Source organism: Lissotriton vulgaris, chromosome 2_1 (genome assembly GCF_964263255.1).
Source record: "Lissotriton vulgaris chromosome 2_1, aLisVul1.2, whole genome shotgun sequence".
Lineage (NCBI taxonomy): Eukaryota > Metazoa > Chordata > Amphibia > Caudata > Salamandridae > Lissotriton > Lissotriton vulgaris.
The window spans coordinates 609074838-609219016 of NC_141687.1; positions in this window are offsets into that span (position 1 = coordinate 609074838).

Here is a 144179-nt window from a genome sequence, read left to right on the forward strand (position 1 = left end):
TAATCCATGTCACCTTTCGGTGAAGTGCAAGCTACCAACATATTATCATCAGTGGGGCCCATAACACTGCAAATCACTCATAAAATACTTATACTCTACTTCATGGATCGGTGAAATTCAAAGGAAAAGCTGCTGTATCATAGTGGAGTATCTAAAACTATAATTGAATATTTATACTATTTACACCTGCAGTTTAGTTGCGTTTACCATGGTTTCAATAAGTACAACGTTTTATTTAGACACACCACCATTGAGATCAATGGATCTGCTAGTAAAAAATTAGGCGTAGAAAAACTCAAGGCCAGCTTAATTCTCCATTTATCAAATTTTTATTAAGAGCAAATTCGGCATGTCTAAGATTATTCACTTCATTTATTTCGTTATTTCCAAATACCATATTTAAGAATAAAGATTACATTCAGGACAGCTAGATTCATTTATTTAAGAAAACTAAGAGACAGACATTTTCATTTTGTTTTATATATCCAGTATTAGCAAAAGACAGATAGTTCCCATATAACCATTTATTCTCCTAACATCCCTAACTAGACTCTCAGCTAAAGTACATCTCCCTAAGAAAAGAAATAGGAAAAATTATTCAGAGTCTTACAATTCATGAAAATCAGCATTCCAGCAGCATCTCTAATAGAAATCGAAGAGAGGGTTTTTTCTTCATTAAAATCAGCACTTTTTATACCTTTTTCACTAGCTCTATCTATCTAAAAGTGTAACTTTCAGCCTAAATTTGAGTTCTGATTGGACAATTTTGGGGTGGATGAGCATCATTTCGTCATCCCAATATTATATTTTCCTTCTGTCCACAATTTTCTAATGGGTCCTTTGTTTGGCTCTAGTCCGGCCTAGTCCTGTTCTCTACTTGCAACTTTAGCATATATTCCCGCGTTCTGAACCATTGTGCTCATTTTGGCAGCCATCTATACTTCCAGGCCATATTGTCCTTGAACCGTAGTCACTCCAGGCACAAGCAGCTCGCATTCAGGCTCGGCCTTTGCTCACACATGCGTGCTTCTCTTTGTGACCACAATAATCGAGTGACTCCATTTTCTTTTAGGCCTCACGAGTCAAACAAAATGTAACTATCATAGACACAAACCCAAATAATCAATAATTTTAAGTAATTTAACCCTTCTGTTTACTGCCCCCCTTTCTAAGTTTTTCCCTATTAATAATTACCTAGCAAATAGCCACATTTAAGCGTGATATACTTACTTATCCTCGCGTTTTGCCACAACAATACGTAAACAAAATCTCATTTATGCTGCATTCCGTTACCTTAAAGCTGCTCATTAGTTTACCACATGACAAAATCACATAATTAGTTAATTATGATTGCAACACAAGCAAAGTTAGTTCCCACGTGTATTTGTGTAGGAGCACTTTTTATCTAAATTGATTAATCACGCATATCATTCCATTAGTACAAATTATGGTTATGGAAGTGTGACTTTGCAAGGGGTACGCAAAATTTTGCTTCTCCACCTTGCTCCATCAACTCCCCCCTTTGGTGATTTATCACCAATTACCTCCCCAATTTTTTAATTTTTTTTATTCAGAACATGTTTCAAATTCTTCAAATTAGTATGTCTATAGTTTAGTATCATTTTCTCTTGTCTCCTTAAAAATCTTTTCTTGAAATTCTTCCATTTCTATATCACCTTTTTCTCTTTCTCTTTCTCGTCTCTCTTGGATCATCTTCTTTAATGAATTTCTAGCATTCCTTCTTTTTCTATATATGCAACATAACCTTATCATTAAAATGACTAATACTACCACTGTTACTGGAATTAGTATTTTACCTATAAGTGAACTACCTATTTCTTGAAGCCAATGCTTAACTGCTGCAAGACTTCTACCAAGTCGTTCAAGAATACCATCAACCTCCAGTGGTTCAATTTCTCTATTCAGTTCCGTAATATTTGTAATGCACTTCTCAATGTTTTGACTTTTATCTGGTATATATGTACAGCAATGCTGTACCTTCAAAATTCCACAAACTCCTCCTTCTTTTGCCAATATAATGTCAAGTGCAAGACGATTTTGCATTACCATAGTTCTCATAGCAATCATTTCAGTGTTTACCATTAGAAATCCACCTGCTGTGTCTGTCTCCGAATCTTTGAATTCGATTTGCATTGAAAGATATTCCCACTGCTGGTATCAGTGCTCCAAAAACATCCCTTATTATTTCTATGGCACTCTCTCTTTTTCTACGACTTAAAGGTTTACCTATCTCATGAATTCCATTAGTACCTCTATCTACATTAACTTTTTTTAGGAAAGACCAAACCCACATAGCATGTCCCATACCAGTGGTCAGGCAGTCTATAATAAGCTTTGTTTCCGCAAATAAAATAAACACCTGGAAAAACAGGATCATTTCCTCCTTAAAATCCCCAACCCCCTGGGATTCGATAAGTATCTTTACATTGACTTGCTCCCACAAAATAATTATCATACATGGTGTTGTCTTTATAGGCAATTCTCCTTTCTTCAACCATATCTAAGAATGCCTTCTCTTCTACTCTTATTTTACATGTTAAATTGTTTTTAAACGCATAATCATGACTTAACTCATCTACTTCTAAAAAATATTCTCCCATACCTGTGGCAGGCTTTTTCTTATTCAGTTCATTATCTATTTTTAACTTCGAGAACACTTCATCCGAATTAAAATAATAGTACTCTAACTTGCCTGTTTGATAGAACAAGCTTTCAATCACACTACATGTAACTCAATATGTAAGCGGAAGATGATGATAGGTCACTCCCTCAGAAAAAGATGCAGGTAATTTTACACACACGTAACAATCGCTAGCATCCATTGTTCTAACATACTCAAATAACAACCTTGAAAATGTACTCTTAGTAAAGTCACTTATAGAACTATCTTGATGCAACTCTGGCCTATATACATGCTGCTTATTTTGTTTTGATTCCACATCCTGTTCACTTGAACTCACATTGTGTTTCAACTTCACTAGGTTATCTCGGAAAGGAATGATATTAGCTAAAATTATCCATATCAATATTAATAATCCAGTACATATTAAACACATCCTACACCATTTTCTAAAAATAGAACATTTTGTTTTATGATTCTCAGTAGGCACTTAAAAAAAAAATGTTTTACACAGCTAGTTTTGCTAACAGATTTTCTTCGACCTTATGTCACCTATAAACCCATTCTCTTCTAACACGTTTTCTTCGACCTAATGTCACTTACAAGTTTTAGATTTCTAACAAAATTTTCTTCGACCCTGTGTCACTTACAAGTTTTTCTTTCCACTTACAATGCCCCTTTTCTTTTTCCTTCTTCTGAATCTCAGTTTTCCCTTCTACCTTGTCCTTTTGACCAAATTACCACTTTTCTTTGTGGCTCAGTTCTTTACTCACTTTTCCCATCTGTCTTTGGGCAACTCAAATTTTCTTGACTACTGTTTACTTCTTCAATTGGAGGCAATGCAATGTACGTCCACTCAGGTTGTTTGTACTTCTGATTTGGTCTTCTTACTCTTTTTGGCCTTTGTACAACTTTTATTTTCTTTCCCAGTGTCTCTCTCTGACTGGTTATTTCGTTGACCTGTTCTTCTTGTTGTCTTCCTTTGTTAACCAGTTTAAATCTCGGTCGATCATTTCCTTTAGGCCAATTATCTCTTTTACAAAATCTTTTTGTCTTAGGCTCCGTGGTGTTATGTTCCACTTTCCAAGCCCTTTTCCTCTGACTTTTTCTCAATGGAGTTTCATCTCCACTGCCATCTGTTTCACTTTCAATGTCTTTGACAGTTTCATTTATAATGATTTTTACTGCGTCTTTTTCTTTTCCAGAGTCAGTTCTTTCACTCTGTTAGGAACATCTCCATAGCTGGTGCTTAGAATCTCATCCTCTTTGTGAGCTGTTTCTGCTTTTCCAGTGTCAAAAGTTTCGTTCCTGCTTTCAGAGCTTCCAGACTGTCCTTCAGAATTTTCTTCTTCACTAGTTTTATCTGCACTTTGCTCAGTGTCCTTACTGGTGTCAGTCTTTACCAGTTCTTGATCTTCAGATTGATCTTCAGAATTCGGTACTTCAAGACTTTCTCCTTCTCCTTCAGATGGCAGAGCTAGTATCTGATACTTCCATATATCGACGTTCCTTTCGATCTTCAATATCTGGACTTCTCTATGGTTCACCTTCAGAATCCGAATCAGTTGTGCTTTCACCTTCTTCGTTTAAGTTTTCAGGTTCAGGCACACGGATAGTGTGACTTGCGTGTACCCATCTCTTTACTCCCGCACATTTGACGGTAGTAGTGCTAACCAGAACAACTTGTCTTGGTCTCTGCGAACGAGGCACCAGACAGTTTCTTCTGCGATGTACCTTTATTCGCACCCAGTCTCCAGGGACTAGATCATGTGCTGGACTTTTCTCTATGGTGTTTGATTCAGTTCCCACCTGATGGAACACAGAAATTACCACGTCAGACAGGTTTTTGCAGTAATCCAGTATGAGGTCATCATTAATTGTCAACAATTTATAAACTGGTACATATGCTTGTCTCATCACCCTTCCCATTAAGATCTCATGTGGACTCAATCCAGTTTTCCTGTTTGGAATGCTTCTTAGGGTCATAAAAACAAGCGGTAAGGCATCAGGCCACTTTAGTCCTGTCGCTAAACACATTTTGTTACGAAAATCTAACCATAGTCTCCTTGGGTCATCATCAGAAAGACTTGGAGTTACCTATGCTTGTTTGTAGCATCTACCAACACATGTATTGATTCCCTGCACGAGCGTAATATTGTTTGGCCCAATGCTTGTTATTTCCCTCTAGAGACATGAATATTCATTAAGGGCTCACGTTGGACAGGTGCGCCTAACCGGCGCTGCCGCGCACGTGAACTACAGCCTATAAAAGGCTTACCGACTCTCAGGAAGACGCTTCGCTTCTCAGCGTACACGTCACTTCGAGAGCTTCCAGGTTCCTGTTTCCAGCTCCCCAACCCCGCCCTTGGTCCTGGCGCGGAGACTGCACTTACCTGATCTTGGTGGAGAGCAGCTTTCTCCGGACTTCTCTTCAGTTACCAGCTGCCGGCAGAGCCGAAGGTTACAGACTACAGCTTCCGGCATCGGAGTTCCTTGGCAATCGGACTTCCTGTTTCCTCACCCAGCTTCGGACCTTTACCTTCCGGTTCATGGGAGGAGATAGTAAGACTTTTCTGTTGTAAAGGGTGTTGAAACAAGCCTTGGCAATTTCAAGATCGAACATTGTTGAACTTGGTATTCAGTATTGTTGAAAGTAAACAAACCTTGACAAATCCAAAAACGGACCTTGTAGAATGTTCAGTAGGACTTTTGGCCTAGTTAGAGTTGTGAATGTAACTAGCTGCCATCATTCATTGTAGTGAATTTAACTGCAATAATTTATGATTCATGATTCAGATGTAGAATCTTTTGGGGCTTGTTGTTTGTTCTTTCTTGTCTATTTACAGAACCCACTTCAAGGTTGTACAACATAAGGTACAAGGTAAGAGGAGGTTACTGCATGCTAGTGTGATTATAATTTTACTAACAAGTTACCAATGGTTCAGATTATTTTAGTATGACATTTTCCTGTGAACAATCTCTGATATTATTTCGCATTCCTTAAAAGGTGACAAAAGAATTCAAGGAAGCAAATCTGATTTTAGACCTTGTGCAAGAAGTACAGGAATGGGCTTAACGAATAGTTGGTATGTAAATGAATAATTGTTCAACAACTTGAATATTGTGTTGGAAGGCATGCTGTCAATTAATGTGGGTCTTTCGAACGCAGTTCAACATCAGACAAGATTCACCTGATTAGATCAACAAAAGCCCAGAGTACTTCGAAGAGAGAGACAGTCATCTCAAGAAGAGATCCTGTGTTTGTTTCTCTCTCTCTCACTTTCCGTCCCCCATTCCACTACCCTTCCCATCCCCTTTTCCCTGTCCCTTTAGGGGTCAGCACCTGTGACCAGTGTCTCTATTCCTTGTCACATTTGTTGGTTCCTGGAGGTATTGGGATTAGTCATCTCCAAGACGGAAAGAATCTGGACTCTTGAGGTGGCACGCCTGACAGAAAGCGAAGCCACAAAATAGTATTTAATTCCTCTTGGATCTGACTAATCCCATGGAGGACATGGATGTCACCCAGTTAGTTGAGTTAGTGCGTAAAATGAATGACGAAATACAGGACTTGCGCTTAGAAAACCAAGCCCTCAGGCAAGAACTAGATCACTCTAGGGATGAGTTAGAGAACACAAGAGAAGGTTTCACCTCTTGGAGGGACAAAGGAGAGTTTAAGAAACCAATTCTAACACCACCTAAATTTGGAGCTCAGTTTCAGAATCAGACTCAGTCCTCAGGTTTAGGTCAAGGTCAGTCGGCCCAAATTACAGTACTTTCTCCACAGCCTGTTCCTTTGGCCAATCCTGAACGTTTTTCAGGAGATTGTGCTCATTTCGCTACGTTTATGAGCCAATGTCAGTTACACTTCCTATGTAAGCCGCACACATTCACTACTGACACATCAAAGGTAGCCTTCATAATTTCTTATTTGGGAGGAGTAGCGGCTAATTGGGCAATGCCCCTGGTAGACAAGAATGATCCACTGTTACATAATTTAACTCATTTTAAGGCTGCAATGTCGGGTTTATTTGCAAAACACGTATTCCTCCAAGCCTCTGATAATGAACTACTAAATCTGCGCCAGGGTTCCCGGGATCTACTTACTTATGTCACCACGTTTAATCGTTTATTAGCCGAAACTCACTGGCCTGATGAAAAAAGAATATCCCTGTTCTACCGAGGGTTGAGAGAGGAACTAAAAGATTCATTGGCACACATAGTAAATTTACCAGACGATTTTATAGAATTCCAGGACCTAGTAATCAAGTTAGATCATAGGTTAGGTGAAAGAAGAACAGAAAGACCGAAGGCAGATTTCAGGAACTTACATTTTAAAACTGAGAAAAAGGTTATAGAGGATAGGAACGCCCAGGTAGAGCCCATGCAGATTGGGGGAATTAAGGGACCCCTTTCCCAAGATGAAAAGGATAGAAGGAGGAAAGCCAATTTGTGTCTTTATTGTGGTAAGGCAGGTCACTTCGCCAAAGAATGTCCAGTCCGGCCTGCTAAAAAGAGGTTAATGGCCACAATGCAAGACCAGGAGTCGGAAAACTTATGATCTCGAGAGAAGCAGAGGTCGATCTCTCGGGAGGAGACACGCTAGAGATCTCGCGTTATGTGACTAGTGTAGAAAACCATGTACCCCGCCATTTCACCATCAGAATGGTTTTAATCCTAACTAATCAACAAAGACACAGTATTCCAGTGCTCATAGACTCAGGGGCTACTGGAAATTTCTTTGATCTAGGATTTGCTAAGAAACTAAATCTGGAAAGAATTCTCAGGAAGGAACCGGAACCAGTGCGAGCAGTAGATGGTTCAGCACTTTCATCTGGTTTAATTAGATTTCACACCCCTCCATTGCTTCTTTTATCTGACAATGGACATACTGAATTGACAGTGTTTGATCTTATCGATACTCCGGGTTTTGGGGTAATCTTAGGTATTCCATGGCTAGAACTTCATAACCCAAAGATAGATTGGGTTAAACGTACAGTAACTTTAGATTCCATATATTGTAAAGATCATTGTTATCAGGAATACCGAGATCCTAACCTGCCTCTTGTCTGTGCTACTACACAACCTGAGTCTGTTGTATTGCCAATCGAATTTCAAGACTTCTCAGATGTTTTTGACCCCGTGAAAGCCACGAAACTACCACCTCACAGGGTCTATGACTGTAGAATAGATCTAATTCCGGGAGCTGTATTACCCTGCAGTCGGATCTATGCGCTTACAGAACCTGAAAATCAGTATCTTAGAACTTATCTAGACGAGTTACTGGAACTGGGTTTTATCCGGCACTCCACCTCCCCAGTCTCATCTCCGTTATTTTTTGTAGCAAAAAAGACAGGTGATTTGAGGGCCTGCATAGACTATCGAGCAGTAAATAAGGCCACAATTAAAAACCGATATCCATTGCCATTGATCCCTGTGCTTTTGAATCAAGTAAAGGGCTCCACCATTTACACCAAGCTAGATCTTCGTGGGGCTTACCATTTGATCAGAGTAAAGGAAGGAGACGAATGGAAGACTGCCTTCCGCACTAAATTTGGGTTGTTTGAGTATACTGTGATGCCCTTCGGTCTCTGCAATGTTCCAGCAGCCTTTCAATATTTCATTAATGAGGTTTTGCATGAGCTGCTGGATGTCTGCGTCATTGTATATATTGATGACATCCTGATTTTTTCTAAGACCCCAGAAGATCATGTGCTTCACGTGAGATCAGTCCTGCAAAAATTACGAGACAATTCATTATTTGTCAAGCTTGAAAAATGTGTTTTCAATTCATCAAAAGTTGAGTTTCTAGGCTACTGGTTGTCACCAGAAGGCGTAGTCATGGACCCCAAGAAGGTAAAGGCAATTCTTGATTGGCCAACTCCAACCTCTGTAAAAGAGGTTCAAAGAATTCTAGGGTTTGCAAACTTTTACAGAAGATTCATCTCAAGATTCTCTGAAATTGTGGTACCAATTACAAGTCTTTTGCAGAAAGGGAAGAAATTTCAATGGAATGCAGATGCTGAAGAAGCTTTTGGCATAATAAAAAGGGCCTTTATTTCAGCTCCCATTTTAACGCACCCAGATCCTGACAGACCTTTTTTCGTTGAAGCTGATGCTTCGCAAACAGCAATTGGAGGAGTTCTTTTACAAAAGGATGTTAGCTCTGGAAGTTTCCACCCCATTGCTTTTTACTCTCGGAAACTATTGCCTGCAGAGCAGAACTACACGATTGCTGAGCGCGAATTACTAGCTATCAAGGCGGTCTTCCACGAATGGAGACACCATCTCTTAGGAGCTAAGCACACCATAACCATATTTTCAGACCATAAGAACTTACAATATTACTCCACGGCTAAAGCCTTTACACCACGACAAATGAGATGGCTACAATTCTTTAGCGAGTTTGATTTTATTATTACCTATAGACCAGGAACCAAGCAATTGCTGTCAGATACCCTCTCACGTTTGGTTTGTGATAAAACTAAGGAAACTAAAGAACAACAGAGTATAATACCAGTTGAAAAGATTTGTGCAGAAATCACTCAGTTAGATTTTTTATCTATACTCAGAGATCAGACCAAGAACCTTAGTAAGGAAGACTGGCTTTCACAGGGACAAAACTCAATATCGGATGATATTTTTTATTCAAAAGGCAAGATATTTGTTCCAAATGAGGAGTTAAGAGAACTGGTCATGAAATGGAATCACGATCTAGCTTTAGTAGCTCATCCTGGAATCAAGAAAACTGTAGAGTTGTGTGAAAGGTATTTCTGGTGGAAAGGTATGAAAACTGACGTACAGCGATATGTTCAGACCTGCCTGGTCTGTGCTCGACAAAAATCTTCACATTCACTTCCAGTAGGGTTGTTACAACCTATGGAAGTTCCTCCAACACCTTGGCATACTATCAGTCTGGATTTCGTAACAGACTTGCCCAGATCATCAGGAATGACCACTATTCTAGTGGTTGTAGACTTGCTATCCAAAATGGGACATTTCATCCCATTACCCAAACTCCCTTCGGCCATAGAATTCAGTAATGTGTTTTTGGCCAATGTAGTTAAGTTGCATGGATTGCCGCAAAAAAATCATCTCGGACAGAGGTCCCCAGTTTTTATCAAAATTTTGGAAACAATTGAGCACGCAATTAGGAATAGATTTAGGGCAATCGTCGGCTTCCATCCCCAGACTGATGGCCAAACAGAAAAAGTCAATCAATATTTGGAACAAAGTCTGCGTTGTTTAACCACCACACTGTCCACTGAATGGGTAGATGCCTTACCCTTAGCCGAGTTCACTTACAACAACACAGTACATTCTGCCCTTGGCTGTTCTCCATTCTATTTCCTCACAGGTCAACACCCCAGAACGATGCCAATTATATTCCCTGAGAAAGGAACTGTAATGCCAGCAGTCTCGGATAGAATAGACAGTTTACAGAAATTCCAAGAAAGTGTAAAAAAGAATTTAATCAAGCAAAAAGGAAGAATGAAACTGTACGCAGATCGGCATAGAAAACCAGCGCCAGTTTATGCAACAGGAGACCAGGTTTGGTTGTCAACCAAAAACATACAAATTGAGGGACCTAAGAAGTTGAAACCAAGGTACATAGGTCAGTTTCCCATTGAAAAGATTGTAAACCCAGTTTCTGTAAGATTGCTCCTTCCCCCCGATTACAAGATCCATCCGGTATTTCACGTGTCCTTGATTAAACCAGTAAATCCTGACACCCGTCACGACTCCCCTCCCCCACCAGTTGTAGTAGGAGATCATATGGAATATGAGGTCCGGAAAATACTGGATTCAAAAAGGCTGAGGGGGCGTTTGTATTACTTGATCGATTGGAAAGGTTATGATGTTTCCGAGCGATCTTGGGAACCGGAGAGTAATGTCCACGCCCCCCGTTTGATTCGCTCTTTTCATGCATTGAATCCTAGCAAACCCAAACCATTAAGAAGACCTTTGGGGGGTGGAACTGTTACGAAAATCTAACCATAGTCTCCTTGGGTCATCATCAGAAAGACTTGGAGTTACCTATGCTTGTTTGTAGCATCTACCAACACATGTATTGATTCCCTGCACGAGCGTAATATTGTTTGGCCCAATGCTTGTTATTTCCCTCTAGAGACATGAATATTCATTAAGGGCTCACGTTGGACAGGTGCGCCTAACCGGCGCTGCCGCGCACGTGAACTACAGCCTATAAAAGGCTTACCGACTCTCAGGAAGACGCTTCGCTTCTCAGCGTATGCGTCACTTCGAGAGCTTCCAGGTTCCTGTTTCCAGCTCCCCAACCCCGCCCTTGGTCCTGGCGCGGAGACTGCACTTACCTGATCTTGGTGGAGAGCAGCTTTCTCCGGACTTCTCTTCAGTTACCAGCTGCCGGCAGAGCCGAAGGTTACAGACTACAGCTTCCGGCATCGGAGTTCCTTGGCAATCGGACTTCCTGTTTCCTCACCCAGCTTCGGACCTTTACCTTCCGGTTCATGGGAGGAGATAGTAAGACTTTTCTGTTGTAAAGGGTGTTGAAACAAGCCTTGGCAATTTCAAAATCGAACATTGTTGAACTTGGTATTCAGTATTGTTGAAAGTAAACAAACCTTGACAAATCCAAAAACGGACCTTGTAGAATGTTCAGTAGGACTTTTGGCCTAGTTAGAGTTGTGAGTGTAACTAGCTGCCATCATTCATTGTAGTGAATTTAACTGCAATAATTTATGATTCATGATTCAGATGTAGAATCTTTTGGAGCTTGTTGTTTGTTCTTTCTTGTCTATTTACAGAACCCCCTTCAAGGTTGTACAACATAAGGTACAAGGTAAGAGGAGGTTACTGCATGCTAGTGTGATTATAATTTTACTAACAAGTTACCAATGGTTCAGATTATTTTAGTATGACATTTTCCTGTGAACAATCTCTGATATTATTTCGCATTCCTTAAAAGGTGACAAAAGAATTCAAGGAAGCAAATCTGATTTTAGACCTTGTGCAAGAAGTACAGGAATGGGCTTAACGAATAGTTGGTATGTAAATGAATAATTGTTCAACAACTTGAATATTGTGTTGGAAGGCATGCTGTCAATTAATGTGGGTCTTTCGAACGCAGTTCAACATCAGACAAGATTCACCTGATTAGATCAACAAAAGCCCAGAGTACTTCGAAGAGAGAGACAGTCATCTCAAGAAGAGATCCTGTGTTTGTTTCTCTCTCTCTCACTTTCCGTCCCCCATTCCACTACCCTTCCCGTCCCCTTTTCCCTGTCCCTTTAGGGGTCAGCACCTGTGACCAGTGTCTCTATTCCTTGTCATATTTGTTGGTTCCTGGAGGTATTGGGATTAGTCATCTCCAAGACGGAAAGAATCTGGACTCTTGAGGTGGCACGCCTGACACATTTTTGCAATCCTGTTTTTAATTGTTCCATTAACTTGCTCTACCACTCCTGAAGCCTCAGTTCGGTAAGCACAATGCAGTCTCTGATGAATGTCCAGTGCTTCACATACCATTTGCATGAGTTCATTTTGAAAATGTAGGCCACGATCAGTTTCAATTGTCAGTGGGAAACAGAATCTCGGTATTATTTCCCTTAGCAGTAATTTTGCAATGGTTAGCCCATCATTCCTTCTTGTGGGAAAAGCTTCTACCCATCGGGAGAACAAACAGATTATCACCAAAACATATCTGAGTCTGTTACATGGCGGAAGTTCAATGAAATCCAACTGCATTCTTGTAAATGGACCTCCCTCCCGTCCTATGGTTCCCAAACTCATACTAGTTCTTCTGTTTGGATTAAACTGCTGACAAACTAGGCATCTCTGACACAGGCTCTCTGCTATCATCCTGAACTTGGGATTGTACCATATCTATCTAAAGAGACGAAGCATAGCATCCCTTCCAATATGAGCTTGACCATGGTACATTCGGGCCATGTTTGAGATCATGCTATCAGGCATTACTGGTCTTTCATCTTTGTAAACCCAGATTTCATCTTCCTCTCTTTGTCTGCATCCTGCTTTTAACCAGACATTGTTATCCTCCTCATCAGCTTCTTCCTGCATTTGCCTTACTTCCTGCCAAGTTTCAACTACAGTTGTTAGCATTAAAGGACTTGAAACATGCTCTCTCTCCCTTTCCCTATTGATTGATGCCAGATTTTTGGCACAATATTTAGCAATTGAGTCTACATACCTGTTACCTCGGGTGATATAATCATTTCCCTTTTTTTGTGCTGCACATTTCACCACAGCCAATTTGTCTGGTAGTTGGATGGCGTCAAGCAACATTTGCACAAATTCTGCATTTCGTATGGGAGATCCTGCAGAAATCAAATAACCTCTTTGGGCCTACAGTTGGCAGTAGTCATGGACAACCCCGAAGCCATACTGACTGTCAGTCATTATGGTCACTTTGATTTCTTTTCCCAACTCACATGCCCAAATCAAGGCAATCAACTCTGCTATTTGAGTAGAATGAATTCCTTTCAAACAAGAAGCTTCCAGTACATTTGCCACAGTACAGACTGCGCATGCTGCACTCAGAGCACCCTCATCTGTTCTCAGACACGAACCATCTACAAACATCACATAGTCGGATTCAGGCAATGGCTCATCTCTGATTTATGCTCTTTGTTTGGTACAGTATTCAAGAACGTCTAAGCATTTGTGATCAACCTCATTTCTCACTTCTGTTTCCATTGTGTCAGGCAATAATGTGGAAGGATTTACATTTACACATCTAAAAATTGTCACATTTTCTGCTCTCAGAATTATTTTCTCATACTTGGTCATCCTATTGTTGGTCAAGTACTGTGTTTTTGTTCTAGTGAGGAGAATCTCCACGGAGTGAGGTACATACAATCTTACAGGAAATCCCATCACTAGTCCTTCACTCTGTTCCAGACTAATGCTTGTAGCTGCTACTGCTTTCAGACAACCTGGCAATGCTTTTGCAACAGAGTCGACGACAGCTGAGAAATACACAATAGGCTTCCTCACTTTTCCATGCCTTTGAATTAATACTGACAATGCACAGCCTTCTCATTCACTGCAATATAGTTAAAATTCTTTTTCATAGTCAGGCATCCCTAAAGCGGGTGCTTCACATAAACTTGTTTTCAGTTGTTCAAATGCTTCCATTTCAGTTTTAGTCAGAACTATGGGGTCTCTGATATCTGCTCTTGTTAATCTCTGCAGTGGCTTTGCAATCAATGAAAATCCACTAATCCATTGTCTACAATAACCCACCATTCCCAGGAACATTCTCACTTGTCTTTTAGTTTTTGGTGGCTGCATTCCCTGTATCATTTGTATTCTTTCTGTAGTGACTTGTCTAATTCCTTTGGCAATTTTATGACCTAGATACTGCACTTTCTTTTGACAAAATTGTAATTTTGACGGAGACACCTTATGTCCCTCTTCGGCCAAATGATTCAGCAATGCAATGGTATCTGTTACACATGCATCTTTTGTCTTCGATGCCACAAGGAGATCATCGATATATTGAACCAATGCAGATTCTCCAGGCATGTTCAAACTTTATAATGACTTCTTTAGAAATTGATTAAAGATAGATGGATTTTCAGTATACCCCTGAGGAATTCGGCACCATGCCAAGATTCGATCTCCGAATCTGAACGCAGAAGTTGGCTGGCTTTCTGGATGCATTACACAAATCGATCACAGTGTACCATTCCGCATCATGAGGAATTTCATATAAAATCACTGCTGGATTTGGTACAATTGGACAACATGGGACGACAATTTTATTAACCTTTCTCAAATCCTGTACTATTCTAAAGGTTCCGTTAGGCTTTTTCCATCCCATTATCGGTGAATTACAAGGACTACTCTCTATCTCTCTCAGTATGCCTTCTGGTTAACAGTATATGGCACAGTTCATGTTGCACAAAATATCTCGTCCTAACAAATTTACGGGGCTACTATCACACACCACAAATCGATGCATGTCTTTGAAATTTCCAATTTCTACTTCAACTGGTTGTGTCAAGGAAGTTTTAATCTGTCTATCGGCAACACCTACAACTTGGATGGAGTCTCCTGAGAGAGGAAGATTTTGGACATCCACTGATCTAACAGTATAACGGGTAGCACTAGTGTCCACTAGGAAAGGTATTTCTACATCATTCACCTTTCCACTTACAAATGGACCAGACTGATCTACCTCAAGAGTGGCTCCAAGCACACACTCTTCTCCCTCTCTCAGGCACCGTCAGAAACTTCCATCCGACTCACTCCCACCTTCTTCCAACCAATACCGACGACTCACATTCACTCTAGGTGATCTATTTACCTGCTCGATTCAGCTGAATCCTGTCTCTGCACTGTATCTCTGTTGATTTACACTGTGTGGAAGTGGCGGTTGTGGCACCTGACTTTGCTGATTAACCGTTTGCTGCTGTTGCGGTTGCTGTTGAATTACCTCATTCTGCACCTGTGGATTCAATTATGCATTTTCTGGATTAACTCTTGGTGGATACTTACACCCTTTCTTCCAATGCCCTATCCTGTGCAATTATGACAAGGAAACTTTTTCTTGAGCTCTTCTATATTTCCTACTAATTTCGTTTTCGGAAAATTTCCTTGCGATTTTCCTTGATTTGCATCACTATTTTTATTTTCCATTTGTGCCACTTGGTGTTCTGCTACCTTTACTTGTTTCCACATAGCTTTTTCCTTCAGCTTCTTTTGTTTAGAATCAATCTCTTCACTACAATATTTTGCTTTTCTCAAAACTTCATCTACAGTACCTGATTGCCAACTTATCATATTATGACGTATCATGTCTCCAATTTCTGGTTTCACTCAATACACAAATCGGTAAATAAAATGACTCATGTCTTTTTCATTCAACTCTTCATACCCACTATATTGTTTAAATACTAATAACAACCTCTCATAAAATGAATGCACAGATTCCTTCGGCTCCTGTGTAGTTCTATCTATTTTTACCCAATCTGTCTCTTTTGGTGGAATTTTATTTTTCAGAAATACAATTACTTGTTCATATTTTCTCATCACTTCAGGCGACGGAGCACCTGGTACTTTGCCTCGAGGATATTCCTCTTTCGGCCAATTTACAGTGATTTTACACTCAGTCCACACATCTGCTGGCACAACTATGTCGAATAATCCATCCAAATCAACCAATAATACTTTTGAAACTTTCACAAACCGATCTACTTGTCGAAACCATTCTACTGGCTTTTCTCTCAATCGGGGAAAATCATTTGTAAATGATAATATATTCTGTCTACACCATAGAACATGTACATATCCTCCTCCTAGTATTTCTCTCATAGGGAATGTCTCTTTTTCTCTGACTGGAAACGCTAATGTTGATTTGTCATTAGTCTACTCCAGTGGCGGCTGGTGACATTTGAAAGTGGCGGGGCGGAGCAGGCGAGCCTGAACCACCTACGGGGTTCCGGGGATTCACTCCCAGGGATGGATCCAAAAAAACACACAAAGCATAGACCGATAAAAACTGCAATTGCTTTCTAGTGAACAGCACAAACACCCCCAGGAACACTAAAAACACCACTAGGACTAGGAACAGCAAAAAGACACACCACGAACAGCACAAACACTCCTAGGAACAGCACAAACACCCCCAGGAACAGCACACACCCCCAGGAACAGCACAAACACCCCCCTATGACTTGAAACAGCACAAACACATCCATGCAGTGACACGTCAGCTGGTCATGCAATGTGGCGTGACCCGGCTGTGCGTGGAATTCCTAGCTCCAAAAGATAACAGGTCCAAACAATGACCATGATTCGGGATGGGTAACATTGCGTCATGTGTAACCTTTGTGGAAGTTGCAGGTAGCACCTAAATCACTCTCAGGGGGGCCATATAAGTGACGATAGCGCTCAACTGCAAAATAGCGCTTTATCAGGACCTGTGCTCATCGGCACAACACTAAATCAGGCCGACCATTACATTAGTGCAGCACTGTTTGCATCACAGACGACATCATGGGTACACACGTTTTGCAGATACGACACTGCACTGTTTCACTACAATATTGCTGCTGTCTGTGTAAACCAACTGTGTGCATAACTCTAAAAAGGCTACAATTTGTAGGCTGCGCAGCGCTTGAAAATAATGTAGCGCTAACTGGCAATATTCTCCAAACTTGTGCTTTGCAAATGGTGACCGATAATTATTCTTAACTCCCCGACTAACTCCTCATTTGCACAATCAGCGCCAGCCATGTGTGCTCTCCTCCTGTGCAGACATGTGTTACTCAGTTATGCGTTTAAATGGAATTTCAGAGTTTTATTGTTCATCCCGGTTAAACAGTTCAGCTGGCAGAGGAGCGTGATGTGTTGGATTTTGATAGCTTTGACCTACGCTGAGCATTATATCCATGACATCATGTATGCACCTAATGATCCTATCACATGCTGCACCCTAGCATTACTCCGTGAAATCTGTTACCACAGTTACCTATGGGGTGGCTGTATGGGGCATGGTGAATGCTGGTGACATTTAGCAAATTCATGATACATTTATCAAGATGTTTTTAGCCTTACCCTGATCCTGTTCCCATATAATTTGTCATATGCTGAAGAGACGTGAAGGGTGAACAGCCTTTAATGGCGAACTCTAATTCGCCGGCATTACGGGGTGGGGGTGGGGGGGGTTGGGGGGATTGGAAATGGGGTCCTGAGGGGATGAGGCGGGAGGGGTTTGGAAACAAACGAAACGACAACCAATATATTTTAAATAAAATACTAGTATAAACTTACCAGAGACTCCGTCCCGATTCCCGCCGTCCTCGTTTTCAAGTCCTGTCCTGTGCTGCAGCACGTCATCAGGAAGGCGGCGGCGGCAGGCAGCCTCCCTCTCCACTGCCGCAGATTGATTGGTGCGGCCGGCTGCCCCCAGGTGACGTCATTTTCTGTCGTATGCTGCTGCTGCTGCATACAGAGAACAGGGAGAGTTGAGGCCAGGGGGGGGGTGGCTTGGGGGAGTGGCTTTCCCACTGTAGTTAATACTGTCTGTTTGGGCGCCGGCCTCAGGCTGTCCAAACAGTCAGTATTAACAATATTGAGCAAGCCACTCCCCCAAGCCACTCCCCCTGCCCTCGAGTAACACAGTCACTCCCACTGTAAACAAGGAAACTGTTCTGCTTTCTCGCCGTGCGAGAAGGCACAAACAAATGCTAGTTATCATATTATATAACTTATATAATATGATAACTAGCATTTGTTCTGCCTTCTCGCACGGCGAGAAAGCAGGGGGGCGGCGCCCAAACGCCCCCATGTAAGAACCGCCACTGGTCTACTCTCTCTTCTTTGCCCATTTCACTCTCCATTTATTCACATCTCTTCATCTCCATAACAAAGCAATGAATTCTTTTATTTGGGTTAACCTTCCTGCAGTGTTCATGTTATACTTTCTGAAAAGTCTTCTCTATAGGATTTCTGTAATGATTTATTCTTTGCAAATTCTATCTCAAATTCATTTGCCAAACCTTCCAACTGATCATGACCTGACTTCGCTTTCCATGTTATACTTTTACACATGAACATAATTTCATAGTCTTGGTACGTTTTTAATCTATCTGTTCCAATTGTTCCAATAATTAATTCTTCCATATCCACTTTTAATTTGCTACATCCAATACTTTAGATTCATGTTCTTTTAATTTCAAAGTTCTTATCCAATCACTTAATTCCTGCTCTGATGGTCCTACAGGTGTCTGCGTTAAATCTATTTTCTCAATGCTCTCTTCGGGAGTAGCAAAGTCAGATTCTGCTCCTGTCGCATATTTATAAGGAAAACTCTGATTAAAAGTTAATTCAGGTGGATTTACATTATTGGTTCATCTAATTTATGAAAATCAGGATAAATGTTTCCTTTTAATTTCTGTACACTCTGTTTTAAAGGAATTGTCAAACTTGGCTCTTTTATTCTTTGATTCTCAAATACTGGAATTACAGGTCCTATCGTTACTGGAACTGTTACTGCTTCCATGTTTTTCGTAAGTTCTTGTATCTGTTCTGTCAATGCATTTGTAGACCTTATGTATTCAGCAGTACTGACTTGTTCCTCAACCTGTCTTACTACCATATTTACGTTTTCTCGTTCATTACTTTGCTTGGGGGTACCAGTAAGTCTTGGTTCTGCTATTAAGGTCCTTGGATTATATCTCACTTCCATTTTTTCGGTACATCTTTAAAATTAGAAAATATTTTTTGGGTTTCATTGATTCTTTCATCTGTTTTTGGAGCAATAGGTGTAGTCCATAAAGAGTCTGGCTGATAAGGTGGTGGTCTTCTATTTAATATTTCCTCTAGTACAGTATCCTCTGATTCACTTTCACCATAGCTTGGATTTCCTGTATCTACATTCTTTCTCTTCTCTGTGCATTTCCGTCCTTCATAGACATCCACTAATCTGACTGGATGCATGCCATCACACCTATTAGCATTTCTCCATCTACGCATTCTACTCTCATGTGTCTCTCCCCATAGATTTTGAAATCTACCTCTGGGTTTGATTTGTCCTTGTAACCTTTTGCTTTCCAATTCATGCATCTCATCTTCCCATTCAGCTAGAGCTTCAAACTGAGTCGGTCTAGGTCTTGGGTCAAGATTCATCATCTTTTCTCTCAAATTTCTCAAAACTGCCACATCAAGAGATCCTCCTTCTGGAAAAGCTAATATACCATCATTTCTAGTATATCTTACCCAATTCTCTAACCAAACACATGTATGGTAACCATATTTTGACAACAAATAGGAAGCAGGCCTTTTTGGTGGAGGAAGTTATTTTTCCTCTCTTGTGATAATTTACTTATCCTTTACAAAGACACTTTTCAATTTCTTAAACCATGAAGGTTTCTTTCTTTCTTCTTCGTAATAATAATACATTTTTTCCATAAATTTCCTGTCTTTCAAAAGATTGGGCACTTCCCTGTTGCTGTTCCGTAACACCAACCTATTACAGGGCGGTTTACACTAACGCACCAATTAGAACAAGATACGTCTTCCTAGTGTTTAACCAAAAGTATCGCTGCTGTTCGTGATGAACCTATCAGCTCCTACTCTGTCTTGGTCATGAGGACCAATCCCAGCGCAGCTCTTTTGACGTCACCAACACTCCGGCTTCTGCAGCGCTGACCGACCTCTCCTTTACAAGGTTTATCGAGAAGCCATATTTACAAGATATTTGACTAAACCAGTTAGTAACTTACACAAAACAACTCCATTCGTCTGTTTCGCTAAACAAAGTGATAGATATTCTCGATTATACAAGAATTCTGTATGTTCGGTAGACAGCGCTCACCTCTTCTCTACCACAGAATTTTGCACTCGCCGATAAAGCAGTGCTCACCCCTAACTTTACCCTTCTCACAAGCTCGGGTTAAGCTCTACTACTCACCCAGCGATAAGTTTTAAATCTGGATACGTAATGATCCCTGTACTTGAAAGCCAAGATTTTATAGACTGTCCTCGCTATACATTTTATCATTTCACACGTAGTGTCCCTAAACAGTGATATACGACGATACCACCACAGTATACGACGATACTTCTTCTTTGAAACAGAGTATGCGATGTGTGACTTCATTAGCCACACTTCCTCTGCCTGCAGACAGAGGAACCAGCTTCACGCAATACTCTGAAGCCTTTTCAGGACTACATATAACGCAATACGAACTCAACAGATGTTAGTCATAATCCTGTACATTAAAACTCTTATATGACACTTTATACATAACCCTAGCTAATTCTATAGCAACCAATGCTCTGCCACCAAGCTAATTACTGATGCAGCGCTTCTCCCGAAATAATTTCCCAATCCATATCTCCTTTCCCTGAAGTACAAGCTACCAACATATTCTCGTGAGTGGGGCCCATAACACTGCAAATCACTCATAAAATACTTATACTCTACTTCATGGATCAGTGAAATTCAAAGGAAAAGCTGCTGTATCATAGTGGAGTATCTAAAACTATAAATGAATATTTATACTATTTACACCTGCAGTTTCGATGCGTTTACCATTGTTTCAATAACTACAACGCTTTATTTAGACCCACCACCATTGAGATCAATGGATCTGCTAGTAAAAAGTAGGCGTAGGAAAACTCAAGTCCAGCTTAATTCTCCAATCTAATTTTTATTAAGAGCAAATTCAGCATGTCTAAGATTATTCACTTTATTTATTTCGTTATTTCCATTAAATTCAGAACAGCTAGATTCAAGTATTTAAGAAAACTCAGAGATAGACATTTTCATTTTGTTTTATATATCCAGTATTAGCAAAAGACAGATAGTTCCCATATAACCATTTTTTCTCCTAACATCCCTAACTAGACTCTCAGCTAAAGTACATCTCCCTAAGAAAAGAAATAGGAATAATTATTCAGAGTCTTACAATTCAGGAAAATCAGCATTCCAGCAGCATCTCTGGTAGAAATTGTAGAGAGAGTTTTTTCTTCATTAAAATCAGCACTTTTTATACCTTTTTCACTCGCTCTATCTATCTATCTGAAAGTGTAACTTTCAGCCTAAATTTGAGTTCTGGTTGGACAGTTTTGGGGTGTATGAGCATGATTTCGTCATCGCAATATTACATTTTCCTTCCGTCCGCAATTTTCTAATGGGTCCTTTGTTTGGCCCAAGTCCGGCCGAATCTTGCTGGGAATTCAGCAGTTCCTGGTCCTCCCCTGGGCTGGCACAAAGGGTCGGTGGGCCAGGAAACCCAACAGGCCAACAGGGGTGGAGAGCAACCCCTGGGTAGGCGGCGTTGAGTACTTGGGCTGACCCACTGGAAGTACAGTCTAACATTGTACAGTGCAGCTTACAATGGCGAGTAGAAAAGGAAACAAAACACCTGCGCAAGCCAAACTAGCTAAATTTGCCTGGTCAAAGACAGGGGAAGATGGAAACGCGGACGAACAAGGATCTCAAGACTGCCAGGACCAGCCAGCACAGCAAAAGGACCAGACACTCCAAGACACTATGGCAGCAATTACGGGAGTGCAAACCTCCCTAGAGACCCACATCAACACTGTAAATGTAGAGGTATCCATGATAAGAGCCGACCTACAGGGTGAAAGACATAGAGGAAGCTACAACTGTCCTGAACACGGTACCGCCCTGCTAAAAGTAAGTCAGCAACAAGAAAAGCAGATTAAAATGGAGGGACTACTTAACGAATATGAAGGCAGGGCACAAAGAAATAATATACGCATTCTGGGGAGTTCCAGAATGGGCAGAAGGCCCGGCACTATACTTATTTGTGGAAGAGTTTGTTTTAAAACAGCTACAGCTAAAGATAATCTCAAGCTACTTTTCCATAGAGCACACCCTATTTAACATTTATGTTACCCCGCTTGCGAACCTACTAAAAAACTCAGGGTTCATACCAATCTCCTGTGCCGATGACACACAACTGGTTCTTTCTTTTGATAAAAATAACACCAGCATTCAGTCTACATTTTCAGAGGGAATGAAAAGCATACAGGACTGGATGGGTAACAACTTCCTTCAGTTTAACACTGAGAAGACAGAAATCATGTTGTTTAAAGAAGCAGTAATAAAGTGGTCCCCTAATTGTTGGCCAGAGGAACAGGGTCCGGTCCATCCCCAAAACAAGTGGTAAAGAACCTAGGGGTTCAAATTGACCAGAAGTTAAACTTGGAAGAACATGCTACTTCTACCACCCAAGCCTGTTTCCACACACTAAGTCTACTTTGCAAAGTCTTCCCCCTACTCCTGCTGTCTACACAAAAAACTCTGATACAAGCACTGGTCATTAGTCGCTTAGACTACTGCAATGCGCTGTTAATTTCAGCCAAGGAATCTTCCTTAAACAGACAGCAAGTGCTCCAGAACATGGCAGCGTGATTAGTGACCAACAACCCCGCTCCCCCCGAGAACAGCTTCACTTCCCCTTCTCCGCAAACTGCACTGTATCAGATTTAAAATTTGCTGTATGGTTTACAAAGCCCTTAACAACTTGGGACCAAGGTATATTGCGGACAAACTTGTCTGATATACCCCCTCAAGGACCCTTCGCTCAGGATCCAAGGACCTTCTTCTTGTTCCTCGCATTAAACAGTCTAGGTTGGGGGGGGGAAATCCTTCTCTTATCTAGCCCCACTATATTGGAATCAATTGCCTATCCACCTTCGACACTGCACCAACTACACATCCTTCAGAAAGCTGTTATAAAACGCACTATTCTGATCCCCCTGTTTTGATAGCCAAGGGCCATTGCAGCGCGGAGATACCCCAGTTGGGGTGATGCAGGCGCTTTACAAATGACATAAATAAAATAAGTAGAGAGCACCAATCGGGTCCCCGGGGGTAGGCTCTGGCTGGGGGCCCCCCCTCGAGGCCAATTATAGCCTGAGTCTTCAACTTCAAAGATCGCGACATTATTCTCCAAACGGCACGAGCAAACCCACTGCTTAAGTTGGAGGACAGTCAGATAACCTTTTTTCCAGACTTCACCACCAAAGTACAGGCTCAAAGACGTAGCTTCATGGCAGTGAAACAAGCACTACGAGACATAGAAATAAAACACGCCATGCTCTTCTCAGAGAAACTCAGTATTGAATCAGATGGCAAAACATGGCTCTTCTCCTCCCCAAAGGAGGCATGGGAGTGGCTGGAGGGCTGGCGCCAGGTGGAGAAACCAAACAAAGACCGAACCGGGGGACCCACATCTGGGAGATCTGACAATAATGCTTCGCAGTGGAACAAAACCAACCGTAGAGAGACGGAATCCACTTCACACAGCTGAGACAACAATGGAGGGAACACAGTAATAGATACAAATACCACCTCCAAAGATCATGAGGTAGGAAAGTGACACGAGTAACCTATGAAGGGATATTCTCCACCACAATGGAGTGGACAACTGAGACTTCGTTTTTAGGAGAAATAGGGAAATGACTACCTATACGACACTGTGTGGCAAGGCCACGGGACAGGAAAGGGAGGTCTCCCCAGTATCCAGTATACCGTGGAATCATCCTTAAACTATGGTGGGGGGTATAGCTGAGAACCAAGTTCCTCTCATATAGTAGGGGGCGACAGGCACTCTGCCTCGTTGGGGTGTGGGTAGTTTGAAATCCAAATCCACTGGCAGGGGGGCAGGGAGGGGGGGGGGGGGAGTTTGGGTGGGAAGCAGGTTTGTAAGGGGAGTTTCATTCATTAGTTCTCAAATTCACAAATGTCGATTATCAGATTCGATTAGTCTTGTTTAGAATCCAAAGGTAGGAATTGTAACTAAGAAGGTCATAAAGCAGTACATACACAGATGCAGTTTCAGATCCAAGCAACGGGGAAGGGGGAGGTAGCAGCTTCACTTCTCATTATCCCTACAGGTCCCCGTATATGTTGTCACCATAGCCTCCAATGGAGGACACAAAAGAAACATTGTTATCAATTTTACCATGGAATGTTAATGGGCTGGGGGATAAAATAAAGAGAGGAGTGGTGCTCCAGTATCCTAAGAGACAGGCCCCAGATTTGGTGTTGATGCAAGAAACACATTTGGTGGGAAATAAATACATGGCACTAAACCACTGGTTCACAGTTTTGGAAGCCAGTTGGGAGAGCAGGCCGATCAATGTGGTCTCAGTGTACCTTCCCCCGGCGCTGGGTAGCGTGGCACTTAGCGACTTAGGGAAGGTCCTACTTGATCTCCTAGTCAGTACCCTAATTATGAGGGGGATTTTATTATGACCATGGATAACAGAAGAGATAGGCACCCACAGTGACCCCTAGAGCGCCCCAACACCCAGATGGAAGAATTCACAAGGGCCCTGGCATTGAAAGACGTGTGGCGGGCTTTACAGCCAAACATAACATTACATTCACTATTCTAATACACATAAGAGTATGTCCCGAATAGAGTATTTCCTCACACATACAGAAGATGTTGTACGGTTTCAACACCCACGGGGTCTACCCAGAGGCATTGCGGATCACTCCCCAATGTGGATTGAATTAACGTATCATAGCAAATGACAGCAGAATACCATAGTCCTTAATCCTTGGTTAATCAAGGTTCACATATAAGGGAGACCTTGGCTACACAAACCGATCATTATTTTACCGAAAATGTTGGATCCGTGGATTCAGTGCAGGTAGTGTGGGAGACACATAAGGTAGTATTGAAAGGGCAAGCTTTAGCGTTAAAAGTGGGGTAAGTCAAAAAGCAAAATGAACATCTGACACAATTAGAAGGGGAACTCCAGCAACTGGAAGCGCAGCAGTCTTCCTCCCCAGTGAGGCCACCACACACCAACAATCTATTAAGCAGCTGGAATATAAAATGTTGGCAAGGGAGAATACTCGGGCTCGATTGTTACACACGCAGCATAAAAAATAGAGCTAGGAGACAGAGCAGGGAAAATGCTAGCGTGGTTGGAGAAGAGGGACTAGGGGGAGGGATAGGTGCCCGGACTGTCCCTAGAAGGGGAGGGCGCAGATTTCAGATCCACAAGAGATAGCAGAGGCCTTTGGAAATCATCTGGAGGTGGTGTATACCTCCTCAAACACATATACAGCTGAAGACTCGCAGCAATTGTTAGCAGAAGTACACCTCATGACTTTGTCAGAGGATGATAGAAATGTCCTGGAAACACACATTACAGATGAGGAGATCTGCAAAGCAATATTTAGTATCCATTCTGGGAAAGCAATGGGCCCTAATGGAGTCCCTATTGAATTCCTTAAATCCATGGCCCCACGGGTTCCACCCCACCTCCAAAATATGTACAAGAAAAGCCTTGAGAAAGGAATCCTCCCTGATGACGAACATTTGGCTTCAATAGTAGTTATCCGGAAACCAGGAAAACCTGCTGATAACTGTGGTTCTTACCGACCAATCTCTTTAATTAAAGTTGAGGCTGAAGTGTTTGCAAAGTTCCTGACCTTTCGTTTAGTGGCAATGCTCCCATCCTTGGTTCATGCTGATCAGTCAGGCTTTATGCCTGGACGGAACACAGCCCTAAATATCCAATGTATTCACAATGTCCTGGGGCGTCAAGCATATTTAGACGAAGATGCAGTGGTAATTTCCCTTGATGCCTCTATAGAATTTGACTCCATCGAATGGCCATATTTGTTCAAAGTGCTGATACGCCTGGGGTTTGGGCCTAGATTCCTAGGGTGGATCATGCTGCTCTATACAGAGTTGCGGGGTCAAGTAAAGGTTAATAACCGCACGTCCCGTATTTTAACACTGGGTAGAGGCACTAGGCAAGGCTGTCCCCTATCCCCCAGGATTTCACCTTAATGCTGGAGCCTCTGGCGTCGTGGGTGAGAGGAGATGCTGTGTTCAGGGGGCTGAAATGGGAGACAGACACGGAAGATAGAATATCGCTATATGCGGATGACATCTTGATATACTTAGCGTCCCCCTACACTTCAATAAATAGGCTCCTGAACATCTTCACAAAATACGGCAAATATGCCGGTTATACCATTAACTAGGCTAAATCAGTGCTGTTTGTTCTTCGGTGCCCAATTAGCAGGCTTCCACCTGGCTGTGAAATTGCGATAGCTTGCGACGGATTTAGTTTTCTAGGACTCTCTATTACTCCTGACGCTCAGTTTTTCTACGAGAAATATCTAGCTGTCCCCTTAGACCGGCTCCTCAGTGATGTCAAACACTAGAGAACACTACCGCTCTCATTGTTAGGCCGAGCCGCCCTGTGTAAGATTCTTGCTCTCCCTAGGTTTTTGCATATCCTCCAGAACTGCCCCTATCGGATACCCAACTCATACTTCAACAATATAGAAAGCTAGGTCTGCTCATTACTATGGAGTGGGGGAGCGCCCCGTATAGCACCGTCCAAGCAGTCCAAAGGATAGTACGAAGGAGGGATCACACGTTCGGACATACGACTCTAATACTGGGCCTAGCAATTAGTGGTAATAAATCATTGGTTATACCGTTCCCCATCAGACCCGCCATACACGCTTGACAAATATCAGGTGCCAAGGGAGGGATACATGGGAGCCATATACACAAAACCCCGGAAAGGGAGATATGTGGGACCAATGGCCCAGACAGTGGAAAAATGGCATCAGCCACAAAACGGCTGGGCTGGGCTGGATTGCTGACCCAGGCCATGCCCCAGTGGACCTCTCAAAAAATGGGGCTCCTTTGTTACCACTCAGGATTTGATAAATGGAATCTCCACCGAGGGCCAGTTAGTACAAAAGGGTAAACTCCTCACATTCAGTGACCTATGGAAACAATATGAGCTTAATATTATTATTATTATTATTATTATTATTATTATTATTATTATTATTATTATTATTATTATTATTATTAGGGTTTTATAGAGTGCATAGTAACCCGTAAGCATCCCAGCGTTAAAACCAAGACAGTCGAGAGGGTGTGTAGATAGGGAGACAAGGAAGAAGGGGGATCAAGGGAAGAGGTGCATTTTCAGAAGTTTCCTGAATCGAAGGTGATCTGATCTGACTCCATCCTAAGTTGCCGAGGGAGGGTGTTCCATAAACTGGCTGCATTCACAGAGAATCGCTGTCCGCCTGTACGGGCCTTTTTCACTCTGTGAACTATAATGAGGTGTTCGTGGTCCGAACGGAGGGATCTTGTGGCCTTGTAGGGCTTGATAAAGTTTTTGAGGATGGGGGGCCTTTGCCATGTAAGATTTTATGGGCCAGACAGAGAGCCTTGAACGTAACTCTTTCTCTTACTGGCAACCAGTGAAGGAGCTTCAAGGCTAGTTTAGCCAATGATCTGGCCGGGGTGTTAGTGAGAAGTCGGGCCGCGGCGTTCTGAATTCTTTAATTTGTTGGCTTCGGGGGCTCCCAGATAGATGGCATTGCTATAATCCAGCCTAGATAGAATAAGGCCTTGGATAAGCAATTTTTGGGATGTGGGAGGGAGCAGGGGGAGGATTTTCCTGACTGATCTTAAAAGTCCAAAACAAATCCCAGCAGTTTTTTTGGCTTGGGTTTTGAAGGACAGGTCTTTCTCTAGCCAGAGTCCCACGCTCTTGATCTTGGTTTTGGGGGCCAGGGGTTCACCCAGACAGGAGGGCCAGATGTTAGGGGGAAGGGGGAGCCCTTTTTGGCCAAGAAGCAAAATTTCTGTCTTGGACCCGTTGAGTTTCAACGCTGAGTTATTCATCCACCCATGGATTTTGGAAAGGCAGCTGTGGAGATTAGATGGTTCTTGGGTGGGATGGGAAAGGGACACCACCAGCTGGGTGTCATCCGCGTAGCTGATGATTTTCACTCCAAACGGGGTGACCACCTCCTCCAGTGGGGACATGTAGACATTGAATAATGTCGGGTTTAACGAAGAGCCCTGCGGCACTCCGCACTGGAGGGGAACTGCGGGGAGTGGGTGTCGTTATCCCAGACCTGGAAGGAACAGTGATTTATGAATGACGCGAGCCAAGCCAGGGCAGTGCCCTCTACCCCGATGTCTCTGAGGCGCTGGATTAAAACCCGGTGGTTGACAGTGTCGAAGGCCGCACTGAGGTCTAGGAGGATCACTGCCACTGATCCTCCTTCGTCCAGAATGCATCTGGTCTCCTCCACTGCCGCAAGGAGGGCGGTGTCTGTGCCTTGACCTGGGCGAAATCCGGTCTGCGAGCTCCTGAGTAAGTTGTTAGACTCCAGAACCTGGGAGAGCTTTTTATTCCCTATTTTTTCAGTGATTTTACTAATTCCGGGGAGGAGGGAGATTGGCCTGTAGTTAGCCAGGTCCAGCGGGTCTAATAGACGTTTTTTTAGAAGGGCCTTGACAACAGCCGCTTTCCAGCTGGGGGACCTTTCCCCGAAGTAGTGAAGAATTGATGAGGTCAGTTAGAGGCGGGACAATAGTGGGAGCCACTTTTTTGAGGATGCGTATAGGCACAGGGTCGCTGGGGGAACCACTTTTGATTGTGGCGAGCATTGCTGATACCTCTTCAATGGTTACCGGGCTGAGGGTGTCTAGGTGGATGGCGGGGGAATCCGGGTGAGGGCTAGAAGTTAGGTCAGGTTTGAGACAGTCCTCAACATTGATGCTGGGGTCGACTGGGGGTAGGGTGGCCAGAATTTTCTGAATTTTCTCGTCGAAGTATTTTGCCAATTTGTGGCATTTATCCCCTGAAGTGCTGGAATCTGGGGGTCTCTCTAAGATATCTGGGACTTTGAGTAGTTCTTTTAAGATGATAAAAGTTTCTCTGGCGGAACAGGATGAGTTTTTTATTCTTTCCTCGTAGAATTGGCTTTTGGTGATACGTAGCTAGAGTTTATAAGATTTTATGGAGGCGCGAAAGGTGTCTTTTTTAGCTGTGGATTTGTCCTTCCTCCAGGCGTGCTCCGTCCTTTAACATTCCTTCTGTAGTACGTTAAGCTCAGGGGTATACCAGGGGGCCGGATTCACTCTTTTGGCTCATTTCCAGGTACTTGTTTTGGGAAGGAGGCTGTCCAGCGATTGAGTGAGCCAGGAATTAAACTCCATATCAGCCGTTGCTGGGTCTAGGGCTGGGGGAGGGAGGGTTTCCCTGAGTCTAGAGGCCCATTCCTCAGGGGAGAGTTTGTGCCAGCGTCTGTCGGTGACCCGGGTTTTGGGCAGTTGGGGTAACGGGACATCACGATGCCAGTCGATGGAAATCAGGAAGTGGTCCGTCCAAGGCAGAGGGAGAGGAGAACGGGTTTTAAAATCGTGGATGTTAGTAAAAATGGGGTCCAGAAGGTGCCCTTTGTCGTGGGTAGCCTCTGAGTTCACTAGTCGTAGGTCAAAAGAGGTGAGATCAAGGAGAAGTTCGGATGCCGTTGTGTCCTTGGGGTCAAAGAGGTGGAGATTAAGGTCACCTAGAATTAAAAAGTTTGGGGATGTTGTTGCCATAAGGGTGACAGTGTCAACGAAAGCGCTAGGGAATTTGGCTGGGACTCCTGGTGGGCGATATATCAGAAGACAAGAGAGGGAAGTTGCAGGTGATATCTGTATAGCGAAATGGCAGCTTTCGCAGTCCTCGATATTGCCATTGTCTGTTCTGCAGGCGAAATGCTCTCTGTATATTATTGCCAGGCCACCTCTTCTGCCGAGGGTCTGTTCAGAGAGTGGATTTGGTAGCCAGGAGGTAAGGAATTAACAATATCGGAGTCAGTGTTGGGGCTAAGCCACGTTTCCGTGAGAAACAGAGTGTCAATGGCGAGGTCTTGGATAAGGAGGTTTATCTCGTAGGAGTGTTTAGGGAGGGACCTACAGTTAAGAAGGCCGAGGTGAAGGCTGTGGCGTTCTGCGTCATTACGGGCCAGGTTGCAGCGGTCGCAGTTAATAAAGGGTTTTTCTCCTGTGTAGGTATAGTTACAATTAATGTTTTTTAAAGGGTTGAGTGCGAGTAGCCTACCTTGGGTATAAGTCAATCGACTATTAGAGGAATTGGGCATAGTGACTGGGCCCGGCTGGGCCCGGACGGGCCCAGATGGGCTTGCCTTAGGCGCGCCCGCTGCGCCCGTCCGCTGCGCGTCCGGTGAAAACACATGTTTTATAGGGAGTGATCAAGGCGTGGCCTCATGTGTGAAGGCGTGACCTGGCAAAGGTTTCCCTCGCCCGCAGCAGCGTTGACCTCGGCTGCACGGGGGGCTGAGAAGGAGTAGTTGCCCTGGAGTGCAGGGAGCAAGGTAGGATCAAGTTTAAAAACAATACACAATTTATATCGTAATTTTAAAAGCGACAATCAAAAGCTCCCGGCTGTGCCTCAGGAGTGTCTTAGTTCTGTGCGCGGGCTCGTAGTCAGCTCGCTTTAAGAAGGCGGGGGCGTGGCCTAGGACGAGGGGGTGTGGCCAATGATCAAGCCAGGAATGGCACCTGGCAAAGGTTTCCCTCGCCCGCAGCAGGGTTGACCTCGGCTGCGCGGGGGGCTGAGAAGGAGTAGTTGCCCTGGAGTGCAGGGAGCAAGGTAGGAAAAAGTTTAAAAACAAGTTTAAAATCTCTCAGGGAGAGATTTTTTGATACATGCAGATCCGTCACGCACTCACTAAAGCGCTTCCTGACATGAGTAAACTGCCAAAGTCCTCCCCTTTGGAAGACCGGCTATTATCTGAGCCAATCCCCGACAAATCCATTTCCCTAACATATCGCAAGCTATGTAACAACCTGCCACATCCTTTTCAGATGCTCTGAGAGCAGTGGCAAGCCGACATCGGACTAATTGATTACGAGGACTGGCAAACGGCATTGATGTCCCCCCAGGGAGTAGCAATAGCAGCTTCCGGTGGATACAACTAAAAATCTTACACAGACCATACCTCACGGGGCACCACTTTAGCGAAGATGGGAATTAGGCAGGATACACTATGTCTGCCCAGGTGTCAACAAGTGGCAACCTTCTAAAATTTAGTTTATGAATGCCCGCACATATGGAAACGGGGTACGCTACAAATGCAAAAGGCAATAGGAAAGCAGATAGTGTTGACACCAGCGTTACGACTTCTTAACATTTGGGAGGCCACTGACCTCACTGAAGTGGAGCAGCAATTAACCACTCTGGGCTATACATTAGTAAAGAGAGCAATCTCCCTGAAATGGGGGGCAGTAGAAAGACCTACTACTAAAACTTTGGCAGCCGAATTTGACAAATGTATGGTCGCAGAAAAAGAAGTCCTTAAAGCTAGAGGATGTCCCAAGAAATGGGATGGGAAGTGAGGTGGTTGGAATGCACATAAGAGGGAGCCTGTGCACATTCCCAACTGTTGAAATGGAAATGTCCAGACAAAACATACACTTATCTGAACTCAATGTGCGATTTATTGTATACTGCTTTAATGTATGAACCAGGTTTAAGTCGATTGGAATGTATGCCTACCAATGGTTGTATTCGCTTCTTGAATGCTGAAAACAATTTTAAAAATCTTTTTTTTTTAAACGTTTTTCCTGTATGAAGCTGCCTCCTTAAAATCTATTACCATACATACTACACAGAATGCGGGGGTAGAATAAACCAGTCATGTAGAACAGCAAAGCGCAACATGCAAGGAGGAAAATGAAATTAAACATTCCTAAAAAGCGAGAGTAAAAATATTAGGATGCATATACAGCAGGATGAAGAAAAATCTAAATATTACAACATAAGTATGTTAGAATAACATCAAAATTTCCTAATAAACAGACAAAAAAGTTTTTAAAAGTTGTTAAATCCTATGACAAACCATTTAATTTGGCAGGGACAAAACAAATGAGAGGGCCTTGTGGGCGGAATGAATATTTAATTTAATATATGAAGGTCTTAGGAAGATACGCCTGGTATTTTGCAACTCCGGACACACAAATACCACATGATTAGAATCTTGGATTTGTAAACAACAAATTTCGTAGATTCTCTCCTCTTTTGTTTTTTTGTCCCAAATACCGGCAATTTCTCTTAAGGACAACAGATAGAGTCACAACAAGAGCATCAGCCTTCTAATCCCATATGGTAAGTCCCAAGTTAGATAGGGCTGTGGTTTGTTCCCCAATGCGCTCCCACAAACCACCTCATTGCACGACTTGGTCTGGCTTAAACCAATATCTCTGGCTAAGCTAATTGAGGTCACCGCCTTCTTTAGAAACAGCTTCAATACAGACTTTGGCATGGGGGAAATTATTGGAGACTAAAACATACTTCAAAAAAACAACCAGTAGAACGGGAGGTAGGCAATTTTAAAGATTTATGGGAAAATACTGCCTAAAAGTACAAAGTAGCAACTGTGGTTCTCTGGTCACACCGGACCAGGGCAAAGTCACAAGTTCAGTCTGACTGCAATGGAATCCAGGCCAGGTACGCACTGTACAGTTAGGCCCACTGTACAGAGTACCTTAAATCCTGGTTGGGGGGCATTGTGAGATTCCGCATCGAGGATTTTCATGCAGTAGTAGTTCTGGGGTGCTGCAATACAGAGCCTCGTGTCAAGGATGTGTTGCACAGGAACAGTTCCAAAGAGCTGTGGGACTGCGATGCAAAGTCCTGGGTTGAAGAGGTATTGCACACCAGTGGTTCTGAGGAATTGCAAAGCCCTGCATCAGGCAAGCGTCACGCAGCGATGATTCCGATGCAGTGTTGCAAGGAAGTATGTCAAGTTGCAGTGGTTCTGCACACAGGAGCTGGCAGAGCACCTTTGGGGCCCACTTCCAAGGTTCTAGGACTGGGGTCTACTGAAAGGGCAAGACTCAGAGCACAGAGTCTAGGTGAGTCTTCTGAGCCTGAGACACTGACCAGGAGGCCAGCCAACTAGTCCTTGGAGTCACTCTGGTGTTCCTGGGTTCACAATGCGGGTCCAGAACATTTCACTCAGGCAGCAGGGAAGCAGAGTAGTAGGGCATCAGGGTAGCAGTCCTTCTTCTAGCCGAGCAGCACAGCAGTCCCTCTGAGTCTATCACAGGCCTAGAAGTGTACTGAAGAGTTGGGTCTGAGGGTCTAATATTTATACTCAGTGACAACTTTGAAGTAGGAAAAGGTTCTGGAGGTTTTCGCCCCTAGAGGTGCTTGGAATGCCCTGCCTCCATACCCTCACCCCAGCTTGTCTGAGGCACAAAAGACTAGTTTCAAACCCTTTGTGTGTGTACTTAGCAGAGACTTTGTGATGTGCAAGTGTGGTAGGTGACAGCACTTCCCCCTAAAAAGTTATAGATGGCCTATCCTTCCAACACTTCTTCCCCCTTTGTTTAATTTTCGGGAAGCAGTACACAAACACCAACTGACAGCCAGGATACAAACTGCAGGTTCTAAATGTTTGGGAGGGTGAGAAAGCCAACTTTCTAAAAGCAGTATTTTCAGAATTGTGACTTAAAATCCGACTTTACCATCAAAGAGTGTTTTAATTGCAATTCTTCAAACTCCAATCTGCTCCCAATTACAAGTTATCGCTTATTAGATGTAATAAGGTAACCTGATGTTATTCTTTGGAAAAGGTAGGCCTTGCAGTAGTGAAATTTGAATGTAAGAGTTTTTCACTACCAAGACATGTAAAACTTGAAAGGTATATGTTGAACTTTTCAAATACCCTGCACGCTGCCCAATGGGCTATTTAGGGCTTACCTTAGGGGTGACTTATATGCATTAAAAAGAAAGGGTTGGGCCTGGCAAAAGGTTTATTTTGTCAGGTGGAAATGTCAGTTTCAACTGCACACACTGACTGCAATGGCAGGCATGGGACATGATTAAAGGCTACTTAAGTTGGTGGCACAATAAGGACCACTAGTAGCATTTAATTTACAAGCCCTGGGTACATGTAGTATCACTGTACTAGGTACTTACAAGTACACTAAATGTGCCAATTGGGTGTAAGCAATATTGCCGTGTTTTAGAGAGTGAGCACACACACTTTCGCACTGCTTAGCAGTAGTAAATTGCAGAGATTCCTTTTCCCACCGAAAAAGAGATCAGCCAAAATGGAGGAGTAAGGCAAAATGTTTGGGAGATGATCATCCTGAGGCTGACAGATCTAACAACTAGCTATCTAAGGCCACTTGCGCACCTTGTGACCTTTATATATGGCCTCCATGGTGAACAGCAGCACAAGCTACACTTTAGTTGATGACCACTAATATTCAGAAAAAGCATGTTAAATAAACAGGCAGGCCTTTATTAACCTGCAAATAAATGTTTGCCTGTGTATTTAATATTATTTTAGAGCTCCTTACTGAACCCCCACCTACACCCTGCTGGCATAAGTGCGGACACACCACAGACCGTACTTTGTGGCCCCTGGGCAATGTTTTTGAGTTACCATGATCTAAGTCAATAGGCAGTAGTTACGATATATGTTTTTTGGTAATGTGCAGACAAAATACATGTAAGGAAATACTCTTTTAGTATGGTCACCTCCGTTTTGGTTTTGAGGCAGGGCGCATTATATTTAATTGGCAGAGCATGTAATTTACATGTGCTAATAGTAGAAACTCAAAACTCTCTTTATTACTGTGGAAAGACTTAGTCGCCTTGTTGGCATGCACAGGGTTATACGCTGACCGCTCAGTTGTGCTAACTCCTGAATGATGTGACAAAAGTTGATATTCCAAAGTGAGTCTGACTTGGTTCTCGAGTCTAAATTAATTTTACAATTTAGTATTCAACTTTTACAAAGTTGCCACTTTTTGCCTGCAATCTCCTGTGTCCTTAACGGTTGCAGATAGAGCTTTGTGCTAACGACTCCCAGGAAAGGAAACAATAGGTGCCTGAACTGGAAAGAGGTGTTACCTGCCTCCTGCAGGAAGTCACAGAGGTGTTGGCCCAAAAGGCGAGCTTCTAAGCTGAAGCTGTCTTGGAAGGGTAAATGGGGAACATGTGGGAAAAGGGCAGCCCCATTATTTAGGCAGACTAGCTGCAATGGCGGCCATCAAGGATCTGGGGTGATGGGGTGGAGGGGGCAAGGGGGTAAGGAGGTATTATTGATAAAAAAGAAAAATTCACTTACCTTCTCTTCGCTCTGTCCCATGTTTTCTCTCAGCCAAACAGGAGCAGCCAGGCTCCCCAGAACCAATCACAACACTGAAATGGTGCATTGTGAATGGCTCCCCTAAACCAATCACAACGCTGCAATGCAGCTCTGTAATTGGTCAGAGAGCTGTGGTTCGGTGCTCAGACGGGGACTGAGGGCCTGGGCATGTTCTTCATGTAGGCTGTAATGATGCCTGCATGAAGAACATGCTAAATTGTGTATGACTGACCTGCCCGAGAGGGCAGGCCAAAGCATCATGCGCACTTTAGTGTGCCCACCACTCCCCTGGTCTGTCAGCAGAGCAGCCCCAACCCACCTTCATTCTGTAGCAGCAGAGAAGAATAAAAAGATAATGACATTGCGTTATTATCATTTTATTTTTCCTTTCTTTTACCTTAGCGTTAGTGGAGGAGCTGCCACTGACTAGCTGGCACCTGGGAAGGAGAGGAGAAAACTGCTTTCAAACCTTTTATCCAGGGGCATATAGCCTTCTTGGTAGCCGCTCCTCTGGGTTGGGCTAGGGAGCTCTGAATGCCGAGAGAGTGGTTCTGCCATCTTGGGATTCGGCAGAATGGTGCATCCTGCTATAGATACCACACATCCCAAAAAGTGGTCATCAAGAGGGAGGGAACCTAGTAGCCTATTCACTACCAACTGCATCCTGCCCAGAGGGCGTATGCTGCACATAAGAGGTAGTAGCAGTAGTAGAAAAGCTTTATTTGATTTTAGAGCAAGCATAAAATCGTAAAAGCAACAATCATACCAGACAATTTCATACGGTATTATAGATTAGGGCCTTTCGTTACTACTATCGATAGATAAAAAAAATTGTTTCGGTGTTATTTTCTATGGTGCCTTTTGTTCTTTCTATTGTTTCTTTTCTAGGCCCGTGTTAGGCAGACTGGGGGATGGGTGGTGGCGCGGTGTTGGATGGGTATGTAGCGTCCTCCTTTAGGGTGTGCAAGCTGTGTGACCGTCCTCTGGCTGGGACTTACGTGTCGCGAGTAGCGCTGATCTAATCGACTGTTTGCTGTTGAGTCCCACCTACATGGCCCTAGTCTTCTCTTTTTGTTGGCATTAGTGCGGACTAGTACGACCTGACTTTAATTGTCGCTATGAAAACCTTAAAATTAACCTTCATCGATCCGGAGACATGGTAATGTGCTAATTACAGTGTGACCTATTGAATGCTTGCCTAGAACGGATGATATTACTGTGTTGCCGTAAAGTTGCATTGATGCGCAGATGTTTTCGTGGCCGGCCGGAAGGTTGTAGGCCCGTATTTGTTCTGACTTGAAGCACAATAAAGGTTTTCAAAAAAAAAAAAAAAAAAAAAAAAATTGTTTCCTCAGGATGCTTTTTAAAAAAACAGACATGATTGCTATACAAACTTCATTTTCCAGTTCTTGTAGGAATAAGTACGCTGGTCGGCATTGCCGCCATGAACCCTGCTTCAAGTATTGCTTAATCCCCCTTTTACGTTTGTCTTCATAATATTTACAGAATAAAACCACGTGGAAGGTGGACTGCACTGATACATTATCACACGGACAGAACTCCAAATTCCTTGACCAATCATTTTTGGCTGGAAATGTTACTAGGCGATGGAATGTTTCGAACCTAAGCCTGGTCAGAATAAGTCTGTCAAAACCCTTTGTGCAATAGTGTAAGTAGGGTTGAATAGTATTACTAGTCAAGGTCATTTGATGACAGATGTTTTGATAATTTCGTCTGTTGATCTATGCAGTTCAAAACGGTTCATACATAGGGTTTTCAATTCCTTCCTAGATGTCATGCATATTAGTTCCGGATTATTGTACCATTCTGGTCTATGGAGATCCGTTAATGTTTTCCTCACATAGGCTAACCAGGGGATATTACTGGCATTTTCTAGTATCATTACATCCTTTATGATTTCACGGTTAAGACCCCGCGCATCTACAGACCACACTCTATGCCAAAGGAGTATAGGTTGTAATTATATAAGGTCTGTAATAAATTCCATTCCTAATTCTGCATGGCAATTAAAAACTGAAGAACCCTGTGGCAACGCTAAAATATATCTAAAAAACAGTTTTCTACTATTTGGATTGACACTACATTTTGGAAACCCCAAATACCAGCCCTGTATAATGCTATACTCCTACATTTAGCGGCATATATTTTTAAAAGAATCTCCGGTGGCCTTACGCCTAGTTTTTGAGCAAAGTTCACCAGGGCTGCGATTGAGCATTTAAACAATAGGGTCCTACTCCTAACTGCAGGGTCCAGGAGCCCGCCCCATCCAGGAGTACCGCCAAATAGGAAAATGTTTTGGTGTGCTCTATAGGAGCCTCACCCACCCGGATAGATTTACATTTGGCCCGTCCTTTCCCACACATCATCACAAAGGATTTCTTGGCGTTTAATTTTAAGCTCTTATCGTCCATAAACTCAATATATTTAGAAAGAGCCATCTGGGCCTTTTTTTGTTCTGGCCATTAGCACTGCGTCATCCGCATAGAGGAGGGTGGCAGCCTGCTTGTTGCCATATCTTGGTGTGTCCACTACCCCCGCCTCCAGCTCCTCCTCCAAAGCGTTTGTATATATGGAGAAGAGGAATGGGGCCAGGACGCAGCCCTGTCTAACACCCCTCTCTATGCGGAAGGGTCTAGTGCATTCTCCCTTGGGACCATATCGCACCTTTGCAGTTGCTCCTGTATATAGTTGTCGAAGGAATTGGACAATCTCGGGATCCACCCGCAGATGATCCAATACCCTCCAAAGCTTGTTGTGATCAACACACTCAAAAGCGGCTGTGAGATTGACGAATATGGCGTATAGGCACCCCCTCTTTGCCTGCGTATATTTTCCTTGTAGTAACACAAAATTTAAAACCTGCTCCACTGTGCCCATCCCCTCTCTAAAACCATACTGGACCCGTCTCAGGATGTTATTATCGTCAGCCCAGGATTGTAATTTATTTAAAACCACCCTCCCTGCTATCTTCAATAAGGAGTCCAGGAGAGATATGGGCCTATAGTTTGCAGGGTTCTCGCGGTCACCTTCTTTGTAAATCAGAATTATTACCGATTCGGACCAAGTTTTTATGAATCCTTTACAACAGCAGGCCATTAAGACACGTGTTAAGAGTGGGGCCCAAAGGTCAATTTGGAGTTTAAAAATATCGTTTGGAATCCTGTCCGGATCCGGGGCTTTATTTCCTTTGCTACGGTTTATTGCCAATATTGCTTCCTCGGGAGTAAACTCTATGGGTATCGGGAATTGGTCCTGCTCAACACCATCCGGCAAGCTACTCTTAAGTGGCCTAGGACAGTTCCCATCCTCGTTGTTATATACCTTCGAGAAGAAATCGACCCAGGAGTATCCTCTTTAGTAAAGAAAGGGGCGTTCACCGCCTGCCAAAACAGACCAGAATCTCTTAGTTGGGCAGCTTCATACAGGTTTTGCCATGCCTGTTCCTTTATTTCTTTTTTCCGTTGTTTCAGGGCAGAATTATATGCCCTCGTTCGTGCTCTAATTAGATCATAGTTCCTTATTTGTGTGCTAAGTGCAGACTTAAGTAGAGAGTATGTTTTGGTGCACTGAGAATTAAACAACCCGTTACTCTTGGGTTGCCTATTTTTGCACGATTTCATGAGAGAGTTTTGAATAACGCTGGTCACCTGTGAGAAAGCATCCAGGACCACAGCGTGAAAGGAGTCTTCATCTAGGCAAACTAGGATCGGTGTTAACGCCTTTGAAATAATATCTGTGATTAATTTTTGGGGATCTTTTTTACCCCACCTCACGGCAAAGCCGTTCACTCTTTCTAGCGCAATGTCTTGAGACCATACCAGACGCTCTATGATGGAGGAATCAGCACTATCAGGTAGTTCTAGATGTAGGGTAAGGGGCAGATGATCACTTAAACCAATTGGGCAGATTGTGAATTTTTCAACCCTGTTTGAATGCCGGTTTGAAAGTATAACAAAGTCAATCACAGAATTAGAACCTCGGCCTATATAAGTGGGCCTGAAATTTACACTTGGGGAACACATCATATTTGCAAAACCAAGATCGAACATGGCCATAATGTCGTTGATTTTTTCCCCTCTTTCTGTATGGACAAAGTGTTTCAGACAACCACTTTCTTCAAATTCATTTTCCCCAAAGCCACACACATTCACATTACAGATATTTATATTAAAGTCACCTGCCCACAGCAAAATTACATCTCTTCCTTTAGCGGAGGTTTCAACCTTTAAATCTTCTACATAAATTTTTATCACTTCCGTGAAGTTAGCACTATCGATATTATTGTAGAATTTTACCACCAATAACTTTGTGGGTGGGTAGAGACTAATGGAGAACATTTGATAATAAGCTGTGCTCTTTAAAATTTTGACATTTTGCACCCTAAGCATATTAGATATGTAAACACAGATTCCTCCTTTGTGTCTTCCATGTGAGGACATTACCGCTGGAGTGTGATATGTTTTAAAACCATCCAAATGCTTTTCATTAATGAGCCATGTTTCTTGGATACATATTATTTCATAATTCTGGATAAATTCTTTCCAGACTTAGTTTGAGACTTTACTCTCCAGCCCACAGACGTTCCATGAGACTAACTTAACAAGCTCAGGGATATGTGGAGAACTATGGACTATATCGTGTAACTCTTCATTTATAACTATTTGTGCTTTTGTCTCGTTGTTGACCTCCCCCTGCTCTATAGCCGTGCTAATCAATGTTTCTTCTAGTTTGCATCTAGCTTCATCCTTACTAATGGTCACTAAGTTAGCCTGTTGGACCTGATTTCTATCCGGTCTGATTCTTTGGATAAATATACTGTTTCAGTATTCCTTGGGGTTACATCAAAGAGCATGTCAGTTTCCTTCTGTGGCACTAAAGAAGCCTTATTTATAAACTGAGCTGAGGGTATATCCGCTGCATATTGCAATACTGGTAAGTCCTTATTTAAGAGATGTCCTGGGGGTTTTATTACCTTTCTCCCTTGGCTCCCCAGTTTATTAATACTATCGTAAAGTCAATCCACCTCATTCAGTTGTTTCAGCATTTCAAATCTATTGTTAACCGCTATGTTTTAGGTCAGATTGTCTTTATCAGTGTAGTTCCTCAACGTGGAGTACATAAGAGGTAACCCCAGGCACTTATAGCTCAGATCTCTACTCGACTGGAAGAAGGACTGCCTTGCTGCACTAAGTTCCCAGCGATGAGAGGCTGCACTGAAGTGGACTACACCTGGTGGCTAACAAAGAAGAGGAACTGTGCCAGCTGTGTCCTGCAAAAGGAGAAATCGTCTCCAGGGACCAGCCAAAGCAAGAGACTCCAAGGGTCAGTTGTCTGACCTCCTGTGTGCAGCACAGGGATTCATCAACTGAAAGAGCCTACTAAGAGTGAGTGGTAGCGCATATCCAGGGATCACCAGTCCCTGCCGTTGTGCAGCACCAGAGACCAGGACCCGACACTCAGAAGTTGCACCTGTGTCTGCTGGACCCAGGAGAGTCATTGGGGTGCAATTTGGTTTCCCAGAAGGCAAGCTACACTTAGGAGAAGGATCTACCTGTGACTGCGACACCGGACTACTGGTAGTCCAATGGTTATTGAACTACGGCCAAGCCGGAGAGAACCTCGTGGGACACCAAAGCCTGTGCCCAGGGCACCCTCAACACTTTTATGGCCCGAAGAGTCCCTGCAGAGAGACCTCATCGACCGCGTCGCATCACAGTGTCCTTGAGTAATTCTGCTAGCACCCTATTTCCTCAGTCAGGACCAATTTCATAGGAATACATTGAATGAGGATAAAGTGACTCAAACTGCTGGATGACTGCTGCTGCTAAGGAGGTAACTGTTTCTGAGGGCCCTGCTGTTCACCCTGACTCACTACTTGCCAGAGTTGGTCGCCCCGAATAACTCTAATCGACCGCATTATAACGTTCCCAAACTTTGCTGCAAAAAAAGTGTGAAATCCATTGAATCATACAATGCTTGTTTGCGGTTGAGTGATATGTTTTGATTTACTATACCTTGTAAACTCTATCTCCCCGGAACTCTCCAGTGTATCTTTTTCATTATGGTGTCTAAAAATACAATACAAGTAAATTGGGGTCAGATTTCTTTGGTGTCTTGTTGATTTCTTCTTAAATTGTTCTTGTGCAGTCTAAATGCTTTACACTTCTTCCATGAGTAAACCTTGCTGCTCAGAGCCACAGGGTTGAGAAGAATATTTGACAAAATTAAACCTAATTGTCTTAAAGGGGTTGGCACACCCACATCATATAATACACCCCATTTCTTTGCAGTACACCAGCTCCGCCTTAGCCACTAAAGCATCTTTTCATGCATTTACTGAAGTTACAGGGGTTTTCCTGGTGCTCAGTCTGGTTGTGATTTGCTCATTTTAAGCATAGCTTGCAGCTACTCAGCAAAGCCAACTAATGATGAGTTCCATCACCCTCATTATGAGTGGATTAATTTCCTGTGCGATAATTATCGCACGCCATTATCACACACTGTAAAAGGTGTTCTATACTGTTAGAAATTGGGTTATTGGTTTACTAGGGTGTGAGCCCTGGTCAAGCAGCAACCACAATCCCTGTCAGGGTAAGACACAAGCAAACCCCAAATTAACCTGTTATCAACCCGCTGGCAGCTTGGCACAGAGCAGTCAGGCCAAGGCTGCACGGGTATAACCAATGTCAAAACTGACACTTTATTAGGTAATGAAACAGACAAGTAAAACAACATTGCTGTTCAGTGCAACTAATAGCAGGCTGTTCTCATGCAGCACACTATACCACACTCACACAGCTCAGTAAAGCAGAGCAAAGTATATGGGAAAATCTGCATGAATCACACTTGTACACACAAGCACTCGGCATAGTAACAAGGTGCAAACAATATCCGGCAGGTCAGTTGATAATATGAATTCCGACACTGTGGCACAATTCCTCCCACACCTCTCAGTTACCCCCCACTACTCTGCCCACAAGTTAGAGTCAAACCCCAACCCCTTATTATACCAGTTTAAGGCTGAAGTCACACTTAGTCAGGGGGCCAGGGGAGAAGGCTGGAGTAACTGTCAGGGTAACCCGGCAACAGTCGACAAATGGGGATTTGGCCACCACTCGGGAAGTTCACCCACTATATGCAAAGCAGAAACGGGCTAGAGGCTGTCCCCGTTTAATCAAGAGGTCCCTCAATTCGCCTTCCGGCGCCAGACCATTTCTATGAAGCACAGGGGGTCAAGCAGTCTCTCGGCTTGCTTCCAATCGCTCTCGGAAGTGTTCTTCAGCCCAGTCGCTTACTCTCACCACCTTGGCTACGATCCGGAAGATACTACCTGGCAACATGAAGTTTTCGGGCCGGGTGCGGAGAGGGTAGTTGATGTGCCGCACTGAGAGCAAGATGGAATACTCAGTGAATGGGGGGTGCAGCTGACCCTGCACCCCACGGGTAGTGATACACAACGTCTGGTCCACGTTTATCTGAGTCACGAAACAATATGGTCACAATGAACCACAAGTCAGATTCTCCGTACCTCCCGGAAAAGGAGGCACAATATCTGGTGCCCGATGATACGAGTCGCACCAGTCAATCCAGTCATAATGTACTAAAAGATGGGTTTGCTGTACCTCACTGGAATGAGGCACAACGTCTGGTGTGTGAGGGCATGATTCAGACCAGACAATCTGGTTCCAATCAACCCACAGTCTGGTGCGCCATACCTTCCCGGAATGAGGCATAATGTTTGATGTATAATGATAAGAGTCTCACCAGACAATCTGGTCCCACACACACAGTCGCAAGTTCAGTAGTATCACATGAGGTTAGAATGAGGTCCTACTATGGATGCACCCTCCCTCCAATAGTCATAACCTGTGAATCGGACACGTAATAAGCATTCAGTCGGCATGCCATACGAGAGAGATGAGGCACGGACGATGAAGCGGGCCACGCTGAGTCCTGCAATCATTGAATCCGCTTACCATTGAAACGCTTGTGCATGCTGTGGCCCTACGATGCTGGGGCTACACTCCTTAGATGCGGGCATGGTTTGGGGTCCTCCGCACAAGGTAATCCTTTCTCCAGGCACAATACTTAGTTCCACATTCACACCATGTTGCCCTCAGGATCCAGCTGACAAAGTAGGCACTTTAGAGGGCACTGCTCTCCCGGTGAAACTCGTAGACAGTTTAGGTCCCTCACGGGAGGTCTTTGATGTCCCTGGTACCTACACAAAGAACAGGAGGCAAGCCAACAAGCCCTTGGAGAGCACACTTCAGGGTGCCACACAGCAGCAGGTAATCAGGCCAGGCTAGCCACTATTTAGGCAGGGTGTATGGTCCCTTCCAATGGCAATCTCCTCCTTGTGCAATACAGATTCCTCTGGCAGTGTGCACCACACTGTCCAGGATGTCTGTCCCCAAGTCCCCACAAGTATATCTCTGCCCTACTGCAGTATGGCATCAGTATTTATACTGTAGTGTGCCTTCGAAGTAGGTGGTGGTCCAGAGGGTTCACTTTCGACCACACATTTCCCCCCTGAATTTTAGTCCTGTCTGCCATGTGGCCTTAGAAGGCTGATCTCAATCTTTTCCGGGCCATGATTCACCTTCTCAGAGGCCAAGTGTCAAATCCTCTCCCCCAAATAATTCGGCCAAGTCCTAAAATGGCAGAGGTCTTTCATTCCAGTAGCATGCCGAATGTTTATGGCTGTCTCTGGGGAATTGACAGATCTGCTTCCCCCGTCTCTAGTGTGGACTGGAGTCAAACTAAAAGGCACACAAAAGAGTTCAGCTCAGAGAACTTCCCACTGTCTAGGAGTGTTTTATACCATCAAGGGAACCCAATTAATAGTCAGGGACCTTGGATATCAGTTATTTCAAAATAACAGCGGTCCCTTATACTTAAATTATTAATACTGTTGTTTGCATAGAAGTACAATGATATCAATGTTTTGACTGTCCAATTGGGCATAATCATTTCACAGTTCATTAGAACAACATATAAGTGGGACATTTAACAAAAGGGATGGAAGACCGACTCAGTCATTAATTACTAAGGGCCTATATAATTACTCACTAGTTAGACCAACAAATACATATTCTGGCACCATAGCACAATTCATTAAACAATAAGATTGTGTCAAGGTGCAACGAGTCAATGACGTTTCGATCCACTTGTCAAAATACTGGGATCATCTTCGGGACAACAAGGATAATGCCTGAGGTAATTTCTACAGGAGGGAAAGGATAGAGGAGGAAGGGTAGGGGAATGGGAAAATATGAAAAAATTATACTCTGTCAGTATTAGCGGGTATGCAAGGTCACAAAGAATCAGCACAAGTGCAACCTGAGTCAGGTGGACTCACTTATTAATTAACATATAGTGTGACCGATAGTAAGGAGTATTTTGTGACAGTGAGAGAAGGCTGCTAGTGTGGCTAGGACAAGCTAGATCAAGTGTTGCTCATAGTAGATAGTGACTAACCCTGGAATCTCAATACAGAACGTTGATCCAGGAGGTTAATCCAGAAAGTTGAGGGGTACAGTGACCCAGGGGAAACTGTTCACAAATGATTCCTAAGTGCAATGGTATAGGAGTATCCACGGCACTGCACATACGCCCAAGTAAATAAATAAGCGTGCGGCCGTATCAAGCCCGGCAGACCAGCAATGAGCATACCATTTTACAACTATCTTTCGGGAGAAGAGACAGCGTGAGCATACGGAACAATACGTTACAGACGGAATAATGTGTCAGATTATGTAGTACGAACCATAAGGTGTGATGGTCGGATACTTGGTAGGTAACCAAGATGAGGTATGGTAGAGTGAGTTGCCTAAATCAAGAACAGTCACTATGGAGGGGTGAAAATGCATGTCAATCCAGTGGATTGCCTGCCAGTTAAAGGCTCGGACAAAAGACCTAAGAGCTTTTTCCGTGCTATTAGCCTTGATGCTGCAGGTCAGGAGGAAGCCGTCTGCATGATTCCATGAACTAACGTGCCCATAAGGATGTAAGGACTCACGGCACTGTAGTACTATATAGGGCCGGGTGGGCGTGATTGCGCATATCAATTAAGGACACGTGGACGCGACATAATGACGTGATCAGATACCCGTCTGTTGGTGGTGCCACCATATTAAAGTGGTAAACGATAGATTCCTTGTGAAGGATAGATAATGAGGAATTGGCAAGGCAAGAAGGATAAGGTACTCTTAGCAGCCATTCACAGTTGTCACAGTGATCCGCATTAATATCGGTACAGTTGGGAATCGTTAGCAATAGTAAAGAATTACTGATACAGACATGTACAACAGTAGGAAAACCCAGGTAGGTCATCATCAAAGTACATACAGTAGGAATGTAATAATGGTTACCATATGCCTGTCAGTTGTTAAGGTGATCATAACACAGTTTTTAAAATATATATATTTTTATTGGCATTTTCTGTATTTACGTACATCACAGCATTAACAATGGCATTGGTATACATGAGAAATCTCACTTACACTTTGCATCTTGGCATGAGGTTAGGTAATATCATGGCCTATAATCTCTCGCGTAGCCTCGGGGTCGATGATGGTTCTAAGGGACAAGTGGTGGGTAGTGTCAGCACCCATGCAAGGCAGTCTTTGTTGTACGCTGGGATGTGAGGCGTGCAAGGTGATCATAACACAGTTGTCATAGTAATAATTACTAATATGGTTAAAAATAGGTATCATTAGCAACAGTAAAAAATTACTGATTCAGACATATACAATAGTGCATACTGTAGGATTGTAATACCGGTCACCCTATTACTGTGTGTTGGAAACATTTACACGTGGTATCTGTGAATTGGTCCTACATTTATGAACCCTGTTATGGTGCATATGGACAATGTCTATATAAGGGTGGTCCAGTTTTCTGACCGATTCAGACCTGTGTATAGACTTCTGGTCCGAAGAACCCACTTGGATTCCTCCTTGTTGAGAATTTGATTAATACAATGCAAACAAGGAAAACAGATGCAATAACATGCGGGAGCAAACGATAAGTAACAAGCAAAACAAGTAATTAAAAAATACAAAATCTTGTTTATTATTAAGTATATATACTCAGATTAAAAACATAAAATTTCTTACATATAAAAATAATAGGACTTTCGACCTATTATGAAGTATCAACACAATACAGCATTCCAAATAACATCATAAATTCTTAATTCCTAAGACAATGGTGGACAATATCAATCCTCTTCTCGACGCGCGTTTCGGCGTTATCACAGGAACGCCTTCTTCAGGAGCCACATGTACAATCTGAAAGACATGTACAGCAATTCAGATTCTCTTTTTAGATAACTTATATTTACATTTTAATCGGCACCTCTATACACAAAAACATGCGAACAGCTTTACATATCGCCAACTCCCTACTCATGTAGCCAAATATAAGGCTACATAAGGTACATACTTTAAGATATTATATTTGAGCAGTAGTGTAGCATATATTAATAAGACAAGGTCTTATGTCAATTAGCGCACTTCTAGGAAATCCGTGGCCAAAGTATGCTAGAATAGGCATGTTATCAATAAACAATGGCTGGAAGTACATATATATAGGTGTATTCTAAACACTCAACTAGGATCAAATAAGTTTGCCCGAACTTAGTTCTTTGCATTTAATGTGATGATAGTGTTATCGATACACAAGGGATGCATTATCTACATTTAGCCAGAACTCACTGAATATATCTGGGCTTGTATCTTGTATCTTGGCATTTAATATAGTTGAAAGGATATAATAAATATTACATAAATATATGCTCGTCAATCGGCATATATACTCTATGAAATGAAACGGTGGCAGCCAGCAAGTGTTTCTTTATTTGGGACTACACAGTATTGGTAGAAGGACTTAATAATTTCGCTTGAGAACTTGGTAAATAGGGTTCCTAGATTATTTAGCACAGGTACCACGTTTCTTACCTAAGACGGCAGATGTCTATATTTGCCGAGGCCGGGGCAGCAACAGTTGTTCTAACTTTATTTTCTTAGTAAAATCTGTTTAATACTGCAAAGGTAAAGATACGAATAACTAGCATTTGTTTTCATAATATTACTGTTTTTGTGCCGTACCCAGTTCAGAAAACGGATCTTATTAATAAAAAGCCTCTACTTTTAAGACTATTTTTGTATTCGAACTAATGATGAAAGTTTATAATATTCATGTTTGACTTACATTGATTATATTATATAATTTGTGGTGCTCAGATAGCCCAAGACAGTAGTAGATTATGGTAGGTTTATCTGTTTTCTCAGTGTCAATCGATTACTCCTGGAAAATGCGACAAAAAAATGCAAAAAGGTTTTGCTTTAGGCAACCGAGGTGCACAAAGTGGAATTCAATTAAATCAAAAAAAGGCAGCGTCGAAATCTTACCACGAAACCAGAGAATACTGCCCGTTACAAAAAACTCGGAGCGCAGCTGATATGCCTGCCCCCTTCGTATTATGTTGCAGTGCTAGGGGATAAACAGAAAGATAAAACCAAGATCTTATTTTATGTAGCTGCGCTGAATTACATCTGAAATGCGTTAGGGTTGGTTAAACAAAAGCGGCAATGCTGAAGGCTTACCAAAAATGATAGCCGGTTAACACGTGCAACAGGAACTTTTGGAACGCAATTGCCAAATTTGATATTTTAACGTCGTATTTGAATGCTGGAAAAATGAAAATACAACACAGTCGGATATACTGATAGGGACCCAACAATCTTTTTCTTTTTAAGAATTAAAAAATAATTCAAAGGATTTACAGCGGGGGACGGAGTCCGAAGCTTACCGGTAGTTAAAATAAATACCGCTGGTACATCAACCCGCGGGCGTCACGATCGATAGGTCCAGTGGCGTCCCGCAGCCGTTGGAAAAAGGAAATCGGCATGGTAACCTGACTTCCTTCCTTTTAAAGCAAACATGACTTGATTACACGTCTCAGCTGATTGGATACACATAAAGCCCGCGAAACGAGCGCTTGAATCAAAATGATATAGACAACGGACTTCACTATTGTTAATCAACAACTAGGTGAAAGTAGATATCGAGAATGGACTCTATTACTGCAAATATCTTTGGTATCTTTGCTAGAACGGTGTAGCAATGATATTAAATTGAACCCGCTTGCAACAATATAACTTGTGAAAATGGAGTCCATTTTCGATATCGACTTGAATCTGGTTGTTTACAAACAATAGTGAAGTCCGTTCTTTGTATCTTTTGGACTCATGCTAGTAAATCGAATCCGATTGCAACATTATAACTTGCAGTAATAGAGTCCATTCTCGATATCTACTTTCACCTAGTTGTTGATTAACAATAGTGAAGTCCGTTGTCTATATCATTTTGATTCAAGCGCTCGTTTCGCGGGCTTTATGTGTATCCAATCAGCTGAGACGTGTAATCAAGTCATGTTTGCTTTAAAAGGAAGGAAGTCAGGTTACCATGCCGATTTCCTTTTTCCAACGGCTGCGGGACGCCACTGGACCTATCGATCGTGACGCCCGCGGGTTGATGTACCAGCGGTATTTATTTTAACTACCGGTAAGCTTCGGACTCCGTCCCCCGCTGTAAATCCTTTGAATTATTTTTTAATTCCTAAAAAGAAAAAGATTGTTGGGTCCCTATCAGTATATCCGACTGTGTTGTATTTTCATTTTTCCAGCATTCAAATACGACGTTAAAATATCAAATTTGGCAATTGCGTTCCAAAAGTTCCTGTTGCACGTGTTAACCGGCTATCATTTTTGGTAAGCCTTCAGCATTGCCGCTTTTGTTTAACCAACCCTAACGCATTTCAGATGTAATTCAGCGCAGCTACATAAAATAAGATCTTGGTTTTATCTTTCTGTTTATCCCCTAGCACTGCAACATAATACGAAGGGGGCAGGCATATCAGCTGCGCTCCTAGTTCTTTGTAACGGGCAGTATTCTCTGGTTTCGTGGTAAGATTTCGACGCTGCCTTTTTTTGATTTAATTGAATTCCACTTTGTGCACCTCGGTTGCCTAAAGCAAAACCTTTTTGCATTTTTTTGTCGCATTTTCCAGGAGTAATCGATTGACACTGAGAAAACAGATAAACCTACCATAATCTACTACTGTCTTGGGCTATCTGAGCACCACAAATTATATAATATAATCAATGTAAGTCAAACATGAATATTATAAACTTTCATCATTAGTTCGAATACAAAAATAGTCTTAAAAGTAGAGGCTTTTTATTAATAAGATCCGTTTTCTGAACTGGGTACGGCACAAAAACAGTAATATTATGAAAACAAATGCTAGTTATTCGTATCTTTACCTTTGCAGTATTAAACAGATTTTACTAAGAAAATAAAGTTAGAACAACTGCTGCTGCCCCGGCCTCGGCAAATATAGACATCTGCCGTCTTAGGTAAGAAACGTGGTACCTGTGCTAAATAATCTAGGAACCCTATTTACCAAGCTCTCAAGCGAAATTATTAAGTCCTTCTACCAATACTGTGTAGTCCCAAATAAAGAAACACTTGCTGGCTGCCACCGTTTCATTTCATAGAGTATATATGCCGATTGACGAGCATATATTTATGTAATATTTATTATATCCTTTCAACTATATTAAATGCCAAGATACAAGATACAAGCCCAGATATATTCAGTGAGTTCTGGCTAAATGTAGATAATGCATCCCTTGTGTATCGATAACACTATCATCACATTAAATGCAAAGAACTAAGTTCGGGCAAACTTATTTGATCCTAGTTGAGTGTTTAGAATACACCTATATATATGTACTTCCAGCCATTGTTTATTGATAACATGCCTATTCTAGCATACTTTGGCCACGGATTTCCTAGAAGTGCGCTAATTGACATAAGACCTTGTCTTATTAATATATGCTACACTACTGCTCAAATATAATATCTTAAAGTATGTACCTTATGTAGCCTTATATTTGGCTACATGAGTAGGGAGTTGGCGATATGTAAAGCTGTTCACATGTTTTTGTGTATAGAGGTGCCGATTAAAATGTAAATATAAGTTATCTAAAAAGAGAATCTGAATTGCTGTACATGTCTTTCAGATTGTACATGTGGCTCCTGAAGAAGGCGTTCCTGTGATAACGCCGAAACGCGCGTCGAGAAGAGGATTGATATTGTCCACCATTGTCTTAGGAATTAAGAATTTATGATGTTATTTGGAATGCTGTATTGTGTTGATACTTCATAATAGGTCGAAAGTCCTATTATTTTTATATGTCAGAAATTTTATGTTTTTAATCTGAGTATATATACTTAATAATAAACAAGATTTTGTATTTTTTAATTACTTGTTTTGCTTGTTACTTATCGTTTGCTCCCGCATGTTATTGCATCTGTTTTCCTTGTTTGCATTGTCTTAATTTCCCTGTCAAACATATTCCGTTACTTAAACAGGGGGTCCTTTTTATTTACGAGAATTTGATTAATGTCAGCACCTCTAGGGGGTGGTTTGGTCACATTGATGACCTGCCAACTCATATCGTCCTCGAAGTGTCTTTTCTCCTACAAGTGATCAACCAGTGGGGCATTTGGAATATTGGCAGATTTGGATCTGGATCTTTTGTGTTGTTTGTATGATGTAAATTAAGATTCAGGGACACAAAATGGAATAAATAACATTTGAGGTGTTACAATTGGAGAATTGTCCCAGAGTAAATTTGATGTCACCGAACACAAATTCTTTGCTTTCAATAGTAAATTCACATGACATTTAGAATGTCCAACAAGGGGAGGTATACCCCAGAAGTCATGCAGTGTCTGTGTTGTCTGTGTTGATCTTTTGGGTAGGAGGCTAGCTCTAACGCTCCTATTTTTATGGAAAGCAAAGAGAGGGCATTCAAGGTTGAAGCCTCCAGCATTTAGAATGGACCAATGTTTCAAGATGCATTTTCTCACTTGGTTAGATATGGGTGAGAAAGTTGTCATGCATGCTAATATGTTAGTAGTGTCCTTTTTTGCTCTTGGTGTGAGAAGAGTATCTTGTGGGCAGTACCAAGCTCCCTTGACCGATTTCCGGACCGGTTTCCATGGGTAGCCTCTAGTCAGTAGTTTATCAGATAGGGTGTTAGCTTCACGAAAGTACTCCTTTTTAAATGAACATTTCCTCCTGATGATGAGAAATTGCGATAATGGTAATGAGTCCCTCAAGGCATGGGGTGATGGCTCGAATAGGTCAGTGTTTCTCTCTGAGGGTTTCCGATAGAGAGAGGTAAATAGTGCACCCACAATGTGTCTGATCACTAGATCCAGGAAGGCAATTTCAGACTTACTATGTGTGAGAGCAAATCTTAAATGATTAAAATTTGTGTTGAGCCATTCAAGAAATTATTGTACAGTCTTTTTACATCCTTTACAAATTAGAAAAATATCGTCTATATAGCGCTTCCATGTAGTTATGTTGTCTAAGTATGAGTTGGTGATGGTCAATATATTGGTAATCTCCAGATTGTCCATGTATAGTATTGCTAAATTTGGAGCAAAAACAGCTCGCATTGATGTACCTTTCACCTGTTGCTATAATTGGCCATCAAACAAAAAGAAATTGAGAGTTAGACACAAAGTAAGGAGTTGCAAAATGAATAGTGTGGGAACAGCATCGGGTGTTGCCTGCAGTTGAGTATGCTTTCAATAACTGCCAGGACTTCCATTTGGGGAATATTAGTATAAAGTGAATCCATGTCCAAACTACATAAAATGTCAGTGTTAGGATTAAAAGCGAGATGTTCAACCTGGTTGATCATATCCATTGTATCTCTCATGAAACAGCTTGTCATAGGGACAAGTTAACATATTGCTCTAGGGGTTCCAAATTGGAATCACGTCCAGAGACAATGGGTTGTCCAGGGGGAGTCTCAGCGTTCTTGTGTATTTTTGGGAGCATATAAATGACTGGTGTTCTGGGGATTTCATATTGAGAAATTGAAATTCGTTCTGTGGCAGAAAACCCTCGGGTTGGCCTGTCACGGTAATGGTGAGGATAATATTTTGGATTTCCTGTGTTGGCTCTGTTGTTATTGAGATAGTGGTCAGTATTAGACAGTTGCCTCAGGATCTCCGGGTTATACGGGTCAACGTCTTGGATCACAATGGCACCCCTTTTGTCTGTCAGTTTAATGATCATGGTGTGATCCCATTATAAACTGGTGAGGGCCTGCTTTTCTAGAATAGGGAGATTGTAAGGAATGAAAGCTGGAGTGTGCTCTAGTTTGCCTATTTCTTGGAGAATTATTTTCTCAAAAGTCTGTATTTCTGTAGAAAGACAGCTGTATGGGGAGAAAAAGTAGAGGTAGGCCGAAATGTGGTATAGGCATTAGGTGTGGTGGGGTACTTGGATTGTTTTGAAAGAAGTATTGTAACCGAATAGTGGGGAAAACGCAATTAACTCTATTTGAAGTTACAAAAAAATGGGGCGAATTGTCTGAACAAAGGAAAGCCCTTTTTTGTTCAATAGTGATATTTCATCTTCAGATGGAAGATGCGTAGACAGATTGAAAATGGGCATAGTCTGTGAGATATTCATAGTAGTTGTTCTGGTGTGTGGTACTGACATTGGTAATACTTCTGTTTGGTTTGTCAGTCTCTTGGTGTGCTGTACCGCTGTACCAGCGTTTTTGTCACCCACTGCCCCATCTGATTGGTTGAATCTGCTCTCTCCCTAAAAAAACTGGTGGGATGTGCTAGTCAATGAGCTTGGACCTTCACCCAAGTCGGAGTTATCAGAAGAGTCTCCTGAGGTGTCTGAAAAGCCGAAAATTTTGTTCTGCTTGTTGTATCTGCCCCAGGGGCGCCCAAAGTTTGAGTTTGTGTAGGCCCTCTTACTGTAGAAGTCGTCTGTCAGATATGGGTATGTTTTCTCAGTTGTGTATGATCGGATGTCTTTCTTAACTTTAACAGTTTTTTGTTTTGTTCAGTTCTGTAGAATTCCTCCACAGTTATCTGGATTTGATCAAGAAGTTTCCTGCAGTCTGCTATGGAGCTAGTGTCTTTAATTTGTTTTTCTAAGTCATTGATTTCTTCAATTTCTGAACATGTTCCACAGCTGTGTCTATTCCAAACACCATCCAATGCCTGGAACAGGTTGTGCCAATATAGCTATAGCTGGTTAAGTATTTTTTACTATCAGTAGAGACGCCAGGGATATTCCTAACCTGGAGACCTGTCGGGATAATGTCTGCTTTAAGATAGTCCATCAGCATACGGATCAATAGTTGTAATCTAATGTGTTTCTTTTTGCACTTCTCTAATTGTTTAATTAGTGATGCACTCACAGATTGGTGTGACTCTGTTGTGTCCAAACTACAGAGTAATGCTACAGGCCTTAGTAATTAATGCCTCAGTTTGTCTCCCTTCCCATTTGTTAAATGTCTCACTTATATGTTGTTCTAATTAACTTTTTATATTAAATGGTTATGTCCAATGCCAAAACATAGATATCATTGTACTTCTATGTAAATTAGAGTATTAATAATCAAAGTATAAGGGACATCTGTTCTTTCGAAAAAACACTGTCTAGAAGTGGATTTTCTAAGCTAGTAATGACAAATCCGCTCTTACCACAAGGCAGGCTTTGTCAATGTGAATCCAATGTTAGTAAACAACATGAGGTTGCCCCACTGTAAGCCACCACTACAGATTAAAGCAATCTCAGCCATTTCCCCATGTTGACCTATGGGGAGAGCAAATCTCATAGGTAGTGAAAACACACATAGGGGTTCTTCAGTATTTAGGCAGGGAACACACATGTGTACCTGCCCTGCCTTCCAACTATCACTAGCTCCCCCCCCCCCAAGGTTCACCCTTGGGGTGCTCTAATGTTAGTGAAAGACACACCCTCAGCATTGTCCAATGATTTAGAAAGGCCTGAGCATAAGTGCAAATGTCCACACACAGGCCGACAATGGTAGGCTTGAGACATGTTTAAAAACATCAGGTAAGCATCACTTCCTAACATGTGTAGGAAGGGTGCGCATACTTTCACACACTGCATTACAGTGGAAAAGTGCCCAGAGTCCTAAGGCCACAAAACCCATGAGGAACACTACCTCAAGTGTACATGGTCTTACATGGGGTCCTGGGTTCAAGATGAAGTTACAGGTTCAAATCTTCTTCTCCAAGCAATGGGTCAGCAGGTCAGCACAGCAGGGCAGCAGTTCCTTTAGACTAGAAGTCCCGCAGAGTGGCAGTCCTTGTAGAAACTTAGCAGTCATTCTTCCTTGCAGAGTTTCCACAGGTCCAGAAGTGTACTGTTGAGTTGATGTCTGATGTCCTTCTTTTATATACAGTTGTGCCTTTGAAGTAGGGAGAAACTTCTAGAGGCATGCCTTTGAAGTACACAGATGCTATGCCTTCCCTGTCATGGCTCCAGACTAACTATAGGGGGTTTGCAGCCCTTTACATGGTCCTAGTAGGATACAGCATATTCAAGTGTAAGTGGGGCTGTGCCCAGCTTTTCCCTCCCTCCCTGCCATTGATGGCCCATCCAGTCACACATAACCTTCCGTTGTGTGTAGCTGTCTAGGAGGAATACACAAAGCAGATCTACCAACTACACCTTTGTCATGTGACCAGAGACAGGTTGTAGCCACCAAATGGCTATGGTAAGAAAATGCCAATTTTCTAAAAGTTGCAAAAAACACAGTTGATGGACAGAATGCAGAACAATGTCTTACATTCACCCCAGTACAAAGATCAGGGCCTAAATCCATCGTTTTTTTGCACTCCACACCACCCTAGGTCAGACACTGGCTATATGCAAATCAGCCTTGACCCTGTGCCTCGTGGGAACAGTCCAGCCCGAACTACCAAGCCATGTCTTTCCCAGACCGGAATCAAGCATCCATGGACCGGTTTCTGGCTATCAGCCTTCTTCAGCCTGGATAGCTTGACTCCAGTGATGTGGAGAGCCTGGGACTCACGTCTGAGCATACCCAGCGCACTCGGGGTGAAAACTGCAAAAAACACAGTTGATGGACAGAATACAGAACAATGTCTTACATTCACCCCAGTACAAAGATCTGGGCCTAAATCCATCGTTTTTTTGCACTCCACACCACCCTAGGTCAGACACTGGCTATATGCAAATCAGCCTTGACCCTGTGCCTCATGGGAACGGTCCAGCCCGAACTACCAAGCCATGTCTTTCCCAGACCGGAATCAACCATCAAAGGACTGGTTTCTGGCTATCAGCCTTCTTCAGCCTGGATAGCTTGAATCCAGTGATGTGGAGAGCCTGGGACTCAAGTCTGAGCATACCCAGCCCACTCGGGGTGAAAATCGCAAAAAACACAGTTGATGGACAGAATGCAGAACAATGTCTTACATTCACCCCAGTACAAAGATCAGGGCCTAAATCCATCGTTTTTTTGCACTCCACACCACCCTAGGTCAGACACTGGCTATATGCAAATCAGCCTTGACCCTGTGCCTCATGGGAACAGTCCAGCCCGAACTACCAAGCCATGTCTTTCCCAGACCGGAATCAAGCATCCATGGACCGGTTTCTGGCTATCAGCCTTCTTCAGCCTGGATAGCTTGACTCCAGTGATGTGGAGAGCCTGGGACTCACGTCTGAGCATACCCAGCCCACTCGGGGTGAAAACTGCAAAAAACACAGTTGATGGACAGAATACAGAACAATGTCTTACATTCACCCCAGTACAAAGATCTGGGCCTAAATCCATCGTTTTTTTGCACTCCACACCACCCTAGGTCAGACACTGGCTATATGCAAATCCGCCTTGACCCTGTGCCTCATGGGAACGGTCCAGCCCGAACTACCAAGCCATGTCTTTCCCAGACCGGAATCAAGCATCAAAGGACTGGTTTCTGGCTATCAGCCTTCTTCAGCCTGGATAGCTTGACTCCAGTGATGTGGAGAGCCTTGGACTCAAGTCTGAGCATACCCAGCCCACTCAGGGTGAAAATCGCAAAAAACACAGTTGATGGACAGAATGCAGAACAATGTCTTACATTCACCCCAGTACAAAGATCTGGGCCTAAATCCATCGTTTTTTTGCACTCCACACCACCCTAGGTCAGACACTGGCTATATGCAAATCAGCCTTGACCCTGTGCCTCATGGGAACAGTCCAGCCCGAACTCCCAAGCCATGTCTTTCCCAGACCGGAATCAAGCATCCAAGGACCGGTTTCTGGCTATCAGCCTTCTTCAGCCTGGATAGCTTGACTGCAGTGATGTGGAGAGCCTGGGACTCACGTCTGAGCATACCCAGCCCACTCTGGGTGAAAACTGCAAAAAACACAGTTGATGGACAGAATACAGAACAATGTCTTACATTCACCCCAGTACAAAGATCTGGGCCTAAATCCATCATTTTTTTGCACTCCACACCACCCTAGGTCAGACACTGGCTATATGCAAATCAGCTTTGACCCTGTGCCTCATGGGAACGGTCCAGCCCGAACTACCAAGCCATGTCTTTCCCAGACTGGAATCAAGCATCAAAGGACTGGTTTCTGGCTATCAGCCTTCTTCAGCCAGGATAGCTTGACTCCAGTGATGTGGAGAGCCTGGGACTCAAGTCTGAGCATACCCAGCCCACTAGGGTTGAAAATCGCAAAAAACACAGTTGATGGACAGAATGCAGAACAATGTCTTACATTCACCCCAGTACAAAGATCTGGGCCTAAATCCATCGTTTTTTTGCACTCCACACCACCCTAGGTCAGACACTGGCTATATGCAAATCAGCCTTGACCCTGTGCCTCATGGGAACAGTCCAGCCCGAACTACCAAGCCATGTCTTTCCCAGACCGGAATCAAGCATCCAAGGACCGGTTTCTGGCTATCAGCCTTCTTCAGCCTGGATAGCTTGACTCCAGTGATGTGGAGAGCCTGGGTCTCACGTCTGAGCATACCCAGCCCACTCGGGGTGAAAATCGCAAAAAACACAGTTGATGGACCGAATGCTGAACAATGTCTTACATTCACCCCAGTACAAAGATCTGGGCCTAAATCCATTGTTTTTTTGCACTCCACACCACCCTAGGTCAGACACTGGTTATATGCAAATCAGCCTTGACCCTGTGCCTCATGGGAACAGTCCAGCCCGAACTACCAAGCCATGTCTTTCCCAGACCGGAATCAAGCATCCAAGGACCGGTTTCTGGCTATCAGCCTTCTTCAGCCTGGATAGCTTGACTCCAGTGATGTGGAGAGCCTGGGACTCACGTCTGAGCATACCCAGCCCACTCAGGGTGAAAATTGCAAAAAACACAGTTGATGGACAGAATGCAGAACAATGTCTTACATTCACCCCAGTACAAAGATCTGGGCCTAAATCCATCGTTTTTTTGCACTCCACACCACCCTAGGTCAGACACTGGCTATATGCAAATCAGCCTTGACCCTGTGCCTCATGGGAACAGTCCAGCCCGAACTCCCAAGCCATGTCTTTCCCAGACCGGAATCAAGCATCCAAGGACCAGTTTCTGGCTATCAGCCTTCTTCAGCCTGGATAGCTTAACTCCAGTGATGTGGAGAGCCTGGGACTCACGTCTGAGCATACCCAGCCCACTCGGGGTGAAAATTGCAAAAAACACAGTTGATGGACAGAATGCAGAACAATGTCTTACATTCACCCCAGTACAAAGATCTGGGCCTAAATCCATCGTTTTTTTGCACTCCACACTTTGCACTCCACACCACCCTAGGTCAGACACTGGCTATATGCAAATCAGCCTTGACCCTGTGCCTCATGGGAACAGTCCAGCCCGAACTACCAAGCCATGTCTTTCCCAGACTGGAATCAAGCATCCAAGGACCGGTTTCTGGCTATCAGCCTTCTTCAGCCTGGATAGCTTTGCTCCAGTGATGTGGAGAGCCTGGGACTCACGTCTGAGCATACCCAGTCCACTCGGGGTGAAAATTGCAAAAAACACAGTTGATGGACAGAATGCAGAACAATGTCTTACATTCACCCCAGTACAAAGATCAGGGCCTAAATCCATCGTTTTTTTGCACTCCACACCACCCTAGGTCAGACACTGGCTATATGCAAATCAGCCTTGACCCTGTGCCTCATGGGAACAGTCCAGCCCGAACTACCAAGCCATGTCTTTCCCAGACCGGAATCAAGCATCCATGGACCGGTTTCTGGCTATCAGCCTTCTTCAGCCTGGATAGCTTGACTCCAGTGATGTGGAGAGCCTGGGACTCACGTCTGAGCATACCCAGCCCACTCGGGGTGAAAACTGCAAAAAACACAGTTGATGGACAGAATACAGAACAATGTCTTACATTCACCCCAGTACAAAGATCTGGGCCTAAATCCATCGTTTTTTTGCACTCCACACCACCCTAGGTCAGACACTGGCTATATGCAAATCCGCCTTGACCCTGTGCCTCATGGGAACGGTCCAGCCCGAACTACCAAGCCATGTCTTTCCCAGACCGGAATCAAGCATCAAAGGACTGGTTTCTGGCTATCAGCCTTCTTCAGCCTGGATAGCTTGACTCCAGTGATGTGGAGAGCCTTGGACTCAAGTCTGAGCATACCCAGCCCACTCAGGGTGAAAATCGCAAAAAACACAGTTGATGGACAGAATGCAGAACAATGTCTTACATTCACCCCAGTACAAAGATCTGGGCCTAAATCCATCGTTTTTTTGCACTCCACACCACCCTAGGTCAGACACTGGCTATATGCAAATCAGCCTTGACCCTGTGCCTCATGGGAACAGTCCAGCCCGAACTCCCAAGCCATGTCTTTCCCAGACCGGAATCAAGCATCCAAGGACCGGTTTCTGGCTATCAGCCTTCTTCAGCCTGGATAGCTTGACTGCAGTGATGTGGAGAGCCTGGGACTCACGTCTGAGCATACCCAGCCCACTCTGGGTGAAAACTGCAAAAAACACAGTTGATGGACAGAATACAGAACAATGTCTTACATTCACCCCAGTACAAAGATCTGGGCCTAAATCCATCATTTTTTTGCACTCCACACCACCCTAGGTCAGACACTGGCTATATGCAAATCAGCTTTGACCCTGTGCCTCATGGGAACGGTCCAGCCCGAACTACCAAGCCATGTCTTTCCCAGACTGGAATCAAGCATCAAAGGACTGGTTTCTGGCTATCAGCCTTCTTCAGCCAGGATAGCTTGACTCCAGTGATGTGGAGAGCCTGGGACTCAAGTCTGAGCATACCCAGCCCACTAGGGTTGAAAATCGCAAAAAACACAGTTGATGGACAGAATGCAGAACAATGTCTTACATTCACCCCAGTACAAAGATCTGGGCCTAAATCCATCGTTTTTTTGCACTCCACACCACCCTAGGTCAGACACTGGCTATATGCAAATCAGCCTTGACCCTGTGCCTCATGGGAACAGTCCAGCCCGAACTACCAAGCCATGTCTTTCCCAGACCGGAATCAAGCATCCAAGGACCGGTTTCTGGCTATCAGCCTTCTTCAGCCTGGATAGCTTGACTCCAGTGATGTGGAGAGCCTGGGTCTCACGTCTGAGCATACCCAGCCCACTCGGGGTGAAAATCGCAAAAAACACAGTTGATGGACCGAATGCTGAACAATGTCTTACATTCACCCCAGTACAAAGATCTGGGCCTAAATCCATTGTTTTTTTGCACTCCACACCACCCTAGGTCAGACACTGGTTATATGCAAATCAGCCTTGACCCTGTGCCTCATGGGAACAGTCCAGCCCGAACTACCAAGCCATGTCTTTCCCAGACCGGAATCAAGCATCCAAGGACCGGTTTCTGGCTATCAGCCTTCTTCAGCCTGGATAGCTTGACTCCAGTGATGTGGAGAGCCTGGGACTCACGTCTGAGCATACCCAGCCCACTCAGGGTGAAAATTGCAAAAAACACAGTTGATGGACAGAATGCAGAACAATGTCTTACATTCACCCCAGTACAAAGATCTGGGCCTAAATCCATCGTTTTTTTGCACTCCACACCACCCTAGGTCAGACACTGGCTATATGCAAATCAGCCTTGACCCTGTGCCTCATGGGAACAGTCCAGCCCGAACTCCCAAGCCATGTCTTTCCCAGACCGGAATCAAGCATCCAAGGACCAGTTTCTGGCTATCAGCCTTCTTCAGCCTGGATAGCTTAACTCCAGTGATGTGGAGAGCCTGGGACTCACGTCTGAGCATACCCAGCCCACTCGGGGTGAAAATTGCAAAAAACACAGTTGATGGACAGAATGCAGAACAATGTCTTACATTCACCCCAGTACAAAGATCTGGGCCTAAATCCATCGTTTTTTTGCACTCCACACTTTGCACTCCACACCACCCTAGGTCAGACACTGGCTATATGCAAATCAGCCTTGACCCTGTGCCTCATGGGAACAGTCCAGCCCGAACTACCAAGCCATGTCTTTCCCAGACTGGAATCAAGCATCCAAGGACCGGTTTCTGGCTATCAGCCTTCTTCAGCCTGGATAGCTTTGCTCCAGTGATGTGGAGAGCCTGGGACTCACGTCTGAGCATACCCAGTCCACTCGGGGTGAAAATTGCAAAAAACACAGTTGATGGACAGAATGCAGAACAATGTCTTACATTCACCCTAGTACAAAGATCTGGGCCTAAATCCATCGTTTTTTTGCACTCCACACCACCCTACGTCAGACACTAGCTATATGCAAATCAGCCTTGACCCTGTGGTCATGGGAACAATCCAGCCCGAACTACCAGGAGTGCAAAAAAACAATGGATTTAGGCCCAGATCTTTGTACTGTACTGTTCAGGATATGTTTTTGAGGTTTCGTAATGACTTTTTCATTGTTTGACGATTGATAAGGGGGCTATATCATTGTTATTGGGATTTCTATTTATGGTTATTTAAAGATTACCATGCATATGAATTAATACAGATTATTAATATATTTAAACATATCTAAAAATATCTTTCTATGGTGAATACAATAAAATCATATAAATCATTCTTGAGAATGCAGAATTTATTGTTATTGCTACTGATGTGGTCAATCTCAATCCCCCTTTGGAAAGTTGTGCCTATTTAGAGACGCATTGCACTCATAATGTATCATAAGCAGGTGACATTTATTCCCTCTGTAGGGTTTTGTTAGTTTGATACTTTGAGGCTTGAGCCATGCCAGATGGTTATGAGGGGCTTTGATTGAGCGTACAGGCGCTACGGCTGAAGCCAAACAAAGTGCTTTTCAGTGGGTTGGCCTCTCTACAGAGCGCAAAGAACAATGTTTATGTATTCCATTTGAATTAAAATTATGTTGATATGTGTGTGAAGGGGGTACATGGATGTAAATTATCTACAAGGCAAAAGGAGAAATTAAAGTGCTTAAATTTAAGGGAGTGCAGTGCATGTTTGGGGGCAGGGAGGTGACACAGATGCAAGGTATTCATTCATTCAATGCATTCGGGAAATAGTGAAAAGAGGATGCTGGAGCTGAAAGAGAGGTGGTTGAAGATGTGCAGATGGACAAGATATGCAGAGAAAATGAGGATTCGTATCTACCATAAAGCACATATAACTGAAGGACAAAACTCCTTCCACAGGCCTCAATGCTATTTACTTCACAGACTCACATTTTCAGAAATGAAACATTTCCAATGTTAATTATTTATAACAAATCATTGTTGTTACTCATTTAGCTCAAACAACTAACACCCATTGACAAAGCCAACCATACTGACAGGTTGTAGATGTATGTCAGTTGTGTAATTTATCTGGAAACTATTACATCTCAGAGAGAAACCAAAATACCGGTCAGGTGGCACATTATGGGAATCACAGAAATGTATTTAACATGTTCCTTTATAGAGAGGACTTACTTTTTTAATCCCAATTAAAGGCCTGTCTGTGCATATTTCTATATGACTGGTTGCAACCAGCAGCTGTGGATGCTTCTCAAAGTCTGGCTAGAGCATATTTTTCCAAAGTTAGTACTGAATGCAGTGCAAGACACAGGGGAAGCATACATTTTTATAGGGCTAAAGTTGTCATGCTGTACAATTTACACATTACAGTAACTGTTGAACATTAATGCAGGAAGATATGGGCCGTTTTTAATGTGTTTAATATTTCAAGACTATACATTACAACTGCTTTATAAGCCTTGCTTTATTGCTACATTCATTTGCTTTAAAATGCACCATTTGCAAATCTTCTTTTCATTTCTTTCTCAAAGAGGGACTCACCCTGGACCCCAGGTTTGTCCATTTAACTTGTTTACATCGCTCACTATATAAAAGTCATGCCCAACGTTTACACCCCACCACTTTCAAATGTCACCAGCCACCACTGGTCCAGGGCCTACCTTCAGGGTGACTTATATGTAGTAAAAAGGAAGGTTTGGGTCTGGCAAAAGGCTTACTTTGCCATGTCGAAATAGCAGTTTAAAACTGCACACATAGCGGCGGTGAGTCCCACCCCAATCACAGTTGCTCCAAGTAACGCACACTGGGGCGTGCGATGATGGGAGGCAGGGGCCAGCGGTGTATGCAGCACGCAAAACTGGAGAAATATGCATATACCAAAGCCCAATCTGAATCCACAGATCAAGATCCGACTCAAACAACAACCCCTACAGCAGCAGAAAAAGCAGACGTCATGTTACAAGACATCATGACTACCCTAAATAATGTGCACACCTCTTTAGATGCACGCATAGTCACTATCTCTGGTGAACTTTCATTAATCAGGGCGGATTTTCAAAAATTGGCTACTAGAGTGGTAGACACATCCATTCTGAAAAAACAAATACGTCAACTCGAAGCGGACAATAAGATGATGGCCACCAAGCTCGACTATCAAGAAGGGCGATCAAGACGTAACAATATAAGACTTATTGCCGTCCTGGAACAACCCGGAGGGACAGCTCTCGACCTGCTAGTCGAAGACCTGATCAAGAACCAACTGCAGCCAGGAGGACTCTCAAATTATTTCTCCGTGGAGCGAACTCATCGTGTTTCCCTGGAGGGAGACATATGCCGGAGCCCCCCCACCCCCAACCTCCTTACTAGCTCGAATCTTAAATTTCAGGGATCGAGATGTGATATTATAGACGTCCCGTATCGCTCCTCTGATATGCTTTGAACACAGCACTGGTACAATCTTCCTAGTCTACAAAGCGACAGTGACAAAGCAAAGACGTGGATTTCTGGAAGAGAAGGAGGAGCGCCGAAATCATGAACTCAAGTATTCAATGCTGTTCCCGGGGAAGCTGTGAGTTGAGGCCGAAGGAAAAACATGGTTTTTCATGACTCCTGAAGAGGCGCAGGAATGGCTACAGGGATGGCGCAAGGCCCAGGGCTCCGGACGATCAGACAGAAGGCATGGACAATGCTTGCAAGATAAGTCAGCAGCGCAATCTGATTAGACTAGAACAATGGTAGCTACGCTGCAACCAAGTGGGGAGGAATGAATGCACATACACCTGCAATGATACAGGAACTGATGTTAATGGCAATGAAACATCGAGCGTAAAGATGACCAAACAGACAGTACCTCCACTATGAAGGACCAACCTTGTGGAACACATTAGTAGAACTTGGAGACAGCTATTTTGCACGCAATAATGATGTACCCGATGTACACTAGTCGAGCATTGCATCATACAGAACTGATTAACTTTGCCCATTTACAATCTGAAACTACACTTTACGAACTATGCTAATTCCTAAGAGGTAAACAATAGACGAGGGGAGATGGAGGGGCCTTTTGGAGACCATTCTCTCCCTCCCATCAAGGTATCGGATATTGGAACTAAGCACTCTGCAAAGTTGGAGTGGTGGGTAAATTTATGTCTGTCAAGCAGAGAGGCAGGGTGTAGGGTGGGTGAGGGTATAAAGTTAAATTGTTTATATTTTGTGTTGTTTTCATGTTTACAATGGGTTACGGTCACACGTCACTAATTCTACACCACATCTCGGACGCATTGTCATTCTATCTTTCACTACATAGTTACAGGATATGACAGTAACGACAGTACTGACAGACTATGACAATATCACATCAAAGCCTTCCCTCACGCCGGGTGCCCCGCTATCACTGCTCACATGAAATGTTAATGGACTGGGCAATAAAATTAAGAGATGACTTGTCCTACAGTATCTAAAATGCTACGCCCCGGCAGTGGCCCTGATTCAATAAATCAGGGCCACTGTGGGCTCCTCTTGTAAAGCTCTAGATAGATGGGGCTTCCAGATGGTGGTGAATTCCAAATTTACTTCAGGTTCCCGAGGGGTGGGTATCCTAGTATGGAAACAATTCCCGCTAGTTATTAAACGGTCATGGACAGATGATTCAGGCCGATTCGCTGCCATCTCCTGTCAATGGGAGGGATGCACATATAATATAGTATCAGTATATATCCCTCCAGCGCTCCACTCAGTGGCCCTTCCGGCCCTTAGTACGTTTCTACTCGCACTCCCAGACGGGGAGCTCCTGATTGACGGAGATTTTAATGCCACCATTAATGGGGCTCATGACCCTCAACCCCCCAGAGATCACAGCAATAAGACCTCACGATTTGCAGAGTTCCATGAGGCACTCTGCCTTATGGATACTTGGCATTTACTTAATCCCTCCGATCAACAGTTCACCTTCTACTCTTGAGTACACAATAGCCTCTCCCGAATATACTACGTACTAACACTGGCAGATAGTTTAGGGAGAATAATGGAAGTAACTAACCTACCTAGAGGTATCGCCGACCATTCCCCAATTTTACTTAAATATACATACCAAACCTCGGTTCGTAGCCGTACCTTCCCCATATATCCCGGATTTCTGCACAATCCTAAAAGGCATCACTACCACATCGCAGCAATACTTCCAAGAAAATGAACACTCCGTCACCTCCCCAGTAACCATATGGGAGGCCTACAAGACGGTCCTTCGGGGCCAAGCCTTCTGGTTAATTACGGGCCACAAAAAAGACAAAAAGGAACAAATAGAGACTCTAGAACACGATGTGGCCCACGCTGAAACGCTCTATACCCAAAACCCAACGAGAGATTCAGCCAATGCCCTTAATTTGAAACCGCAAGAGTATAGAGGGTTTAGGGGGTATCTCTGGCCAAGCTTAAGACTACGTAACATAAAATATATACAAAGTCGGTGATAAAGTGGGGCAGCTCCTGGCCTGGTTGGACAAGACTGAGAGAGCTAGTCCATGGATCACACAGCTACACACACCTAATAAGGAAATTATAACCGACCCACAGAAAATAGTCAACGTAATAGCCGAACACTACAAACACATTAGGCACCGACATCAACAATTGAGGAGGCACAAGCTTTCATAAAAGATATCAGAATTCCCACACTAACGAAGGAAGCCGCCCTGACACTTGAAGATTATCTCACAACAGACAAACTACAATTAGCTATAGGTGCCATACAATCAGGGAAATCGGTGGGACCTAATGGTTTACCTATTGACCTCGACAATAAAACTGAAACCACGATTACTAGTTTGAAAGCAGGGGTACTCCCGAGGGACCAACGAACAGCTACGACAGTGGCGATTCATAAACCCGGGAACCTGCCTGGGAATACACATCATACCGACCCATATAATTAATTAATGCAGAGGCCAAAATACTCGCTCAACTTCTGGCAGCTAGACTAACTCCCCATCCCACTGCGTTAGTGCATCCGGACCAGTCCGGTTTCATGGCAGGTAAACATACGGCCCTTAACCTGAGACGTCTCCACTTATACCCACAATTCAGAAAGCAGCAGTCAAGCAGTCATCCTCTACTTGGATGCGCGTATGGCCTTTGATATGGTTGAATGGCCTTTCTCCTTGCTGTTGTTAAACACCTAGGCTGTGGCCCCAAGTTCTGCGCCTAGATACAATTTTTGTACACAAAACCTCCAGCCCACGTAACTGCAAATGGTCAACTGTTCAGTTGATTTCCCTTTGGGGCACGGAACACATCAAGGGTGCCCCCTATCACCACTCCTGTTTGCCCTTGTACAAGAGCCATTAGCAGCATGGATTAGACAGGACCCGGTTATTCGGGGGCTCCATTGGGTGGAGGGATGAGAGGACCACATATCCCTTTATGCTGATAATGTGTTGCTTTATATGGCATCCCCCAAGCAGTCCATTAACAGACTCTTGTACATCTGTAAACTATATGGTCAATTTTCTGGGTGCACCATTAACTGGACCAAATCGATCCTCTACATCCTCCATGGCCCCCCACCACAACTCCCAATGGAGTGCAATTTACAAATAATGAGGGGAATTTTTAAATACTTGGGGATCCATATCACACCACTCCTCGAGGACTTTATGGACAAAAACCTAATGCCACCTTTGAAAAGACTGCAACGAGATGCAAAACACTGGCGATCCTTGCCATTGACACTGCTTGAAAAAGCTGCACTATTCAAGATGATGGCACTTCCCAGGTTCCTTAATGACCTGCAAAATACCCCATTTTTGGTTCCCCCAGCTATTTTAAAGCAATTATGGCAGAGGTATCCAATTTACTGTGGGTAAGAAACCGGCACATATAGCCATGCATAAACTGGTAAAGAGTTGGTTTGATCGGGGTATAGCTCCTCCCAACATACAAATATATTATTGGGCTTCCCAATTGATCGGAATTAATCAATGGCTCCATGCCCCACTAACGGACCCAGCATTTAGCGCTGACAGACATGGGCTGAGGGAAGGAGGAGTAATCAGGGTACTATACACAAAAAAGCGCACTACACCATTGGTAGGACCCACAGCACACACGGTCCAAATTTGACACCTAGCTCTGAAAAACCTAGGATGGGCGGGTATTATAACCTAACTTAACCCACTTTGGGAAACACAACGATTGGGCAGAATTGGCACTAGCAAAGGATTTAAACGATGGGACTCCATCAGAATATCAACAGTTGGTGATTTGTGGATCAAGGGAGAAGTGGCTACCTTTGCACACCTCTAGGATCAGTACGAATTGTCACCCTCTGAAATATTCTGATACAAACAGATAAAAGAATGCACTCATGACAGCTATATCTGCCGGTACTACACTACCTAAGGCCTCCCCCTTAGAAGACAGGCTTCTGACAAAATATATGGACAAAAAGGCCATCTCCCTCACTTACCGTAAAATTATTAATACTCAACCAGATCCCACGAAACCTCTTAGCGAAAAATGGTCAGGTGACATTGGGGAATTAGATGACACAGACTGGCAGGACATGCTCTCCTCCCCTCGCGAAGTGGCGATATCCTCAAAAGTAAGATTAATACAGTTGAAAATACTTAATCGTAGCTATTACAACAGAGTGACCCTACATAAGATAGGAAGGGCTGACAATGCACTTTGTCTAAGACAGTGCGGGCATTTGGTACTTATTATCACACATTTTGGAATGCCCTCGGATAACGTAATACTGGGCAACGGTTATGCGAACCATCACACAGGTTAGTGGTGGAACTACCCTACCAGACCCATCTGGGAACCGACAGACCTTAACCATGCAACACAAGACTAAGCGACGGTAGGAATGATTTTTGCCAAACGGAACATACCTAAATACTGGGGTTCTTAATTCTCCCCGACGCACCGGAACTGGTGCAGTGATATGGATGGTGCTATGGTGGCAGAAAAGGCAGCATATATCCATCAAGGATGCCCTAAAAAGTGGGAACGAGTATGGGGGCATGGAACACCTATAGAGGGAACGTTTGTGATCCACCTCTGACTGAGTCAGACACGAACTCTGACTAATCTGGATAAGTAAGGAATGTTAACTGTCATGTTCTGCCAAAATCAAAGTACTGAATGCAAATTTCTCATGGGAAAATTAATGCAATATAAGATGTGAAGTGAGTATTATGATATGTATTGTAACCGTAATTTTTCAACAATGTTTAAAAATCAATAAAAAATACGTTTATTAAAATAAACTGCACACATAGGGTCTGCAGTGGCAGACCTGATACATGTTTAAACGGCTACTTAAGTGGGTGGCACAGTCAGTGTTCAGGCCCTACTAGTAACATTTACATTACAGGCCCTGGACACATGTAGTACACTTTGCTTGGGACTTGTAAGTAAATTAAATATGACAAATGGGTATAAGCCACTGTTACGATGTTTTAAGCAGAGAGTTCAAACAAGTTAGCACTGGTTAGCAGTGGTAAAGCGTGCAGAGTTCTAAGGCCAGCAAAATCGAAGTCAGCAAAAACAGGAGGTCTGAAGGAAAAAGGTTAGAGGGAAACCACACCAAGGAGGTAAGGTCTAACATGTACTATCCATAGTATTTATACATATCACCTACAACAAGCTTTAGCGGCACTAAAATTTGTGTTACGGTATTTCCCACTGCAATTTTTCCCCAGCAAATACTGGCAGCCTTGACCTGCCAAAATTCATCCAGGGATGCAGATTTTTTCACCCCTGGTATTTACTGGGTGTGATAAGATACAGCTCATTATGTGCTGCAGTTATCAGCATTAAAGCTCCCCCCATAATGAGAGCCTAAATGTTCCTAACAGGCAGAATAAAACAACTGCATGTTCCACATACAATGAAATGCAACCAAGATGAGTGGTAGGATTCGCAACTAAACCAACAATGCTACATTCTATAGGCTCTATTTGGACATAGATTTCTGCATGGCAAATTATATATGTTCTTCCGTATTGTCAGATGTCCCTATTTTAGGACATTCTTGCTATTCATTAAGGCTGGAAAAGCCACTGGGTGATCTAGCCTTTATAATATTGTCACACTTTCGGGCCGTTTCTACCATTAGGCAACACTAGGCCACCGCCTAGGGCGGCAAAAGGGGGAGGGTGGCAAAAAAAGGGAGTTTGGGAATCCCCTTGATTCATCGAATCAAGGGGGCTTAGACCTCAAAGGCGTATTAGTAAGCCCTTTCTACAATTTATTCGACGTGGTCGTGACGTTCGGTGGCACGGGCCGTGTGCGCCGCTAACATCCTGCTGCAATTTGCAAAGTTCCCAGTGCCACCCACGGCTGAGTCACTTGTTGACGACTACAGCCACACCTGGCGTCATCCGGCCGAGGTACTGTTGTTAACACTGCAGAAGCTGGGTCCTCCTTGGCTGTTTTCTGCTCCGCGTCGTGGACAGAGTCTGTTTTGAATATTCATAACTCCCCAGCAGGGAGGTGTCTTGGTGTAGGTACCCTGTCCACTCATGAATGCCACATCACGATGGGTCTCTGCCCACCAAGTGAGTCCTGTGAGCCCCAGGCCACGGGGAGGGGTCCATGCAAGCCCATCAGTATATGCAAGCTGGACGATGGGAGGCGGACACTCCCAGCAGCCGCATGCGGCACAGCGGCGCTACCTGCGAGCTACCTCTATGCATGTATTCACTGTGGGTGGTAGGGGCGTCTCTGTGCCGGGCTCGACCTCCGCGGGAAACATTTTGGCTGGCAGGAGAACTTCGCTTGTTGGCGCTGCTTGGAAGGTGGAGGCAGGTGGCAGCATGGTAAGGTAGGCTTTGCCCAGGGCAGAGCACTGTTCATGCATTAGCATTGTAATGAAGGTGGCAAAGGTGGCACCTCAGAGCAGCATATTTATGGGGACATGAAAAAGGAATACATTGCTGGACATAACACTCACAGGTGAAGAGAGGCTGCAGTTGGGAGGTGTGGTAGAATACCACTGACATGCTGGCACGGCTCATTTGATTTCCTTCAGGTTTCACTCAAAGTGCTACCGAGGGGTTAGTAGTGCTGGCTGTAGCCCATATAGCAATGCCCCCAGTGCCAACTTTGGTGTCACTATTGGTAGATGGGCTTTTCTGGAATAGCGGCACTGCAGAGCCGGCGGGCATCGACCAGTGAGGACGCGGCTGCTTGTGGGAGGTAGTGCCAGCCTTGCAGCTCCATGGGCATTCCATTTTATGATGCAATTCCTGAATTAGAGGCATGGCTTAAAGTTCCTGTATTTTTTTTTGGCTAAGCTGAGCTGGGCAGTAAGCGCTATATTTTGGTGATTTATTTAGCACCGAGTTCCTGCTTTCAGGCGCTGTCTGAACACCTCATCCAACTGTAAAATGCATACAGATGGAAATGGATATCAGAATACAATTGACGCACCTGTTTGCTATTTATTTTGAAATGATATTCCACGCTGCCATCAGTATTTATCAACCTGGGCATTTACGTAGCGCAGTCAAGAAAATGAATTGCCTCTCGGCGTTTCACTAACCAGTATGTTCAAGCCAATTGTGCTCCTTTTGGGGTACGCTAATAAGAGAAGTGATGGACTGTCCTGTCCAAATTCATTTGTGATCTACATATGACACAAGGGCTCCTGAGCCCAACCGACAAGAGTCGTATGCTGTCCCCATTATAGTGCTTAATTTGAACAGGTGGTTTCCGGTGCGGGGCACCGACATTTAATTGTCAACACCGGCATTTATTGCAGGCAATCATATAGTGGCGCTGTTAGTGTGCTTTAGAGATAAGCACAACAGTTGTTTACTAATTAAATATACATTACAAATGATTAATATCTTTCGCCCGCGCTATTCTTATAGCTTTGGGGGCCTGCAATAGTCCGGATTGTCGCACTTATAGCCGAGTATTACTTAGTGGTTGTTTGTGTTGGTACTACCATTTGGAGTGCTTGCAGGGGCAATGGGTGGTGCAAGCTGCAGTGGGCTCCTGAGGAGGGTCCTGGAACTTATGTTTTTTACAAATTAAGCACTGCCCTGTGTGGGCTGTCTGGTTTGTCCACATTGGGTTCCTAACTCTTTGTTTTCTAATCCGCTGCTCTCTTCCTCAATCTCGGGGGGTTTATGCCAATATGTAATTCTTCACGATTTGCCCCTGACGTTTTTTTGTGTAAACGGCTGGAGCCGGCACATCCCCGTGGACTTTGAGTAGGAGGGGGCCAGGCCATGAAGTCCTTCTTTTGCATTTACTAGGCACAGGTGCTGCAAACAAAATGAAACCAAGACACGGGTCTCCCGGGACTCCCCGGGACATCCGAACAGAGCAAATGCTCGTTAAATTGACCAATTAGTGGCGCAGGTTCTCAGCGAGGACAAGACATGGGCCCTGGCGGAAGGCTGGAGGTTGTACAGACTACAGATAGAGCGGCCCAAAGTAACGATTGATTGAGTATACGACCAATACTCCCTGGGGCTTGAGGATTCAGAGACCTGGACAAGGTGAGTACATTGTCTCATCAGAGGCCCCATCTCTTGCACAATGTAGTCACATCCGGTTTGGGCTGCCAGTGGGTGGAATTGTGGGTCCAGTGCGGGCTATGCAGGTACATCATGCAGTGTAGTTTGTCTCATGGAGCACCCCTGCGCCCTAGCCCCCGCCCTTCTACCAGACGGTACTTCCCTCCGGGTGTCCTCTGGTGCCCCTCATTGATGTTGCAGCCTTTGACTCCAAGCTAACACAAATCCTGATGTCTGCAGTGAGGGCACACCCACATTCCTCCAGTCTCGCAGTGTGTCCGACCACATTCCAGAGGTCCCATTACCATCCAATTCGTATGATAGAGCTACACGGATGCTGCACACGGTACGCTTTAGTCATGTGATGTGTACCGGTATTAGTGTGCAAGACTTTGCAACAAACTGCTAATGTGAGGCGTGCCTGACCTCTACTAGACCATGACACCCACAGCACCTGTTTACATTTCATACGCTCTACTCTATATTGCATTCCTGAAGACTGTGATGTTTCTGTAGATTTTAACAACGTACCCACACAGCGTGCTTATGGGCCATGTCAAAGAGATGTTGGAAGAGAAAGAATGAAAGTGTATGGAGAGTGAGAAAATTCAGTTAGCCTGGATGACAGGGGGTAGAGAGTGATGGTAGTATGGGAGGGGGCGGCATTTTTCAATTCTGGCCTACGGCGGCAAAACACCTAGAAATGGCCCCGCACATTTGTGGAGAGCAAAGCTAGCAATAAAATGGCGAACGAAAATGGTTGCCCTAACAATTTTTTGAGGTTTCTTGTGTAATTAAATGCCATCTAAAGATAGGCCAGGATTGGCAGTGGCAGTCAGCAAAAGTGCTGGTACTCACTTTGCAAATGTCATCGATTGGGCGGCCTGGGGAGGGAACGGAACACGGAGATGAAGGCAACAGGAGATCGAGGGAAAGAAAAGAAAGGATGTTAAAGAGACAAAGGCGGAGGAAGACAAACAAATGAAAAGAGTAAATCATTATGTAATGGAGCAGCAGAGGGAGTATTTGAGGAGAAGGGAGGAAGGTATGAGCCTTGGACACAAGGGAGGAACGAAGAATGAAAGGACATTTTGAAGTTAAAAATGGAGTTCTGAGAAAAGGAAGCAGGAAGGTGGGGAGTCAAGATAGACGACGGAAGGACTGGGAGAAGAAAGGAAATATGTAAAGAGTGTAGGATGGAAGTGGGTTTGAAAAAAGGAGGGACGGTGGAAAGAACACCTAGAAAGAGATAATCAAGGAAAATAGGAGGATGGAAGAAGGAAGGAAGGATTGAATGGGGAATGAATAGGGACTTAATCAAAAGAGTGAAGACAGACAGAAAAAGAGACAGAAAAACACAGGGAGAAGGGAATAGAGAAGAGAGCAAGTGGGGAGAGAGAGGGAGAGGTATGAACAGGAATATAAAGAGCAAGAACGCCGAACAGATGTAAAGGTAAACCACCAGGAAAGAGAAAATAAGAAAGAAACACACAAAATGTAGAAGAAAGAAAAAGGGAGAGCTAAAAAGAAAAGTGGTGTGGAAAAGTAGTGGATGGTGTAGAAGGTAGACGTAACAGACAACATATGTATTAGATACTGTACCCTTAACTCTACATTATATGTGTTTTGCAAATTACCCATGAGTTTCAGGACCAAAAGGAAGAACAATGCCAAAGGTTGAGTTCCTTTACCGGGTTTCGTAACCCTGAGGTGACATTCAATATATTTTTTAGGTCTCGTCTGAGACAGTGCATGCACTGTCGCTCGTGAGCAATTTTGTTAAATTACTTAGGGCTTGGAGCCCGCCGATCGTTGACCATTGGTTGGTTTACTTGTCACGTTTATTTCCTTGCTTCTCTTAGAGCGTGCCAGCTTCACTTTTTCGTGTATTTGTCGATCCTGCGAGCCTGGACCAAATATTGCTTCAATGCCCAATATGCATCCTCCCACTGCTCACGTTTGGATTGAGGTACTTTTTATGGTGCTTCCCCTATAATAATTGCCAGTTGTTGTTGCTTGTTCTCTATCATTTTTGCTTTCTCCATTCTTGTTGCTTGTCCCCCCATCGTTGTTGCTTCACAGTTCCTCCATACAACCTCCTCCCGCCCGCGTTGCTGCTTGCTCTTTCGTGTCATTGCTTGCCCGGTATTGCTTGCACCATCGTTGTTGCTTGCTTCCTCCTCCCCTCACTCCCTCCCACGTCATTGCTTTTCCTGTTGTTGCTTGCCCATTGTGACCGGTTGCTTCCCCATCCCCCCTCTCCCATTGTGGCTTGCCCTATCCCACCACCCCCATTCGCCCCAGTTGTTAGTTGCCTCATAAGACCCACCCCCTCATTCTTGTTGTTGCTTGCCAAACCTCCATCCCTCGAACCCCTTGCCCCCTTTGTCGTTTGCCCCATCCCCCTCCACATAAAAAAACATTGGCAAAGTCAATAGGTTTCTCCTACACAAGAGTTATTGCTTTGTTAATGTTTTGACATGGCTAAAAGACATCGACTAAACCAATAGCTCTCACAAAGGCGAGCTCTCTTGGCTTTGTCAATGCTTATTAACTTACAGTAGGGGTACTTTACTCCTTATGATACATGGACATGCATCCCAGGATCACGCACCCACCAGCCCCTTCCAAATAATTGATGCAATAGATTTACCAGTTTAAGATATTAGAAGTACATGTGCAGTATGTACTTTGGAAAAGACCATACCTATAAATAGCTTGTTGTTTACTGCAAGCACAGATTGTTAATAGTGTGAAGCTCACAGTGCGGTTGGTTTGTAATATGTAGTAACGTGTAGGTTTAGTCATGTATAGATCCAACAATAAAAAAACGCAGACCTATAAAGCACTGAAAAACCAGCCATAGACAGGAAAGACGTGGGGGAAATTGGGCAAGACATGAGGTAGGGGTTGGGCAGGAGTTCCAGGATCGTGTGTAGTGGGGCCAGCGGGGGTTTGGTCCGTTTGACCAGGGTGGACTGGGAAGGCTAATTTGTCAGGGGACCAGGTAAAAAGGGCGGGTGGGTCAGGGGCCGTGCCACTGCCGGACATATGGGCACCAACAGTGACAGTGACAAAGTTCTGTCCCACATCTTGACGTTCTTGCTGTTTGTGGAAAAGGTCATTTTTTTTTAAAGTAAGTGGAGCTCTAAATATATCAAGCTTCTACTTGCACTTGAAAAGTCACTAACATCACCCTAACAGTAAATGCTAACCCCCCCCCCTAAACATTATCCACCCCTTAAGGGTCCAAATCTCCCTCTTCCTCCTTTAAACAGCAAATACTTCTCAAATGTCTTTCTATTAAATTCCAATTTTCAAATCCTTAATATTGAATGTCCATCGATTTTCTGCCCAGGCTGTACCCGCACTAGGCCTAGACTGCCTAGAGTCTTTTTTATTTCCAATCATGAGGCAGAGCAGGCCTGCTGCTGCACGACATGACAAAGAACATTGACAAAGGCCAATAGAGCTGACATAGGTGAGAACTTTTGGCTTTGCCAATGTTTGTTTTATTTTAGGCCTGGGGACACTAAGGGCCAGATTTAGATCTTGGTGGATGGGTTACTCCGTCATGACTGAGACAGATGTACCGTCCGCCTATATATAAATCTTATAGGATATAATAGGATTTATATTTCGGTGGACTGGATATTCATCACCATTGTGATGGAGTAACCCATCTACCAAGACCTACATCAGGCCCTTACAGCCTGATTCATGAAATCCGGAATCTGCGATTCTCAATTAGCGATTAACTGTGAATCGCAATTGAGAAATCGCAGAACGGAATTCATGACGTTTTGCGATAAAAAAAAGCGATTCGCACGCGGGCGCAAAAGCTGTTTGCGATTATCGATAATCGCAGAAAAATCGCATTTTCCGGCTACATCCGTGTCGGAATTGCGATACCGCAAATAGCGATATCGCTAATTGCGAGATGGCAAAAAGCGAGATCGCAAAATCGCGAGATCGGGAAAACGGGAAGTCGCATTTCGAGCACAGTGATGACATCACAACCAGGAAGCAGCCAGTTCCCACCCCCATTCACCACAGTGAGGCACACCTCGAGTCAGCAACTGGGAGAGCTCCTGCAATTCTGCTTGCATTTGTACTGTGATTCTACACTGCAGCAATGTCTGAGGATGCAGTTCCTGGGCCCAGCAACACCACAGGGCGGAAGAGAAAGTTAAAGTTCTCCGAGCAGGAGCTGGAGCACTTAATAGTAGGGGTGGTGGCCAACCACTCCAAACTGTTTGGGAAGGACTCTAGGAGGGTGCCCGAGCAGGAAAAACGTAGGATCTGGCAGGGTATAGCGTCCACGGTGAACTCTGTGGGTGTGGCCGATAGGTCACTGGACGAACTCAAGAAACGCTGGTACGACCTCCGAGGTCGTGCCAAAGAGAAGGTCGCAGAGAGGCTCGGAGAGTCCCTGGGCACTGGAGGGGGAGGACCCACAGTCCCTCCAAACACCCCCTTGGAAGACCAAGTAGGAGACACGCTGGAGACTGAGGCGTGCATCGGAGTGACTCGTCTGGACTCCTCCTGCCCCACCCAAGACACAAGGTAAGTGGCATGCGACTGCGACCCTGTCCCCTATGAATGGCCATGACCATATAGCCTCCCATAATGTTCCATAGTCATGCCATCATTGCACATCAGGTAATGCCCTAAAGCATTGTGGGACATGTAGTGTGGCCACAATGTAGAAGTACCACAATGCAGCCAGACAGGTTCCAAAGTACGCAAAGCCATAGGCAGTCAGGGAATGTCACTCAGCATGCATGTAGCAACTGCACGTGTGATAGATACATGCAACTAATGAATGTCCACTTCCCCTCACAGGTGGCGCAGACAGCAGCGACAGCGAGAGGCTGCAAATAGATGAGGAGGCCCAGGATGAGGAGGAGGCGCCGCCACATACACAGCCTCCAGCCCCTGCCGCAGCAACTACTCCTGCAGCCAGGTCCACCACTAGTGTGCCCCCAGCCTCTGCCGCTGCAACTACTCCCGCAGCCAGGCCCATTACTAGTGTGCCCCCAGCCTCTGCAACTACTGCCGCAGCCAGGTCCACTACCAGTGTGCCTCCAGCCCCTGCCGCACCAGCAACGCCCACCGTGACACCACCAGCAGCTGGTGCTTCAACATCAGGGCCCGCGACAGCGGCAACACAGCGGCCACCCACTGTGTCAGGCCAGCAGGGCAGGCGTGGCAGATCTCGCCTGTAGACCAATGCAGCTATCACCAGGAGGGGGAATGGACAGCGGTTGGCGAGAATGAGCATGGAACGACGCATGCTCCGTATACATCAGCTGCAAGCACGCCGGCAAGGTGCCATACAGCTTCAGCTGTACAACATTGGCCGCAATGTGGCCGGAGTGGGGGACCGGATGGACCGCATGACGGCAGCCATGGCAGGTGTGGGGGAGGGAATGGCCCGCATGACTGCAGCCATGGAGGCCAACACTGCTGCAATGACATCGCAGCGCAACGCAGCCCGCCGCCGCCACCGTCAGCTATTGACCCGGCTGACGGCCTACACCAGGTCCAATTATGTAATAGGCAATGCCACCTCACAGTTATCGTGCCGGTCGCTTGCGCAGCAGCAGCAGCTCATCCAGTGCTGCAAGGATGTGGCCAGGGTCCTTGAGCACCTGACCACTGCAGTGACAGCACTGCACCCTCCTCTACCTGCCACTGTTGGGGGTGATGATGTCAGTGAGGGGACATCGAGTGTGAGCAGCCACTCTGCCTCACATGTAGGGGCACTCAGACGCAGCACCAGGCCCACTGCAGGGACACGTGCCTTGAATGAGGAAGAGCCGCAGAGGCGCTTGGGTGGTTCGCACAGGAGGCGCACATGGCTTTATAAGACTTGTGCAGGCACAGGCTGCGCATAAGCCTGGCCTGTGTATTGGGCACAGCAGTATGCTGGAATACTGTTAGCAATTGCAAAATTGAAACTGGTACCATTATTGTGAATGAAACAATAATATTTATTTTTGCTTCACACATTGGCGTTGTGTCATTATTACATTTTGCATGCAAATGTGATTTGTGGGGTGAGGGTAGAGGGTGCACTAGAAACTGTTCAGTGTGATGTGGTTGCGACGTCTGTGGCCTTCAGCTGGGTTCTCCCCGCGTGCATGGCGCGCATGTGCAGGTGGCCGGTCGTCCCCTTCCGATTCACTGCCAGAGATGTCGACAGGTATCCGGCGCTTGGTAGCAATGTTGTGTAGGATAGCACACACAGCCACGATGCGGCAGCACACTTCAGGACTGTAGTACATGGCCCCACCTGTCTTGTGAAGTATGCAGAATCTGCTCTTCAGTAGGCCAAAAGTTCTCTCTATGCAATTCCTTGTGCGTATATGTGATACGTTGTAACGCCGTTGCTGTGGTGTAGCAGGGTTGAGGTATGGGGTGAGGAGGTATTCACGCAGGGCGTAGCCACTGTCACCTGAATGAGAGGAGCAGAGGGTGAGTGCCTGTGCAGCGCAGCTACATAATCGCAATGTGACATTGTGGGCAAAGTGTACTTACCAAGTAGGTGTCCTTCCCCGAAGTCTCCCCTGACCAGTCGTGTGTGGAGGCCGCTGTGCCGGAATATGAATGAGTCATGTGTACTCCCCGGGTACTGGGCCACTATGTCCGTGATGTATGTCTTTGCATTGCAGACCATCTGGATGTTGAGGGAGTGGTAGGACTTGCGATTGTGGTACATGTACTCCGTAGCAGCAGGTGGGCAGATGTGGACGTAGGTACAGTCAATGCTTCCTATCACGTGTGGGAAACGGGCAACATTGTAGAATTGTAGCTTGGTCTCATCCAATTCCTGTTGGCTGGTGGGAAATTTGATGTGGTGATGTAGCTGGGTCAGCATTGCGTCAAGGAAACTACGTAGGCAGTGGGACATGGTGGGCTGGGATATCCCCCCAGCTGCCGCAACTATCCCCTGGAATCTCCCAGAGGCCAGGAGGTGCAGGCTACACAATACCTGGACATGTGTTGGGACGGCATAGGTCCGCCTTGTTAGGTGCTGCATCAGGGGGTCAAGGTCCTGTATTAGCTTGATGATCATAGCCCCATTCAGATGGTACTTTGCGTAGATTTGCTCTCTGGTTTGGCCCAGCAGGGTGACCCGCTGGCGGAATATCCTTTCCTGGATTCTGCGTCTCCTCCTTGCTGCTCGCTGTAGCCTTCGCCGCCTGACCACCATGTATATTCCTGGCATTGTGAGACTCCTTCTGCTGATGCTGCTTCTCCTTAAGTGTGTCTGGTCAGGCCTGCACCAGTTACTGATTAGCCAACGTTTTTTCCCCAAAATTTTTTATATGGGTTTGATGGTTACCACCTGCTTTGGGTTGTCCTTAAATTGTGCCTCGCAAAATGGGATTTTGGGGTTTTTCGCTATTTGCGATTTTTCATGTATACCGATTGCGAGTAATGTGTGATTTCGCAATTATTTTCGCAGAATCCGTGTGATCTCGCTATTTCCGAATCGCTAATGGTCTCCGGCCGGGATTCTGCGAATATTTCTGCGAAATCGCAAATCTGTGTTTGCGAATTTGCAAATTCCATGGTGAATTCCGATTATGGGAATTGCGCCCGCGATAGCATTTTCGCAGCTATTGCGAGCGCAATTTTGCTTCATGAATCAGGCTTTAGTGACTTGTCCACAATCACATGATGCTGACAGGGACATATGATGGATGTTGGGTGCACTGGGCCAAACATAAATCGGGGGCCCTTATTTGGAACAACGTTCAGTTTGTTATCCCTCTTCAGCACATTCACGCTCTAATGATGCCAAGCTATGTTGAATTTAATGTCACAACTTCAGAAATCATAAAAAAAGAGAGAAATGATTCGCAATTACTTATATAAATACATACAATGTTGCTGTGATTATATTTGTTTAATACATAGCCTGTGGCAAGGGAATAATAGAGGCTGCATCCCAGGTACTGAAGATGATTGGCTACTAGACAATAGAGTTCCTGGAACCCGAGATAACTTCACTCAAAGGCACAACAGATTAGAGCATTACGGACACAAGCACACGAAAGGGGCAAGAAATGTCAGGAATCATCAGCATTAGAGGTGGCAGCACTCTCAAGCTCTGCTAAACAAATGCTAGCATTCTTAGGCTCTAGATTGCACAATCCTAAACACTACAGTTGCAGAAATACTAAGAATTACAGATGACTGCTGTCTCAGACGCTACAAAAGGCAACTGTCTCAGACAGTATAAAGGGCGGCGCTGTCTATTTCTGGAGATGGCCGTGTTCCCATTCACTGAAGAGGGTTGCATCCAAGGCAGTCAAACTGTCAGCTTTAATTCCATCAGCTGTTCCTCCCTGAGCAAAAATTCAGAGATTAGGCCATACACTGATATGGCTCTGTGAATTAGCAGATTACAACATAAGTACCCAATCAGTGGTTTAATAACATGTGAATTATGGTGAGCCCAGATTCATTGAAATTCCACCACCCACATTGTATCTGTCCAGCCAGCAATATAAACGAAAGAAACTGCAGTATTAATGACATGCATATAGGGGGGGTGTGGCTTGGCGCCGTTTGAAGATGGCTGCCTTTACGTGAGCTCTGCGGCAGTGTGAGGGGACGGGAGACCTTTCAGGGAACACTGCCCGTTGTTAGGGCTTTCATCTGCCGAATGAGTGGAAATGAAGGTCAGCTGTTTGTTTTGCAGCCTTTTCGAGTGTCCGAGGTGAAGGGGAGATAACATTTTTCTCCCTCCCTCGGTCACCTCACAGCTTCAGTTCTCGCAGCCGCCATTTTAAGCTTCTGCCGCTTTGGATAACTTAAGCTGCTGCCACTCTGGATACTTCAGGTGCTCCTCTACTCGTTTATGATTATGTGCGCGCTATTAATGCGGCGCTCATGGTGCAACGTTTTTGTTTATCTTTATAAAGTTACGTGCTAATTGGCAATTTCGCGCTTTCTCTGTGGCAAGTTGCATTTTTGTCCCCTTTTATATGCTATGAATGGACTTCTTCACTGTCGGAGTGCAATTTTTGACTTTTTGAATCCTTGACTGTTTAAAGTCATTGTGTGCAGCTTTGTTTTACTTTCCTTACGAGAGAGATATTGATAATTCAGTGTTTTATGGCAAAATAAGGTCTACTCGTAGTGGCATTCAATCTCTTGATCCCACTTCATTAGCTGACTATAACCCTTTCAGCATTCTTCAGGAGAATATGGTAGACTTGGAATCAGGCCAGTTTTCTTCCGCTACAGGTTGTGCATCACCTAATATGCCTCGTCAAGCTTCTAAACTGATTTCTAAGTTACCCTCCTCTTCAACATCCTCGTCAGGTAAACATGTAAAAAAGACCCACCGTTCCTACTATCTCTTCATCACCAATATCTATGGAACTACTTCTGGAAGAAATACGTGCTCTTAAACCATGCATGGAAGAAACAAATGTTCGCCTGCAGAATCTAGATGACAAGTGGACATATGGAACAAAAAGTTAATCTGTTGGAAAACCGAGTAGACTCTGTTCAATCTATTGCAAACCAAGTGCCTTCTATACATATGGAGATTTCAAAGCTTAACAACTAATGGAAAACCTTGAAAACCATATTAGGCGCAACAATTTACGCATTTAATGAATTGCAACGGGTCTTGAAGGTCCCAAGCCTCTTTCCTTCTTTCACTCCTTTCTCCCGAAGCTTCTTGGTTTCCCTAATTCACTTGTATTGAATATCCAAAGAGTACATCATTTGGGGTATGGCCCACGAGTATCATCTCCATCAATGTGCGCTTCGGACCTTAAATACCAGATATGGTTTGTTGTAGCCTTGCCTCTTCAAGGTGACTTATAAGAATAAAACCACAAATTATGAAGATCCTATCCTTTTGCAGCAGTTCCTGGATGCTTATGTAGAAGAAGATATGGAAGTTGCTTGTTCATTGTTGATCTGATTGTGTTTTTGTTAACGTTATCTTTATTTATATTCTTCTTATCTGGTCATGTTTTACAGTTGCCCTGTTATACGTCTTTATAATTCATTCTCTTTTTTAATGTCGAGTGCAGTTTTCGTGACCCCCTCGATAAGTGATATTCACTCCGCCCGGATGATGTCTCACTTTCCCTTTGTTCTGGAAGTTCACGGTTGACTGTGCTGTCTTCCATGTGGCTCCACCACCCCCATGTTCATTCATTGTATGTCTGTGGTATGTATTTTTGTTTTTTCCCTATTTTTTCTATGTACTGTCTCTTTCCTGTTCATCTTTTTTTATCATATACTTCTCATTTGATTCTCTTCCTAGTTTTTTCATGTATACTCTATGTTCCTTTTCCTCTTTGTTGGAACTTCGGGTTTCTAGTTGGCTGAGGTAGGTACCTTATGCCAAATAGGGACCCTTGCTTCTAAGTCAGGGAATGGAAGGACACCTTCAGGTAGCCCCTGCTCATCACCTCGGTAGCTTGGCACGAGCAGCCAGGCTTATCTCCAAGGCTAATGTGTAAAGTATTTGCAGCCCTGCTCTCAGTAACCCAATGATGACACCACAAATGGACTCCACACGAGTTTCATAACAAACCACTATATGTTTTTTATAAAAAGATACGATGAGACCACACAATAAAAATCCAACATATGCGTATTTGTAATATTTCACCTGGCCGATTATTAGGCCAGCAAGCCCTTGTAGGTTCTTGCAGTATTAATGAGCAATTCTAGATCATCCAATGCAGTCCTAATGCAATGCTATGCAGTTCATGATGCAAGAATCAGGCACTTTGTATTGTAAAAATAATTCAGTTTGTTTCGCAACAATCAGGCAGTTCGTAATGCCAAAATAATGCAATTAGGAATGCAACAACTAGGTAGTTTGTCATGCAAAAATAATGCACGGCGGAATGCAACAATCAGGCAGTCCCTTATGCAAAATAATGCAATGCGTAATGCAACAATCAGGTAGTTCGTAATACCAAAATGACGTAATGCGTAATGCAAATGTCAGGCAGTTCGTAATACCCAAATAATATACTCCGGCACCGATCATGATGCTCTGGACGGTCTCGATGCCCCTCCTGCTGACTCGCGGTCAGCTACTGCCAAGAAAATATGCCCCCAACACGGGAATGGTGTAAAACAAAGTGTAGCTGCACACTCCGGCCCCGGTACTGCCACTCCTTGGCAAGTCCAGGCGCAATACGGACATCAGTGGAGGCTCGTGCTGCAAAGTGATGAAAGGCCGAGAGCGTTTCTCTCGTAGCCCGCACCCTGCCCCAGGCACAACACATGCACGCTCTCTGAGATCTCACTCTCCTCTCCTGCGCTTGCTACTTGGGCCTCTGATGCAACTTTGTTGCTCTTGGGCAGTGGAACACGGGCCCCCCTCAATGAAGTGGATGGTTTGAGGTCTCTCCTCGATAAAGACAGCCTTGGACCAGCGACACAGCTCCTCTGGGGATGCCGGTCATGGCCGATGGCAATGACAAAGGTCTCAGTCTGCAACAGGGCACATGCACACAGCGTCGCTGAGGCTCACGTAAGCTCCGGGTGCCCACGTTCAAAGGGCAATCCTCACGAAGGCCTCAGGCTCCACAAAGCACACGCACACAGCGTCACTGAGTCTCAATTGAGCTTCGGGTGTACACGATAACAGGGAGTCAAGTCAAGTCAAGTCAGAAATGTATATAGCGCACTACATACCCATAGGGTCTCAAGGCGCTTGAGGAAGGGGAAGATTACTTGTCGAATATCCAAGTTTTAAGTTGCTTTCTGAATGCTAGGTGGTTCTGAGTAAGCCGAAGGTGAGTGGGGAGAGAGTTCCAGGTTTTGGCTGCCAGGTAGGAGAAGGATCTACCTCCCATGGTGGCTTTGTTGATGCGGGGAACAGTGGCCAGGGCTTGGTTGGAGGAACGTAGTTGACGGGAGGGGGAGTAGAAAGACATTCGTGTGTTGAGGCAATCGGGTCCGAGATCGTAAAGTGCTTTGTGTGCGTGGGTTAGTAGGCGGAAGGTAATTCTCTTATTCACAGGAAGCCAGTGGAGGTTTTTCAGGTGACCAGAGATGTGTTCTTTACGTGGGATATCAAGTATGAGCCTGGCTGAGGCGTTCTGGATGCGTTGGAGTTTTTTCTGGAGTTTTGCAGTGGAACCGGCGTATAGAGTGTTTCCGTAGTCCAGGCGACTCGTAACAAGTGCGTGAGTGACCGTTTTTCTAGTTTCGGTGGGGATCCAGCGAAAAGTTTTTTTAAACATGCGAAGAATGTTGAAGCAGGATGAAGAGACAGCGTTGACTTGTCTGGTCATTGAGAGTGAGGAGTCCAGGATGACGCCCAAGTTCCGTGCGTGGTCCGTCGGGATGGGTGCTTTTCCAAGGGCTTCTGGCCACCAAGAGTCATCCCAGGCGGAGGGGGAGGTTCCTAAGATGAGGACTTCTGTTTTGTCTGAATTCAGTTTCAGACGGCTGTGCTTCATCCACTCGGCTACTTCTTTCATTCCTTCGTGTAAGTTGTTTTTGGCGGTGTTAGGGTCTTTGGTGAGTGAGAGGATCAGTTGGGTGTCATCAGCATAGGAGATGATGTTGAGATTGTGTTGGCGAACAATGGCTGCGAGGGGGCTCATGTATACGTTGAAGAGGGTGGGGCTGAGTGATGATCCTTGCGGCACGCCGCAGATGACTTCAGAGGCCTCTGAATTGAAAGGAGGGAGCCTGACTCTCTGAGTTCTACCGGTGAGGAAGGAGGTGATCCAATCCAGTGCTTTTCCTTGGATTCCGATGTTACTGAGGCGCTGTAATAGGGTGCTATGACAGACTGTGTCGAAGGCTGCGGAGAGGTCGAGGAGGATGAGGGCGACTGTGTCTCCATTGTCCAGTAGAGTTCGAATGTCGTCTGTGGCTGCGATGAGTGCGGTCTCAGTGCTGTGTTTGGCTCGGAAGCCGGACTGTGAGGAGTCGAGGGATTTGTTGGCTTCGAGGAAGGCGGCGAGCTGGTTGTTGACAGCTTTCTCGATGACTTTGGCCGGGAAAGGAAGGAGCGAGATGGGTCGGTAGTTTTTGAGTTCGGTGGGGTCAGCTGTGGGTTTTTTCAGAAGGGCGCTGAGTTCTGCGTGTTTCCAGCTTTCCGGGAAGGTGGCGGAGTTGAGGGAGCAGTTGATGACGTCTCGGAGGTGTGGTGCTATGATGGAGTCTGCTTTGTTGAAGATGTGGTGAGGGCATGGGTCAGTTGGGGATCCTGAGTGGATGGAGTTCATCAGACGGATGGTGTCCTCAGTGGAGATTGGGTTCCAGATGTTAAGGATGTTCAAGGGGGGAGAAGGTCCTGCAGAAGAATGGGTGGGTAGGTCTTCGGGTCGGTTGTCGAAGCTGTTGTGGATGTCTGCAATTTTGTTGTGGAAGAATGAGGCTAGGGAGTCGCACAGGGCTTGAGAGGGGGTGATGTCGTTGGAGTTTGCTGATGGGTAGGTAAATTCTTTGACGATGTTGAATAACTCCTTGCTATTGTGGGCGTTGTTATCTAGACGGTCTTTGAAGGCGGCTTTCTTGGCAGACCGGATTAGTTGGTGGTGTATGCGGGTGGCATTTTTGAAGGCGTCTTTGGTGTTGGAGTTTGGGTCTTTTTTCCATGCTTTCTCGAGGGAGCGGCAGAGTTTCTTGGATTTTTTAAGATCATCGTTGAACCAGGAGGCCTTCTTGCTGTTTAGTTTGTTTTGGTGTTTTTTCAACGGTGCTAGGATGTCGGCGCTTTTGGATAGCCATTGGGTGAGGTTAATGGCTGCTTGGTCGGGGTTTGAGGAGTGGACAGGAGGGGTTTGGAGGAGCGATGCAGAGATCTGGTCGATGGTGATTTTGTTCCAATTTCTACGTAGGGTGGGTTGAGGGTGGTGATGAGTTGTGGGCTTATTGAAGAAAAAGTGAACGCAGCTGTGGTCCGTCCAGTGAAGAACTGTGGTGTGGCTGAAAGAGACGTAGTTGCTGGAGGTGAAGATAGGGTCGAGAGTGTGACCTGCAATGTGGGTGGGGGACGTGACAAGTTGTTTAAGTCCAAGGTTTGCGAGGTTGTCCAGAAGGGTGGTGGTGCTGTTGTCATTGCTCTTTTCCAGGTGAAAGTTGAGGTCTCCCAATAAGATGTAGTCCTCGGAGGGGAGGGCGTGTGTGGTGATGAAGTCAGCGATATCGTCATTGAATTGCGCCCGGGGGCCGGTAGAGAAGGGTGCCTCTGAGTGTGGTTTTGGGGTCGATGTGGATCTGGAAGTGAAGGTGCTCGGCGCTGGCGAGGTTGTCATCTGAGCTGGTAGTGATGTGAATGGAGTTCTTGTGGACGATGGCGATGCCCCCTCCTGTATGCTTGACGCGGTCCTTGCGGATAATCTTGTATCCTTCAGGGATGGCAATGGTGATGTCTGGGGCTGATGAGGCATTCATCCATGTTTCTGTTAAGAAGGCGACGTCCGGTGCGGTGGTGTCTAGAAGATTCCAAAGGTCGATGGCATGTCTGTGGATTGAGCGGGTGTTGAGCAGGATGCATTTTAGGTGGTTGGTGTTGGGTCTCTGTGGCACGTTGGTGGATAAGGAGTTGGTATTGGAGCCGTCGAACTTGCAGGAGTAGCATGAGAAGGGACCATGGGTGTGTCCAGGAGCGGCTTGGACGCAGTTAGGGGAGCGGCCGGAGTTAAGGGCTAAGAGGGTGGCGGCATCGTAAGTGATGCGAATGGGCGGGATGGAAAAGGAACCAGGGGGTCTGGCACTGGGCGCGGTCCAGGCGCGGACGGGCGTAGACGGGCTTACCTTTGGCGCACCTTCGGCGTGGACGTAGCGCGTGGGACCATCTGGCTTAAATGGATGGTGGAGTGGGCGGAGCGTGGGAGGGTCAGCTGGGAGGCGGGATCAGAGAGGCGGGTCAGGGGAGAGGAAAACACAAAATGGAGGGCAAAAATGAAAGTAAAAGCATCAGCGAGGGCACAGCACAATGCTCGTCAACAGGCAGCCAAAGATCTAACAAAGGTCTCAGGCTGCACAAAGCACACACACAGCGTCGCTGAGACTCATTTGAGCTTCGGTGTACACAATCACATGGCAATCCTCATGAAGGTCTCAGGCTGCACAAAGCGCATGCCCACAGCGTCGCTGAGACTCACTTGGACTCCGGGTACACAAGATCACAGGGCAATCCTCACAAAGGTCTCAGGCTGCACAAGGCACACGCACACAACGTCGCTGAGACTCACTTGGATTCTGGGTGCACACAATCACAGGGCAATCCTCACAAAGGTCTCAGGCTGCACAAAGCAGACTCACTTAGATTCCGGGTGCACACGATCATGGGGTAGTTCGTTCAAAGATCTCAGGCTGCAAAACGCACATGCACACAGCGTCGCTGAGACACCTCTAGAAACTTTTATGTTCCTGAGTTTCCATAAGAGGGAGCCAGCTCTCCTCAAGCCCTTGGGGACAAGTTACGTCAGGACACAGCACACAGAAAAGTCCTTTCTAGCAGGGGGACCCAGCACATAGCAAAATCCCTTAGCCTCTCCTTGGTTAAATCAGCAAACTGCCGGCCAGCCCCGGAACACCCAGTAAGGGTAAGTCCTTTCCTTCAGTGTCTTAAGCTGTTTCTTCCTTGGCAGAGGTTCCTCTTGACTACAAAGCAGTTTCAATCCTTTTCAGTCTTGATCATTCCAAAGGCCAGGGGTTTCAGCTCTTATAGTTATACCCCTAAATGTCTCTGAAGTCTTTGTGTTCAGGGGGGCACTGACCTCTCTCCAAACCAGTTCTTAGTGTCTCTCTGCCAGTGACACCTTCTTCCTTTGATTAGTGGGGGTCTGGATCCTCAATCATTCATCAGAAGATGGAGCCATTGTTTTGTGGTGGCAGCCCAGGCCTCTTCACCTCCAGGGGCTACTTCTCCCCCCTACACTCCAGATTCAGGTTAGCCTATTGCTGTCTCACCTCTTCCCCTGGGTCAAGACATTCCCCAGATCCTATCACTTTCAAATCCAGACAGTCAATCCACAACCAGACAGAGACACACAGAAATGTTAGAACACAAAAAACAGCCACTTCTAAAAGTGTGGTTTCTAAACATTCTATGCAAAAATCACCTTCACAAAAAGATGTGTTATTAAATTGTGAGTTCAGGCAAACTAAACTTCACCTCTCCATCTTAAGCCTCCCCATTCTGTCCTATGGGCAAGATGGTCTTTCAACAGTGAAAAACGAAATGGAGAGTATTTCACTGTCAGGACATGGTACACACTTCAGTACATGTCCTAACTTTCACATACACTACACCCTGCCCAGGGGGTGGGGGATACCCTAGACTTACCATAGGGTTAATGTTAATGTTAATGTTAAGCTAAACTTATAAAGCGCACTGACACCATAGGTTTCCTGGCGCTAAAATAATGATTGTGAGGTGGTGATACAAAAACTAGTTGGAATTCAGGAAGAGCCAGGTTTTTAGACTCTTCCTGAAGCTCAGCAAGGTGTCAGAGGTCCTGATTACCAGGAGGAGGGAGTTCCACAACTTGGGTGCCAGATAACTGAATCTGCGGCCACCCAGCTTTTTCAGTTTGACCACCGGAGTGACCAGGAGATGAAGATGGACTGAACGAAGATTACGGGCCGGGCAGTACGTGGCAATGAGTGATTTAAAAAAAGCAGGACACTTGCACTGACGGGCCTTGTAAATTAGGCAGCCAATCTTGAAAGCGGCCCTCTGTTCACTTGGCAGCCAGTGCAGTTTGGACAATAGGGGTCTTGCTGACTGCCATTTTGGGACTTTATAGATGAGCCTTGCTGCCTGGTTCTGCACAATCTGGAGACGATGAAGCAGGGACTTGGGCAGACCCCAGTAAAGAGAATTAGAAAAGTCAAGACGGGAGAGAACAAGGTAGATATCTACTCTCGCATGATGCATTGGTGCAAGTTGTTAAGAGATTTTACGAATTTTTCGTAACTGGAACATGCTGGCTGAAATGATAGCTCCGACATGGGTTTTAAGAGAAAGGTCGGTATCAATGGTAATGCCCAATCTCTTTACTGAGCTCGACGGGCTGGGAGGCGTACCTAGCTCTATTGGCCAGAACTGTGGGCCCCAGTGAGCCGCACTGTTGCCAGGCAGGATGAGTTCCGTTTTCTCCGGATTTAATTTGAGCTGATTATGGATCATCCATTGTTGAATGTGAAGCATCACTGCCTGAAAATCAGATGCGGCATCAGGGAAATCCAAGGGGAAGATGATCTGCATGTCATCTGCATAGTTGAGGACAGTGCATTTCCAGTTTCTCAATGAATGGATTAACGGCCGAAGGTACAAGTTAAACAATAAAGGTGAGAGGGAGGATCCCTGCCGTACTCCACAGGTTGTGGACACCTGAGTTGCTGTGAAAGGGCCTAGGTGAACCGTTTGCCCTCTGCCAGAGAGGAAGGACTTAATCCACTCCTGGGCGGGACCCTGAATGCCCGCCTGTCCGACACGGTGGAGAAGAATGTCATGATCCACCGTGTCAAACGCGGTCGACAAATCCAGGAGTACTAGTGCCTGTGGGGACCCCCTGTCAGCATTCTCCCGAAGAGTATCCAAGACCTTCAGGATAACCGCTTTAGTGGAATGCGCTGGCCTAAAGCCAGCTTGGTTGGGTTCCGGGAAAGCCGGAGCTCTCTATGAATGCCGACAGGCATGTGGTCACATGAGCCTCCAGAAGTTTAGAGGTGTAGGGCAAAAGGGAAATAGGCCGATAGTTGTCAGGATTAGCGGGTCGGCTCCCGTTTTTTTCAAAAGGGGGACTAATATGGCCTCCTTGAATGCACTGGGAACCATACCAGTACTCAAAGAGGCATTCAGAAGGGGGAGAATACTATCAGGTAAGGAGGAAAAAACTGCTCTGAGAACTGAAGGGGGACAGCAGTCCTTGGGAGATCCCGATTTAATACGGGTAGTAAGCTCTGATAGAATGCTGGGGGTCATAACTGAGAACTGGGAAAAGGAGCAAGGATTGAGAGAGAGGGAGTCTAACAGACTGGCAGGGATGGGGGAAGAAATGGTATTCTTAATATCTGCAATTTTCTGGATGAAAAAGGTATTAAGCACATTACAGGTTTCTTGGGTCGGGCCTGGGTGGGAAGAACTCTGTGGTCTGATGTTAAGTCATTCATAATTTTGAAGACTTCTTTAGATTTATTGCGGGCTGAAGAAATTCTTTCAGATATGTGAGGCCTTTGCTTTAATGATTGCATTTTTGTATTCTTTGCGGGCCCTCACGAACACTAATCGGTCCGCGTTAGAGTAGCCACGCCTCCAATTACGTTCTAATTGGCTTAGCTTCAGCTTTAATGCTTTAAGTTCCTTAGAAAACCATTGATGGGAATTGCCGTGTCTGGTATGTGCAAATTTAGTGAAAGGGGCGAACCTGTCACTAGCTGTTTGCAGCCAGCTAGCTTTCCCACCCTCTATAGAGTCGATGCCTGATTCAGGGTCGGTAGTGGGGCAAGTGTTGGACACAAAATCAAGGAACCCCTGGGAGTCAAGGAGAAATGATCAGACAAGATAAGACGAGATAATGAGTCCAGATATGGTCGAGGATATGACCCTTGGTATGGGTGGGTACAGTGATATGTTGTGTCAGATTAAGACTGGTCAGAATTTCAAATAGTTCCAAGGCATGTGGCCCGGCTTGGGCATTGTCAAACCAGTAGTTAAAATCGCCAAATACAGCGATTCTAGTGTGATGAGTGAGCAGGTCAGCTACCTGTTCACTCAGAGAAAAAGGGAACGAAGGCATTGACTGGGGGGGGCGATAAAGTAATACAAGGGCGACGACACCACCATGGGTTTCCAAACTGATGACTATATTATCTACCCCAGGCAATGTTAACGACGCAGTAGTAAGAAATTAAATTTTTTTGTGTATAATGGCCGCTACCCCTCCTACGGGACGATTCGATGGTCGATTCACGTTAAGGATATAATAATCCGGGGGGAGGGCCGCCAGGACATCCGGATGGGAGTCCGGGGTAAGCCATGTCTCAGTTAGTAGCAAGACATCAGGTATATCCATAGTAAGCAAGATGAATAAGTCTAACTGGTGTTTCACCATAGAGCGAGTGTTAAGATAAAATACCCAAAGCTGTGTGTCGTTGCTTAATACCTGTAAAGAGGTCTTCGGGGAAGAACGGATAGCTCCATGATCACTCCTGACACATGGGCTTGGCGCATTCCGAGAGATAGCCAGATGTGCGATATGCTCAAGCGTGCCTGGAGGTAATGAGATGTCCGAAGACTGCAACTCTCTGAGCACCTTCGCTGGATAGGTGATAAGTTGACCAGAGTTCCTGGCCCCTGGGCCCGGACTGGTGCGGACTGGCGCAGATGAGCTTGCCTTTGGCGCGCCACCGGCGTGCCCGCTGCGCCTCCGGGATAAAGGTACCATTTTATAGTGAACGAGGGTTGGAGGGCGGGAGGGTCCTAGCACTCACCTAAGATGGCGGTCCCCAAGGGACCCTCTAATCTGCTACAGTGGGTAAGATCCGGGGAAGGTTAACGGCTAAATGAGCCCGATAATTTGCAGCACCAGCCCGTTGGGAAAGAAGGATAAACCGCTAAGGTCCAGCGGTATTTAGGCGGGTGAGTGACAAATGTAAGGAAATAGTTACAGACTCGCATTCAGTGTAAATTAAAATCCGACGATTAAAAGCAGCAACAATTGCACTCTAACTGGTCCCGGCTTTCCGCCTCAGGACGATTTAATTAGCACACCACACACACAATCGCAATCATTGGAGTGTGGTCGGAAGGGCTTTTTGTAGTGAACGAGGGCGGGAGGGCGGGAGGGTCCTAGCACTAGACTGCTATCCCTGCTCCTGCTCCTCACCTAAGATGGCGGTCGCCCAGGCAGCCTCTAATCTGCTGCAGTGGGTAAGATCCGGGGTAGGTTAACGGCTAAATGAGCCCGATAATTTGCAGCACCAGCCCGTTGGGAGAGGAGGATAAACCGCTACGGTCCAGCGGTATTTAGGCGAGTGTGTGACAAATGTAAGGAAATAGTTACAGACTCGCATTCAGTGTAAATTAAAATCCGGAGATTAAAAGCAGCAACAATTGCGCTCTAACTGGTCCCGGCTTTCCGCCTCAGGACGATTTAATTAGCACACCACACACACAATCGCAATCATTGGAGTGTGGTTGGAAGGGCTTTTTGTAGTGAACGAGGGCAGGAGGGCGGGAGGGTCCTAGCACTAGACTGCTATCCCTGCTCCTGCTCCTCACCTAAGATGGCGGTCCCCCAGGCAGCCTCTAATCTGCTGCAGTGGGTACGATCCGGGGAAGGTTAACGGCTAAATGAGCCCGATAATTTGCAGCACCAGCCCGTTGGGAGAGGAGGATAAACCGCTAAGGTCCAGCGGTATTTAGGCGAGTGAGTGACAAATGTAAGGAAATAGTTACAGACTCGCATTCAGTGTAAATTAAAATCCGGAGATTAAAAGCAGCAACAATTGCGCTCTAACTGGTCCCAGCTTTCCGCCTCAGGACGATTTAATTAGCACACCACACACACAATCGCAATCATTGGAGTGTGGTCGGAAGGGCTTTTTGTAGTGAACGAGGGCGAGAGGGTCCTAGCACTAGACTGCTATCCCTGCTCCTGCTCCTCACCTAAGATGGCGGTCCCCCAGGCAGCCTCTAATATGCTGCAGTGGGTAAGATCCGGGGAAGGTTAACGGCCAAATGAGCCCGATAATTTGCAGCGCTAGCCCGTTGGGAGAGGAGGATAAACCACTAAGGTCCTGTGGAATTTAGGCGGGTGAGTGACAAATATAAGGAAATAGTTACCGACTCGCATTCAGTGTATATTTAAGTCCGGCGATTAAAAGCAGCAACAATTGCGCTCTAACTGGTCCCGGCTTTCCGCCTCAGGACGAATTAAATGGCACACCACATGTCTGATGTGCATAAAAAGGAAGGGTAAGGCCTGGCAAGTGGGTGCACTTGTCAGGACAAAAAGGCAGTTTAACAAACTGCGCACAGGCACTGCAGTGGCAGGCCTCAGTTCCCTCTTTAAGGCTACTGGTGTGGGTGGCACAATTTGTGCTGAAGTCCCACTAGAAACATTTGCATTACCAGCCCTCGCACACATAGTGCACTTTACTAGGGACTTTACTAGTAAGGCAAACATACCAATCATAGAAAACCAATTACCATTACACTTTACACAGGGAGCATTTGCACTTTGACACTGATCATTTAAAAAGGTTTATTTAAAAGGTTTTATATAGCACTGGCTAGACCCGGCGGTATCAGAGCGCTTTACATGGGTATCAGACAATAAATTGCAAGTTACAGCTTTACAAAGGTTACACAGTTATTAGAGCATGGCAAATCTAGTTACAAGTAAGGTTGAGACAAACAAAAAGGAACATATAGGTAGGGGAAAAAGCTGGCAAGGGGAGATATTCAGGGGAGTGTGGGGGGTAAAAGCATGGGAAGTAGACCGAGAGTGGAGGAGGGAAAGAGGAGGGGTGGGTTAGAGACACAGCATGGCAAGAGGAGGGGGAGGGTGACAGGGACACAAACCGGTAGACGAGTCAAAGCTGCGCCTAAAGTCCAGAAGCTGTGATCCCAGGGGGAGTGCTATCATTTCCTCATCTCTGTTGCGAGAGGCTCCCTAAGTGCAGTGGACTCTCTCAGAGGGGTATCTGAGACTCCAAGGCCTATTTAATGGATCCTTCCCCAAAAAGGGGAGAGGGAGTGCTTTGGCAAGGGGGGCCATACCATACCTCAATTTAGAGTGGCTCCCTTAGCGCTGTGGACTCCCTCAGCAGGTATGCTGAGACTCCAGCATATATAACTTGAATCTTTCCCCAAAAAGGGGAGAAGGAGTGCTTAGTCAAAGGGCACAAAAGAACAGGGGGCTAGGAGGTGAAAGCAGGCAAGGGGAGATATTCCAGGGAGTGGGGGGCGGGGGGGAGCAGGGGAAGTTGACAGAGAGTGGAGTAGGGAAAGAGGAGAGGAGGATTAGTGACACAGCAAGGAAAGAGGAGGGGGAAGGTGATGGGGACACAAACTGGTAGGTGAGTCAAAGTTGCACCCAAAGTCCAGTAAGCTGTGATCCCAGGGGGAGTGGTATCATTTCCCATCTCAGTTGTGAAAGGCTACCTAAGCGCAGTGGACTCTCTCAGAGGGGTCTCTGAGACTCCAAGGCCTACTTTACTGGACCCTTCCCCAAAAAGGGGAGAGGTAGTGCTTTGGCAAGGGGTGCCATACCATACCTCATTTGTGAGGGGCTCCCTTAGCGCTGTGGTCTCTCTCAGTGGGTGTGCTGAGACTCCAACGTATATAACTTGGATCTTTCCCCAAAAAGAGGAGAAGGAGTGCTTAGTCAAAGGGCACAATAGGACAGGGGGCTAGGAGGTGAAGCGGGCAAGGGGAAACATTCAGGTGAGAGGGGATTGGAGCAAGGAAGTAGACTAAGAACGAAGGAATATTGAATAGGAACAGATAGATAGGAGACAAGAAAAAAGCAGAATCACAGAAATACGATGGGGGGGGGGGGAAAGACAGGGAGATGGGGAGAAAAACTGAGCCCAAAGTCCGGCTGGGTAGGTGACAGTCAGGGGATGAACCAAGGCCGATCTCCTCAATAGCTGAACAGAGCAGCTCCACTGGGCGTCAGACATAGTGCTCGGACTCCGATGTCAGGATGGGGATCAGGAGTATACTCAGAGATTGTCATTGTGTGTTGATTAGGCAGTGGTCACTACCACCCCTCATTCACCTTAGCTCCATTGCTGCCTCTTTGGTCATTTTACTCTGCACCAAGGTCCCAACAGGCGCTCAGGTCCCAAGCACGGTCTCTACCTAGAGACGGTAGCAGCAAAGAATTGCAAGACCACTGCTTCCCCATTTTAGTATTTGCGAGGGCGTTCTGTATATTGGGCGTAGGCGTGGATCAGGCGTGACAACGACCTCAATTTCTGGGGTGCGTCCCCCGCGATCCGGGCAAGCCTTCGTGGATTGTCACTGTCTGTAGAACTTTGCTGGATGGTCCCAAGTTGCAACATGACACTTGAATCACACCATTACACAAATATCTATTTTTTAAAGCAAATATTATCACTGCCACATGAAATCTACTAGAACCTAGTGGATTTTACAGTTTTAAACTTGCTTGTCAGGCGACACTCTTCTTTGGTTGCCTCAGTTATAGAAAGGCTAGAGCTGGCAATCAGTGACATAGCCAGTGTGTCATGGTCCCTAGAAAGAAAGCCCGTACCCCCCCCTCAAAAAAATAATCTCACCCGTTGTCTGAGCTGTGAAATATAGCAATGATCCATGTTCAGTAGGCTCCGGTGCCGCTGCACCCGCCGTAGCAATGGCAGGTGCTGGTAATCTTCAAAGGGGGGGCGCTAGAGACATTAGCGTAGGTGAATGAGTCTGAATGGTTTCACCTTCTTCCTCCCTTATAGCCCCCCGCCCCCTCCAAGTTATGACTAGACCTGCCGACTTTGGAATTGGGACACCAGGTCTGAGTCTCGGTGCCGGGTCACCATCCTGTGGTTCTGAGCAAATCACCTGTTCCCCACGGATTTTAGTTTTGGCTTTTTTCTGTGAAAGTGTTAAAATATTTCTGTGGATTTTCACACCATTTTTCGATGATTTGGACTTCCTCAAGTTAACCTGCTGAGTCTCGGGTCTTCGACCACTGGTCTGCCTTTGCTGCCACCTTGTGTGGCTGCCTATTGGTATGGGTGAGATGTCGGAAAGCCTTCGGATGTTTTATTCAAGTTCTTTCACTTCTCACCCACTGAGATAGATACTAATGCCGAGGGGCCAACCTAGAGGTCCCAGTTCCGCCAGATCAGTTCAATGTTTAGCAGGGAAAGCATATCAGAACAAAATACTTTCACTTCCAGGCTATCCCTTACCACTTTTTTGCGGTGTGTGGGCGGCGCTGCGCATTCTTCCATTGAAGCGGAGTGGCAAAGTGCCCAAAGCATCTAAGTTGGCAATACCATGTCAGAAAAAAGGTCTGGCAAAAAGTTTAGGGAACTTTTGCCAAAAAGGGCCACGTCCAACACTCTTCCTTTCCCTCCTAGACTTATTGGCTTTCCCTTTCTCTTTTTCTTACTAGTAGTTTTTTGATCTTCCATGTTCAAGTTCTTCTTTCATATCCTTTTCTTTTCCACTGTTACTGTACTGTTTCCTTTTTGCTGGAAAATTCCATTTATATCGCTTTAAGGTTTTCTGTTATTTGTTGTTATCCATATATAAACGTTAAAATTGTTCTATATATTAGATGTCGTTAAGAATTAAATCTTAGAATGTTAAAGGTTTGGGATCATCGATAAAACTTCAAAGGGTTTTATAGTACATTGCTGGGTTAAAAGGTGATATTGCTTTGTTACAAGAAATTCAGGTAACTCACAAGGAAATATCTAAACTTCGGCAGCAATAGCATAATGGTTTGGCCATTCTTTATCACAAATGTTTGGATATCCAAATTGTCCAAATTGTATGTCAATATTCGAATACTAATGGTAGATGGGTCTCAGCTTCTCTGTTAGTCAACAAGATTCCTATGACTTTTTTTAATTTATATGCTCCAACTAACCCTGATAACGTTTTTTGGCCTAAGATTTTATCTAAATTAATGATATATAGTGATGATTATTTGTTAGTTGGTGGAGACTGTAATATGGTTGTTGACCCCTTTATTGATAGATGTTCTAAGTCTAAATCTATACCTTCTCATGTACATTTGTACATTCTCAATTCACATCTACTATAGCTTAAAGATCCCTCGTTGATGCCTGTAGATTATTTAATCCCACTCTTCAAGAGTATACCTTTTTCTCTCCTGTTCATTCTTCTCAATCTTGAATAGACTATTTGTTTATTTCTAAAGCTCTTACACAGCGTATTCCATTCTGATATAGGCTCTATATTAATTTCAGATCATATATGTTTCCCCCAGTGCCAGAAGTTACAGGAAGGCGAACTTGGATAAACCTCTAGCAAGGCACAGCAGAGGTGTCATTGGCAGCAGGGGCTTAGCACAGTGACCATGGGGGCACAAGCATGTCAGGTGCATTGTGTTGTACATTTATTTATATAACATAATGTGTATGTGTAAACCACATGTTTACATCTTGGTCAGAGTGAGCAGATCCTCCCCGACTTGACCCCATAATTGAACAAACGTGTCTACTAAAGCATTTGAACATGAGAAACTGACCTACCTCTGTCAAAGGGCCTCAGAGATTTGTGGCCAGATGTACGAAGCAAATTTTCAGTTGCAAAGCAGCTCTTTGGAAACAGTGGCAGCGATCCCCAGTACTTAGTGGTCTGGTGCATCTAAATCATTGCTCTGCCCTCCTTACCCAACACAGAAACACGCAGTTCTTCAGCTAGAGTGATCTTCAAATTAATTAAAAATGCCCATTAACTGCACTATCCGTATCTCATATAAATGAGAGAATCGTCTACGTATAGCAATGCAATCTGCCCTCTATCACTCATGCGTATTCCCAGGTCTACACCCACAGAACATACGAGGCATGCCAGTGGCTCCATAACAATGGCAAAGATAATGGGTGGCAGTGACCAGCCCTGACTTGCATCCCTGCTTCCTGCAGAATGTTCCAATATCACCTGTCCTGTGCTCACCCATGCAACTAGTTGGGGGCCTAGTAGTTGAAGCTATTTCCCATCCTCTCCAAAATATGTGTAAGGTAGAGCCACCCAAGAGTATTGAACGCCTTTTCAATGTTGAGATACTGCTACATACTATGAGTTCTCCACCCTAGCATTCCCTAGCAGACGAAACAGATTAAAGAATATGTTATTGTCTGGCACAAAGCCATTCTGATCCATACACACAAATGAGCCTACCACCATCAACAACCTGTTCACACGTTTTTTCCCTAAAATGTTGTAATTCAGATTTAACAGGGCTAGGAGGAGTGGTTTGATCGCATATCTACCAGATCTCCACCATGCTTGGGAGGACCACAATAAGAACTTTGCGTATCGAGCATGGCAAGTGACTACATTATTAAGATTTGTCATATAATTTAAGAAGCTTCGGGCCACTGTAGTCCTGTACGTATTGTAAAATTCAGCAGGTAAAACATCGGTTACTGGGGTTTTATTCCTTTCCATCTGGTCTATAGCCTCTAGTACCTCTTCTGTGGCAGATGTTCTTTCAGGGTCTGACACTGCAGGTGTCAAGACCCAGGATATCTAGGTCATCTAAATATGTTTTAGGTGCCCCAGGCCTTGCTCCTGTGGAACCTTAAATAGAGTTAGTATAAGCTTATGAATTAACTATTGTAGTAGTTGGAGGAAAATGGCACTAATTGGTGCCCTGTTTGACTCTGATATCAATAGCCAGGTCAGAAAGTGTCATGACCTGTCACCTTTAGTGTGCTGCCACATTGCTATGCCACGTATTCCATGTAGTCCACCCTTCCCAGTCTGTCCACTAGGCCACTTTTCTTCTGTCTTAGGGTAGGTGCCAAGCACATTTAGGATCCTCAGATGCCCCGGCCAGGCTAATCTCTTCTTCGCAAACTTGTTCTTCCAGAATATATTTTGTCAACTCTTTCCTAACACCATTAGTTATTTTTATGCAGATCCTCCAGAGTTCCACTTTAAGAGCATCCCATTCAATCTTTCCAAAGCCAGCCATCCCTCGTTCTCTGTGAAATAGTCTCTGATGGCTTTGCCCAGAATGTTTATGCAAGGAGTGCCTATGAGTGAATTGTCATTCAGGTTCCATGTTCATATTTGTGTCCTCGTCCTGCCCCGCCCTACCTCCATCTTGAGGGAACTGTGATCCTCTAACATATGGCCTAGGGATTACGAGTCCAGTATCATGTTGTCCATCTGCCATTTAAGCTCAAATAAACCCAGAGTAGTGTGTAATCTGTGTACTGTCGAGTAATAGGAGTATTACCTATTGGGAGGGGGCTTTTTTCTCCATGCCTTGCATAGATTCCAACCCCACACCCACTCCTGAAAATGGTCAACCACCCAAACATGTTGGTTCCGAGGTGTGGAGGGAGTGGACCTATCTAGGGCAGTGTCTGGAACAAAGTTGAAATCCACTCCACACGCACCAAGTGCCTAAAGATTGAACCCAAAGAAAAGTTAAAGAAGTCCAGAAACACAAATTGGTTACTGTTCTGGGCACACATCACCAGCAAGACCAACAGTTCCTCATCCAAAAGGCCCTTTACCACCACATATCTACCCTCAGTATCCACCCATCTAGACTTGACCACATATGGAGTTCCCAGCGATATCCATATCGGTACCCTTCTGGCATACACTGAATACTCTGTGTCTATAAACAGGCCCCTCCATCACCTAGTACATTTCTGTAGCTCAACGCTGCTCATATGTGCTTCCTGGATATATATAACATTGGTGTGCTTTTGTTTCAGAGAGGTATACATTCTATATGTCTGGGCAGGCATGGGCAAGTCCAGCACATCTACATCAATTCATAGGTGTGTTATGTTGTCCAGTACCCATATTGCATATTTACAGTGACCCATTACCTCAAGCAGCAGCCTTCCAAGAGCTCAATCTCCATCAGACCCACAGGTGGTGTACATTTAGGAGGGCAACCATGAGATCAAACCAGTAACAATCATATCCAAACTCCTGATCCCCAGGCCAAGCAGCAACTGGCTCCCCGCCAATTTATAATCACATGCAAGGTACAATACAAGTTTATTGAAAGTTTAGTTGAGTTTATGGGAGATTGTCCCGGAGGGATTTCGGATGGCTGCTCCCATATTCTAAGAGCGAGTTACGAGCCATAGGTTTCTTATATAACTCAGATCTCAGTCCCTCGTTTTTAGCTCCCCTCCTGCCCCCTACCTTGCACATAATTTCTGGAACAACCACCGCTGTTTGGCGGGTCCGGTTCTGGGGAGGTTGTGGTTGACGGCGGACATCTTGCCTTGGGTAGTGGAGTGTGAGCGCCATCTTGGAGCGTCCAGGTGAGCTGGGACGCGGAGAGCACGCTATTTAGGGCGAGAATCACGAGGGGATTACCTGGTAAGGTATCCTGAGGCTGAGAATTCACTTGGCGCCTCGCTGTTGGTCGCGCTGGTCGCGTTTCCTGTGCATTGCACTGCTGCATTTTAAAGCCCCGTTTTTTGGCATGTATTTTTATTTTTGATTTGCATTATCCCTCGTTTTTAGCTCCCCTCCTGCCCCCTACCTTGCACATAATTTCTGGAACAACCACCGCTGTTTGGCGGGTCCGGTTCTGGGGAGGTTGTGGTTGACGGCGGACATCTTGCCTTGGGTAGTGGAGTGTGAGCGCCATCTTGGAGCGTCCAGGTGAGCTGGGACGCGGAGAGCACGCTATTTAAAGCTCGCTTGAAATCGCGCAGCGGTTACGCGCAGCGGTTGCGCCATCCCTGCGCCTGAGTCGTGCCAGAGTCCTGCCCGTCTGCGCTCGTCAGCGTCTCGGAGGCGGCCGAGGCGGGACTCTGACATCTAGGGTAGGTGTGTGGGATGATTAGGTATAGTGCGGCCGCTTTATGTGCGCTCCGTCCCCCCAAAAGTGGCTGTATTTGTCTTTTCCCTGGAGGTCGACATCTGGCTAAAGGGTGCCCTAGTTGTTCTTGGCGTCCCTTATCATCTCCATCTCGCGCTCCCCTCTCCCTCCCCTTGGAATGTCAGTGTGCCTTGTTAAATACCAGATCCTTGGCGCGTCACTCCATGGAAATTTGGGACCTCCTTACGCTTTCGAAACTCTCCTGTCTTTTTTTGACAGAGACTTGGTTGGGGGCTGGCTCGGAACCGGACATCGCTAGTGCCCTTCCCCCCAACTTTACCATCTTAAGGAGGGATAGAATTGGAGGCAGAGGTGGTGGGGTGGCCTTAGTTGTTGACAAGTCCCTTGTTTGCACCTCTTATCCTGTAGATAATATCGCTGGTTGTGAAGCTCTGGGCTTTAGTCTCCAGATGTCGGCTTCACATACCTGCACAGGAATTCTGATCTATAGACCTCCAGGGCCTTTAGGCTCGTTCTTCGAGGATTTACAGGTGGCACTGTCAGTACCCTGTGTGCGATCGGCACACTGTGTACTGTTGGGCGACTTAAATCTGCACATGGACCTGTCAACTGACGCCGATGCATCTAAACTACGGGACATTACCGAGATGCTCGGACTGACCTCTTTCATCGATAGTCCAACGCACGTGAAAGGGCATACATTGGATTTAATCTTTTCCACTGTGCCAATTAAGGTGGCCTCCCCTTTGCCGGTTCTATGGTCCGACCATTATTTAATTAACTTCGTGTTGTTAGCTGAGCTCCAGACGTGTCAAAGAGCTTATAAGGACGGGTCTCGTCAAGCGAGAGCCTTTCACCTGGTGTCAGCTGATATGCTCGCTGATGCACTCCTTGCACATCCTTGCATTACGACTGGGAACTTAGAAGTCGACCTGCCGCTAGTCCAGGACTGGCTTCGGACAAGATTCGAGGAGCTTGCCCCTCGGAAACCGGTCAGGACAGCCCCCTGCCAGGATTCCGCTCCTTGGTTTACCGCTACTCTGCGGAAAACACGCCAGGACTGCAAAAGGTCTGAAAGGCTCTGGCGGCGCAGTTACGCGCCTGAGGAGAAACTGAAGTACAGGGGTGCGATAAAATCTTACCACAGACAGATTGCCGAAGCTAAAAAGATCTACTTCGAGCATAGAATAGACCAGGCTGATAACACGAGCCGGGAACTATTCCGAATTGTGAAGGAATTCACCGAACCGGTGGCGGCCGCTAGGGTTCACTCCCATACTGAGGAGTGGATCAAGCAGCTTGCTGACTTCTTTGTGGACAAGATCCGTAGGATTCAGGACTCTTTCGATCGGGTGGAGTCCCTGGAAGTTGATGCAGCTGTGGAAAGTGATCTGAAGGTCCTTCCAGCCGCTGCAGCCGAGCAGGTGCCCACTCTTTCGACGTTCCTCCCGCTATCCTGCGAGTCCTCTCTGGAGCTGCTTTCCCGGTTGAAATCTGGATCCCCCTTGGATGCGTGTCCGGCCAAATGCCTGAGCTCGGTGGCACCAGCTATTAACAACTTGCTGAACCCCTTGCTCAACATGTCTCTGAGTTCTGGAGTGGTCCCTAAAGAATGGAAGCACGCTCTTATCCTCCCGCTCATTAAGAAGCCTCTGCTCGACCCTTTACAGTGGGCCAACTATAGACCAATCTCCCTTCTCCCTGCTCTGGCGAAGGTGGCGGAGAAACATGTTCAGCACACTCTTACCACCTTTATAGAGAATAACAATCTGCTGCATGACTCCCAATCTGGTTTCCGTGCTAATTATAGTACGGAGACAGCTCTTGTGGAGGTGACCGACGCCATCAGGGAGACGCTTGATCTTGGGGGAAAGGCCATGTTGGTCTTGCTGGACCTGTCGGCGGCATTCGACACCGTCCCACACGCCGGCCTCCTCCGAAGACTCCGGGAGGTCGGTCTGCGGGGGACGGTGTTGGACTGGTTTCAATCCTTCTTAACCGACCGTCGGCAGGTGATCTGGGCTCCTCCGTTCTCCGCGGAAATGCCTTCGCTAGAGGTGGGGGTGCCTCAAGGATCCATCCTGAGCCCCACCATTTTTAACATTTATGTGGCCCCTTTGGCGAAGGTCGCGGAGGCATTTGGAGCCCGGGTCATTTCATACGCTGACGACACCCAGCTCCTGTTCACTTGCAGGAAGGGAGAGGTTTTTAATGGCGACAGAATCAGAGACTGCCTGAGTGCTGTTTTTGCTTGGTTTCAGCACCAGAACCTGAAATGTAACTCGGATAAGTCCGAGTTGCTCTTTTTCGGTTGTGCTGAAGACCCTGGCTGGAAATCGTGGTGGCCTTCCGACATGTTCCCCCCTGAGAAACCAGTTGCCCAAGTAAAAAATCTGGGTGTGGTATTCGACGACAGTCTTTCTTTTCGTCCCCACATCACGGGCCTGGCGGGAAAATGTTTTGGTATCCTGAAGATGGTGAGGAAATTTCTCCCACTGCTTTCCCTTCAATACCGCAAGAACATTGTGCAAGCACTCGTGGGTTCGCGTTTAGATTACGCTAACGCACTCTTCGCTGGTCTGCCTAAATATCTGGTATCCAGATTGCAAGTGGTCCAAAACTCGGCGGCCAGAGCCATCTTTGGCCTTCCACGGAGAGCCAGTGCCTCTCTACTGCGTGGAAAGCTGCATTGGCTGTCTATTCCCAGCAGAATTAGTTTCAAAGTCCTTTCGTTGGCGTTTAAAGCCCTCCACTGCATTGGCCCAGCTTACCTCAGGAAGCGGATTGTTCGCTACGTTCCCCGGAGGAGTTTAAGATCTGCTGACCTGGCTAAAGTGGAGATACCAGTGATCAAACGCGTGCGGATGGGAGGCCGGTCTTTCCAGTTTATGGCGGCCAGGTTGTGGAATGAGCTCCCTCTAACACTCCGCAAGGCTAATAATCTTCTGGCCTTTAGAAAGGAGCTCAAGACGCTTCTATTCTCCACCTAACCAGTGGGCCTACAGTGTTTCTGCCGCTGGGTTTTTTCTTGGTTGTGTTCAGGACTCTCTGCCAAAGCGCCGGGACACCCGTTCTGGGTAGCCGTGCGCTCAAGAAATACAGTTCTAACATAACATAACATAACAAGAGAGGCACCAGCATTAGAGATCATCTGGTCCAAACAAGGCCAAGAACGGATAACATTTGTCAAATTGGGACACTCTGGGAAATGCCTGCAGTGACAGGTCATCACCCGTGTGGTAATTGTGCTGCATGTCCCCAAACAAAAAAATCCACCAGTATTGATATTGGAACAAGTAGAGCTTGGGAACAAAGGCGTTTCACGAACTGCAACAGCAGTAATTTAATATACTTAATCACCTGCCCCTGATCCCTAAGATACGTAGGAATGACAACTAGGAAAATAAGAATGAGGATCTCCGAGCATAAAAGTACCATCCGCTGTAAAAAACAGGCAACTCGTCTCACCAACCACTTCCTAGAAGTCAATCACAAACCCACAGATTTCCAATGGACAGTACTGGAGCAACCTCAGATTCCTACTCACATTACAGACGTTTCCAAACACCTCTTCAGGATCGAACAGAAATGGGTTTATAAACTCAATACAGATAAGGCTGGCCTGTATGAGGACATCCCTTGGATGTCCCTTTAATATCGTTCACATTGTAGTACTCCGTGAATCAGATACAGTGCTTGCTTCTTCCAATCATCTATACCTCACGATCTCTGATGAAAACACACTGTCATAGTTACCTACGATGTAACTATCTGTTTTCTCTGTTTCATTCCATTGATACCCACTATGCAACTACCTGTTGTCCCTGTTTCATCCCAACATAGCTAGCTTAAATGTATATACATGTGGGCGTTCATGAAATATGACTTGCTGCCCTTCTCAGTTACCTACTTAGTTTGACACTTACACCCCATTTAGTGGCACATGACCAGTTGGTATCTGTGAATTGGTGTGCAATACTAATAATATCGGTTTGACACTTATACCCCATTTAGTGGTACATGACCAGTTGGTATCTAAGAATTGGTGTGTAATACTCATAATATCGGCATGTTCCACCGTTAAAATGGAGTCCTTTCAAGCCGAATGTAATCAATTCAAAATTCTGTTTCCTGTATTAAAACATCGGCGATGGTCCGGAATCGGAACACCATTAACAAAAATGTCCCGTGTGAGTAAACTACATTTCCCGACATACCCCGTCGCCGAAATATGAGGTCATTTTTGGACGCGTTCCACCATTACAATGGAGTCCTTCCAAATCCAAAACTATGTGGGAATCGCTTCAGGTTTTCCTGCATAAAACATCGGTGATGCTCCGGAATCGTAACACTATTAATAACAATGTCCCGTGTGAGTAAACTACATTTCTCGACATACCCCGTCGCCGAAATATGGCGTAATTTTTTCGGCTTTTGCCATCAGCGGTGATTGACCAGACATGTACCGTCATGCTCAGCCGCGGGCTGATGACGTGGTTGTCGATCTCCCAAACAAACAAATAATGGTGTCTCACTTGTTTCCGACACCTCCCCAAGCAGCACAGACGGCTGCCGAGTGTACCGACGGGCAGGTAAGCCCATGAGTTTATGCTTGTTTGTACCGGCTGTAGTGAGTCGCGCTTCAGGCGCTCGATAAGCATGAGCAGGAACTACGTTTTGGGAGCAAGCCGAGCCCATCCTAGTGTACCTGGATTACAAACTGGGTACCTCGATACTAGGGCCGTATGTAATAAGGGAATAGTCTTTCTAAACGGACATATATCTTATGTGGGATTGCGCTCCTATTACTAATCATTGAGAACGCGAGCGACACAGTTGTGCTATTAAGCCAGCTAAGCCCAACTCGGTGTTTGACGGTTGTACTACCATACTTGTATAAGAAGGGTTGAACGCCGCTGGTTATGAAACACAACAATAATTGCTATATATATAGTCTTTTACCCCTCTGCTCCTATTTAAAGTGGTGATAGACTTAGTGCTAACGACACAAGATTGAACACAAGGGAACAGACCCTAGAGAACTATGGGTTGATTTGTTGTTTCTTAGTAAAAACAGTGACTGGTATATCTCAATTAGACTTATTGTAGCGCCCACATGTCAGGCTCTCGCAGTGGTTTATTGGCTTTACATCTCATTTCCTCTACATTTTAGAGCGGTGCACTATCTTCCTGAGCTGTAGCCAGGCGAGGAGTGGCACGTTCCTCTTACCCTATAGGTGAGCGAGAGGACTGTGGTTGATTAGTGATTGGTAATTGACTTAATAGGAATGCCAAATCATGAGTCGATAAAGTAAAATGACCTACACTAATCATGTAAATGTCGTTTTTATCTTTGTATGTGTCTTTTTATTTGTGTTGTCTGTGTCTTGATGACGTCTTCCCTGGACTTCCCCCACACACTTAGGAGGATCACCAGGTTTGATCAGGTGATATCTGTATCAAATACACTTTTTTTATCGCACGTTGAGCAGTAGCAAATACTATAGGTCCTGATGAAGCGGGTGATACTTAGTGATCTATAAACCGCAGAAACATGTCGACCACCACGATAAGCCAGTGACTATTAGGGTTACTCACTGGTCGTTTTGCACTGATTTGTTTTTTAACCTTGGAAATGAACGGCACCAGGATAAAGTTCCTCAGCGTTCATTATCCAATTTTAATATAGAGCACCTTTTTCTCCTTCCTTTTTTGATTTTCACTAACTTCTTCTTGCACTGCTCCCCAGTTATCAAGGAACATCCCCCTTACCGCGCACCACCCTTTCCTTGTTGAAGTGGCAACAACTCAGTTTCCACGCTTTGGGAAAGGTTTCAAATGATAGGGCGGCAAAGGACGATCAACTGATGGATATCTTCCCATCTAGTGCGATACTTTGTTGTGTCCCTCTATCCTTTGCCATGATTATTGTGGGTTTTTAATGCCAGTGGCGGCTCCGCTGCAATGGCGGAGGAGCGTCGCCTCACTGCTTGGAGCAGAGCCAGCAAATGAAAAATAAATTGAAGTTGTAGCATTGTTTTTCTTATTGCCGACTGTGAGCCAATGCTCTAGGGAGGGGCTAGGCCAAGGCATGGGAGGGGAAAGAGGAATGCTATGTGTGCATATGTGTTTTGGTCAGCCGTCTCAGTGCAGCCAGGGTGGAGAAACCTCACAGCCTCCCTGACCTGAGCGGAGCGTCTTCTCTGCATTCTCAAGCCAATCCCTCGCTGCTCTCCTAGGAGAGCAACATGAGGATTACATGAGAGTCTGTCACAGAGGCTGTTGGGAAGAAAAGTGGAAGCGCGGCGCAGTGGGCAAGGTGGCCATCGGCTTCAGGTAAATTCTCTTTTTTAAAGTAATATTTTCTTACTAAGCGCCCCCTGCCATGCGACCCGACCTCTCCTACATTCCCTCCACCCCTGGCCACCACCCTTTGCTTGTGGTGGCCACCACTGGTTATTGCTGGCAGGAGGCTCACTACCATCCAGAAGATCACAATTGCTTGTTCAACCTGTGTGTTTGAAGGAGCTCAATTGTAATCTGTCTTTGTTCTTTCACCATATCTGCCAAGGATGTGGGCGAAAGGCCAGAGCTACCAACTTTGGAGCTGGGGAACCAGGTTCGAGTCTCGGAGTCAGCTCAACATCATGTGATTCTGGGGAAATCACTTAGGGGCATATTATCAATAACGGCAGTGAAATTATCGCCGCTTTAGCGGCAGGAAGCTGCCGCTAAAACTGCGATAATGGGCTTGATAATATGCCCTTGTGAATTCCCATAGCAGCCCAGGTTCTGGTGTTAACCTTGGCTGCTATGGAAATTCACAAGGGCATATTATCAAGCCCATTATCACCGTTTTAGCGGCAGTTTCCTGCCCCTAATGCGGCGATAATTTTATCGCAGTTCTTGATAATATGCCCCTCAATTTCCCTGTGCCTACCAAAAATGAATGTGTCCTTGTGTAATGTAACTATGCTTGCTGAGGCTGGTGCAGACAGCCTGTGGTGTTTTCAGGCCTCCTTAATGGATGTCGGCATTTGAAAGCCTCAGAAAACGAGCTGGCAATCCACTGTCTACAGCTGAGGTCCTCAAACGGTGGGGCACACCCCCCTGGTGGGGCGCGGATGGCAGATGCATGTAAATGAAGATGGCCTGGAAGTTGGGCGATCGTTATTTGCTACATTTCCAGGCTGTCTTCTTTTATTCTGGAGAACAGTGTATCACTAAATGACTTTTTGGGTCTTTATTGGAGTGATTATTGGATTGATTATTTAAGGAAAAAAGTGCACGCGAATCCGCGATACTATATTATTAGAAGTAGTTGGGGCGTTAAGGAGTTGGGGGTGAAGGGCTATGAAAACAGGAAGAGGAGGAAGGCGGCAGGGATTTAGGTGGAAAAAGATGAGGCATGAGGTAGAATAGTAAGATGAATTGAACATGCTATAGATGGAAAAGGCAAATAGAAGATTGCAAGAGGTTATAGAAATCAAAAATGTGAGACGTTGGTAGGTATGTCAGATATACACTAGGAGAGCAACACGGGAATATATGAACGAATGTGGGGAAAATGCAGATAGGTTTCCATGCAGCATACTCCAGTACATGTGTGTTTCTCATAACAAACAACTAAAAGAAATCATCTTTAGTAGTCTACTGGCCTTTTAATGGCCATTGTTAGTTTCAATGTCCCCACATTATTAGTTTGCTTGTTAAAGTAGCTGAAGTCAAAAGATGTTTTCTTTTCCTTGTGTTTCTGTTTCAGTGGGGACACTTTGCTCATTTTTTTATTATGTTCAGTAAATCGTGTGTTTCATATGTCTGTTATTATGCACTAAGGAAATTGACACATTTTCTCATAAAACACATATAGTGCATATATTAATGACTCATTGTGGACAGCATTAATTGCATGTGCCGGCTAATTAGCTCATTGTGTATTTGAATTATTTTTCTTAATGGTACCTAGGACTGCCATTGTTTTGTTAGAGTACCAGTAGCTACTGAGGCACATATGGTTAATTTAGCTCTGTGATTGATTGCGGGGGGCTGCCCCCTGAACGTAGCCATTTCCCTTCTACTCCCCCAATCAATACATAAAGTTTTGGAGGGGGGCCAGACCTCAAAACATTTTGCTTAGGAGGTGCTCAGAGCAAAAAAGTTTGATTTTTCAGCTTGTTTTCCTGCTACCAGATCGCATCCCAATTGGGTGACCATGTGGAGGGAGCCAATATTGTGTGCCACAGGCGTGAAACACCCATTGAACTCAGCCCCCCCCCTTCGCCCCCCTCCCCCCCCCCCCGTGTGTGGCAGCCCGGGATGAGCCAGATCCCGGGCACACACAGAGCCACACCCGAACGTTTCACAGGTCTTTAAAAGACCATTTGAATGTTAATTAGGCCTTGCAGTTGTTTCACCCCTTTTAAAGCCCCTGCAGCTGTACTCTGCCTACTGATTAAAGGTTCAGCCCCGCCGAAATGTTTTCTTAGCCCCCCACTCCCCCCGAAATTTGGCTCTAGTTGCGCCTCTGGTGTACCACATGATGGACCCATGTGAGTTGACAGGTCTGTTTCACAGTCAAGCTGCGCCCAAATCCAATGACGCGCTACTGCGAGCTCCCTCCCCCCCCCCCCCTCCTAAACCACCTGGGCCACATTGATCATAGAGTCTCACAGTAAATAAAAACCTCCCCCGCACAGTTAGACGTGTTCACAGGGACGTAACGTAGGCCCCTGCAGCACAGGGAAGCCCCCACCCTTTAAGAAGCCCCCCATTCAGCCCGTCATCTAGGAGTATCTGTGAGATATGGTCGATTTAGGGGCCCCCTGAAATTCTGCAGAGGGGGTTCCAATCATTTTATCTTGCGCCACTGCCGGTGTATATCCTTTGGCCCACTTTCAGCCCCTTTCAACGTTTGCCAGGGTAGCGACCTCAAAAGCATCAGGGCGAATGCCTCCCTCCCGCCCTGCTCCCCCGATGAGCTTCGTCCGGTGCTGAGCCAAGCCTCCGGGAGATTCCATGCCGAAGTTGTGATCCCCGTTTGCCACCGGAAACGCAGCGGTTGTGTTTTAAAGGCTGCGCGTGCCCTTCTTTACTCGTTTATTTCGTCAGGGTCCATTACACTTTAAACATGGATCCAATAAAGGAGCAGCCTATAAACAGATTGATGATTACAACAGTTTCACAATTTACTGTCACTTTCCGAGGGTAATTTAGCAGCGTGTGCAACACTAAATATTAAAGAGTGCGTTAGTCAGGCGGGGTGTAAAGTGAGAGCCCAGCCTCCTCGTTTAGAGCCTCCTGTGAGGGATGCGACTCATTCACTTACTCTGTCATTAACACCAAACCTCATTTTCTCGAGATTGTATTTAAATCAAAATATGAAGCAGATCTAATATGCCACCCGGGCCCCGCCTCACTCCGCCTAGCAGCTGCAAGGCGAGGAGACTTGGTGCCACTGCCAAGTGCCAACGCAGAGCCTCCTGCGGGACTGCAGGCGATGGCGCTTCCTCAGAGATGGACCGGCCGCTAAGGAAAGCAGGCGACTTCATGAAACAATGCAACCTCTCAAAGGACAACAGGGCTGGGGAAGGATCATTGATATATGCCACACTCGTTCCCTGTCTCGCCAGTGCGGAATGGTGTGCTTTATAATTTTACTAAAGCAAAAGGAAGAATTGATGGACGGAATGCTGGACAATGCAAACATTCATCCCCAGCCATGCAGAACAATGCAAACAATCCCTCTAATAATGCTGAACAATGCATATATTAATCACCAATAACGCTGAACAATGCAAACATTCACCCAAATGATACTGAACAATGCAAACATTCACCACAATGATGCTGAACAATCCAAACATTCACCGAGATAACGCTGAACCATGCCAACATTCACCCCCAGTCATGCAAACAATGCATACATTCACCTCCAATAATGCTGAACAATGCAAACATTCATCTCCAATAATGCTGAACAATGCAAACATTCACCCCAATAGTGCTGGACAATGCAAACATTCATCCCCAATAATGCTGAACATTGAAAACATTCACCGCTAATCGCAAGGATCTGAGTTTAATCCATCATTCTTTTGCTCACCATGCCTCCCCAGTTTGGAGCCAGCCATATGCATATCAATCTTGACCCTGTGCCTCATGGGAACAGTCCAGCCCAAACTGCCATGCCTGGTCTTCCCTGGACCACAAACCAGCATCCTGGAACAGGTTTCGGGGCATCACTCCTCATGAGCCAGGCTAGGTTGAATCCAGTGGCACAGTGAGCACGGGACATACGTCTGGGCATACCCAGCGCACTTAGGGTGACAAAAGCAAAATGAACAACTGATGGACGGAATGCTGAACAATGCAAACATTCACCCCCAGTCACAAAGATCTGGGTTTAATCCATTGTTCTTTTGCTCACCACACCACCCCAGTTTGGACCCAGCCATATGCAAATCAGTCTTGACCCTGTTCCTCATGGGGGCAGTCCAGCCTGGCTTGGCAGTTAGAGGGTGACTGTTCCCATGAGGAGCATGGTCAAGTCTGATTTGAATTTGGCGGGGACCAAACTGGGGAGGCATAGTGAGCAAAAGAACAATGGATTTAACTCAGATCCCTTGACTGGGTGTCAATGTTGGATTCATTCAGCATTCTGTCCATCATTTGTTGCCGCAGCACTTTTGCCCTAAGGGGGGTTGGGTATGCCCAGACGTGGGTCACTTGCTCGCTGTACCACTGGATTCAAGCTAGCCTGGCTGATGTGGGGTGTTACCCCGAAACTGGTCCCAGGATGTTTGTTTCCGGTCCAGAGAGGACCTGGCTTAACAGTTCAAGCTGGACTGTTCCCATGAGGAGTAGGGTCAAGACTGATTTGCATATGGCTGGGTCCGAACTGGGGTGGCGTAGTGAGCAAAAGAACAATTGATTCAACCCAGATCTCTTGACTGGAGGGGGTCGGGGTGAATGTTTAATTCATGGTATGTTAATGTTATGTTAATATAATTTATTGAGCACACGGATGCCCAAAGGTGTCTTGGCGCTGAGTAAGCCAAAAAAATATGGAACCTAGTTTTGGAATAACTATGTTTTAAGACCCTTTCTAAAAGAGGCAAGTGAGCTTGCAGCTCTGATATCCATTTTAAGCGTATTCCATAGATTAGATGTGTCATGCGCCCTACTGGCCGTAACTGAGGAGGCAAGACGGATCCTGGAGCGAGGGGGATCAGTGGCAGTGATCCTCCTCGATCTAAGTGCCGCGTTTGACACGGTACACCACAAAATCTTGTTGAACCACCTTGCTGACTTAGGAGTGTCCGGAGACGCCCTGACATGGCTTGAATCATTTCTCTCTGACAGAACCTTTCAGGTCTTTGACGGTGCATCCCGCTCATCCAGCAAACCTCTGGGTTGTGGAGTCCCGCAGGGCTGATCCTTAAGCCCTACGCTCTTTAATGCATACATGAGGCCACTGGCTGGAATTGTTCGTCCGCATGGTGTTAATAGCATCTCCTATGCGGACGACACCCAGCTGGTGGTCTCCCTTGCACAAAAGAGCGGCCTCCAATCTCCACCTGATCTAGCGGCCTGTCTGGAGGATGTAAAGACCTGGATGATGATCTCATGCCTTAAGCTCAATGATGACAAAACTGAGCTCATGCTCTTGGGTCCGACGGCCCCCTCTAAGATAGAGCTGATCTGGCCCCCAAGCATGGGTATGGCTCCACCGCCTAGAGACAACATCAAAAGCCTGGGAGTCTGGCTTGACAAATCCCTGAGCCGTAACACACAGGCTACTAAAGTATCAGCCACCTGTTTCGGCCTCCTCAGGGTGATTAAGAAAGTCCTTCCCCTCCTCCGATTTGAGGCCAGACAAATAATTATCCAGGGCCTCATCCAATCCCGACTGGACTTTAATAATGCCCTGTACCTTGGAGCACCAGACTACACCCTACAAAAGCTTCAACGTACCCAAAACTGCGCTGCCCGGGCGCTGCTTGGAGTCCCTCAGAGGACCTCAATAAAAACTGGCCTAAAAACCTTACACTGGCTGCCTGTTAGGGACAGAGTAAAGTTCAAAGCACTCTGTATTGCCCACCAGACATTCTGGAAAATGGGCCCAGATATTAACTGCTCCCTGATCTCCCCATACAATCCTAACAAGACTCTTCTCTCCTCAACAGCATTCCTAGCCAAAATTCCCAGAATCTGCAGAGCCAGAGCAGGAGGACGCTGATTCTCCTACAATGTATCCAAACTCTGGAACTCCCTCCCCCTGCAGCTGTGGAAAAACCCAACCCTAACCAGCTTCCACAAACAACTAAAAACAATTCTCTTTAACAAATAACAACTTTGAGGGCATCATCTGTTTTCTAGCGCCTGAACGCCTCAGGGCAGCTGCAGCGCTCTAAAAATCTCATTTTCATTTCATTTCATGAGCAATGCTTCGGCCTCTCCAACTGGAGGTGTGAATCTTCGGAATCATAAGTCTGGTGCCATTAGATCTTAGCTGTCTGCCAGGATGATACCAGGAGAAAAAGTTTTTCAGAAAAACCAGTCCAGTATTATTCAAGGCCTTGTAGGCTAAGCATAGAATTTGAAACAATGTACCACAGCTGTCTGCCAGGATGATACCAGGAGAAAAAGTTTTTCAGAAAAACCAGTCCAGTATTATTCAAGGCCTTGTAGGCTAAGCATAGAATTTGAAACAATGTACCACAGGTAGCCAGTGGAGTCTCTGGATTTCTTTAGAGATTGACTCATACTCAGGGAGATTAAATAGGAGTCTTTCGGCTGCATTTTGTACCATCTGCAGTTTTTTAAATATTGTTTCTAAATATTCAGGTTAAGTCCATTACAGTGGCCGTCCCATCTAGATTACCAAAGATCAATACTTCGGTTTTCTCCGAGTTAAGACAGTGGGGGCTTGGCTTGGCCGCTGAGCGGAATGGCTGCCTAACTTCGCAGCTCCGCCGGCCGAGCGCAAAATCTGTTCATTATCCGATCAAAACACGCTGCATTTCGGACCTGCTTGGGTCCTGAGCTTGATACGACACCCAGCTCTGACTTGTCGAAGTGTGTCTGGCACAGCGCTAGCTGCACCGAAGTTGCAGCCGAATAACTGCAGGAGCGGGAAGAGGCCTTCGCAGCTGACCTAGGCCGGGGACTAAAGTAGCGCGAACCGCCAGAGGGCAGATCGGAATATTCAGGCGCAAGCGGTGTACCTTCGAGCGGTGGCCAATACGACAAGGTCAGTGACCCGGGGAGACCAGCGGTGTGGCCACTGTGTAGTGGATGTGACCGGAACTGTAAATTGGCTTATCACTGTTGTGGAGGTTTGCCTGGCGGAGCCTGCGAATTGTCGGAAGATGCCTAAGGCCAGAGCGGCCTAGTCAAACGGCCGGGGAGCACCTGAGTAGACTTGCATTCCGAAGGTGTATTGGATATCTGGGGGACACCTGGGCACAACCTGTGTGGTGAATGTGTGCACGCCATCGAGATCAAGCTGTCTAAGGTCCCACTATCCGAGGCAGGGAATTGCACCACCATTTTGGGACATCGTAGATCGCGAGCCGGTGCGTCATTGTGTGAGACTAGTTTGGTGGCGCCTGGGGTCCGGGACATTGCCAATGATTCATCATTAAATATAGGAGGAGATATCTTCGGCAAATAGCTGTGTGGCAATATTGTGTGTCATGCTCGATGGCTTGAAGGGAGAGTGAGGAAGAACAGTCCTTATACTGCGCATCTTTCCACCACCACGATATAAGGATATTACGTACCTTCGGCGCTGTGGGGTTCTGCTGGAGGATTGCCCTGAATTGGCAGTTAGGATTAGAAATCTATATGATGTGAAAACGGAGCGTTTTATGAGCCATGTGCTATATGTGACTGGAGGCCAACGCCCTACTGAATTATACCACGGCGGCCATTTTGTCTGGTAGATTTGAGTAGAGTTGTTGTGATTACAACTGTGCAGTCATCCATTGCTGGCAGTTTCGAGTGTGTAGCTAACGTGCTCGACAGAAGTTACAGGATGGGGAAGCCTGAGACACGCCAGACCAAAATAACTTTTGACGGCAGTAAGCAGTCTAAATCATCGGATTCGGGAGGTGCGGATCAAGAAACTGCGGAGGAGGGCGTGGGCCATCTACCAGCGGCGGATGTTCGAACGATGTTTGAGGAACTAAAGGCCAGCTTGCAGGGCATTGACTCCAGGATGGACACTATGGCTGCTCAAATGGACGGTATTACGAGACGTATGGATAAGCAGGAAGGTAGAGTGAGTGTTCCGGAAACACGTGTCACCGAAACAGAAGAAGGACAAACCGAGCACGATAAGAAAGTGAGAGGAATGGACAAGGTGTTGGCTCTGATACAGCAGAGGAATGAGGATTTGGAGGCGAGGTCTAGATGAAACAACGTGCGTATCACAGGAATAGCAGAATCCACAGACATATCCAATATGGAACGCTACATCGAGGATATGATGAAAGACCTCTTTGGAGACGGACTATCTCCAATGTTCTTGGTAGAGAGAGCTCACAGATCCTTGGGCTCCAGGCCTAAACCGGGCGCCGCGCCTAGGCCGATACTGGCTTGGATACTGAATTACAGGGATCGGGACGCAATACTACGCCTTGCGCGGGAGAAAGACAAGATTCAATACCGAGGTAATGACATAGCTATGTATCCGGACTTCACCCTGCAGGTACAAGCTGCTCATAGGGAGTTTATACCGGCGAAAAAGATTTTTTAACAAACGGGCACGAAATATGCACTCATCTATCCTGCCAAATTGCGTGTCTAGTGTCCTGACAGGCCTGCATTTTTTGTGGATGCAAAGGTGGCGCTGCAATATGCAAAGCAGCTGGTCAAAGAACAGAAACAGCGAGCAACACTGGAGAGACAGGAAACTACTGACCGGCTAAGTGACATTGAATGAACTATGTAACTTGTTTTGTCTTATGGTGTACATATGAGGGTTTGTGACTAGTATGCAAATTGATGGTCTTCATCCATGCGGCTGCTTTGGGACCTGCCCTTGGAAGCTGTTTGGGTCTCATGTGATGAGGCAACTTGTATATTGATAATTGCTCAATTTGTGCACGAGTGGGTCCTGGAGATGCAGTTGTGTCGACAGGTCCTCGGCCACCCTGTCAAAAGCACAGGGGAGCGAGGCGGTCAACCCGCGTACCCTCTGGGATGATTCCCGTAGTTTGGTCATGGTTTTTGTGGGGGGGTGCTGGTCGGAGGGGGGGTATGTCAACATGGCCTGATTGGGGGGTTGGTGCGGGTGGGATGGGAGGGTACATACGACTAAGCATTTCGAGTACATTGATGAGGAGGGGACAGATGGAAAGCCCTTTATATATGATTTGATATACGTTTTTATTGTGTATGGATGCAACCGCGGAAGATTTATGATTTAGTGGCACGTGGGCAGCATAAGTGGCTGCAGTGGAATTACATGCTCCTTATTGATAGTTTGATTGCTATGTCCGTTAGATTTGGAGAGTGCAAGCAGATATTGGTGAAAATGCGTGAAGTGAACAATATGTTGATCTATGAACCATTGTGAGGACCTTTACATGTCTTTCTTGGAATTTGCACGGGATGAATCATCGCAGGAAGGCGAGATTGGTGCACTCCAGTTTGCTACGCAACGAGGTGGACATTTGTCTATTGCAGGAAACACATTTGGCTACTTGCGGAACTTCAATGCATAAACATGGTAGATGTGGAGTGGTGGTCGAAGCTCCATATTCAAACTATGCTAGGGGAGTGGCTATACTAATTCGCAAAGGTTTACAGTGGCCCACCCAAACTGAGATTATTGACACGGAGGGCAGATGTATAGTATTGCTGGGCACACTGTTTTGTGTACAGACGTTGATAGTAAATGTTTATTGCCCTTCCTTTTTTCAAAATGTATGGCATAAAGTTCAGATGTGTGGAAGTGCAGCAATATTGTGGGGGGTGATTTTAATGTGGTATTGTCTCCAGCGGCTGACAGACAGGGGGTTCCCTATGAACACCAACCAAAAGTGGCTGAAATGTTGGGTGACATCATTGTAGATGCTGGGTTGATAGATTCATGGAGGGCGCTGCACCCGGGGACACGTATGGGTACATGTGTTACTGCACATAGAAATGCGTGGTCAAGACTTGACTATTGGTTGCTGTCAAAAGACCTACACACTCAAGTCATGGAAGCTGATTTACTCTCGAGATCCCTTTCCGATCATGCACCAGTGGGAGTACAGATAGCGATTCCACAGCCATATATGGACCCTTTTAGCTGGAGGATTCCATCACGTGCGCTACTGGATCAGGTGTTCCGTGAGGAGCTCCGAGAGAAGCTCACGGATTACTTTGAGTTTAATGAGGGTTCCGTGAAATCGCCGGGAACGCAGTGTGAAGCGTACAAAGCCGTGACAAGAAGCAATTGGATGGCTCTCAAATCCATTAGGAACACACTGGAAAGGTTGGAGAAAAAACTTGCGAGGTTAGAGGGGGTGATTACCGAGTCCCCGTCACCATCGATGCAGGGAGAGTTTAGGGCCACACTAACGAAATATCAGGAAGAGGCGGAGAGAGAGACGGCCTTTCTTAATAAATATGCGCAAGCTAGGAGGTACGGTGAAGGACAGCGTGCCGGAAAAACATTAGCTTCACTGTTACGTGCACCAAGAGGTGCGGGATACATCACTGAGCTTAAGGACATGAGCGGTGTGACCGCTCGGGCGCCACGCGACATACTGAACACTATGACAGCCTTTTATAAGTCACTATAGATGTCTCAGATGAACCCGGAGGCGTCGGATATAGAGGACTATCTGGACACGATTAGTCTGGCATGGTTCAATGATGGGGCACGGCAATATATGGATCTCCCGATCACTGTGGAAGATGTTCACGGCATTATAGCGAGTATGCCGGCAGATAAGGGCCCTGGCCCGGATAGGCTAATGGCGGCCTTCTATAAGAAGTACGTCGACATAGTGGCACCCCGATTACATCGGGTTTACCTGGAAGCTGTGGACACCGGGATACTGCCTTCCACACTTTGTGAGGCCATGATTATCACTCTTCTAAAGTCAAATAAGGACCTGACCTGTCCGGAATCCTATCGGCCCCTCTCGCTTATAAACTTAGATGCCAAAATCTACGCGAAGCTATTGGCAGATAGATTAAAACCTATGTTGCCCCAAATAGCGCTATCCGACCAGTCCGGCTTCGTGCCTGGTCGGTCGACCTCCCACAATCTGAGGGTTCTATTTGGCCTATTTCACTACTTGAGTCCCGGGATGAAGGAGGCCGCGGCCTTGCTGGACGCTACAAAGGCCTTTGACTCTCTGGAGTGGCAATTTTTGTTTGCCTTGTTCACGCGCATGAGGTTCAGCCAGCTACTTATACAACGGATAAGGGTGCTTTACACCGACCCTATGGCACGAGTTAGTACAAACGGACAGATATCCGACTTGTTTTCTATTTTGAGAGGCACAAGACAGGGCTGCCCTCTGTCACCACTGCTGTTTGCTATTGCCACAGAACCCCTGGCGGCCCGCCTGAGGCAACATCACACACATCGCAGTATAGGTTTTACGTCACAAGGTCTACTCATTTCCATGTACGCCGACAATATGACCATATATATGGTTAACCCTGAGGAAAACTTTGATCCCCTGATGAGGGAGTTTGTGCGATACTGTGGACTGTTGGGCATACTGATAAATTGGGCAAAGTCAGTAATGTTACCATTGACTGATGATATGAAACAATGTGAAACAGCATACCCGATAACGTGGGAATTGGCAGAGGTTAAATACCTGGACATTTGGTTCTGCAGGTCCATACAAGAAATTTGGCTTGCCAATTATGGCACGGCCATGGATTGGCTGGAAGTAAAAATTAAAAGGTGGAAGACGCTGCAGCTCTCTTACGGGACGTATAGCAATATTTAAATTGGTCGTATTACCTAAATTTCTGTATCTGTTTGTTAATATTCTTCTGCCCCTTACCGGTCACTATTTTAAATGCCTCAGGACGGCCATTTTGGAACTAGTCTGGGCGGGAAAACAGCCGAGGGTCTCTTGGAGCCTCTTGACACTCCCATTTAGTCAAGGTGGAATCGCTGCACCTGACTTTGAATTATATGCCTATAGTGCTCAGGCCCAATACTTACATTGCTGGCATCACCTGATTCCGATCCAACCACATGTGGCAATTGAAACGGATGTGGCTGCACCTACCCCTCTAAATACGACAATTTATCACCCTTATAAAAGATCGCTGACAGACATAAACACGGTCGAAGTGGTGAGATGGGCATGGTCTAAATTGGCTAAATGAGTTGGCGTTCCAGAATTGTTTGCAGCCTCGATGCCACTGGGGGATAATCCACTTTTGGGACCTCTGACAGACAGGGGTGTAACGGACAGAGCACATAAACGAGGTTTAGTCACGGGGGGGATCTATACCTAGACGATACATTTTTGACATTACAAACCATAAGTGCACCGGGTGACCCCACTGCCTCGGACTTGTTGTTATAGTACCAACTGAGAGCGGCATGTTGGGCTCGGTATCCAGATTTCCCAGCGGCACCTCCTGTGCTGCCCGCATTGGAGGAGCGTCTTTCTAAAGAATCACCTCGTAAGCTGATAACTCGTATATATAGAATAACGCAAGACACTGCTCCGGTGTTAATTAGCTCGTCAAAGTCGGACTGGGAGAGAGAGACCGGTTTAGTAATCACAGATAAACAATGGCGATTCTGCTGCTCGCAGCTTGAAAATTTATCGCCAAACTATAGATTGAGGCTGATTCATTTCAACTATCTTCATAGAACATATCGTACACCCAAACAACTCTTGAGGATGGGTCTTCAAAGTGACGCTAAATGCTGGAGATGTGGGGGGCTGGACGCTACCTTTTTCCACCTGACTTGGGAGTAGTGCAGACAGATAGAGAGGTATTGTGTAGAGGTCATACGGCATATAGGGCACATTGTAGAATTATACTTGAGACAAGACCCTGTTATGGCACTGTTGGATTATGTTATGGGGGTTCCTAGTGGTGCAGGCAAACTGGTTGCCCTGCTCTTATTGCTAGCAAAAAGACAGATTGCAATACATTGAAAGAGAGTGTCCCCACCTACAATAGCAGGCTGGATAAAATTGGCAGTTTACTGCAAGGATCAATTGACAACCTACTGGGAACTTATGCCACTGAGGTCCAGACCTATTGATATATGGGAACCATTAGTGGGATGGTTGGGTCGAGTGGGAGCGGATTTGTGTGTCGAGTGATTGTTTATGATGAATGGGAGGCTTATTGTTTAATTAAAGGTGGGGAAGCGTCGACTGAAGTGTGATATAAGGGGCAGGAGTGTGTTTTACTTGAGTTTTAGGTTTGGGAGGATTACAGGTATGGTGAAAATTTATTTGAGTGGTTGCTTTCAGTGAATTATCTAAATGGGTGGAATGCAAGATGAGTAACATGCAATGCTAGTCGTAAGGGGGTTGTTATGGTGTTTTGTTATGTTAATTCCGAAACCTCTTACATTTGCTAGATACCTGTATCGAACATTTTTTAAATTCTAGGGTGCCTTTTAGACATTGATCGCGGCCGGTCACTCTCTGATGTCGGCTCTATGACTGTGTTTAATATAATTTGCGGTGTCATAATATCAAGATAGCTGCCTGCCTCAGGGTTGTTGGCCTCTAGCAGTGTCACCTATGTGATTGACAATAAAGGTTTTGGAAACTTAAAAAACAAAAAAAAAGTTTAAGACAGTGCTTGGCCATCCAACTGTTAATTCCAACATACAGTTTAGAAACTGCAATGCTGGGGAGGCTTGATCTTTGTATGCAGTTACCACAATCTGTGTGTCATTGGCATACAATGTTAAATTGAAGCTTAAGTGCTGGATCAAAGGAGCCAGTTCTGACACATATGTTAAATAGGGATGGGCTAAGCGATGAGCCCTGTGGAGCCCCACATGGTAGAACATAAGGGGTTGATTTAAACTGATCCAGGGTCACTGTTTGTCTTCTTTCCTTCAGAAAAGACAACAGCAAAGCCAGTGCCATACCCTTAACCCCTAATGTTTCCATACGCAGTATGGTCAACAGTATCGAAGGCTTCTGACAAATCAAGGAGGATAGGGGCAGCTGCACCCCTCTATCCATCACAGTCCTAATCTCCTCGGTGACCTTGATCAAGGCAGTCTCCTTACTGTACTCTGGCCGAAAGCTGAATTGTGAAGGATCAAGTAAGTCATTTTCTTGGATAAATTGAGCTAACTGTTTGTTCATGAATTTCTCCACTATCTTGGCTGGGATTGGCAGCCTGGCAATACTACGATAGTTGCTCGGGTTTGATGCGTCCAGATTAGGTTTTTTTTATCAGTGAAAGGATTGATGCATCCTTCCATAGAGCAGGAAAAATACCAGACGTGAACATGTTGTTAAATATTTCCGTGAGAATTGGACTCACCTCCTTCACTATATCTTTTCAAAACTGCAGAAGGACAAGGATCAAACGGGGATCCAGATATAATTTCCTTAATGTGTTTTTCCACTAACTCACTAGATACCTGTGAAAAGTTCTGAAGAATATTTTTTCCGGGATCAGAAATACTTCAGCTGCTTTGTGTGTGAGGGCGGCTTCAAAGGAGTCATAGATATCATTAACTTTATTCCTGAAGGCATTAGCAATGTCATAACAGAAGCATTGATTGCTCTATGTGGATTTTTTATTAGGTAGGGAGGTGAGTTTCTCTACCACCCCAAAGAGTTCTTTGGATGAGTTCTTAACTCTCTCAATCTGCCTGGTAAAAAGGTCCTTTTTTCAGCAATCAGCATGGTTATATTTTGAACCAATGCAGACTTATAATTGCTTTTGTCTGATTTATAATATTTTGCTCTCCAACGTCTTCGAAGTCTGCAACATTTTTGTTTTTCCTGCCGCAGAGCCTCCGTAAACCAGGGGACTGATGGTAGATTATGATTACCTGAATTTTTACAGGGGAAACGTCCTGAACAATGAAATTGGAACAACGACTTACGTTTACAACGAATTCTGAATCACGACGAATCTCAAACAACGAAGTTTCCAACCACGAAGACCTGAACCACGACTTTCTAAAAAAAAAAAAAAGAAGACCGAGTCTCTCATCCTTCTGCTTCCGGGCATTCGAAGACCGAGGAAGACAGTCACGTCATCCTACATTTGCCAGCAAAGCAATGTTTTAAAGAAACGGATTAGTCACGTCACGTCAGTCATCTAAATACCGCAGGTCAAACTGACACACTCTATGGCACTGGCTAAAAGTACCGGCAACTCAACACATTGCTGCTAACAGGAAGGAGGTTAATCAGGAATTCACAAAGCACCCACCCACTAGGAATCAGAAGTGTTGACTCAAAGCTGGCGAACTATATGGAGTGTGAGCAAGCAGTATGATCACGACATGATTTGGTCGTGTGAACAGCGTGTTTAAGAATTCAGTTTTTGAAAAGGTAGGTGGGATTAATTAAGAAAAATTGATAAATGTTATGCATTTTGGACATTGGTGGAAACATGGTTAATATTTGAAATAATTTAATATAGTGATTAATGCAGACAGCTACGAAAAAAAGAAGGAATGTTAATATTGTGTCTACTTGCAAAAATAATTGAGATTTTAAAGTACGTCCATGAAATGAAAAGTATGGTTTAAATAGACAAAGAAGGTTTAAATAAAGATAAAATAAAACATCAAGGACATGATTAAATGAAAGTAAATAGTGGCGAAATTTGAAAAAGAGAACAGTAAAAAATGTTAGTGCTACAGGAAGTCGATGAATAAAGAGTATTCGGTCAAAACAAGGTTAAATTTAAATTTAGAGAAAAATAAACATTAACACAGGCGTGTGTGAAAAAAAGACTATACATTAAAATATAAGTAGAATAAAATGTTTAAAAAAATGGGAAAAGAGCAATTAAAAAATACATCGTGGAAGACTTGTTATTACAATACTGCCATCTAATGGACAGTCACAAGGTGAAACTTTTCGTGGTTTAGGAAGTCGTTGTAAAAAGAGTCGTGGTTTAGCAAAGATCGTTGTTTAGCCTTCGTGGTTAAGACACTCGTGGTTAAGGGAGTAGTTGTTTAGTCATACAACCTTTTTACAGATGAGTACCGTATCCCTGAAGGCTTCGTTTAGCCAGTCTGTGCATTTGCTGGCTGCCTGATCTGGATGTGCGTTTAAAAGTGGCCGAGTCATATCCAGTTGGGACTGAAGCATGGCCTTATCAATCTTGTTCCGGGCTTTATAAGCAATTTGGTGAGCTTTAGCTGCCCCGTGGACTTTTGGGATTGTATGCCTACACAACAACGGACCCAAATACCTCAATGACAGATTCAACTTCCACTTACCCAAAAGAAACCTCTGATCTTCCAACCTCGCACTGACTGAAACCCCTTGCATCCACAGAGCCAGAGCCGGCGAAAGATCCTTCTCTCACATTGCTGCTAATACCTGGAATGAGCTACCAGAGGATATCAGACCCGCACCCTCCCTGAACACCTACAGGATGACTCTCAAGACCTGGTTCTTCAGCTAATCAGACGTGTGGACTGCCCCCCCACCCCCGCCTCAGCGCCTTGAAACCCTCAAGGGTAAGTAGCACGCTTACAATTCCCCTGATTGATTGATTGTATACTCAAATAAGAATATAGAGTGATCTGACCAGGTGAGAGGGTAGATACATTTTAGTGTTTGAAATCACAATAGAGAGTGAGGACACGAGTAGCTAGTTCACTTCCCCAAGGGATGTAAAATAATCAAAAGGAGCTAGCTACTTCGATAATGTACGTGTTGTATGTGTCTGTTTGGGAAAACCGATTGGATTTATGAAAGCCTCACCCACCAACCTAGTTGGTGGCATGCTTCATCATTGGGACCCACCTGAGGCACGGAGTTTGCCTCAGGTGTGCTTCGACGCCTGATTACAGCGGAGCAGGTTGTGTTAAATGAGTGTGCAGTGAAGGTGTTTAGAGTGGGGTTTTAAAATACTGTCCTAGAGGTCCAAAGCAGTTAATTTATTAGCGGGCCCTAGGCAGGGTTAAAAACAAGGCTTTGGGACGTGGTTGGAGAGAATTATGGTCTACCACGTCCAGTGTGGTCAACTAGTTTCGGCCAGGCCTTTAGTTAAAACTGACTTTCGTCAGGACCTATGTGTGTGGGGGGTGGAACAGGGGACTCACGTGTGGTAAGCGCCATATGTGAAGCACACGCTAAGGTGCTATATTTGTAAGAGGAGCATTTCCTCTCAGTTTGAACCTGTGGAGAAAAAACGATAGGACAAAAACATAGACACATAATATTTGAAACACGATGATTTGGAGGCACATAATGGGTGATGGGGAAGCCTGGTGCCTAAGTAGTTAGCGAGTCAACCAACAGTGAAATGCGGTAGTGTCAGCTGGTGTGGCAGTGGCCGAATAGTAATACTATGCGTTAGAGGTGCTAGTATCTGAAGGCAAAAAAGGCAAAATGCTGTGGTGACCAAGGCAAAAAAGGATTTCCATTAAAAAGTGAGAGCTTACTTTCTAACTTCAAAGGACAAACTTCATGAGTCTTTGGCGGGGATCCGAGACTCCTAAGCACTCTGGGAGGGGTATAGAGGGAGAAGGATTAAACTGATCGATTAAGGAGAGAAGGGCTCGATGCCAGCGGTAAGTGATACGCACTCGGGAGTAGCCAATGGCTGTGTCCTGGTGGCAATACCACAAGCAAACTCTAACTCCCCCACTTACATGGCGTTGTCTCCGGATCCTCTGAATCACCTGATGTGTCCGGCCAAGAACTCCGTGGATGCGGGATCCGTGAGCCGGTGTGATTTAAATACAGAGTTAGCGCCGCAGCTGGTGCTCGTTTGGGTGGGGCGAGGCTCCCGTGTGAGTAGCATCTGTGAAGAGCGTCTGTGAAAATAATAAAACAAACACAGAAGACATACTCGTGCTACCTGTGTTGTATGCCTGCGATTGATAAAGAGGCGGCTTGACCAAAAAATCTATAAGCGTGGTGTTAGTGGCAGAATTGCTAAGGCGGTGCAGTCAATAAATAGGCCCTGCAGCTGGTTATGAATGTTGCGGTGGGTTTCATTACACAGGATATTTACGTGTACTAGCTACCGGCGAATTAGAAAAAAAGGAAAAATGAAAAGGGCAATATTTTCTGTGGGAAAATACTGCCTAATAGCTGATAATAAATGTGGCAGTAGACTGTATCACAGGGATTCTGAGTGCATCATTTGAACTCGTCAGGATCTTATTTCTGCCTGTCAAGGCATTGCAATTATGAGCGTGTGATGTCACTGGCAGCTAGGGTAGAGTGGTGCTGTCACAGGAATCGCTAAAGGTCTGGTAATTATTGTGGCAGTTGGCTTTATAACGCAGTGATATGTACTCGCCACTAGCAGCAAAGTGGCTGGTAAGGTGGTCTAAAGGTATCAAGAGTGTGTTAGCTGGGGCTTGCTGGTAAGCAGAACCATGGCATGCTCAATGGGTGGGGCACTAGTTCTGCAGAGGTAGTTGTGTTTATAGGGGATCAGCGACTGCAGCTATTCCACGGTATGTTGTCGTTCAACCCATGGATGTGGGTTGAAAGCCGGCAAATCCAGCACTGTTCTTTTGTAAGGAGTGTTTTTTCATTGTTGACCCAGTTGGACAGGTATTTGTTCAATGACCGTCCACCACATATCACTATGCGTGTGCCCTTCTTGTAGGTAATGGTCCATGAGTCTGCTGTTAGTCTTTTTGCAATGGATCGTGCTCCTGTGTTCTACAATCCTGGTCCGCACTTTTCTAGTGGTCATACCAACGTATCTGAGTTTGCATGGGCACTCTATAAGGTATATCAAGTTGGTAGAGTTACAGTTTGTGTGTTTCAGTAGGTGCCAAGTCTTGCCAGGCTCCAGGTCAAGGGTTTTGCGGTGTCCCGTAAGGTGGCAGATGCTGCAGTCACCACAAGGGTAGTGCCAGACCACATGGGGCAGGCCCCATACTGTGTGTAGCATGTTTTTGGGTAGAGGTGTGGGGGCCCTGGAACGGGTTGACACTAGTTGGTCTTTCAAGCTGCTAGTTTTCTTGTAGGCAAATAATGGTTGCGTCCAGTTTCTGTTGCCTGTGTTTTGGATCCTCCCATTTTTTGCATATTATTTTGGCCACATGGTTGGATATGCCATTAAATGTAGTGACACAAGTTAGTGGTGTTGGTGTCTCTGGTCGTGTAGTTTCCTCCAGGAGTGCGTCTCAGTTTTGAATCCTTGCGCGCTACCTGGTGTTCTCAATTATTTTCTTGGGGTATCCCCGTTCTTGTAGTTTTAAAGCCAGGTCGGCCGATTGGTTATGATAGTCTGCAGAGCAAGTGCAGTTGCGTCTGATGCGCAAGAAATGTCCGAATGGGAGATTCTCCCTGAGGGGTCATGGGTTGAAGCTCTCAAATTGGAGCAAAGAGTTTCTTGATGTTGGCTTTTAATATGTTTAGGTTGTAAGTGTGCCTTCCTTAGCTTCTATCATCAGGTCAAGGAATGGTAGTTTCTCTTTGCTGGCTGTGCTTGTGAACCATAGGAACGGGTCTTGTGCATTGAGCCAGTTGAGGAAAAGGTATAAGGAGTCTTGTGTGCCAGTCCATATCATCAGGATGTCATCGATATAGCGACGCCAGAAACATATTTTGTCTTTGTAAGGGTTGGTGGATGAGAGGATGTGTCCTAGTTCAAAGTGATATACGTAGAGCCCCGCCATGCTTGAGGTGAAAACAATGCCCATTGAGGTACCATTCTTTTTTGGGTAAAAGGTGTCCTCAAACTCAAAGTAGTTTTCCTTAAGGGCTAATTTGGCACACTCTAGGATGAATATCTTGGGTTCGAGTGTTCCCAGGAAGATCTGGTGAGCATCTCATCACGTAATTTCAGACTGGCATCTTGGGGGAGGGTCGTATATAAGCTCTCAATGTCTAATCTCACTAGTAGTTGAGTTGAGGGATCAAAGCTCTTGCACCTGATTAGGGATAGAAGATGTTTCGTGTTCTTGATGTAGGTCGAGGCTTCCTGTGCCAAAGGGTTCAGGCAGAAGTTGCAAAATCTGGAGAGTGGCTCCAGGTGTGAGTTGATGCCAGACATCATGGGGTGCCCTTTGGTACAGGAAGCCTCGACCTACATCAAGGACACAAAACTTCTTCTATCCCTAATCAGGGGCCAGAGCTTTGATCCCTCAACTCAACTACTAGTGGGATTAGTCATTGAGAGCTTATATACAAGCCTCCCCAAGATGCCACACTGAAAGTACTTGATGAGATGCTCACCAGATCTTCCTGGGAACACTCGACCCCAAGAGAATTCATCCTAGAGAGTGCCAAACTGGCCCTTAAGGAAAACTACTTCGTGTTTGAGGGCACCTACTCCCTACAAACTAATGATACCTCAATGAACAGTGTTTTCGCCCCAAGAGTGACGGGGCTGTACGTATATCACTTTGAACTAGCACACATCCTCTCATCCACCAACCCTTACAAAGACAAAATATGTTTCTGGCATCGCTATACCGACGACATCCTGATGATATGGACTGGCACACAAGACTGTTAAAACCTTTTTTTTCAACTTGCTCAATGAACGAGAACCATTCCTACGGTTCCCAAACTGACCGGTGCTACTAAAACTCCTCCCATAAATTGGCTGTGCTCCAGAAATGTCCTTATATGTACCTAAACTGAGCAAATGTATTCCGCCTACTCTTTATTACTGTAAAATTTTATAAAAGAGGTTGCGCACCGATGTTCAGTGTGATACTTCTTGCATTGCCGAAGGGTGCTGTAGGATTGTACCACCACCCCATGGGGTCTTAATAAACTTGTCTTTTGCATTTCCAGTTTCCGTGCCAACTTCTATGTTACGGTGTCATGGAGTTTTTGCAGAGTATGTAGATCTGAGGAAACCCAATACCACAAATTGGCGACCACGAAGGGACTCATCGGCGACTCGGATGCCCGAAGGAGTGGTCGTGACGAAGGATTGGAAACTCGCCATGGACGCGTACGCTGCCATTGAGTGACCCGAGTCTTGGCACCCACGATGTTTTCTTCCTTTCCTTCTGATCTGACCTTCCAGGTGGCGCCGGTCCTCGACTGAGATCCTGATCGGTTGGGTTGTCGTACAGTGCCTGTTTGGCTGATTCAATTAAAGAACTTGGCAGCTGGAACCTGGATATTTGAGATTTTGGTAAGCTTTTTATTGATAAGATAGTCTACTGACACTTACTGTGGCCTTTTTGGATTTGTTTGAGTTAGCTAACATTTGGATCTATGATTTGAGTTATATGTGGAGTGCACCTCACATAGGCAGGCAGTGTAGAGATATTTCTCTGACTTTGTATTTGTTTGAACGGCAAACCATGTGTGAAACATATTAATTGCCATTTTTATGTAATATCGTGTTTTCGTGATATTTTGACGTGCCTGTTTTAAGCACACTTCGAGGAATGTGCTGTCTTGGAAAGGGTACCACTTATCGATAAATAAATCTCAGCCGGCTCCCCCAGAGGGGACACCTAATCGTGAAATGTATACCAAATTTGGACTTCCCCCTATTATGTATAGTACATTGTGGCATAAATACACAAAGGCTGATCAAGATTTGCAATGGCCACTACATGGGTCGTTTGATTTACGAAAGGTTCAATATGGGGAGCAATGTTTGTTTCAGCGTAGGTCTAGACAGAATATGTTTGATTGTGTACGTATGCGGGAGAAAGCGGTGCGTGAGCGAATGAAGCGTGAACAAGCCTTGGCGGACAAAGAGCAGCGAAAGGCTGCTCGTGATAAAGCTTTACAGCTGCAGGAAAAAGAGTTGCAGGAAAAGAAAGAGAGGGAGACGCGGGAACGTAATTTGCAAGTTAATGGTCAATTTCCTAGTCGACGCCCTCTTTATCCTGTCCTTACTATTGAATCTGATGATTTTTCATTGCTAGACCGTTGCCCGCCTCCGTATGTTTCACCTACGGCTCCGAATGAGGAATTGGATGAAGACGATCAAGGGGATAGTCGTACCAGGCTAAGTGTTGATCGGGCTGTGGAATTGCGTGGGTTTGCTCGAAAACTTAATGTTAAATCTATAACTATTTCAGAGGTTGATGACCATATGTGTAAGTGGTACGAGAAAGAACGGTTGTATTTCCTGAGCCATTTTGGAGATGAAGTTGTAGAACGGTTTAGAAAATATTCCTCTGAGTTGGAGCCAAAGGATGTATCAGTTGGTCGTGAAAATTTGCGTAAAGATATTTTTGTTCTTACAGATGCGGATTCGTTTTTCCAACGGTTGGTCCATCTGCGGGATGAGGCGCTAACATTGCGGGCGGCGAAAAAGGCATCAGACTCGGCTGTGCCTGGATCGACAGAGATATCCAAAGAGTGTCCTATCTTTGGAGCAGATAAGAGTTCTACAGTTCATATTATGCCTTTGCGAGAAGCTGCACCTTTATATGTCCCTCGTAAAGGGCAAGGTACAGATGATGATAAATTGTCTGTGAATGTGAAGGGTTATTTTATATATAATTGGGTTTACACGCCGTGGAATAGAACAGATGTGATGGCACTTAAGACTGCTCTGCCTGACCCTCGTAAAAATCCGGCAGCTTTCTATGAAGGAGTGGAAGGGGCTATTTCTTCGTGTGTTATGACATTAGTTGATATTGATCTTTTCTTTGGGTTGATATTGTCTCCTGATATGTGGAGGGCGATTCGTAAGTTCGATGATCGAGTGGGTGCAGATTGGAAAGACCTAGCCCAAGCTGATTTGGATAGGGAGCCCGCGTGTAAGCCATGCCAATTAACTTTAGATCTCCCGGGAGCTATTTTGAATAAATTAAAAACGCTTGTTCCCCCTAAGAAGATTGATTGGACTGTGTTAGCTTCTTGCAAGCAGAAACCGGATGAATCCGTTTCTGACTTCTTTTCACGTTTTGAGGAAGCATTCCATGACTACAGTGGGCAATTATTAACAGAGGACACGGGGAGGCATTTGTTGTTCGTTGACAAGTACGTGGCTAATCTCCTACCGGAGATTGCAAAACGTTTAAAGACTAGTGAAAGTTCCTGGACCACGGCGACCCCTGCTTCTTTATTGACCATGGCTCAGTATTATGAACGACAGGAATTGGAGGCTAAGGAAAGTAGTGAAAAGAAAGCGAAGGAGTTAAAGACGAAGGTGATGTTGGCTCAGGTTTACGCTACACAGCCGAGAGGGAATGATAGGGGTAGACGTGGATCGTATGGTACGTCTTCCGTTCGTTCTGATATTTCTGAGGACCAGTGTGCATACTGTAAACAGTTTGGACATTGGGCTTCAGACTGTCCGGTGCTTCGAGAACAGCGTAATCAGCGTGGTAGAGGAAGTGGAAGGACGCGGAATAGTTATTCAGGGCCAAGGGGTGGAGCGAATGATCGTGGTAGGTTTGAAGCAAGGGGTCGTGGTCAGGCTGATCATAATACTTTTGATCGACGGAATCAGTATCAGATAGCTGAGGGTGAGTTTACTGAGTCCCAGGATTATGCACATGCATAGGATTGTGTAGGATGGGGTGTGGAATCAGTTGAAGTACCAGTAGATCAAAGGGGTCCATATGTAACAGCACATGTTTTGGATTCTACTGATCAGTTTCTGGTTGATACAGGAGCTACTCGCAGTGCTCTGTCCAAACACTTGGTTCCAAAGGCTCCCCTGTCTGACGAAATAATTACATCAATAGGGTTCGATGGAACACCCTCTCTTAGCCCATTGTCACAACCCCTTACATTTCACATTGATAAATTTACTGTCCCATGTCCGTTTTTGTTGTCACCCAACACTCCAGATAATATTATGGGACTGGATATGCTTAAATATTTTCGAGCAACTATACGCTGTGCTCCTGAAGGGGTGCGGGTTAATTACCCAGATGTAGAGAGATTGTGCCTCATGCAAGAGACCGAGGCATTAGCCTCTCTTCCAAAAACGTTATGGGCTTTTTCGGATACAGATGTGGGACAGATGATTATCCCTCCCATACGCATCACTGTAAAGGAGGGAGCGTCTTTGCCTCGTGTACCGCAGTATAAAATTTCCAGGGAAGGTGAAGTTGCTTTAATGCATATTGTACATGACTTGATTATTGCAGGCGTGGTGGAAGAAGTCTCCTATAATGTCTGTAACAGCCCAATTCTTCCGATTTTAAAGAAAGATACAGACACTAAAATCTATCGTTTCATTATTGATTTGAGGGAAATTAATAAGATAGTAGTGCCGCAGTACCCAGTGGTGTCTGATATTACCACCTTACTTACTTTGATTCTGCCCACAGCTACTACCTTCACTGTTATCGATTTGAAGAATGCTTACTTTTCGATCCCCATCCATCCTGATAGCCGATATTTGTTTGGCTTCACATTAAATAATAATAGATTTTGTCGAGTTCCTCAAGGTTACACTGAAAGCCCTAGCATTTATAGCCAGGCTTTAAAAAGACAGCTTGATTCTTTTGATTTACAGTCTGGAGTGGCTCTCATTCAATATGTTGATGACATTTTACTTGCAGCAGACACGCAGGAACAATGTGAAGAAAGTAGTCTTTCCCTGCTTTCCTTTCTTGCCCAGAATAATCACAATGTTTCTAGGAAAAAGTTGCAATATTGTAGACCAAAGGTGACCTACCTCGGTCATCTTTTGTCTAAGGAGGGACGTGCATTGACATCTGATCGAATCCAAGCAATCTTAGATACACCAGTCCCTCGCACTCAGAAAGATGTTCATGCTTTCATAGGTTTAACGTCTTTTTGTAGACAGTGGATAATGGGGTTCTCACACATTATAAAACCTTTGTTAGCATTGTTGTCCAAAACTACACCGATCCCCCTTGAATGGACAGATGAATGTCAGAATGCTTTTGAGCAATTGAGACAAGCCCTTTGTTCTGCACCAGTGCTAGGTACACCAGATTATACGAAGATCTTTACATTATATGTACACGAGAAAGATGGGTGTGCATTGTCAGTCTTAGCGCAGACACACGGGGATAAACAGAGACCTTTTGCGTACTTCTCAGCAGTACTTGATCCTGTAGCACGAGGATTACCTTGGTGTTTTCGAGCAGTTGCAGCAACAGCAGTGCCTATACGACAGAGTGAGGGAATAGTTTTGTCACACAAATTGTTGGTGTTAGTTCCCCATGCGGTAGACGCTTTGCTAAACCAAACAAAAACTCAGTATCTAACTAGTGCACGTTTAACAGGATATGAGTTAACACTGTTGGCGCCACATATTACATTGAAGAGATGTGCCACTTTGAACCCTGCTACTTTATTGCCGTATCCAGTTGCTGAGACCCAGGAAGAAGAACACCATGATTGTGTTTTCTTGACTGAAGAACAAACAAAGGGTCGTATTGACTTACAGGATACGCCACTTCCAGATGTAGATGGGGAACTGCGGGTTGATGGATCGTGTTTAAGGTTGCCATATGGTACAACTTCTGCAGCCTATGCGATCACGACACTTAAGACAGTGGTAGAAACAGCACGAATACCGCAAAAATCGGCCCAAGCAGCTGAATTGATAGCCTTAACGAAAGCATGTGAATTAAGTGCTGGTTTATGTGTGAATATCTACACTGATAGCCGGTACGCCTTTGGAGTAGTGCACGATTTTGGCCTACTCTGGAGGGAACGAGGGTTTTTGACTTCACACGGAGTACACATTATGCACGGAGAATTAGTACGTGATCTCCTGAATGCGCTATTGTACCCAAAGAAAGTAGCGATAATCAAATGCAGTGCACATAAGAAAGTGACAGACAAAGTAGGACAAGGAAACACTTTCGCAGATCGCATAGCGAGGGAAACTACTATGTTACAAAATGTCTCGCCCATGTATGTGGTGAAATCACAGGCTGAACGATGGAATGATACCAGAGAGGAGATATTACATATTCAGAAATCAGCGTCTGAAGCAGAACTTGCAACCTGGGCAACGGAGGGAGTGTTGGACGATAAGGGTTGCTGGAGGAGCAAAGATATGAAGAGATGGAAATTGCCTGCCGCTTACTTGCAAGCAATGGTTCAAATGACACATGGATTGGCACATGTTGGAGCTCTTGCAATTACTAAATTGCTTACACGAGTTTGGAAGCATCCTGAGATTGCCAATACGGCCAAAAGAGTAGTGCAGACCTGCCTGATATGCTTACAGTACAATCCTGCAAAAGGGACTTATACTCCGAAAGGAGGGTTTGTTCCACCTACTGCACCATTTGAAGTACTACAAATGGATTACATCCAGCTTGAGCGTTGCAATAATCTTAAGTATGTCCTAGTGGTGGTGTGTGCTTTCAGTAAATGGATTGAGGCCTTCCCCACGAAGGATAATACAGCATTAACAACAGCTAAGGTACTGCTCAAAGAGTACTTCCCACGCTATGGTGTTTGTAAATATTTGTGGAATGATAATGGTCCTCATTTTGTCGGGAAAATAGTGGAGTACGTCCTGAAAGGATTGGGGATTCAGCAAAAGTTTCACGCTGTATTCCACCCGCAGTCAGCAGGTCTGGTAGAAAGGTATAATGCTACTCTGAAGTTGAAGCTAGCAAAGATTGTGGCATCTACGTCTTTGAAATGGCCGGATGCCCTGCCTCTAGCATTGTTATCTATTAGATCAGTACCACATTCCCGAACTGGCCTCACACCTTATGAAGTGGTGTTTGGAAGGCCTATGAATATATGGGGAGTTCCTAAGCCTCGTTTAATACATGATGTGCCTTGTATAATGATGAACGATTGTTTGGCATGATTAACAAATGATTTACTCTCTATTCATCAACAGGTTCGAGAAGCGCTCCCCGACAATTCCATTGGAGAGGCTCACAATCTTCGTCCTGGGGACTATGTCATGATTCGATCATTTGAGAGATCCAGCAGCTTGGAGCCGAGGTGGCGTGGCCCTGAGCAGGTGTTGTTGGCTACTCGAACGGCCGTGCGAGTCACAAACAAGAAGCGGTGGGTGCATTCTACTCATTGTCGTCGTGTCTCTCCGGATCTGGTGAACCTCAATGTGCTGCCAGATTATCGAGACATCTTGGATGCAGAGAAGAGCCCGGCTACTACGTCTACTGAATCGGAGGGAGCCTTCCCAGACCACACTGTTTCTGGTGGAGAAAGATACAATCAAAGGCCAAGGAGAGCAGTTGTTTTGTGCAAGACTGGTTGAGTTACCGCTCTGAGGTTTGTGAAAACGGAAGCCGAGAATATCAAGGGGGGGGGGATCAGTTCTGTCCAGTGTAGCGACACCCGTCTTGAATCTCGGAGAAGAAACCAGCGGCTACCTCGGAGCTCAGCACTCATTTAAAAAAATGTTTTTTTATTAGTTTTGTTTTGAGACTTTTGTGCTTCGAACTATGGCACCTACTATGATGAGAAACAAGAGAATTCTTGGTGCTGTGCTTTTTGTTACGACCATAGGGGTAATAGCAGTAATAGCTTGGGTTGTAGAACGATTGGTTCCGGCAAGAGAATATTTATTGCCTACTACCCCAATCCCATCCGAACATTTTCATTTCACTTTGCCTTATCTTGAAGAAAGACATAGACAGACTTATTTAAATAATAGTTTCATTCAAATTCTACATCACACCCATAATATGACGAACACCTCGAACTGTTGGGTATGTGGAATGTTGCCTGGACATCAAAAGAAAGGAGGACCTCCACTCATTCCTCTTCCGTTCTCTCATAATGGTTCTTGTAACGCTTGGTACACTCTTCTGTTTACTTTGAGATGGCCAACCAAAGGTGGACTGCTTTTTCGGCTAAATAAAGTTTGTTATAATGACAGAGATGGATACCCGCAAGCAGAAGGAACTAAATTCGAGTGGGAAGAATCTCACCCAGATAATGTGTCGTCGCCTTGTGTTTACACAAATCAAAGACATACAAATATGTCTAGTTTACATGTGATTACAGTTATTGAGACCAAAGCTGATTTATGTGTCCGAAATAAAGGTACTATCCCGGTAGGGAGAAGTGAATGTAATACTACTCTCACCTTTGACACGCCAAATGGTATTGCCTTTGTAGCTTCACAAAATACTTACTTCATTTGTGGAAATAAAGGTTATCACCATCTCCCTATTGGATGGTTAGGAACATGTTACATATCCTTTGTATTACCCCCTGTATTCATTGCCCCACCCATGTATCATAATGACTTTGTATTATATCATGATTTTATATTAAACAGAGTGAAGAGAAAATTAGCAATTGATGAGATTGACCAAACAGACACCTCCCTGCAGAAATATGTCGATTTTAATTTAGGCCTCTTTTCATTTGTTGGTGCTGCCTTAAATAGCAGAAAAATAAGACGGCTAACACGTGTTGTAGAAGCTGTTGCTAATGAAACAGTTTTTACCTTAGGGAATTTGACTGAGGAACTTCAAATTACTAGAATTGTAACGCTCCAGAACCGTATGGTTCTAGATGTAGTGTTAGCTGATCGTGGGGGTGCATGCCGCATTATCGGTAGTAGTTGCTGTGTATATGTCCCTGATAATTCACCTTCTGTGTATGATGCTATTTCTAAATTGCATAAAATAGCTGCTAAAATACATCCCGAAAACGGTACATGGACATTCTCAAACTGGTTCTGGACTTTGCTCAGCACTTGGGGTTGGAAACTGTTAACTATTCTATGTATAATAATTGGGATACTCTTCTTCCTTTGCCTATGTATTCAATATAGCCCTATGTTAAGTTCTAGGTGTTTTACTGCTTGTATTCCAGCCAAACAAGCCATTGCTAAGAATGAGCAAATGATTAATCGAGAAATAACGAATATTATGTTGATGAATACTGATGATGAGTATCCTGATTACTTCCATTATGAGGTAGCTTCAGCTAAACGCTAAAAGGGTTGTCTGTCGTAATTTGACAATGATCGGGTTAGCGTTTAGCTCAGCTACACAAACTTCTTCTTATCTTGACCACGTTTGCGGGGGCCATTTTGTATTGCTGGCTTCCATTTTCATGAACATGCTGCCTCCTGGTCAGCATGCCCTTTTGTCCTTCCTCTGTACCAATGACCATCTAACTTGCCCAGCAACAGGCTATTTTTAGTACTGGTCAAGCTTGCACATGCGTAGTCAAACCCTCTGTATTAGTGGACGCCATCGCTTAGGAATGTTCCCCAAACTGACCGGTGGTACTAAAACTCCTCCCATAAATTGGCTGTGCTCCAGAAATGTCCTTATATGTACCTAAACTGAGCAAATGTATTCCGCCTACTCTTTTTATTACTGTAAAATTGTATAAAAGAGGTCGAGCATCGATGTTCGGTGTGATACTTCTTGCATTACCGAAGGGTGCTGTAGGATTGTACCACCACCCCATGGGGTCTTAATAAACTTGTCTTTTGCATTTCCAGTTTCCGTGCCAACTTCTATGTTACGGTGTCATGGAGTTTTTGCAGAGTATGTAGATCTGAGGAAACCCAATACCACATCGCTTCACACAGCATGGGGCCTGCCCAATGTGGTCGGGCACTACCCTTTTGGAGACTGCAGCATCTGTCACCTTACGGGACACAGCAAAACCCTTGACCTGGAGCCTACCAAGACTTGGGACTAACTGAAACACACCAACTGTAACTCTACCAACTTGATATACCTCATAGAGTGCCCGTGCAAACTCAGATACGTTGGTATGACCACGATTGTAGAACACAAGAGCACGATCAGTTGCTAAAACACTAACAGCAGACTCATGGACCATTACCTACAAGAAGGGCACACGCCCAATGATATGCGGTGCACGATCATTCAACAAATACCTGTCCAACCGGTCAACAACAAAAAAATTCTCCTTACAAAAGAACAACACTGAATTTACCGGCTTTCAACCCACATCCATGGGTTGAACGACATCATAGCATGGAATAGCCTCAGTCGCTGGTCCCCTTTAAACACAACTACCTCTGCAGAACTAGTGCCCCACCCATTGACCATGCCATGGCTCTGCTTGCCAGCAAGCCCAAGCTAACACACTCTTGATACCTTTAGACCACCTTACCAGCCACGTGTGTGGCATACAGCCACTTCGCTGCTAGTGGCGAGTACATATCACTGCGTTATAAAACCAACTGCCACCATAATTACCAGACCTTTAGCGATTCCTGTGACAGCACCTCTCTATCCTACCTGCCAGTGACATCACACGCTCATAATTGCAATGCCTTGACAGGCAGAAATAAGATCCCGACGAGTTCAAATTATTCACTCAGATTCCCTGTAATACAGTCTACTGCCACATTTACTATGAGTTATTAGGCAGTATTTTCCCGCAGAAAATATCACCCTTTTCATTTTTCCTTTTTTTCCAATTCGCCAGTAGCTAGCACGCGTAAATATCCTGTGTAATGAAACCCACCTCAACATTCATTACCAGATGCTGGGCCTATTTATTGACTGCACCGCCTTAGCAATTCTGCCAGTAACACATTGCTTACAGATTTTTTGGTCAAGCCACCTCTTTATCAATTGCAGGCATACAACACAGGTAGCACGAGTATGTCTTCTGTGTTTGTTTTTCTTATTTTCACAGACGCTACTCACAGATGCTACTTGCACAGAAGCCACGCCCCGCCCAAACGAGCAGCTGCGGCGCTAACTCCTTATTTAACCAAGTCACAGCCATTGGCTACTTCCGAGTGCACATCACTTACCGCTGGCAGCGAGCCTTTCTCTCCCTAACCGCTCAGTTTAATATTTCTCCCTCTATAACCCCCCAGAGTGCTTAGGAGCCTCGGATCCCAGCCATAGACTCATGGAGTTTGTCCTTTGAAGTTAGGAAGTAAGCTCTCACTTTTTAATGGAAATCCTTTTTTGAAAACAATGAAGTGCTCTGGGCTTATAATGGCTGGTATAAGCCTGGAGCTCCAACATTCCAATGTTTCTTTGTTCACAGCTCTGGCTGTGAGCAGAGGCTTCAGGGAACCTGAGGGGATTCCAATCCCCTCCCGCTCCCAAAAGGCTTTGTTTTTTTGTTAGAACATTCTGTCCTCTAGTGACAGAATGTTCTAATAGCCTTATAGTCCTTCGTAGCTGGGCTATACCGCTATTAAAGTCCCTCTCCCTAGTTAAAGGCCCTCGCCTTCGGCTCGGGCCTTTAACGCTGGAGAGGGCCTTTAATAGCCGGTATAGCACTCTACGGCGGGCTATAAGGCTATAGTATTACTATTCTGCCACACCAGCCGATACTACCGCATTTCACTGTCAGTTGACTTGCTCACTACTTAGGCACCAGGCTTCACCATCACCCATTATGTGCCTACAAACCAGCGTGTTTCAAATATTATGTGTCTATGTGTTTGTCCCGTCCTTTTTTCTTTACAGGTACAAACTGAGAGGAAACGCCTCTCTTACAATTATAGCACCTTAGTGTGTGCTTCACATAGGGTGCTTACAACACATGAGTCTCCTGTTCCACCTCCTCACACATAGGTCCTGACGAAATCCAGTTTTAACTAAAGGCCCTGCTGAAACTAGTTGACCACACTGGACGTGGGAGACCAGAAGTCTCTCCAACCACGTCCCAAAGCCTTGTTTTTAACCCTGCCAAGGGCCCACTAATAAATTAACCGCTTGGTAACTCTAGGATAGTATTCTAAAACCCCACTCTAAACACCTTCACTGCACACTCATTTAACACAACCTGCTCCACTGTAATCAGGTGTCAAAGCACACCTGAGGTGCACTCGGTGGGGCCCGATGATGAAGCATGCCACCAACTAGGTTGGTGGGTGAGGGCTTTCATAAAAACCAATCGGTTTCCCCAAACAGACGCATACAACACGTACATTATTGAAGTAGCTAGTTCCTTTTGATTATTATAGATATATTTTACTGTCAAGCATAATACATAAGTAAAAGTGCAGATGTGTGTATGTCCTGCCTCTTGAGTAGGCTTGTGACCCATTTGTGATAAATATAGAGTTCCAAGAGTATCTAAGAGAATGATTGTATCTTTAGCCACCATATCCTCTAGGTATACATTAAAGTCGCCCAGGATTACAAACTCGTTTGTGGTATAAATGGGCTCAATAAGGGAGTCAAAGTTACAATAAAGCTGCCTCTAGAGCCTGGGGGACGATATAGAAGAATGCCCCTAAAGATTTTTTGCGTATTTAGTTCTAGGGCAACATACAGTGCTTCACAGTGGGGCATGTGAGCTTGGGAGAAATTAGCTTCAAAATTCTCACAATGTATTACAGCCAGCCCGCCTCACCTCTTGATAGTTCTATCCACCCTGAACGATAAGAATCCATGGGGGGCTCCTAACATGAAATCTGGGTCCGATGCTGCGTCGGCCCATGTTTTTGCGAGGAATAGTACATCCAAGTTGTATAAAGATATAAGGTTCGCTATTTCATATTTATGTTTGACAAGCGATCTGACATTGATGAGACCTCAATGTACCCCTGCCAGAAATGGGGTTTCTAAGTACTTCACGTTGGGCTCTGTACCTAAGGTTTCAAATGCCCTGACTATCTGTTGTACAGGATGGGGGTATCCACATGCACATTTCTGCCTCTCTTGTAGACGATCATTACTCAGAGTGAAGCTACAGCAGGCAGAGCTCTCGTTTGTATGGGCGAGGTCTAGAAGTTTCATATCTGTGTATCTCAAAGGCTCTGGTGTCAACGGCCCAGGGTTTCTGGCTCTGGACCCAGTCCAGGTGTGGACAGGTGCAGATGGGCTTGCCTTTAGCTGTGCACCCTCTGTGCGCGTCCGCATCATCCTGAACTTAAATAATGTGGTGGCGGTAAAAAAAGCTAGACCGCTCACCACCGGAAGCACAAAATGGTCCAGAGTGACTACAGGAAACCGGAATAGACGTGGCAGCGCCCTCCGCAACAATTGGCACACAAGCCGCGGCTGAACAGGGTTGGAGCCTCTCGGGCAGAGGAAGCAAACAGAGAACAAGGTAGGTAGTACTGCAGAAGTGCTAAAAACACGATGGTTACAAATAAAGGAGAATACAAACTAGCAGCAAATCAATACATACAACAATCCCTAAAAGCAAGTATCTAGATAGATAAAAGTTTCCTCTTGCGTAGTAAAACAATTTCACAGTAAAAAATGTATATTAGTGGACAGGCAGCAGGGCTTATTTAAGGCTGCATTCATTCAGCATTCTGTCCAACATTTGTTGTCACAGTACTTATAATTTTACTAATCACATGTTAATCTGTGTGTTAATGTGTGGCTATGTACGTATAAAGAAGCCACATTTTGTGTAATAGAAATATAGACATTAGCTATAGTATATTTATATGTAAATAAAAATATTTCCTTAAGTTGACCTAATTGCAAGTAGGCCTCATTCACTCACAAATCTTTCTCTGTAAAACATAACTTCGATTTTGAAATGTGCTTTCACATGTGCCTTTTTGTTACAGGAGCAGGACTACAAGCCTATCTAGAAGAGGAGAGTACTGTTTTGCTTTTTTAAATGCAAGAGCATATAGGATTAATTTGAAGTTTGGTATGTCTGTGAGTGGGGATGAGAAAGATCCTCCACTACCGTGCAGTCTGGACAAATGATACAGCCAAGATCATGCAGGTGTGTTCACTTTTGTTCATTCAGGGTTACGAAGGGAGTTTACCTGTTCCAAAGAGATAGTGTAACCTATTGGTCCCATAGTTTTTTGCATAGATCACGTACTCGTGGATCCCATAACAATTTAATTTACAAGATTATACCGTACCAAGGTGAGATTTAAAATTGAATGAAGTATGTCGACCTTAGCAGTACCTGTGGATGTTTTACTTATATTAGGGGGGGGTATTGTGTTTTTCTACCCCACAAGTTTACAATTTCAATTTATAAAAATCGAGGAGGTACCGATTGGACATTAGACTAACATATGACCCATAGTGAGAATCGTTTCTTCCGAGGTGAGCCCGGTTACTCACCGCGAACATAATATATGGTGAGGCAAACTCCTAGAGATTGGAGTATGCGTCTTTGTTTGTTATTAATATGAAGACATACCTTAGGGGGATATTGTTTATTTATCTTACAGGAGTGTGATTGCTATTCTGGACTTATATGTACCGATTGAAGATCGAAGGGAGATTTCATTAATATATGACTTACAGTGATAATCGTTTCTTTTGAGGTGAGCCTGGTTACAAAGTGCAATTATAATATCTGGTGAGGCAAACTCCTAAAGATTGGATTATGCTATGTTGTTATAAATATTTAGTCAATTCAACTACATACGAAATAATGGTGGATGATGAGGACTGCTTGAATTTGAGTCTCAGGTGACAAGCAAAGGACTTAAGTTGGCTTTTAGTTCTGAGAATACAGTGGTAAATACATTTTCTTTAGACAGACTGTTTCTCCTTCATTGATTTTGGTCTATTAAAATATTCAGATAGAAGGTCATACGACTATGACTGATTATATGGTGCTCAAGGTGAATTTTGTTTCGAGTACTTTGATTCTTGGGTCCCACGTGCATAAGGGTGTTGATTTTTAGTATTAACTTTTATCTAATAACTTTCTTTTCGCCTACCAACATTTCACGACTGATGTGTTGGGACTTTCATCCCCCGTTTGCTTTCTGACCTGATTTTGGGTTAAGGTTAGAACGCTCAGTAACTCATATAACATTGTTGTAATTGAGAAATAAATTAGTATGTTTTTCATGCTATTTATTTTTGGTTGCAGCCCTGATGAAGTCATGATGCATTAGAAATTGCATGACGAAGCACGTGTTGGCTGCGCTTTTGATGACTACAGTTATACCTTGGAACTGTATAATTACTTATACTGAGAAGATCTTTGTTGACATTGGAGATTCCTTTGGATTTGAATAAGGACTTTCTTTGGAAGCAACAATTAAACATTTTGTTTTACCATCAATATTTGGACATTGGAGCAATTTTATTTGAATTGTCTGCACCTTAATTAAATTTGTATTGTGGAACTTGTTTACATACATGTTTGACTGATCTTATATTGAAGTGCTCAGGGAGGAATTGTTATATAGTTTAGCTGTGCCCACTTCGTGGGGACTTGTGGGATTATTTGGTAACCAATCCTTCCACCCTTTTGAAGAATTCATTTACCTTAGAAATCTTATTACTCGCCCAAACAGACAGTAGTGCGCCCAAACTTAACCTGGTTACCAATCTTGGGGCATATTATCAAGGGGGTTTATCTCCGCTTTTTTGGCTTTAAAAGCCAAGAAAGCGGAGATAAAATTATCTCCCTTTTACCTAGCTGTCGCTAACACCAGTTAGCGACAGCTAGTAGGAGATAGCGACCATCTTGGGCCCCGCTTTGCATGTCAGTGATATTTATCACTAATGACATGCAAAGTGGGCGTGCCAAGATGTTAGCGACTGGAAACAGTCGCTAACATCGCTATCTCCTATTACCAACTATTGGAGATATTCGCGCTAAGCGCGAATATCTCCAAAAGTTAACACCTGCCCTGAGCAGTTCTTAGCCATGTTATCCAATGGGAGGTGGATAACAAGGCTAAGAGCATTAGCTCGGTAATGCATGAATATCGCTGACTATTCATGCATTGCGGCCGATTTTTATCGCATTTGCGATAAACCTTGGTAATATCAAGGTTTATTTGCGATAAAAATCGCCGCAGCTCTGACGTAAAAATTTGGTCTCTAACCAAGAAATAGCGATAATTATCGCTATTGCTTGGTAATATGCCCCCTTGTTCTTAGACCAGTTTGGAGGAGTTGGTGGGAATAAGTTCTGGAAGAAATTAAATGTATTTAACAATGTGTCTTAGAATAGTGGTCAGGAGATACTATCCTAATTTTGCAGAAGGAAGACCTTTCACTAATTCTGCTGATTTCCAATGCTCGTAATTAGACTCTTGAACATTACTGTTCCTTTGACCTGAACTTTAAATTAATTCACGAAAGACTGACACCTTCTGCTTAGAATTTTCCCCTTCACGTCCTTAAATGCTTTATTTAGTTCATGGAAGTTTCTTTATGGAACTGATATTCTGTCTGCTGTGCATTTTGTATTCTTTACGGTGCCAGATTTACTTACGTTTTTTGCAGGTGTAAATGGGTTTTAGACCCATTCGCAACAGCAAAAAACCTGTGACTCATGTACGAATATTATTTTGCAAGTCGCAAATCAATTTGCGACTCTCAAATCAGGATTAGCGACTCGCTATAAGGAAGGGGCGTTCTAAAGGCATTTCTTCCTAATAGCGACTCCTGAAGCTTTGTATGACTGTTTTGTGACGCAATTGCAGTCGCAAAACAGTCGGGGACCACTGCCTGCCCTTAGAAAATTAAACTGAAAAGTTTCATTTTTAGTTTTTAAATGCATCCTGTTTAAAACGGGCAGCATTTTTTTTATTGCATTATTTAAAAGCAGTCCTAGACATGGTGGTCTGCTGACCCCAGCAGGCCACCATCCCTGGGAGTGCCAGCCATTCCCAATTGGGTTGCAAATTGCAACAGCCTCATTAATATGCATGAGGCATGCAATTTGTGACCCCAATGGGGTCCCCAATGGGATTTACAAACAGTGTCTCAGACACTGTTGTGCATCCAAATTAGCAAGTCGCAAATTGCGAGTCACAACTGCAACGCAATTCGCGGTTCGCAAATTGGTGGGTCGTACATCTGGCCCTAAATGATTTAGCCTTCCATCTGCTTGAGATTATTCTGTTTGGATTGATTATCAATATTACATTTCATGCTCACATTGACAACCGATTTATTGCATGAATAAAGCTTGTAACTTTGACTAATCTGATAATAAACCTTAATGGTTTGGAAATTTATTTATTTTATTTGTTTGCATTTGTAAGGCGCACAGCTACCCAACAAAGGGTTTCCCGGCGCAACAGATCCCAGTGTCAATGCGGTTACAGGAATTAGATGTTGAATAGCTATGTTTTTAGGGCTTTCCTGAATTTGATGTAGCTTGGTTCAGACCGCAATGTGTGTGGCATTGAATTTCAAAGTGTGGGTCCTAGAAATGAAAAGGACTTGCCACCCATGCGTGACAGCTTGATCTTTGGGATTTCAAAATTATTTGCCGTGGAGGAACGAAGAGATCTGGAGGGACGGTAGGGGCGCATCAGGCTTTGCAAGTATTTTGGAGCGGTATTGGTGTAAATCTTGTGCATGAAACATAGGGATTTGAATTTGACCCGATTTTCAATGTTTAACCAGTCTAGTTTCCTAATGTATTTGGTAGTTGGAGTAGTGATGGGAGTTTTCCAGAGTAGTCTGGCTGCTGCATTCTGTACTGACTGTAACCTGCGGACAGTAGCTTTATTTGCCCCCAGGTACAGAGCATTGCCATAGTCTAATCTGGATGTAATTAGGGCGTTGACAACTGTTTTCTTGGTGTTTTCAGGTAACATCCAACAGATCTTTTTGAGCCATTTCAATATGGCGAAGCAGGTAGATGAGGTTTTTACTGCTTGCTGGTGTAGACTGAGTGAGTCGTCAATAATGACTCCCAGGTTGCGAGCATGCGCGACAGGGGTTGGGGGGGTACCCATTTCAGTTGGCCAGTGTTGGGGTCCCCAGAGTTCTTTGTTTTTGCCCAACACGATTAACTCGGTTTTCTCGCCGTTTAGTTTTAGGAAGTTTTTCTGCATCCATCCAGCGATTTTACTAAGTCCGAGTTGTAGGGAAGAAGAATTGTTAGAATCTGCCGCTGATAGCGAAAAAAGCAGCTGAGAGTCATCAACGTAAGAAAACATTAAAAGCCCAGTGTCTTCCACAATCTTGGACAGGGGACTCATATAAACATTAAAAAGCAACGGGCTAAGAATGGACCCCTGAGGTACTCCGTGTTTGAATGTTCTTGTATCAGAACAAGCAGTTTGCGAAAATACCTGAAACGTTCGGTTTTCTAATAGTGATCTGATCCAATTAAGTGCAGCCCCGCGGGTGCCTAGGGAGTGGAGAGTCTGGGCGAGGACCGCATGAGACACGGTGTCGAATGCCGCGCTGAGGTCGAGTAGCACAAGTGCTACTGTTTCGCCCTTATCCACCATGCGACGGATGTTTTCGGTTACCCCTAGCAATGTAGACTCTGTAGAAAAACCTGCACGAAATCCCGACTGGTGAGATGGTAACAGATCATGAATGGTGATGAAATCTGTAAGGCAACGATGAACATGCTTCTCCAATAACTTTGCAAAGGTGGGTAGCAATGATATTGGACGGAAGT